General features: G+C 39.5%; 3 protein-coding genes across 4 annotated transcripts; 2 read left to right on the forward strand and 1 right to left on the reverse strand.

The window, feature by feature from the left end:
- The first annotated feature begins 5,467 nt into the window (after positions 1-5,467).
- LOC136053488 (zinc-regulated GTPase metalloprotein activator 1A-like) lies at positions 5,468-22,939 on the forward strand. 2 transcript variants are annotated; one of them, XM_065744208.1, is made up of 15 exons: positions 5,468-5,614; positions 5,760-5,846; positions 6,635-6,731; positions 7,854-7,945; positions 9,026-9,085; positions 10,111-10,148; positions 12,881-12,927; positions 16,953-17,039; positions 18,079-18,123; positions 18,637-18,693; positions 19,979-20,030; positions 20,572-20,640; positions 20,745-20,810; positions 22,176-22,305; positions 22,863-22,939. In XM_065744208.1, the coding sequence occupies exons 1-15, from the start codon at positions 5,503-5,505 to the stop codon at positions 22,925-22,927; spliced, it is 1,104 nt and encodes a 367-aa protein (XP_065600280.1). In that variant the 5' UTR covers positions 5,468-5,502; the 3' UTR covers positions 22,928-22,939. The 2 variants fall into 2 exon arrangements, with proteins under 2 accessions (XP_065600280.1, XP_065600281.1); XM_065744209.1 differs by lacking the exon at positions 16,953-17,039.
- A 3,459-nt stretch (positions 22,940-26,398) lies between these two features.
- On the forward strand, positions 26,399-93,736 carry PGM5 (phosphoglucomutase 5). Its single transcript, XM_065744204.1, has 11 exons — positions 26,399-26,829; positions 33,743-33,905; positions 35,523-35,669; positions 37,301-37,426; positions 39,536-39,726; positions 40,624-40,778; positions 67,550-67,665; positions 76,354-76,489; positions 77,752-77,935; positions 83,568-83,702; positions 92,209-93,736. The coding sequence occupies exons 1-11, from the start codon at positions 26,569-26,571 to the stop codon at positions 92,296-92,298; spliced, it is 1,704 nt and encodes a 567-aa protein (XP_065600276.1). The 5' UTR covers positions 26,399-26,568; the 3' UTR covers positions 92,299-93,736.
- A 3,321-nt stretch (positions 93,737-97,057) lies between these two features.
- On the reverse strand, positions 97,058-99,392 carry TMEM252 (transmembrane protein 252). The gene is made up of 2 exons (XM_065744153.1): positions 99,043-99,392; positions 97,058-98,066 (listed from the first exon to the last, which is right to left on the reverse strand). The coding sequence occupies exons 1-2, from the start codon at positions 99,390-99,392 to the stop codon at positions 97,838-97,840; spliced, it is 579 nt and encodes a 192-aa protein (XP_065600225.1). The 3' UTR covers positions 97,058-97,837.
- Between the last annotated feature and the right edge of the window lie 14,631 nt (positions 99,393-114,023).

Below are 114,023 nucleotides of genomic sequence, written 5' to 3' on the forward strand. Positions count from 1 at the left end.
ATCTGTCTTTCTGTTCACTGTAGGCCAAAATGGAAGAGCTTGGACTATCCTTTTCTTACTGAGGCCTGTGGTTAATTGGGCCTGGGATGCTGGGTTTGTTTGTTTGAAAATGGGAAGATGTTTCTATTTCTAGCTGTATCTCCAAAACTCCTAACTACTCAGGAAGAAATCACTACCTCAGCTTTGATGCTTCGTCTTAACAGCTCATGTGGCACTTGCTAAATTTGGCAACACAAATTGAGGTAGACTCATATCATAAACATATCAATCTCACAAATACACCTAATTGAGAATAATACAACTATTTATTTTGCAGTTTCCTACATTCTTGATAAGGAAAGACAAAGAGATAATTCAAAAATGTTTTGTCTCATGCAGAAAAAAGAACACCTGAGGTGATCCATAGAACTAGTGTTTCCAAGACTGCTATCAGCAGCTGCAGACCAAACACTTAGGTCATCAAAAGTTTCCATACTTTTGGATGAACTGAAACTAGCAGACTACTTCAGCATATGAGCAGCAAAAGTCATCAGGTATTCTTTTTCATCTATTATTTCAGTGCTCTTTTGCTTTTATTGGGGGAGAAAAAAAAAAGACTTCTATCAGGAAACTTTACATGTTTTTAACTCACTGGGTTACTATCACATGAAATAGACTTAAAAAAAAAAAGAAAAAAGAAACAAACAAAAAAAACCCCATGAGATCCAGTCTTGTCAATACTACTGCTTCAGCTTATTAAGCACTACTGTTGTTTGAATTCATGCAACTAAGGGGTCCTCCAGAGGTTTACGCTGGACCAGTGCTCCTCAACATACTCATAAATGACTTGGGCTGAGTGGCACAGCTGATACGTTGGGAGAAAGGGATGCTATCCAGAGAGGCCTGGACAAGTTTGAAAAATGGGCCCGTATGTACTGAACTGAGATTCAATATGGCTAACAGCATGTGGGGCAGTCCCGGGAACATACGCAGACTGGGAGAAGAACTCACTGAGAGCAGCCCTGCAGAGAAGAATTTGGGGGTTCTGGTGTAATGAAAAGCTGAGTATGAGCCAGCAGTATGCACCTGTAGCCCGGAAGGCCAACGGTATCCTGAGTTCCATCAGAAGAGGAGTGGCCAGCAGAGAGAGGGAGATCATCATCCACCTGCACCCCTGTCTGCAGTACTGTGTCCAGGGTGGGGGCTGCCAGCACAGGAAAGATGTGGAACTTCTCAAATGGGTCCAGAGGAGGATCACTAAGATGATCAGAGGGCTGGAGCACCTCTCCTATGAAGAAAGGGTGAGAGAGTTATGCTTGTTCAGTCTAGAGAAAAGAAGGCAGCAGGGAGATCTTATTGTGGCCTTCCAGTACTTGAAGAGAGCTTATAAAACAAGAGAGAGACCAGCATTTTACATGGGCAGATAACAACAGGACAAGGAGAAATGGTTTTAAACGAAGAGGGGAAATTTAGCTTAGTTATTAGGATGGTCAGTGGGTGATAAGGTACCAGAACAGATTGTTTAGAGAAACTGTGAATGCCCATTTTCCAGAGGTGCTTAGGGCCAAGTTGGATGGGCCCCTGGGCAGCCTCATCTGGAACTGCAATTAGATGATCTTTGAGGTCCTTTCCAACACAAGCCATTCCACGATTCTGGGAGCTAACAGAATTATTGCATATAATCACACCTGTAGAACAAGATATAGAAACAAAATCTTTCCAATCAAGAGATGAATAAAAGAGTCATCAAACCAAGTGCCCATGAAAGCAGCAGAAACTCTGATCCTAATGATTGCTTTCTCCCACATGGGCATTTCAACTCTCCAAAAAGACACAAAGGCATTCACCCCTCCAATCTCACTGCATTTTCAAATGTACTCACTGTGCTTTTTTTTTTGTTGTTTTGTTTTTTCTTTTTTCTTTTTTTAATTGCTGTAGCCTGACCTTAAGGCTGTGGGGCAGTGCCGCTGGTTGGTTGGTGTGGCTGGGCAGGCTGAGGAGCTGCAGACTCAGCCTCATAGAGCAGAAGGGTGACCTGAGTTATGTGCTGCCAGGCAGGACTGCTACTGCTGCGTATCATTTTGAGAGTTGCCACACTAGGGCTTGGGAAATGCTAGAAGAGACAACAATCAACGTGTCTATACACCATCTTCTGGGGGCTTTTATCTGTAATTACACACATTTACAGACCTCTTTTTTTCTTAAAAAAGTGAACTAGCGGTCACTTGTTTATTGGCTGTCATGTCCCTGCAAAGCATGCTATTGCATGGCAATTACAGTGCCACGCCTACCATTAAGCACAACTCTGTGGCCCAGGATACAGAAATGATGAAGCCCTGCTGAATCTCTAAGCATCCCCTGCAGAGGATGAACCTTTGATACCCTATGAGAAACTGACTCTACAGGAATTTTCTCAGTATGTTTTGTAAGTCTGTATCCTCAACAAAATACACCAGCAGTAATGAGCAGTAATATGGCAGTAGAGCAACTGTTACCTGATTAACTTATGGAAGCGTGCACAACAGGAATACTGTTCCTATCTCAGTATGTGCCAGCAGCACACAGTGCCTGATAATGCTAATAGGACACCTGGTACAACTCCACTGGCTAATGAAGCCAGCACAACTAGATGCTCTTTTACTAAGAGAAGCTATAATACGGTCATGTGCAGTGTTCACAATGATATAAATCTCAGCTGCATCCAATAATGTCAAATTGATTTATTCAGTTTTAAATAAAACTGAAACTGTACATGAAAATTAGAGAAAATACATGAACTTTCCTTCTACTGATGTCTGAAATAGATTGGCAAAAAAATTCTGAACTTGTTTAGCTTAATTGAAATTTAATTTTTGCACTGGTGAATCGGGAGAAATGGAGCTTTCTATCACAGTATTTGCAAGATCTGGGCCAGTATTCTATCTTCTACTTGCAGTATTTTACTGGTTGTTATCAGGCTTAGTTTCTCAGAATTTCGCTCAAGCATAAGTGTTTTCCCACTTTTAAAGTGGGAAGGCTTTTAAATCCTATTTATTTGTTCATTTTCTGTGCCCACACTGGATATGATAGAAACATCCATCAGTACATACATACCAGTGGTCATGAAAAGATGCCAATCTAAACAATCTAAATACAGATAAGAAAACAGAGGTAGTTTAAAGCAAATACTTAAAACACTGATCAGAAATAAGTGTATGCAGGGGAATATGCAAATCACTAGACCTATGCCCCTGCTTTGTTTTGAGATATGCATGAGACAATTCAGCAGCTAATGAAACTGATCACAAAATTGATTTTAATTTCTATTTCTTTGTGGTTTTGCAGATTAATGTACACCCAAAAGTCTGTCATGAGATTTCATCTGGGACTTACTTTTCTGGAACGCTGAACTACACTGTACTATACGGACTATCAATCCAGAAACTGTTAAATTCTATGCAACACTGAAATGATCTTTCCCTGTTGTTTCATGATGTGATCATCGTGCTCATGTTGCTATTGTGTCATGTATCAATAACTTTCAATCTTTTGCAATACCCCTCAGTGTGTACTCTTCCTTATTTCATGACTCTCACAGTCCTGTTCCCCAATTCTCCCTGAAGAGTTACAGCCTGAACAAACACTTGTTACCATTGTCTAAACCAGCCTGAAACAAACTGCTCAGCTTTTGGTGAGAACTTCAGTACTTGTGAAGACACTACCTTATTTCAGCCACAGCCAAAACCACTTATACTCACAGTTAAATATGACTTCCTGGAATCTATCAACACTTTACCACTTTCTGATAGCGTTTATTTGGTCTACAAACATCTCAGAGTAAAACGCTCCATGCCAGCCAGTTTTAAGTTTACTACCTTCATTTTAGCTGCCACAACAAAATATAAAGGATTTGCATTTAGCTTCATAAAGAAGGCGTTATTACACAGTTCAACAGAAACTCAAGGACAGCTAATACAGCAGGATTCTAGTGTTTTAATATAAACTTTGAAGAAACTGAAAGGAAACCCTAAATCCACATTATTTAGTTTGAGCAATTTTGTTCAAAAGAAACATGATGAGCTGTGTCATGTGAACTAATGAAAAGCAGAACTGCATGAGGAGCCAGGACACATGTCTCATCACCTCTTTTTTCCCCAGAATCAGATGTCTCACTGACATGTAAATGAAATGTCAGTATTACAACTAGCCTGACTTTTGCAAGGCAATTTATAGCCTAGATATGCTCTGTCACACTACCATGCCTGTTCCCAGCCTCTTTGACTATTCTTCCTTTCATCCACAGCTTTCTCACAGTGAAAACCTTTGAGATTTTTTTTCTTAATCACTCCCTCAATAGCAGAATTGAGAGCAGATTCAGGAGAGAAGAAGCATACCTTGGAATTCAAGAGTTCCAACTACAGTTTTGAAAAACACATCGAGTTTTTTCATTAAAACAGAGTATGCCACACAAGAATAAAATGTAGAAAGGTGCATCACAGCACATAGGGGTCCCCAGACTCTGCAAACTGCGTATTTACACCCTATAATGAATGGATGTGATTTACTGCTTTTCACAGATAAGCCAGCAGAAACTCCACAACGGATTCCTGTCAGCTATGCTTCATTAAAAGCATCATCCTGACAAGTGTTTTAACCTACACAAATACAGGAGGATTCAAGGATAAGTACTAAGTGCATATACCCTTGTACAAACAGGCAAAGACACAGAGGAAGTTAAGAGAAACATGCTTCTTCAGTCTGTGCTCAGACCTGTGTTACTTTACATACAGGCTGGAGCAGCACACCTGTGTTTTTATGCTGTAGGCATACATCAAGCGAATAACTTCTGTGGCTCAGCTTCCCCCAGCATGATTATATTTGAATCTTTTGACATCAAGTGACGGAAAAGGCTATTCCACCTATTTACTAAACCTACTGCCTACAAAAAGCTATGGAGTTTCCAATAGTTTAAGCATCCATACATGTCACATACACATACACTGCCTCAAAATACCTAATGGAAGACAGACAGAAGACGCTTACACCCAGACTGTCACTTAATTTTATCTGGTGATGACGCACGGCCACTCTGAATTACGTTTTCCATGGGAAAGTCAAGGGACGAAATAAAACCCCCTCACAGAACTCTACAGCATTCCCTTGTGCCTTCCGTCTCCCAGGGCAGCTCCGTGGGCGGCAGCAGTGAGTGCCATCACCCTCTCAGGAGACGAGGGGAAGAAAGTCCAGCTCATGTGCTGGCTCCGCCAGGACAGCAGCCTTTTTCTTGATGCAGCCGAAGAGCTAGCAGCACCATAAGGACGCTGCCACCCGACCCCCACGAGAGAGTCGGAACGCGCTATTACGGAGCAACCTGCCGCCACCCTGCCCGCGCAAACTTTCCTTTTGCGCATGCGCGGCAGCTCAGAGGCCGCTGCCTTGAGGACAACGCGCATGCGCGGAGTCGGACCGTGTGTGGAGGGGGTGGAAAGATACTACGGCGCATGCCCGCAGCGGGACGCAGGCGCCGTTGGTCCTCGCTCCAATATGGAGGATGAAGACTGCCCCGATCTGGTGCCGATAGACGCTGGCGTTGCTCAGGATAGCGAGCCCGGCTCCGGCAGGAAGGTCCCCGTGACGATTATCACGGGATACCTAGGTGAGGAGCGCGGGGCACTGGTAGTTATCGTTCGTTTGCATTCTGCGTGGTTCCTCTGTGGTGTGCGTCCACAGGAGTATTTACTCTTAAGATGAAAACTGAACCGCTTTTAAACAGTTTAACGGCAGCGCTGTCTGTGTTTTAGGCGCCGGGAAAACAACGCTCCTAAATTACATACTGACTGAACAACATAGTAAAAGGATTGCAGTGATACTGAACGAGTTTGGAGAAGGTACGTAAACCTGCAAGCACGCTTTGCTATTTACGTTTAGCTGCGACGTGTATGTTAAAGCTTCTGGAAACCACGAACGTGGACGTTTTGAATTCGTCGCTGAAATTAATGCCATACCTCAGCCTTGAGAAAGGCTGGAAGACTTCTGGCTGAACTTTGTAGTGTTATGTGTTACACAGTTCCCTGCATAAATTCAAGCCGAGCAAACAAGTATATTATGCTGCTGGAAGTACCATACCTCTGTTTGACCTACACATTCTGAAACACGTGAAAATTAAAATGAAATGCTGGTGGAAAATGTTTTCATTCTACACAGCCAATTAAAGATCACAAATTATCTTGGATCACGAAAATGAGGGAATATGTGCGTGGTCTCTGTGATCCTTTGACCTTTTTAATGCTATGCTTGTATGATTTTTAGCTGCCAGGGCTACCGTTTGCTATCTGCACCATGTCAGTGTTGCTTACATTTTGCACTGTGATGATGATGTGTGTTGTTCGTTTATGGCTTTGGGTTTTTCTTGGTATTCTTTTTTAATATGCTTGTCACTTCTGGTCGTGGAGCCTTAAAGAAAATACAGAAGCAGGGCATGTATGTGGCACAGGGATAGAAACTGACTTTCTTCTGACAAAATTGTTCCATCCTGTTTGTCGGTTGCCTTTTCATCTTTGTAGAACTAGGATATAATCCTGGAATAAAACATGTACCAATGAGGGTCTTCCATGTCCCCTTTGCAGGCATTCTTTCACACATTTGTATTTTCAAATTATGTTTCTTCTCTTTCCAGGAAGTGCACTGGAGAAATCCCTGGCAATCAGTCAAAGAGGAGAACTATATGAAGAGTGGCTGGAGCTAAGAAATGGCTGTTTGTGCTGTTCAGTAAAGTAAGGAAGGATTACTATGCAACCTCTTCATAATGGGTTTCTGGGGAGATGAAAGGAGAGGAGCTAAAGGACAAATTTGTAAGGCTCATGGCGATGTCGATTGTGACTTACTGTTTAGATGAAACAAGAATTGTAATTTACAAGATAGAAATTTCTTTCTTTTTGGTGCCTTACTGGATTTGGATTTAGCATCTTTCTGAAAAATGCTATTCCTTGCGCAAGCTGGGTGCTGTAGGGTAAGGGCTCTGTCTTCTGTTACTATTATATGCTTTTGCACAGGGTGCTAAATATTCAAGAAGGCTGGAACTAGGACTGAAGTGAAATACTTAGGCTATATTTTGTGCTCTGTTGGTTAACATTTGAGTATTTTGTGGCTCAGAAGGGGGAGAGGGAGAGCCTCTGTAAGGAAACAGTATTCCAAATCACAAACAGGCAGTTATGTTAAAACATAGCATTGTATTAATGTTTGTTGTTTTTTTGAATGTTGTGTTAAATTTGTAAGAAAAGTGATGATCTGTTAGCCCTGGAAATTTGAAAGAACTAGTTGTATGCCTTACAAAATGGTGTAGTAAGGGGAAAATGGAAGATCTGATTGCACTGTGTTGTATACCGGTACGTGAAAAATGCTGCTGTTACTGTTCTTTTATAGACGTGTTTCTTGTGTAAATTGGTATACATCTTTACTTGAGCAGCTGAGATTTAAGTAAATAGCACATCTTGATATGGTACACAGAAGATTGTTCAGTCTCCATCCCTCACTTTCTTTTTGAAATCTGTTTCATAACCAAAAAGTTGCACATCAGCACAACCCTGCTTTACAGTGATTTCAGAGTTTGAAAATGAATGTTTATTTAAATTGCTATTGTTATAGTCTTGGGGAGTGCACAGATACTTTTCAGACCAAAATAAAACTGAAGGCTCCTGTTTGGCTAATACTGGAACAGCAGCTTAATGACTGAATTTTAGGTGTCAAGTGTGTAGGTCCTGACTCAGTCCTTTTGCTTTGATTATACTCTTAATGGGTTCTGCATCAGAAGATGGATTAGTTTGTGTATTAAAAACATGTACAAGCATGTTTTACGTTTTTTCTCTGTTCTGAGGGTTAATTGTTTCTTTTTACAGGGACAGTGGTCTGAAGGCTATTGAGAACCTCATGCAGAAGAGAGGAAAATTTGATTATATACTGTTAGAAACAACTGGTTTGGCAGATCCAGGTAGTTCACATTGTGTATGTTTTTCATAACCATTATAATTCACCTGTTCCTATGAAGTGTTTATTTGCTCAGCAGTCACTTCATCTTTCAAAATGTATTTTGAAGTGGTAAGTTGTGAACCACGTGTGGATTGCTGTATAGAGTAAAACTGGTCATGGAAATGGGCGAATAGGCAGAGTTGTTGTGGTTGTTGGTAAACTAGTAGCTTTTAGATTGACTCTTAAGGCTTAACAGAAATCTGGTTAAAATACGTGTGTCAAAAAAGTATCTGATAAGTCTTGGAGAAAAGTGCTCTAAAACTAGCAGATTTCAGTAAGTTTTTTTTTTTTCTCTGTATAATATACTGTCCGTTGTTGTTATGTTGTGTGGGTATTATTCGTTCAGGATATTCACCCCTACGCAGGTTACAAAGGATGTTGGGAGGTCTAGTCTAATTTATCAAAGCAGATAAGCTAAATGATAAGACCAGGTTTCTTAGGATATTCAGTCAGGTATCCCTGTCCTCTGAGAATGGGGAAGTCTGCATTTCTAGTCAGCCTGCTGTGTGCCTGTCTTTTCCTGTTGAGAAAGCATTTTTGTGATATGTGTGATCTGAACACCTCAATTCAGCCTAATGCTGTTATCTCTGATTTTTCTGCCGTGTAATTGTGAAAAGCTTGGCTTAGTCTCCTGAGTGACTTATCTTTGATTATCAAGGAGGCTGCTGTTACCTACTGCGAGGTAAGAGCAACCTTGCAGGACCTGTGATCCCTACCATCTTGACGATTCTGAGCTTCTTCAGCTATGTGCCTGTTCTCAATCCCATTTTTCTTTAAATGTTTTGTATAAAGGAGTCCTGCAGTGAGTTACTCTGTAGATAGTACTGAGTAAAATTAATTCAGAAGATTTATATGCATCTGGAATTGTGAGAATTTTAAAGCTTTTCCTAGTCTCACATGAGTGTAATGCTTTGGCAGCAGTTAGATAAAATGTCTGGTCAGGTCCTTGACACTGATGATGCTTTCTGAATTTGGAAGAGAAGAGTTTTAAATTCGGAACTATGAGTATCAGTTTTGCAGCTAAATTTATTGTACTTTCTAGGAGCTGTGGCCTCCGTGTTCTGGGTTGATTCTGAGCTCGGAAGTGATGTCTATCTTGATGGTAAGCAGTGCAAGCTTGTATTGCAACATACTGATATTGTGTACCTGTGTGTAGTGGAATATATTACAATTTAATGCAAGCTTTCAGAAATTGTTTGAAAGACATCTTAGTTTCAATATCCTCAGATTTCGTGACAGAGATCCAGTTACTTGTTCTGATGCTTCTGTTCTGGGAGAGCTTTTTAAATTCACTAAAACCAGCAAAAACTTATATGTTTTGTGAACAGTTTAGTTAAGGAGGTATCTTGACTGTCATATAATAAAAAAAAATCCCATTAGTTCTCATTAATTGGATATTATCAAATGTTATTTTGGTTCTTTTATTGAACGTTTCATTGACCATCTTTAATTTTTCTAAACTCTTAACATATCAGTATTCAGACTCCCCTGCCTTCTTTTTTCTTGTCTTTTCCACTTGCTTTTTCTAGCACTTGCTCTGTTTTATTAAAATGATAATTTTACTGTGTTTTCATTAGTTAAAGAGGATGCTGAATGTTGATGTACTTTTTTTTCCTATAGTGTAGAAAGATTGTGTTTTTCTCTTTTTTTTTTTTTATTTTTTTGCTTAAAAGGACCCTACTGTGCCTTTGGTTAGGCTGTGAAATGCTCTTCTAGCCAGGGAAGTCTTCAGTTATATTTTCAAATGGCTTCATCAGTTTCTGCTAGACAGTTGCAGAATCCTGGTCACTTAAAGATAGAATGATGATCAGTTGGTCCCCTTAGTATGCTTTGGTTACCTGTATAAATGTATCTCTGCCAATCTTGAAAAGAGGCAGAGAGGCATCTGTGTGGTAAGAATTTCTCTAGCTTGGTTTGATGAACTTTTTTTTAACTTATAGGTATTAGTTAATAAAGCAAACTAATCAGGTGACAAGCCTAATGTTGAGATACACTGGAAATTTTGAAAGTATTATAAACAATTTCAAATGTGATGATGCTGCCATTTTATTAGTCTTATGGGTTACAGGTTGTTGAAGTGTGCTTAAAGCAGTAATGGTTTTACTTCATTTTAATGTTCTCCTTTAGGCATTGTGTCTGTTGTTGATGCAAAGCATGGATTGCAGGTATGGTACTGGATTTCTTACATGTTTTAGATGAACTGCTACACAAGAACAGCTATTGCAATGTTACGCATTTTGGTTTTTTTTTTTTACAATTGCTTTAATTCTCAGAATGAATAAAGATGTATTTCAGTTACTGTGGCTGCATTTTGAATGGGAACAAAGAACTGATACACAAGGAATGTTCAGGCTCTTACCAGTGCAGCAGCCTGTCTTCAGAGAATAGTCGGTTTGCTAGATCTTTGATTCACAAAATTTTAGAACTGTAGGAGTTGGAAAGGGCACCTGGGGATCAAGTCCAACCCTTCTGCTAAAGTAGGTTCACTACAATAGGTAGTTATCTTCTAGGTTCTATCATTTCACACAAGAATCTTTGTTGTATTCCAAATAGACTTTTGCATTATTATAAAAACAGTGGGAGGTATTTGTCTTAAAGACTGGCTAGCAGTGGGAGGAGCAAAAACAAACCTCTGACACCAGTGTGGTATTCAGTGATTTAAGGTTGCAGATTATGTAAGGATGCTAGTATAAGGGCAGCTATGGAGAGGAGAGATAGTTGTACTACTCACCATATCATATTAACAGATGATTTAATTGCATGGAAGTGAGTTGAAATAGCAGATAATAAGAGTAATGTATATAAAGTGTACTGGAAGAACAGACGTACAGAACAGTGACTATAGGTAAGTGCAGCAATTGTCATTAAATTCAAGTAATTTAACTTTTTCATTTATGGTTGTCCATCAGAACAATTGTTTACAATGTAGTAAATTAAGCAGTGGCTACTTTGATTAGGTACTGATTTTGTAGGATTCAGAATAACAGTGATTGTAAAAGATGCCCCTGTGATTAACATCACAACACAATATCCTAAGTCACCCCACTTTTCAGTTGAGTACCCTCGTACTAATTTAGATGTTTTATTACTTCCAAAAGTACTGTTCTGTTCTTTTGCCTTGTGCAATGCACACTGTCTTGAATCAAATATATGTGTCACATAGGGCAGTACTTAAATACTAATAGCAATTAAACTTAAGTAGCAATTTTTTTTCACGTTTAAACTGCAAATAATATACCAGAAAACACAGAAGTGTTTTTAAACATTCAGCTTTCTGTTCCCTATTATCTTTACAAGCTCGATGAAAGCTGTTAGTTATTTAATCAGTGAATCTGCAGAACTGACTTAAAATATCAGAAGTTCAGGCTTTCTGAATTACATGCCAGGCAAATAACATTCGCTCTGTGTAAGGGACTTGTTAACATGCAGTTCTTGTTATAAAGCTTGAAGCTGCTTGTGATTCAAAGAATTAAGTAAATGATACAAGTTTATATAATATTCTTTATTTTTTTAAGTAAAATACAAACACCATAACTTTAACTTGTCCTACTTTGACATCTGTACTACTGACTTTATCCTTTCCAGGGCAAGAAGTCCGACTGCACTTAGTTTGGTAGGGGCTTAGAAATAAAAAGCCAGAGGAATGGTTTCTCTTCCAGTGGTCCTTTTGTTACCTTCTCTTTAAGATGTGCGCAGTCAAGAAACAGTCTTTTATTTTTTTTAATACTACTTTTTTTTTTAAAGGAAACATTGATGGCATACAGTATAGTGTTTTTGAGTTCTGACAGTTCCACTTCAACTTCCAACAGTTTTCTACTTTTTTTAATTGATGCATTTCCCATGTAAATTAACTCTACTTTCATTTTGTTTTCCTTTGTCTTAATAAAACTAATTTTAAAATAATACTCCTTATACATTTAGAGCTGGTGTGTGGAAAGTTCACATGGTTCTCCACATTCCTCCAAGGTGCATTCCTAATATTAGGATGCCAATTTAAAGTTTTACAGTTTCCAGATATCTGTGATCCTTCTGCCTTAAGGATTGCTGTTTCAGTGTCAGGATTGAGCAGAAAATGCCCTGAAGCAGTGCCTGCTGTTTTAGTACTGAAGTCTGTTGCTCTAAATTCTTAGTAGAACAGAGCTTTTTAACTTGCTATGACTAGTGCTGCTGACTGAGAAGTGGGTGGTTTTTTGTTTGTTTTTAGTTTTTTTTTTCCTTTTTCACTAATTCTATGTGGGACATTAGCTTGGACACACAAATGTAGGACAAGGCTGCAGGTGGTAAGTATTGAACTCCTGTAGCATAATTATGTGCTGCTTTTTTGTCAGTGCTGTCTCTCTTGCTCAGTTTCTGCATTAATTAATAGCAAATGCTGAGGGTAGGCAGACTCACCAGCGAGTAGTGGTTTATTTGTAGAAACTCAGAACAAGATTATGAATTTTTACTGTAGATACATAGTTTAAGTCTTCCAGAGAATCATATTTTAAGATTATGCAATCTTGTACTGCAAGCCTAATATTTCTTTAACAATTGACAGAATATTTATTAGAATACATTTTTATTTGAATATGTTTTTCCATGGTTACTGTATATTGTGGTGACTTTAGTTTTGATATATATGGTGAAGTTAATTAAATATTTTAATAGTTTTCCAAGTCTTTGGTATTCTATGCAGATAATTTTCAAAAAGAAAATTGTTTCCATTAAGGAAATATTAAGCTTCTGTAATGGTGAATGTATAAACATTTTCACTGTAATGCAAAAAAAAAAAACAATTTTCCTTTAATACTTCCTTGAAAATTGTACCTTGTGTAAAATTATTTTGGTATACTTTACTGCGAATTAATTTGAACATTGTTTAGACATACTTAAGCCAATTGTTTTGATTATTGTCTAGCACTTGATGGAGGAGAAGCCAGAAGGCCTTGTCAATGAAGCATCACGGTATGGATATAAGAACCTCATTATTTTATAGTCAGTGACTGCACTGTGCTGAAGATGATTAAAAATTGATTGCTTTTTATAAAGTTTTTTCTTCCTTTGCTTTTAAACAAAGGTAGAAAACATAAATAAACTCCATGCTCCATTTGATCTTTCTGCTCAGATTCAACTTTTCTAGTAAGTAGGCTGCTCTGAAAATAAGGCCTCCTCTTTATTTATAATTGAAATTACAACATTTAGAGTACAAATAACACTATTTGACAGAACAAATTCTCAACTACAAAGTCAATTTTCAGCATCATTGACACTATTAGGTATGCATTTTTGCTAGCAGTGAAAAAGGCCCTGCATGCTGCACTTCTAAACATTCCATGGCCGTCTGGAACATGGCTTGTCTTTCATGACAGTGGCTGTTGCCACTGTTGTCTACTGAAATGCACAGCCCACCCCTGACTGTGCTCACATGCACTGTTTGGTCTTTGTAAATGTTCAAGTGCTGATGAATGTGAGTGCCATTTTTTTCCACACAGGGGAGTTTAGTTCACTCCTTTGTTGCATGTGCACTTCCATGTCAAACCTCATCTCCTTCTATGACTGGGTGACCAGACTGGTAGATGAGGGAAAGGCTGTTGATATTTTTTGTCATACTTTTGTCATACATAATGCCACTCTGCTGCCATCTGTTGCAGAGTAACAAAATTCAGCTGAGTGCTGGTGGCAAGGTTTAACCTCTACTGTCATACCAACAGCATCTGTCTCTGACGTCATACAGATTCAAAGATACATTAGGTTGGAAAGGACCTACAAGATCATCTAGTCCAACCGTCCTCCTATCGCCATCCCTACCCACTGAACTACTAAATCAAATCCCTTAGCACCTCATCTAAATGCTTCTCAAGAAGCGTTAGGGATGGTGTCTCAGCCACCTCCCTAGGCAGGCCATTCCAGTGCCTGACCACTCTTTCAGAGAAAAAATGTTTCCTCAGGTCTAATCTAAATCTTCCCCGGTGCAACTTGTGGCCATTCCCTCTTGTCCTGTCATTTATCAGGGAGAAGAGGCCTACCCCCTCCTCACCACAGCCCCCCTTCAGGAAGTGGTAGAGTGCAATAAGGTCTCCTCTGAGCCTCCTCTTCTCCAGACTAAACAATCCCAGCTCCCTCAGCCGCTCCTCATAAGACTTGTGCTCCAGACCCCTCACCAGTTTTGTTGCCCTTCTCTGAACACGCTCCAGGGCCTCAATGTCCTTCTTGTAGTGAGGGGCCCAAAACTGAACACAGTACTCGAGGTGCGGCCGCACCAGAGCTGAGTACAGGGGGATGATCACCTCCCTGCTCCTGCTGGCTACACTATTTCTAATACAGGCCAGGATGCTATTGGCCTTCTTGGTCACCTGGGCACACTGCTGGCTCATGTTAAGCCGAGCATCAACCAACACCCCCAGGTCCTTTTCCTCTCTACATTCTTCAAGCCATTCTGCTCCAAGCCTATAGCATTGTATGAGGTTATTGTGGCCAAAGTGCAGGACCCGGCACTTGGTCTTATTGAACCTCATCCCATTGAGCTCAGCCCAGCTATTCAGCCTTTCCAAATCCCTCTGAAGGGCCTCCCTACCCTCAGGCAGCTTGACACATCCTCCCAGCTTTGTGTCATCTGCAAACTTACTGAGGGTACACTCAATTCCCTCATCTAGGTCACCAATAAAGATGTTAAAGAAGATGGGCCCCAATAGTGACCCTTGGGGGACACCACTCATAACAGGACGCCAGCTGGACTTAACTCCATTAACCACTACCCTCTGGGCACTGCCCTCCAGCCAGTTCTCCACCCAGAGAAGAGTGAACCTGTCCACACCATGGGCTGCCAGTTTCCTGTGGGAGACCGTGTCAAAGGCCTTGCTGAAGTCCAGGTAGACTACATCAACAGCCTTTCCCTCATCTACCAGTCTGGTCACCCAGTCATAGAAAGAGATGAGGTTGGACAAGCACGACCTGCCCTTTGTGAACCTGTGCTGGCTGGGTCTGATCCCCTGGTTGCCATGCACGTGCCGTGTGATCTCCCTCAAGATCATCTGCTCCATAACTTTCCCTGATACTGAGGTCAGGCTGGCAGGCCTGTAGTTCCCCGGGTCTTCCTTACGGCCTTTCTTGTAGATGGGAGTCACATCGGCAAGCCTCCAATCTTGTGGGACCTCTCCAGATAACCAGAAATGCTGATAGGTGGCAGAAAGTGGCTCGGCAATCACCTCTGCCAGCTCCCTCAGCACCCTTGGGTGGATCCCATCTGGCCCCATGGACTTGTGGCAGTTCAGATGGAGGAGTAGATCTCTGACCGTCTCTGCTTGGATCACAGGGGGTGCATTATGCGCCCCGTCCCGGACTTCCAGATCAGGGCAAGTACCCTGTGGACAACTGTTCTGTCTATTAAAGACAAATGTGAAGAAGGCATTGAGAACCTCAGCCTTTTCCTTATCCTCTGTGGTTACATTCCCTTCCTCATCAAGTAAAGGAGAGAAATTCTCCTTAGTTTTTCTCTTGCTGTTAATATATTTGTAAAAGGATTTCCTGTTCTCCTTTACTGCAGTAGCCAGTCAAGCTGGGCTTTAGCATTTCTAACTTTCTGCCTGCAAATCATGGCCAGTTCTCTGTAGTCTCCCAAAGTAGCGTGTCCCATCTTCCAGAGGACATAGACTCTTCTTTTCTCTCGGAGTCTGAATAAAAGTTCTCGGTTCATCCACACTGGTCTTTTTCTCCTCCGGCTCGACTTACGGGACTCCGGGACACCCTGCTCCTGTGCCTTTAAGATTTCCATCTTGAGGAGCATCCAGGCTTCCTGGACCCCTTTACCCCTCAGTAGCAAGTCCCAAGGGACCCTTGCAACAAGCATCCTGAACAGGTCAAAGTCTGCCCTCCGGAAGTCCAAGGTAGCAGTTTTGCTAGTCACCCTCTTGACGGCACCCAGAATAGCAAACTCCACCATTTCATGGTCACTCTGGCCAAGAAAATCTCCAACCTTCACATCTTATACTAGTCCTTCCCTGTTAGTGAAGAGTAGGTCTAGCAGGGCACCTCCCCTGGTAGGCTCTTGCACCAGCTGTGTCAGGAAGCAATCATCCACACATTCTAGAAATCTCATGGACTGCTTCCTCTGCGCAGTATTATATTTCCAGCATATGTCAGGGAAGTTGAAGTCCCCCATGAGAACAAGTGCTGGCCATCATGCAACATCTACTAGTTGCTTGTAGAACACCTCATCTATCTCTTCATCCTGACTAAGTGGTCTATAACAGACCCCCACCATGATGTCACCCCTACAGACCATCCTCCTGATCCTTGTCCATAGACACTCTACTCTGTCATTTCCAACCTCAAGTTCTTCATCATCAAAACACTCTTTGATATAGAGAGCCATCCCACCATCCTTTTATCCCTGTCTATCCCTTCTGTCATAGGCCAGTGTAATGAAATAAGAGGCATTACTTTCAGAGCAACCGTTATACATATTTTAAGATGAATGGGATTTTACATTAAAATAAATATTGGTGGGGGAGGGGGTGGCTGACAAGAAAGGTTTTGTCAGATAATGTAAGTTATATATGTGTTAATGTGGAGCCACAGTGATTAAAGATAATTGTAGTGATGTAAGTCCTTGTGAAGAATGTGTGCAAAAGAATTAGGGGTTTCTGGAGTTAATAAATCGTGAACGTTTCTGGTGTAGAAGATTCTTCTTTTTATTTTTATTTTTATTTATTTTTATTTTTATTTTTATTTTTAATTTTATTTTTTATTTTTTAAGTGAAGTGGGAGGGAATGGAGTAGGAGAAGCAAGCAGACAACCAAAACAAGCAGCAAGGAATATTCTCAAGAAGATAATAATATCGTAGTCATTCCATGATGTTTTGGTTTGGTTAACGTTTGCCATTCTGTACTGACAATATAGTAAATTTACAGTGCTGAGAGAGGCATACCATTTCTCCCTTACAAGAAATTGTTTATTCAAGTTGTCTTTTGTTTTTTTTCCAAATGTATAGGCAGGTTGCATTAGCTGATCTTATAATCATCAATAAAACAGATTTGGTTTCAGGGGAAGAACTGAATAAAGTCAGAACGTCTGTCAGGTATGAAACTCTTGGTGTAACTAACATAGTACTGGCTCTAATGTTATTAATTAGAACTTGTGATTGCTCCAACATGTCATTTTGTCAGTGGTTAATAATATTCTGCCCCTTTCTGAAGACATTTCCAGTGCATTTATGTACTTCTACAGTCTTAACAGCTTACCTAAGATTTGATATTAGCTGCTAAGAAGCATAGAATTCTAGAATAGAATCACAGAATATTCTAAGTTGGAAGGAACCCTAAAGGACCATTAAGTCCAAACCCTGGCTCTCCTCAGGACAACCCGAAATCAGAACTTTATGTCTGAGAGCGTTATCCAAATGCTCCTTAAACTCTGGCATCTTGGGGCCATGACCACAGGCCTGGGCAGTCTGTTCTTTGCCCACCACCTTCTGGTAAAGAACCTTTTCCCAGCACCCAACACGACCCCTTCTGATGTAACCCCATGCCATTCCTTTGACTGAATGAGGCCTAAAAAAGGCCTTATAATAGAACTTTGTCTTAGGTGTCCACATTCTTACACTATTGGGTAGCTGTTGCCATTTTTTGGAATTAACCACAGGGAAAAGGCTGCTAGTATGTACATGCTTTATTAGCAAATATAAAGGGGTGTGGAAGGTATTCTAAATTAACATCTTGGATGTAGGAGAACAAATGTTCTGAACCAAATCAGTGATCACAGATATGTCCCGTGTTTCTCAGTACCCTGACAGACAAAACGAAATATTGAGGAATACTTGGCAACTTTATTAGTGGTAGAGGCTCTTAGGAATTCTTAACACTGTGGTTTGTGAGGATTCTTGTGAATGAAAGTGCTATATTCAGTACTAATATTTTGTTGTTAGAAGTGGATTTTGACCTCTGTTCAGATATAAAAAGTCACAAAAGCAAACTCCTTTTGGGTGGCTCTTGGACTGTTGTACATCTAATAACAGTCTGAGAGTTGCTGTTTCTTGTGTTGCTTTACATAGTTAAATTGTTCAGTCAATATTACATTGCATTTGCACCTCACTTCTGCTTTTCTTTATTTTGTTTTAGATCAATAAATGGACTTGTCAGAATTCTGGAGACACAGAGATCAAGGTATTAGATTGGCCAGTATTACTAGGTACCAAATCCTATTACACAGACAGGTGGCTTTTTACAAAGCCTGCATTGTGATCTGTTGGATGTGCACATGTATAGCTACCTGTATTGGGTTTTAGTGCACATGTGTGTTGAAAGAGGTGCAGAATACTCTCTTCCATCAGAGAATTAAATATCACTCAGGCACCCAGTACAAAGAATTTTATCTTTCTGGAAATAGATTATTATGGTGTTCTTTTAATTTTTTAAGTTATATTCACTAAAATACTTGTTTTATGCTTCCATATTACTGTTCAGCTTAGAGCTGCTTTACTCCACAGTAGATAACACTGACTGCTAACATCTGAAAATAAGGCTAGTTACTGGTACTTGATGGCATTAGAATAGGAGGCAAGAAAAAACAGAATTATTTTCATATATAAGAATAACTTATTGACGCTTCAGTATGCAAAATCTTTACATGCAGTAAAAATATGAAGCTTTCTTCCCCCCCCCTCCCTCACTGTGCAGAGTTGATCTTTCCAGTGTGCTGGATCTGCATGCTTTTGACGGTCTATCTGGAGTAAGGTATAGCAATAATTTCACTTCTATAAACAGTAATGTTCGTTGTGTAGATACATGCATGAAGTAGTACCTACTTAACACGCAGACAGAGTTGGTATCTGAGTTTCTGATACAAATTCTAGTTCAGATACTTGTTTAAAATGCTCACTTTGTAAGAGTAAGAAGTAGTCAGAAACGGATGTTTTTCTACTTGGTTTGTAAAGTGACATGAGAGCTGTTTGTGTTAGAGAGCACTATCGGGTTTTTTTAATCATTTTTTTATGAACTTAATTTCTACTTTTGCTCTTTAGAAAATAAACAAGGAACAAAGGATTACATTCAGTACTGTCATGAACTTTTTGACTTTTTAATCTCTCTTACCAGTTAAAAACTGCATGCATTTCCTGTTTCTGCTTTCATATTTCTGAAATCGCTGTCCTCTTGCTGTGGCTGAGGTCCTTGTGCCAGTACTGTAGTTCTTGATTCATGTGAAATAGATTCTGACTTTCTGAGGTTGTATTTTCTTCCTCTGTTTGGACCTCAGCACTCCTGTACAGCTGTTTCATGCTGGCTTTGTGATACGGAATCCATATGCAGTACTCACTTTGAACATTAGACTGAATGTATTTCTGTAAGCGAATACTGTCTAGTGTTCCAAGTATTCTGATAAAAAAGTGTTTAAACATCTTAAATGTTTAATATTAAATTTTGTTTCACAGCAGTATTTTTAGTTCACCTTCTTCATTGTCCTGTCTATAACAGTTGCACAGTGACTTACTTTGATTGTTAAAAGTTATTGGAGGGTCGTACTATTAGCATCTTTATGAAAACAAATCTTTACGTCCTTTTTTTTCTTGTTTTAAGTCAATCTGACAGCTGAGTTAGTCTGTCATGACGCTTCATTTCTTTAGCCTGTGGACAGCTTTAATACTACCAGAAATTATGATCTGATAGGTCACTCCTAGTTCTATCACGGACATAAGTTATAATTTTTTTTCTAATCTAGAAAGGGAATCTGTAATTGTTTTGTGTCTTATAAAAGTCAAATTAGATGATACTAATATGAATAGGGAGTTTCAGCAGTTAAGGTATGGCAAACTATCTAACACAGATCATTTGAAAGCTCAAACAAATCTAATTGAACATAAATATTCAGAAAATAAAACTGAAATAGCATTTGAGGCTTATTTTGATATTGACAGTTCAAGTTTTACTCTGCAGTACTGAGGAGTTTGTGTAAATTCTGTTTGAAGTAATGACATTGCATCCATTCAATGCAAATGCAACATTTAATCTTATTTATTTTCAGTTTGCAGAAAAAGCTCGAGAATTTGAAGACAACGCATGCACATCTAGATAAGGTAATTACAAAAAATACTTCTTCAGTCTCTTCTTGAGAAGATAGTTTGGGATAACTGCAACCATGGCATACCCATCATCTTACTTTTTCAGAAGGCTTCAGTTAGGGAATAGTGTGTTTAAGGTCTATGGATTATTACAATGAATGCCCAATGCCATGTACTTTTATGTAGCTAGATTCTAAATGTATATACTAAGTTTTACTTTCAAGTATAGCTGTTTCATTGTTCATGTACATGGAGAACGTGTTTTGGTTTTGATGCTGGTGTTCCACATCAGAACATCATGCTGGGAGTGAAGAGTTAATGCTGTGGTGGGGAGCGGCAGAGGGCAGAGGGGTGGAGCTGCAGACAAACACCAGCTGCTCTCTCTGATTATTTTTTTTTTGTCTGATAAACTTGTGATGAAGAGCAGAAGCGATCAGAGATCAGTAGATAAGAAAATAACATTTTAAAATTTATGTAGAAGATTAAGCTTGCGAGCCTGTAAAAATTAAGTGCTTATTTAAGTTCAGTAATTATAAGCAACTCTTTCCATTCACAGGGTATAATGACAGTAACATTTGAAGTCCTAGGAACTATTACAGAGGAAAACCTAAATCTCTTTATGCAGGTAAATTATGATAAATCACAGTCAACAGCAAAACTGTTATGCCTTTTTTTAAAAAAAATCATCCCATGCCATTCTGTCTGTGAAAATGGTTTTCATCTTCACAGAATCTTCTGTGGGAGAAGACTGTGAAGGACAAGACCGGACGTACCATGGACGTCATAAGGCTGAAGGTTTGCCTGCAATTACTGCTTCTTCATTTTGTGCTTTCCCTCTTTTAAACTGAAAGAAGTGGCACTGTATTGTCAGTTACATACGTATCAAAGACATTACTATGGGAACAGGACAGATAAGAAAGAGAGCATCTGTTTGTCATTGATCCATGTAAAGACACTTAAGTAAGTCTGCTGGCTGATAACTCCAATGGACATAGCTGAAGCAAAGATGACAGTACGTGCTGTGCAGTGAAAGGGGAGGCTTGCAGTCCCAAACACAAGTGGGACAGGATTAATGATATGAGCATAATGAAATCATTGTTTTCCTTAAACCCAAAAGTGAAATAAGTGATTAAAAAAAAAAAAGTCGACTCTACAGTTTGATAAGGTCTAAGAGAGAGAATAAAATGTGCTCTGCTTTGTTTCCTGAGAACATCTGTGTGTCATAGGTAGCAACATCATTACTTTTCCTTCACAGAAGGAGGTCATATCTCTTGATCTTTTGGCAGCAAAAATCAAGGTTCTCATCCTCTTCCTCTTAACAAGAACAACGTGAAAAACCCAACGCTGGTGCTCTTTAAGCTGTCAGATGTACTGATCACCAGTATGGCTAACTCAAAGTATACTTTTGTTGTACTGATCTTTTGAATTGAAGTAACTATTTGGAATTTCTAAGACATGTCATACAGTGTGTGCTGAGCACCACTTGCAGACAAAAAATGCAAATGAATCCTGTGGAATTACTGAATGGATTCCAAAGCTATTGCTTTTATATTCGTATTTCACCTGCAACTACATTATTCCTCGTCTGCAGAATTCCTACCTATCTCAAGTACAGATGTTTTGTTGTGAAATACTTGTCACTGTATGTGTTTGACAGAGTGTGTGCCACTAGAATATTTTTGCTTTTAATGCAACTTTTGGAACTTGAGTTGATAGGCTTAGTATTCCAGTGTAGTTCCACTGCTAGTCATTTCACCTTAGAAGTATTTGTTCTTTCTCCAGGATTCTGAGATTCTGTTTCAGGATAGCATATATGTTAAGCAAGAGAACTCCGTGGGAATAACATCAACGTCTTTGATAGGCGATAGGTCTTTCACAGAAACATACATAATATGTTATGAATTAAAGCGGCATGGTAGGAGACAACATTTTAATTTGCACAAGCATGCTGGGTAACCGTCCAGACGAGAAACTGAAGGCAGGGCATGGCAAAGTATGACTATGATATGTGAGAATGGATGTTAGAAGAGACGATTCTGTTGCACTGTTATTTTGCTTAAGTGCTACATAGTTGTCAGAGCTTTTTTTTTTTTTTTCTCCTTAAGTATTTCATTTTTAAGATTTTGTGTATAAACTCTAATAGCATTTTTTTCTGATTAGGGGCTTGTATCTGTTGAAGGCAAATCTCACCAAGTGATAGTCCAAGGTGTCCATGAGCTGTATGATCTGGAGGAGACGGCAGTAGCGTGGGAGGAAGATGAAAAGAGAACAAATAGACTTGTTTTAATTGGTATGAGTAACTTACGTACCTTTTTGTGTAACCATAAGGAACTGTTTATTTCAGCAGCAGTCTAGTTACCTGTGCCGTGACAGGTACGATATTCTGTGTACCCTTCAGTCCATGCTCTATCCAAGAAAACCCCTTGAGCTTCTTACAACAGCTGAGAGCAGCTCTGCTGTCCTTTGTAATTGAAAAAAAAAAAAGCCAGGTATTCAGAGGTAGTGTGAGCACATGGAGCATTATTTTCAAAATAAGTAATTAACTATGTCTATGGGAACGCTTGAGATCAATAACCATTAAGAATATAAAGTCATTAAAGTGTAAAAAAGTCAGGTTTCTTCCTGAAAGTCTTACAGCACTGAGGTAGCACATGTCTAAAACTGTTTTTTGCCCGTAGAATGTAAAACTAGTAGTGTTACAGCTTAGTTTCAATAAGGTACTATTTTCGGTCTCTTGACAAAGTAAGTATTTTCTGTAGTGAGAAGTCTTACAGGTTTCGGCTTGAAGGAATGGATTTCTGTAATGCACTCTAAAATTTGGCTAGCTAATCTTTTTCCTCTTTGCAGGTAGGAACTTGAATAAGGACATCATCCAAGAAGTATTCATAGGAACTGTGACGGAGAAGCATTAGAACAGTTGATGTATGCCTGGATGTAAATAATACATGGAGTACTGTGTCCAGTTCTGGGCTCCCCGGTACAGAAAAGATAGGGATTTCCTGGAAAGAGTCCAGCACTTCCAGTGTTTTCTGTGCAGCATGCATCCTGATATTTTTGTGGGTTTCAACGTTCCACACGGATACAGGGTTATAGTCTGGCACCGACTCTGTGGATGCCCTGCTGGGCACATTGGTGGAGTCATAGCTATCTTTTCCTGTAATGGAACTAGATGGGAGCTGGCCAGGATCTTCCTGCCTTGCTGGCAGCTTGGGAGGTGGGGGTTCCTCATGCTGCTGCTGTGTATCCTGCTCCACATGGCAGGCACTGCTGTACAGCCTGGCTGAAGGCAGTGACAAGCTCTGGAAACTGCTGCTGCTTCTGCTGCCACCGCAGCCGTTCTGTGGACTTCTGCACTGCTGCAGGGAAGCAATGAAGCTTTACCTCCAGGCATTTTCTAGCAATGTGCATGGAGAGCTTTGTGAAAACCTCCCAGCTGAGCTGCAGCTTTGAGGCAACTGCAGGCACTGCACTGCAGGGCCCTCTCCTGGCTCTGACGTCAGCGTCAGCCACGTGAAGGTCTGAGGTGTCTGACAGTCTATGTCCTTCTGCAGTGGTGTGTTGGCTGGGCAAGGAAGTGCTGCGGTAGCTGTGGGACACTCTTGTTTCTTGTCTGCTGCAGGGCTCACAGGCAAAGGAATATCTGCTGACACCTCAGGGTGGCACTGCTGCCTCTCCCTGGGAAGCACCTGTGGCTCAGCCTGGTCCTGGAGAACGGGTAGGCAATCACTGGCCTTCCCAGCATGATTCTCGTTCCAGGAACACTTAAGTGGTGGGGGGCATGGTATCAGCAGGCACTGGGAGTTCTCAGAAGGGTTGGGATCCGCCCACTCTTTCAGCTCTTACCCTCTTGAGAATGTTGTCAGCAGTGCGATCACCGTTGGCCTGCCGCAAGGGGCTCTGCCGCAGAGGCTGGATTTGCCCTGGCTTGATGAGCTTAAGCAGGGTGGGGTAGTGCTGCCTTCCTGCCTGCTGCTGGGAGAGCAAGACCCACACGGGCAGGGTCCCCAGACGAACTTCCAGTGCTTTCCAAGCAATATGCATCCTGATATTTTTGCGGGTTTCAGCATTCCCACATGAATGTGGGGGTGTAGTGTGGCATTGACTCTGTGGGTGCTTAGCTGGGCACGTTGGTGGAGTCGTCGCTGCCTTTTCCTGTAATGGAACTAGATGGGAGCTGGCCAGGATCTTCCTGCCTTGCTGGCAGCTTGGGAGGTGGGGGCTCCTCATGCTGCTGCTGTGTGTCCTCCTGTGCCTGGCCGCCCTTCTCTCAGCACCTGCAAGACACGGAGGGACCCTAAGCCACGGCGGAACCGAGGTTCTGGAGATGCCTGAAGCCAGGCATGTCCAGCCTGCAGCCTGGAACAGCTGGCAACTCACATCACTGACCCAGCGCAGCCCAGGGAGGCCAGTAGGTTGTACACCCATGCCTTGGGCCCATCCGGCCAGGCTGCTCTGGGCCAGGTTCTGGGCCAGGGCTCAGCTGCTCCCAGCTGAGCTCAGAAGCTCAGCCCTGCCTGCAGATGGATGTTTCTGCACAAGCCCAGGGCTTGGGCTGACTGTCAACCTACCCACCTGGCTCTGGTGCCGCTGCTTTCTGCCACCATCTCTTCAATATCAGGCGTCGCTTGCCAGCCTGTGGGCACATGGACATGGCTCAGTCACACTCCTGGGGGTCCCGCAGAACTGCTCCCCACTCCCCCAGCCCCAATTCCCCCAGGCAGGAGCCACCCCCATCCTCCAATCTCCACTACCTGTAGTTGGCAGATGATTCTAAACAGGAATATTTCTGCCACCAGGAATATGAGGCTATATAGTAGGTCAAGGGTATAAAGGACAAAGAGAGAGCTGTCGTCAGCCATCGCTAAACACTGCTCAAGACCGCCTTGGCTCAGCTGGGGCCACCGCTCTGATCTCACAGCACCACAGTGATGACATCACTGTGCTGCCCAACCTGGCCCTGGAACTGCTTTGTGAGGCAGAGCGTGGGCGGGGCACTCTGCAAGCTAAGCTTCGTGCTAAACTCTACAAGCTTTTTATGATAAAAAAGAGTGAGCGACACACAGCATGGTAGTTCCTTTTTCCTTGTCCAGAGTACTCAACAGTTAAACTCCTGAGTCTCAACAGTTAAACTCCTGAGGCTCTTACGGTCTACGATCAACCACAACAAAATCCTTCCATTCTGACTTAGGCTTAGCTGATGTTAGTGACATCGTTTAGCTTTGCAGAAATACTGATAGGGAAAAGACTTGTTTCTGCCATCTGTGAAAAGAGGCCATAAATTACAGCAGGTTTATGCGGAGAAGATGTTGAAAGACTGGCACTTTCTTTGCCCTGATGCTCTCTAAATAATAAGTCAGCACTGATTTTTGCCAGTCTTGTAATCACAGCAAGGATTTAGCATTTGCTATTAAACTTTCTTGCATAGCTTTCCACTTTTCCTTTGATTGTCAAATCCATCAATCCATCCCTCCCTCCCAGGTAACCAATCTGTTGCATAACTGAACTCGGACTGGGGGACATCTCTCTCAGTCTGGAGACTGTCTTTTTGTGACTGAAGGCTGTTGAGTTTGAATGGGAGGGCACCTTGCTTGGTCTGGAGAGCGTCTAATTTGGACTGGAGAGTCTGTTTGTCAGCCAGAAGTCTCTCTCTCTGGATCCGGAGACTGTCCCTTTCAGCTCAGAGACTCTCAATTTCAGAGACTCTGTGCTTCTCTGGGATAGTACTGAATAAGTCCCGGTAAGCGTAAGGCAGACTCCAAATAATTTGGGCCTCCTCAGTTCTGTCTGAGCCGCAACATCCCTGTCTCAAATATCTGCTTAAGTTCTCAGGATCTTGCAGGTGTTAAGGAGAAAAGTCCCATGACACCGGTGATGCCCATTTCTCTGATGTCTCTTCTAAGTCCTTCTAAACTCCCCGCCAGTCAGTATTCTCTGGCTCTGGAGAAGGCTTTCTCAAAATATTATCAATACAGGTGCTGATGGGGAGTATATTCAGGGAGTTAGACAACACAAGCAATATGAGCATTGGATGAGCATTCAAAAAGTGCAGGAAGGATTCAAAGGAAGACGGGGCGGCCGGGGCCGGCTCCGGCGCTGACAAGAGCGTGATCCCACTGAGCAAGTGCGCAGCGCTGGCTCTCCCTCTCCCCCAGCCTCCGGTTACATCCCTGGCAGGAGACCGCGATTCTCGGCATTGCTTTCCAGGGTTATTTTTGGCCGCGGCCGCCGCACGCTGACGGCACGGCTCTGGCAAGGTCCCGCGCGGCTCCCCGCGCAGCGCGGCGCCGGCGGAGCTCCGCCGGGCCGGGGAAGGGGCGGCGCGACCTCGCTTTGCCCCCGGCTCCACCGCAGCGCCGGGCTCCCACCGCCCCCGGGCCGCCGTGGGGCGAGCCGGCCCGCCTCCAAACCGCGGGGGCCGGCCGTCAGGGAGCCCGACCCGCGCAGCTTGGGCGGGCGAAGCCGCCTCTCTTCGCCTCGCCGCCGGCCGAGAGCCCGCGCGAGACAGCCGCTTCTCCGCGGAGCCGCGGCCGAGCGGGCGGCACCGGGCGTCGCCATGGAGAGGAACCCCATCCCGGTGCTGACGGTGCAGACGACGCCCTACGAGGACCAGCGGCCGACGGGCGGCGGGGGGCTGCGGCGGCCCACGGGGCTCTTCGAGAGCCAGCGCAACTACCTGCCCAACTTCGTGCAGAGTCTTCTCTCCTCCGTCGACCTCCGCGACCGCCAGGGCTGTACCATGGTGGTGGGCAGCGACGGCCGCTACTTCAGCAAGACGGCCATCGAGATCGTCGTCCAGATGGCCGCGGCCAACGGGGTAAGAGCCCCGGGCGGTGCCTCCCGGCTCTGCCGGTGCTCTGCGCGCGTCTTTCAGGCTGCTCCGCTGGGTTTGGGCGAGCCCGGTGCAGTACCTGCGTGTAACCCAGGTGCTCGTGGCAGCCCCGGGTACTGCGGGCCGACCGCAGTGCTGCACGTCTTGAGTGGGACTGAATCAGGAGTGGAAGCTGAAAAACGCGCCTGGCTCTGCGGGGAAGGTTTAGCAGAGTCAGAAAGGAGTGCGTGGGAAGCGAGGGCGTCAGATGTGTGCTCGGTACTCACACGGTCGAGGAAATTGGTTTTATTAAAGGAAGAGGAATTCAGCATTTTGGCCGCATCTTAATAAAACGGTTGTTCTCTGTTCACTTAATGGATGAGATAATAGTGAAGACGGTGGTGACAGCCCATCTGATCAGATGGGTTACAGTGCATTTTGCTTAAAGTTGAGAAAACTCAAGAGGGGAATTGATGTTTTCTCTTAGAGATGTGCAAGCTCCTTTGCCGGTTTGTGCATACAGAAAGCTGAAAGTACCAGCCAGTGCGGGCTTGAAGTCTGCTCCCCAAAACAGAGTTGAAGCAGCTGTCTCTTCTAACGGCTAACATGATGCTCCAGCGAGAACAGGCAGTGAGGAGCAGTCGCTGGGAGTGAAGAGTTGATGCTGGAGGGTGGAGCTGCAGACGAACACCAGCTGCTCTCTCTGAGGGGCTTTCTCTCTGTCTGCCGGGGAGATAAAGCACGTGTGCTTCCCCTGTAGTTATTGTTGACGTCTTTATACCTTGGTTGCCTCTCTGTCTATTTGATTTTGTTAGATTTAGTAAAATTAATGTTCCTCTTCAAGTTGCTGCTGTTGTTTTTTATGCTAACATGATGCTCCAGCGAGCACAGGCAGTGAGGAGCAGTCGGAGGCCCAGAGGAGTGCTTCACCTCAGCTCCTCTAAACACTGGCTCTGTTGCCAGGATCATCTGTAGGGTGGGCAGGAGAAAGTGCAGCTGGGGCTACTCTGCCAAGCCTGTGGTTGACCACTGCTTTTGTATGCACAGAGCAAGCTGCAGCTGCAAGGCGACACCACTGGGACTGAGATTTGGGAAGACCAGAAACATAGTGCTTAGAAGGCTATGGGGTTCTCAGCCAGGCTCAGCTGCACTCAGGACTCCCTCCTGGTTAATGTTGCTGTCAGCTTGTCTCCTTCCAGCTTCTCATGTTGCGTTTCCCATTTTTTTTCTGCCCCATCCCCCTGCATATTAGATTTTTGTCGGTTTTCAGTTTGGCAGATTTCTGTCACTTTGCTCTAACAGGGCTTCCGCTTCCTTAAGTTATTGCAACTTTCTTGGAAGCATAGTTTCTCCTTACTGTTTTCTTAAGCCAAGAAACAAGAGTGTCTGTTGGCAGTTCCCACAGATTCCTGAGTTCAAGCACCATACTCTGGCTGGGGACACAGTCCTGACAAATTCAGGAGGGTGTTGTTTGGGGGGTGACATTGATCCTGCTCCTATGTGCTAGTGCTCCATTCCCCTCCGCCCTGCTTGTCACTTCTCTGTTTCTCTGCAGCACACTATAAATGCATATGCCTCACTTTTGTTCCCCCAAAGAATACTCATTACATGTTTTACTCTTTGACTGTTAATATATGACAGCTGAGAACTGAGAATTTATCTAAGCCTCCCCAAAGGCATTGTTTAGTGCTGTCCTGTATGATTCAGGTGGAAAACATGAATAGTGCTGAGGGCAAATACCTATCCCTTTGGTGAAGGTGAATGTCACTACAGGGAGCCTGGCCAGCATCATAAGGGAAAGAAAAAAAAAAAAAGCAAGCTGGCAAAGGCAGAGTAAGATTAAACATATGGAAGCTTGAAGCTGCCCTGAAAACCTTTAACCTCAGTGGAGTTCAAAGAGAGTGATGGCCAAGTAGTGCTGAAAAACTGAGCCAGAGTCTCCTTCCTGGAAGACACATACGAAGTTCTTCGGTTAATTGTGCCTGCCGGGTACAAAAATAAAGGGGATTTTCAATTATCAGCTGTAAGCATATTGCCCTTTAGAGTCGTTAGGTTCTCCTTGTTCTAATTTGGTGACTCACCCCGCATTCTCCCTGCCTTAGCAGCCTAGCACAGTTGGCACAAACCCCAGGACAAAGGAATGAGCTGAGGCCCCCTGCCCAGTCAGCTGCTGCTGCTTGCCCTGCCTTCCTGTCATCGCTGAGTCCTCTGCTCACCCTACGAGCTGGGGCTGCAGGTACACCGTGGCTGCAGCTTCTGGGCTTCCACTGCTGGCAGTGGCAGGGTGGTGTGTGCTACACTGTGGCTATCAGCACATGATTCATCATGTCCTTCTGTTTGGAAAGGTAGTATAGGTCAGCTGTAAGCAGCCAACTTGTGGTCATCCTTTGACAGAGTGCACGGGTGGGTTTACAGCAAACACATTTTGGTAAGAGGATGTGTGTCGTGGGAGTGTGAGGTCCTGTTGCAGTCCAGGTTGCCGGAGGCATTTCTGAGAAGTGAGATGGTAGAAGAATATTTGAGGCTGCATCCCCCTTTTCATCTGCCACCTGTCAGTAGTTTTTGTTTCTGAATATCAGAAAGAACTTAGGTAAAAGGCTCCATCATGTCTAACATCACTATGGATTAAATGCACGTATTGCATTAGAGCCATCAGCTGGGTGTGGTGCTTTATTTTTGAAGCAAAGTTTAGAGTAAGACTGAATTAGAAACTGATACCTGGATCTGATCAGAAACAGATGAATTGATGATCATACTTGGCCTATGGAAATTCATAGCAACATTGTAGAGATCATGAAGTATTAGTAATAATGCTGTAAAAGCTTGAGATGGCAAAGAATTTCCCGGTTGCTTTTGCAATGCCATGTTGATTTTTGTTTCCCATGATAATCTTGTCTTTCCTACATGCACCTGTATGGCTGACTTACTTGCTTCTATGAAGTGTGACACTAAGTCACCATTAGGGTGCTATTGAGAAGAAGACAGTGTATCCCCATAGTGCTCAGTATATAATGCATTTGCTTTATATTATATGAAGTTCAATTGGCTTAGGTGTGTGAGAGAAAAATTACTGGGAAAATGAATTAAAAAAACATTAAACGACTCCATTTTGGTCTGCACAATCATCTGAAAATATACAGCTGCATGTGGTAATGTTGCATAGAAGTGTTGCAAAATACTTGTCAGAGCGATTATACTCTCAGCCCTGAGAGTTTGCTGAGGCCATGATCTCTGTTGCTGCTGTTGCTACTAAAAGTAGAGTAACAAAATAGGATGTGGTGTGAGTGACAAAATAGTACATGGCATGGGGCACAGTATTAGAAGAGACATTACAAGCTGTGAGCTCGTAGCCATGCGAGTTTTTGAATTCCAAAGATTATCCTTCCATGCTATGAAACTTCAAGATTTTCAGAAGGATATTACTGGAACTTTAATTGTGAGTGAGTGCGTGGACACTATTTGCTTGCTGGTTTAGCCCAGAGATGACTGTACATCTGAGAGTTCATTTATTAAAATTAACTAGGTATCAGCTTAATACTTGCTTCAAAGACATAATGAACAGTAACTGGGCTGAGAGTGGATGAGATTGCATTCCTGTCATCAAAATGAAGAGAGGAATATGTTTATGTTTCTAAGGAATGTCTGAATTCAGAGCTTCGTAAAAGCACTGAAGACATATATGTAAAGTGAAGCTCTTTGCAGTAGTCACAGCAAACAAAATAGGATATCATAAGACATTATTTCACTTTCCTATTTAATTTAGAATACTAAGTATTACAGTACTTGTACAGTACAGGAATTAAACAATTCCTATTATATTTCTGCAGTAATTCTAAGTAGTGTAGAAATAGTAACCTGAACAAATAACCTGTCACAAATATTGCAAACAAAGCAAAATAGTCCTATTTGTATTAATGCTGAGCATCCGGAAAAATGGGAAAATTGCTTTGTGTTAAACAGGAGAAAAGTGGAGATGCAGTGAAGAGACAGTGCCAGATAATTTGTTCATGCTGAAAAATCTGCATGTTTTTGCTTACATCAGAACAGTATTTCAGTGTGCTTACAAAACATCTAAACCTCATGTAGAAGTATGGAAGACTTCATGACATACCCTGCGTGCAAATATAAATTACCTCATAATATTTATTACCTCATAATTCAGCAAAACATGATTTCTGTCATCATCCTTTTGCCTAACAATCCACAGTAATGTTGTAAAAGTCACCAACCTTTTCTGACAGCTGTATTTGGAAAACTGAGTCTTCACTTGCCTTAGTGTTCTACATGCATAATGGTTTAAAAAAGGGAGAGAAAGTGTTCAAAGCAAATGTTTTCATTATTAATTTTCATTTTATTTCCCATAATAAGGGTATATAGTATAGGCTGGAAGAAAGTTTGCTAAAGCCTGTTTCCCAGTGACCTGTGTTTCTTCTAATGCTTTGGTACAATGAGCAGTGATGATTAAATGATGGCACTTGTACAGCAGTCTTGGAAGAAATCTTATGTTGTCCAAAAGCTGCTCAGCCTGAAAAGAAGCCATAAAAGGACACACTCAAATTCAAAACACTTTGAAAAAAATACTATTGTTATTTTAAATTACTACTTATATGTCACTGGTATAAATAAAAGTAATTCAGCTAGAGGAAGTCCTTTTTTCTTGAACTTGGTCCTGAAAGTGCCTCAAGACATACACTTGAACTGCTAGCAATATCACTGCCTCTCCTTGAGGACTCTGGACAGAGTTCTGTTCTGGGTGTTTTCTGAGGCAAAGGTGCATCCGTGGAAATACAGCCCACAGCAAATGGAAATACTTATGTTAAAAAAAAAAAAAAAAGTCTTCCTTGTTCCATGACATGGGAATTGCATTTCTGCAGTCATAAGTGAGGTTACATCTGAAGTGTTTTTGAAGTAGTTTCTATTCAAACAGTTGAATAATGTAATTGTAAATTTTGGAGATTTTTAAACCTCCACTTGGAGAGTTTTGGAGCATTTGGAGAGTTTTAGAAGATGCTGAGAACACTATATAAATGCAGAGCACTCTAATCAGCAAGAGATACCAGTTTGGTTCTGTAATCACTGAAATATCAGCCACTTCACTAAGATTTGGAGACAAAGTGGAAGAAATGTATCTTTGTTGTTGCTCCTGAGATTTGTAAGTTATTATAAGTTGAGAGATATACAAATACTGGTACTGTAAATTACTGCTTAGTTTTTACCTTCAGAAGGAACCTGAAGTGGAGGAAGGCAAGTGAGACAGAGCCAGAAAGCAATACAGAGTCTGACAGGAGCAAATCTGTCACAGTGTGCTTGAAAAATGTTTAATTTGTTCTTCAGGGAAATCTGTATTCACTGGCTTGGTTTGTTCACAAATAATCAAGGTTCTTTTGTAAATAAGATGGTGTCCTGATCATTTGATCTCAAGTTAAGGAATCTGTATTATTAGACATGACTAGTAAATAAAAATGCTCAGTACCTCTGAACTGAGAAGAAATGAGGTTCAGCTGTGTGGTACAGAAGGTAAACAGATGTACACTCCACTCTCACCAATTGACCATGGCGATAGAATGACATCTTAAAAAAGATAGATTCTGGTGATTTGCTTATCCTTCTCCCCCTGTCCCCCTGAATACTTGTTTTTCCTTGAAAGCATTATAATTGCAGTGGAAAAACAAGAAACTACAATTTTGAGTTTGTTTTTTTATCTTATTATTTCCAGCAGAATTTTCTGTACCAGGCAGAAAAAGACAGCACAACAAATCATGTTCATATTAATTACCAGAAGCAAATTGAATGAACATTGAATGTTTTATGTGAACCTTACTTATGATTTAGGTAGCTTTTCCTGTTTTCCAGCAGAAAGATCCTTAGGTATCAAAATTATTATGTCTGGTTAGCTCATAGGTAATTCATGTTTATCTGAAACTGTTCTGTTGAACTGTATCTGTGTAGGTAACAAAGGCAAGGTTTTGAAATTGGAACCGTGTAGTGAACCACACATAATACCAAACACATTGAGTCAGTGCTTCATAGCACCACTTGAAAGCTTTTTTGACTTTAAGAATGGTGGGAACTTCCCTTGCTCAGCTATGTCCTGGAAACACTCCCTGTTTGTCTGAAATAGCCAAAGTGTAAATGATGACTGAAGGAGGAGTGGTATTTTCTGCAGGGGAGTATCCAAGGGTATCTTATGTTAGAAAGATATGACTCAGAGATTACACGTTTTAGAAATGTACTGTGGTTATATTTGCAATTGCACTGAAAAGCCCCTCCACGAAAGGCAAATTGCTGTTCTCTTCTTTGCTGATTGAAGCTCCAACATTGCTTGCTTCCACCCAGTCAGTCATCCCTGAAACATACTGTTATTAGAGAGGCTTTGATGACTGATAAGGATACCTGGAAAGGTTTGATACCGGGATCATAACCCAGTATAGTGATGGGAGCTTTGCAGATTGCTGCTTTCTGTGCTCCTGCTTGCTGCCCTGGGGTTACAGCATGCAAAATTTGTTATCAGCACTCCAGTGTAGCATGTAATGGGACAGAAAAAAGGGAAAAGACCATAAACTTGAGCATAGGATATTCTGCACTAACATGCAAAGGAACTTCTTCACAGTGAGGGTGTTGGGGCACTGGAACAAGCTACTCAGAGAGGTTGTGGATTCTCCTCTAGAGACATTCAAGACCTGTCTGGACCCCTACATGAACAGTCTGCTATAGGAAGCTACTTTGCAGGAGGGCTGGACTCGATGATCTCTAGAGATCCCTTCCAAACCCTACAGTTCTGTGATTCTCTAAGCAGCTCATGTTAGTGTACTTCTCTGCAACAAATAGGTTCCATGTTAGGAGCTTTGTTAGTCACTGTATACAAATGTATTGATGTGTATGTTTGTTCATCAACATTAAAAAATCTTTTTTCACCTAGATCGGCAGGTTGGTTATTGGACAGAATGGTATCTTATCCACACCTGCTGTTTCATGTATTATTCGAAAGATAAAAGCAGCTGGGGGGATTATTCTAACAGCCAGCCACAGTCCTGGGGGACCTGGAGGAGAGTTTGGAGTCAAGTTTGAGGTTGCAAATGGAGGTAGGTCTTTTTTTATTAACCCATTTATGGCATTGCATCTCAATATAATGAAAATTCGGGGATTTACTTCATATTACTTGGTCTCCAAGATTATTGTAACAGTTTTCAGCCTTTTATAAAGTTGCCTGTGAGGAAGTTCTGTTTCTCTCATGTTTCTGTGTTGGTTGTCTGGTGCTTAATTTAAAGCATGTGATTTCAGAAGTGCTGTAAGCAGTATACCTCACGTTTCACGTATGGAAGAAAAGCATTGTTTGTGTGGAAGAAAAGTGCAGGAAAATAACCTGCACTTATCCGAGGAGAACTGTACTACCTTAACTGTTGCAGTTCTGCTCTTGAATAATGAAATTTGTCTGTGCAGCTAATGATGTCTTGTTTCATGAAATTTTCACATTGACACATATAATTATGTAACATATCCCATTGATTTTTACAAATGCTGAAACCTTGTGCACTTCATAAATGTGTGATATGCTCCTTTTGAAAATCTCCAAGTGCCTTTAAAATCTTCCTTTCAAGGCTGATGTAGAGCTAATGAAACCTGCCCTTAACCTGACAGGGGTTTTGGAATAGAACAGTAAGAAATCATTTGCTAAGCCAAAAAAAGCTGTTACACTTTGCTGTGCCTGAGATGTTAGACACTGATGCATGTGGCCGGGCTGCACGGAATACAGCAGCGTTGCTGCTGGAGGTAAGCATCTAGAAGTGAAAAGGAGGAGGCATTCTATTAGGAGAGAGTGAAAATAATATAGGACGTCATTGTTAGAATTTGGAAATGTGGCTTTAGTATAAGCAAAAAAGAATTAGGTGAGACAGAATGGTCTTCTCTTGTAGCTTTGACTGAATGCTTGCATGACATACAACATAGCTCATCTGCTATATTTGCATCAAGCCTGCAACTCTTACTAGAATGACAGTGATTTTTTAAAAATATAGGGCGTCTTCAGGATTTGCTAATAATAATGCCCGTTCAAGATGTAATTTCTCTTTCTCAGTGACTTAAGCTGTTGCAGTTCACAACTGCTTGTTAAGTGATTAAATTACTTTTATTCTTATGAATATATTATTAAGGCATTGGTGACTTGATGACTGTCAAACTGTTGAGGAGCTTTTAGTGATAATCTGTGCTCAAGGAAATTATTTGAGACCCCAGACAATCTCAGCTTCACAGTTGTGCATTTGCAGAAAGACCCATGAGACAGCTGCTTCTGAAAGGCAGTTTTTCCATTAATACATATGTTGAGGTTCTCTGTAGAAGAAAAAATGTAAATGTTGTGTCATAAACACAAAGAAATATGACTTTTTTTCTCTAGGCTACTGATTGACTAAAATTCTTTCTATGAAACAAAACGGGATGAGAATGCACTGTATTCCTGTGTTTATATATATGGGGTCTCAAATAATATATATATATATATATATGTATGTATGCATGTATTTTTTTCCAATAAATGTGTTACAATATAAAAAATACTTGGCACTAGTGCGATTTTTTGGGTCTTATCCTTCAGTAGAGCTGATAAATTCTTAAGTTTGCTGGCTTTAAAAAAAGAAAAAAAATTAAAAAAGTACGGAATCTTCATTTAAAAAAATGACCCAGCAAGTTCTCTTCTCTTATAGGACCTGCTCCGGATGCAGTTTCAGATAAAATTTATCAAATCAGCAAAACCTTGGAGGAATATGCCATTTGCCCTGATCTCAGAGTTGATTTATCTCGCTTAGGAAGACAAGAATTCGATCTAGAGAACAAATTCAAACCTTTCCGAGGTATAAATTAAGGCTTTTACAGATGCTACATGCATGTGTTGATTCTAGGTGGTAGAATTGCTACAGAACGATAAACAGTAGTTATTTAAACGTAACATTATTTTTTTCAGAATTCCTTACTGCTACTAGATCTCAAAATACTAGGTGATACAGGTAGGCGTTATATTTCTTTTGCACACAGGAAAACACAACAAATAATCATCTGGTAGCAGAAAAATAGGTCAAAAATAATTCCTTTTTTTCTGATCAGAGTAAAAATTATTTCCCAAGCATCTTGGGAAAAAATGTTTTGTTCTAGGACATTATAGCTGCCAGAGGATTCTAAGGAGGCATTGCAATTGGTCTACAGGTGCATGAGTATAGACAGTGTATGCAGGTCTGAATGCAGAATCAAACTGTAGAAAGAATGAAAATAATTTTGCATTTTTTAAATATACTGTGTGATGTATTTAAAACTTGCTCAGCTGTATGAACTAAATCCTTCAAAGCAAGGCTACAGAGGTGCTAGAGAAACTGAAAATAAGTTAATTTCATTTGGCAGGAGTTAAGATAATTTTTAGACTTCAATCTTACATGCACTCTATCTTAACACATATGAGCAGTTCCATGGATGTTGTGGCATTTGTTCATTTGTGTAAAAATTAGAGCCTACATAAACTTTATTGTGAGCAGGACTGACAAGGTGTGCTGAAATATCATTTTAGTGAATTTTTGAGAATTTTATCATGTGCCAGAAAATTGCCTCATTTTCAAATAGGTTTTACTGATCACATTTCAGCCATGGGAACTATTTTTGTTGTTTTTGTTCCTAATTTAAGTGTATCTTATACACTGTGTTGTTTCATTTTACTCTGGAGTCTTTGTGTGAAGTCAGCATTTCTGAGGAAAATAGTTTAACTTGTAGTTAAAATATGTCAACATATTTATGAAACCAGATAAAAAGGTGTTTGTATAACATTCTTTTAAATTTAATCAGAAAAATTACTTGTTCCAAGATGACTTAAAAGCATGGCCTTTCCATAGTAGCTGCCTTGATTCCAACAGACTCACTTTCAGTTATTAATGTTTGATCTGTTTGATATCTGACAGATCTAGAGAACCTGTAACTCTCTGCCTTTGTGGCATCACTATTCAGATTAGCAATATCTTAGCAAAAAAAACCAACACATTTTATTTGAGCTGAACTTTCTGAAGTTGGTAATGTAAAAAAATGTGAAAATATGGTGGTAGAATTACAGTAAACTAGAGACCAATTTTTTAAGTGCCAAAAATGAGAAGGATAGGCTGTGTGTCTCTCCTGATGAAATTATGCAAATAGATACTGCTTTTAGATAATAGAAATTGTGAATGTTTATCAAAATTGACATCTTCCATTCTCTTCAGTGCTACAGCAGGCAAAGCTGCTGATGCATGTAGGGCTTAAACTTGATGAAAGATGCACTGAAATCAGTGGGAGTCTTTTGCTTTGTCTCTTTGGATTCAGTGCCAATCCATGTTACACGGAGGTTGTGCGCTTTTATTTTAGTTCAGGTACATGTGTTGTGAAAGTGTGCTGGGAGACATGTTTCCATATGCAGGCTGTATTTCTACTTCGTTTTGTTGTTGATAGTTTTTTTATTTTTTTTTTCTAGTGGAAATTGTTGATTCTGTAGATATCTACCTCAATCTTCTTCGAAATATCTTTGACTTCAATGCAATCAGAAAGTTGCTGACTGGACCCAACCAGATTAAAATAAGAATTGATGCCATGAATGGAGGTATGAAAATAAGATAATAACAGGACCAAAGTAGAAGTTCACTGCAGTAGTTTTACAATAAAGGTACACTATATAAATGTCAGGCTTTTTAGAAATGCAAAGAGTAATAAGATAAGGTCTGCACATTAGGTTATTAACAAGGGCAGTCCTAGTAGTGGGCCTAACCCACTGTTAGTTCTTTCTTGATAAGAAATAGAGGACATATATATGCAATGACAGTTTTCTTTCTGCTTTTGGAAGCAATCAGGAGGAGCTGATCTTGCCATGAATATTGTAATCAAAGAGGTTACAGGACAGCCTCAACAGCCCCTACTAAGGAAAAGTGGTTTCCACTTGCACCAAAAGAGGGATGGTCAGCAGAGCAGGGGGGTGATTGTCTCGCTCAGATGTTCTTGTGAGGCCCACCTGGAGTGCTGCTTCCAGTACCGGAGCCCTTGGCACAAGGAAGCTGTAGAGCTTTTGGAACAGATCCAGAAGAGGACCACAGAAATACTTGGAGGTCTGGAGCACCTCTCTTATGAAGAAAGGCTTACAGAGCTTATTTGATCTGGAGAAGAAAAGGCCCCAGGGAGAGCTTATTGCGGACTTCTAATACTTAAAGGGAACTTATGTGCAGGATGGGGATTGTCTTTTTATGCAGGCAGATAGTAATGAATCAAAGGGGATTGGTTTTAAAGGGAAAGAGGGGAGATTTAGGTTAGATATTAGGAAGGCATGGTTTACACAGAGAGTGGGGAGACACTGGAACTGGCTGCCCAGAGAAGCTGTGGATGCCCCATCCCTGGAGGTGTTCAAGGCCAGGTTGGATGGAGCCCTGGCAGCCTGATCTGATGGGTGTCAGTCCTGCCTGTGGCTGGGGGATTGGAACTTGATCATCTTTAAGGTCCCTTTCAACCCAGGCCATTCTCTGATGGTGATCCAGTGAAAATTAAGCCTGAATAAATTGCACCCAAGAGTCCTCTGTGAGTTGGCTGAGCAATGAGAAATGAAATGACTTTCATCAAATAGACTTCTGAAGAGAAGGTTATTGAAATAGTGTTTAGATCTCTGATGTCCTCATCTATTGCAAAGTACTGAAAAATGCTATTTAGCCACCAAATGCACAAGCATAAATTTCAGATACAACTAACATGACAGTTTCTCCATAAGATCAAAATGTTAATTGTGAAACAGAAAGTCTTTTGTACAGTTTGATAATGGCTGTGTATTTAGGATCCTTTAATTTCTGAAGGAAATAAAGAATATAACTATATATATAGTTAAATGTATATATAGTTATAACTGTATATTCCTTATATAACTATAAGGAATATGCCTTATATGAAAATGTAGATTAAATGGTTAAAGAATGGATGTGCGTCTACATTTGTTCAGCAGTTAAGATTAGGATGGGTAAATCTTACTGGGGAATTAAGAGAATGCCCGGCATAGTAATCTGGGCTGTAGCTGAAACATAAAGCTGCTACAAAATGATCTTGTGTGATGTTTTCAGATACCCTACAACATATATTAGTTATGACAAGGTAGCATAAACCATAGTCTTATTTGGACATATGATTAAAAAAAAAAGTTATTTTGTAATTAGTTGTAGGAAAGCTTTTACTTATTACCTACTTGTCAATAGGAAGAATATGGCAAAATTTTCAGTAGAAAAATCTCTTGTAATTTCAGTATGAGAAATCTGAAAGAAGTGTATTCCCTATTTGCATTCTATTACTCTTTTCTTTCTTTGATAGTGCTGAACTGTTACTTGCAGTCCAAGGCATATAAAATAGCACCTTGTTTTTATTCTAGCAAGGAATACCCCTGTGTTTGTACATTAACTACTTTCCCCTAAAAGTGTCTAAAGAAAATTTGCATCTTTTCAATATTCAGTGGTTACTTTCTCACTTCTGCTAGTGGAGAAGCAAGTTTTTAATGCTGACTTAACAATTGATCTGTGTGGAGTGATCATATTCTCTTCTGAGAAATAATGATTTCTTTTTTGTTAATAAGAAAGACGTAGAATTGCTGAAAGTATATTTTGTATCATGTCTCCACAGTACTGTTAAAAATCTGAATATCAAGTGTGTGTTTTTGCGATTCCATGGCAGATCTCTGTTTTTGCAGTTATGGGACCTTATGTGAGAAGAATCCTCTGTGATGAATTAGGAGCTCCTGCAAATTCTGCTATAAACTGTATTCCTCTGGAGGATTTTGGTGGACAGCGTCCTGATCCCAATTTAACATATGCAACTGCCTTGCTGGAGGCTATGAAAGGTGGAGAATATGGGTTTGGAGCTGCTTTTGATGCTGATGGAGTAAGTATTCTGATCACTGTGGAAGTTTCACCTTAGTTATTTTGTCTGCTGTCAGGTATGGGACATGTAAGTATAATGTATTGGCTTTTCAATAAGTCTTTGAGGATTCAAAGTAACTTTGTTACTTTCAAGCATAGTTGATAGCAGTTATACCTGTAAATCAGACGTGTGGTATGATTTGTCCCTGCAGATGTTTGCAAGGGATTTGAATCCAGAATGAGAGTTCTCTTTTTTTTCCCCTCTTTTTTTGTCCGTTTTTGTTTTGTTCTGGTATAACACTTCTCTGGATGGGAAAGGACAGCATATACAGATTGTGTTGCCTTGTCACAGTAATTAGTAACTAAGGAAAAATCAGTTTTGGTTAACATAATAAATTGAGAGATTTGTAGCTAAATAAAGCACTGAATTATAATCTCCACTTGTTTTAGTTTTTGTGACGTTATCAATATATTAATAAAGTATTACAAAAACAGCTTTCTGCCTTGACAAAATTTGAGAATGATGGAAAGGTTCTGAAGAGCAGAAGCTGTTTTCTGTGGTCTCTTAAACACAAAATACCCTCCTACTCACTACACAGTGCATGTCATTGGCAGAAGGATTCTCCTATGCAAGCATGCCCTGGCAGGAACAGACCTACTGAAGTGTTGTGTAGGATGCTCAAGGATGGGACTAATCTGGAGTTTTTGTTTGCTAGGAGGAATCTGAGTGTGACAGCCCTCCCCCCTTCCCCTCTCCCTCCCTCTCCCCCCTTCCCCTCCCCCTCCTCCTCCCCCTTCCCCTCCCCTCCCCCTCTTTTCTTCCTCCCCTCCCTTCGTCTGTCTTCTGTTCATCTAAGAGATTACTTCTCACCAAAACACATGATTTGAGACACTTCTTTGTATTTCTTGTCTTTTCCAGGACCGCTATATGATCCTTGGCCAAAATGGTTTCTTTGTCAACGCATCTGATTCATTGGCAATTATTGCTGCCAATCTGTCTTGCATTCCGTACTTCTGTCAGATGGGTGTCCGAGGATTTGGGAGGAGCATGCCCACCAGTACAGCCCTGGACAAGTAAGATGGAATGTCTTTATCACCCTAGTCATTATATTAATTATCTCCCTGCTTCGTATTATAAAGCAATTTCAAAATCATTAGGTCTTTTGATTATGTGCTTATGTGCTTCGTTTTAATTTGTTTTAAGGATGCTTTGATCTTAGCCAGATGAGTATTACTAATCTTTACTTGGGTTAAAATTGTTTAATTCCATCTGAAGAAGAAATGAATGGGTAAAATTTTTCTGAAATTATGAAAACAAGAGGTAAATCCTTTTCCAAATAATTTCACCCTTTTCCTGAGTAAATAATGGCCTAATCTAGAAGCCTTCTTTCTGCAAATCATGGAATTTTAAAACAGGTATAGTGCAAATTATGTATTAAACAAGCATTTAAGAGAACAAAACAAAACAAAACACAAAATCAGTTGTTTTTATAGGGGTAATTATATCTCTTATTGTGATACAGAATGCCCTGGAAGAGATATTAGGTAGTCATGAAATCCATTTCCAAGACAGGTTGAAAGTATACTTCAGCTATCTCTGAGAAAGCCAATTTGTTTCAAATAAATTTACTGAAAATGCATCCTATGTTAGCAGCTGGATTTTGAAGAAGTCTCACCCAGGCCTAAATTTTCTGTAAATCTCCTCATAAGAGGATTAACCTAGATGTTTTTGCCTTAGATTCTCTATGCAGAAATAGTGATCACAGAGATAATTGTGTCTGAGTGTTAATCTGTCTGCATGACTTCACTAGTATAAGAGTGATTGGCAGTGCCTGCTAAATGTGTTTAATCAAGAAATATAAGCAGTAATTTTAAAATGAAATGTAGATTTTATGAAAAGGTTGATTACACTCTTTGAGAAGCAAGGATATCAGGGTGTGTTCCAATTAGGGAGGTTTCAGAATTACTAAGTAATTTACTAACCTATCAGTTTCATTTAAAGATTGACAGAATCTTCAGAAAAATATTCCTTAGGTCGATGGTCTGTTTTAAGAAAATACTGTTAGATTGCATTTTATTTTAATTTTATCCAGTCTGTTTAGTGATCTGAATATTTCACTGGTAAAGTGAAAGCTACGGTTATATTGAGATACTACTTAAAATAAATAGCAGTTCATGTTGAAAATAAAACCTGGGATATATGCATTCCTGTAAGACTTGAAGACGCAGTGGGCTTTAAATGTTTATTTTTCTGCTTTTCTTAAACCTGGGTAAATATGTCAAAGAGTATGGATGTACTAAAATTCCCTTTATGACCAAGTGACTACTTGACTGATGTACTTGACAGAGTTCATTTGACCTACTGGAACACAAGTTGTCACATGGTGATTACTGCCTTACTCAGTTCTGTGGAGCTAAGTCTGACTATTGATTAAAACTGAGTAATTGATAATGATGGAAGAATTTAAATATTTTCCTTGCCATCTATCAAATATTTATTGTTAAGAAGTTTGCTGCTTTGCTCCAGGACTCCTCTTTTTTATCTTTTTTTTTCTTTCATTTCAAGATGGTTGTTGTTCTCCTGAATTTTTAAAAGTTACAGCTTTTCGAAGGTGATTGCTTTTCTTTTGGCTCTTATTTAGACTCATTGCAGTTCCCAGTACCTGAATTCTAAAGTTTTTGTAGTAATGCAGCAATGTCGTCCAGAAATTCCGATGCTTTGCTGGCCAAAATTCTATGACTTGCTTCACTTACGTGTGCCAGTGTTGAACTCCATCCTTGAAGAGCCCAACTTAGGCTTGAAGTCACACACGGTAGTTCATTTTCATGGACTGGACATGTGCCTTGGCACACAGTAAACAGTATCACAAACACCTTCCTCCAAGGTTGACTGAAGGAATTATAGAGCCATTGTGTCTTCCAAGATTACAAAAAAAAACAAACAAAACAAACCACTTCATGGGAACGATTAACTTCCAGGAAAGATTGTGTGTAAGAGGTATATATATAAAAAAAAAAGTAGAATATTGTTGTCTGAAATTTTGTATATTGCCTAAGGGAGTTTTATGTTGAACTAGATTATAATTTCTTGTATCTAAATACATTAGGGTCAGTTGTGCTAGTGTCAGTGTAGGGTCAATTGTGCTAGTGTCAATATTACTGTGGGACAGTGGGGATAAAAGAATATGCCTAAAGCATTCATGCTTTCATTCCCATGGACTAACTAACTTACAAGGAAAAAAAAAATCCATCTTTTATTCTTGTTCTTTGAAATGCTAATTCATATTTGCAATGTGATCTTGGCAAAAATAAAAAATATTGAGCAGTTCTGTGTAGAAGCAGTACACAAATTTCATGTTCGGTATTAAAATTCTGAGACTTGAATTGTCTCCAATGGGAAGGGAAATCCACTCCCTTCAAGAATGTGGTGTCTAATGACAGCCGGCATGTTTAGTGTGAGTGAAAACACCATCTCTGTTTGCTGCTGTATATGTCATCTCCAGTCTAATCAACTCAGTGAGGAAAATGTCCTCGAGTAGAAAATTCAGAGGAGAAAAGATAATGCTGCTTCATGAAATTCTGTAACAGGTTTCGGATTAGTACTTACTAGTGTATGTTTTTAATCTAGTCTTTTTTGTTTCTTGATCCCTTTTTTTCGTTTCTGATGGACTGTCTTCTGTACTCTAGACACTAGAAGTCCATTGTATATCTACACATAAAATCATTCTTCAAGCTCATACACGGGAAATAAAATATTAAAAATTAAAATTAAAACCATACTGTGAATATTAACTTGGACATTAAAAAAAAAGAAGTAATCATGTAGTACTTGAAATTGGAAAGGATGTCTGCACATCATTTAGTTTAATAAATTTGTTCAAATCAGGATCAGACAAAGAACACTACTAAGGACTATGTCCATTTGGGTTTAGGGTATCCTAAAGAATGGAGACTGCAAACATTTTGATTAAACCTGTTCTGCTCTTTGGCCACTCTCACATTGAACAAGTTTTTTAAATTTTTTTTACTTATCCTGAAGCAGAATTTTCTGTTCTTCAGTTGGTGCCCACTGGTTCTTGTTGTGTCATTAAGACAATCTGGCTCCATTTTTATGTATTCCTCTTTCCAATCAGGTTTTTATTGCACTGCTAATATTCTCAACCTTCTTTCCTTGAGGTTTAACAACCCCTTTTCTCTCATCATCTCACAGTATGACATAGGCTTCAATCTCATAGTCATTTTAGTAGTTCTTTACTAGAACTGCTCCAGTAAGTGCTTGTCTATCTTATCCCAAAGAGCCCAGCACTGGACATAGGGTCGCAGATCTCACCTCACTGGCACTGAACAATGAGGAAGGCTTACCTCCCTTGATCTGCTGGCAGTGCTTTTCTTAATGCTGACGATAATGTTGTTGGCCTTCCTTACCTCAAAGCGTATTGCTGGTTTGTGGTCAAGTCATTGTCTATCAGGACCCCAGGTCCTTTTCTGCAGAGCTACTTTCCAACTCTTTTATTCCAATGCATATAGTAGGGTGCCTGAGATTATTCTTGCCATATGCAGGGTTTGGCATTACTCTCTGTTGACTTCGATGAGGTTCCTGTTCACCGGTTTCTCCAGCCTGTAAGGTCTCTAAATGGCTGCAAAACTACCTAGTCTATCAGTTACTCCTCAAGGTGTATTTTCTACAAACTTGCTGAGAATACACTCTTTCCAATCCTTCAGGTCATTCAGCAGTGCTGGCTGTGCTATGCACCCCTGTGAGACACTCAATAGTAGACTGTTTTCCAGCTGAAATTTGTGCTGATTATGGCAACATCTGAGCTTTGAAATTCACCTAGCTTTCAGTTCTCTTAAGTGTAAGGTTATCTGCTGTGCATTTCATCATTATATCTATGAGATCATTATGGGAGAGAGTTGGTAGCCTTGCCAAACTGAAAATAGGCAATATCACTGTTGTCTCCTCGTCCACCTAGGTAGTCGCCTCATTGTAGAATGCTTGCTATTCAGGATTTTCTCTTTATAAATCCATGTTAATTATTTGCAGTTCTTGTCCTTCGTAGATTTGGAACTGATTTCCAGAGTAGTCACTGTACCGCCTCGCCTTAGGGAATAAGGTGAGGCTGACAGGTCTGTACTCCTCTAGAACGTGCCCCTCTCAAGGGCAGTATTGGTATTTGCTTGCTTTCTGTCTTCAGAAGGCTCTTTTTATTTGCCTTTTGAATATAATGAATATAATGGAATGGCCTGGAGATGACTTTGGCCAAATCCTTTAGGACCTGAGGTCTTATGGACTAATGTATGTCTTGTTTGTGTGTTTTCTGTTCTGTTCATCCTTTGTTGAAGTTTTCCTTGCTAAAGAATTTCTGACTCATCCTTCATCTCACGCTTGTGCTTAGGAAAAGGCTCTTGTGTTACATAGTGTGAACTACAGCAGAAAGCATGAATTGTTCCTGTGAGTGAAATGTTTAAGGGTTAAGGCTTATATATATTCATTAAAAATTATTTCTACTGCACTGCTGAATGGTGGTATTCCTTAATTTTAGCGCTTTGATGTTCTAACAGTGGAAAATGAGAAACTATATTAAAGATGACTGTAAAGGAAATGGCAACACGTGTACTATAATTTAACGTATATAACATATAACATTTGTGCAATATAACATAACATATATAACATATAAGATTTGGACAGATTACAAGTAGTACCTACATAAGAAACAAAACTTCTCTCTAATTGTTAGGTCTCTGTCTTTCAGAAGAGGTAAGGAAATGCTAACTTTTAAGCATATCCAGCTGGGATTTAAAAATTGTCATTACTCCATAGGGCACTAAAATGCATGGAAGTGTTTTCCTAGTTAAACAAAATTTAAAAATGGCCCACTTCTGGATCTCAGTAATCAGAGCAGATTTCATGGGAGAGAATTGGCTGAATAGAACTACTGTCTTCTGAGGTTGGAGGGCCTTTCTTCGCTGGAAAACAAAGAAAATTTACCTTTTTATGATATGGTCCATATTGTGTGGCCACAGTTTAGCCTAAATCGTATTACAGCCTTTCCTTCAGTTAATTAAAAAAAAGATAAAATCATGATACTTGAAGGAAAAGATATAAAAAGTCTAGTGCTTTTTTCATTTATGTGCAGGATGATGTGTTGTTTAGTAGTTTTTCCTTATGCATTGTTAAACAGCAGGAAACAATAATCTAGAGGACTTAAAATACTGATTGGAAATACACTAACAAAGCAGTGGTTTACAAAAGAACTCACTTAAGATGTTCAGCATTTGTTTGCCTGAACATATGTTTGCCTGAAGTGACTGCTGGAGTACACTTCTCTGTACTGTAGGCAGAGTATAACATTTGACAGGAAGCATCTGCTTTAATTTGCTCCAACATCAACAGGATTGTGGTGTTAAGTCTCCAGATTTCAATTCTCTGGTGGTATTCAACTTTAGATTTGTGTTCTTTTTCTTGTAGGGAATGTGTAGCTGCATACACTGCTCAACAAACTGTTCTTTTCATATCCTTGTATTCTGGTTTATCTGATTTCTGCTTAACAGGAAAGGAAATGGAATCTGAGTTGTTAGCTTGTGGTCTACAAAATGAGAATGAGAAGGGTGAGCAAAAGTTATTTCTGTAGGAGTTATGAAGTTGAGTTGGTGTGGAAAATAGTAGTCAGCTTGGTACAGGAAAAGAGGGTTGTTTAGAGAATTCTTGTCCTGCTAGCATTATCTAATACCTTGTTTCTGCAGCCAGGTCATTTCAACAGCATTTGTACGTGCCAACTAGACTTATTTCGAGCAAAGCTGATCACCTCAGCACCCTGTGATTTTACACCTGGTAGCCCACATTTTAATACAGCTTTGAGACATCACAGTCTGCTGCCTATCCTTTTTCTGTCTTGTTTGCTAGAGTCCGGTTTTGGCATGCCATGATGCCAAATCTGTTCTGACTTGCTTAACGAATATCTTCATGCTGTGAAAGGTAAAGATGTGATGGCTTTAAATGTGCTGTGTTGAGTGCAGAAAGAATGTTATCCCTTCAATCAGCAAAAAACTTCAATTCACAGGATGAAAATTTGGAGTAGGTTTGTTTCTTTTCTGAAGCACAGTAGGAAACTTTGCTTAAGTGACGTTGCCTATTCCTGCAGGACAGAATAAGCAGCTATTGTGTGTCACAAAGAAAGATAATGAAAGATAATAGGTCAGTGATGAACTAATGAAATGTGATGGACTAATGAAAGAAATGAAAGATAATAGGTCAGTGAAGTGTCTTAGAATTGTATTGGCTAGTTGCATGGCAAAGGGTGTATTTTTGCATAATCATTATTACCAGCTGAATTCCTCTTGATTTCTGCCCAGAGAGGAGCAACACAACTCCAGAAGGATTAGTTTTTGTATTCGTTTTTGTTGTGAGACTTCGGTATCAAAGAAAGCATTGTCCTGTAGAATTGCCTAAGAACAGAACCTCACTATTCTTGGCTTAGGTTGGTTTGCATTTGTCTCTGATTTCTACCTGAAAACACCAGGGAAGAAAACAGTACTTCCATAAACAAATAATGAACATCTGTCTTTGTCATTGAAAACACAGTCATAATAGGGAGAAACCACAAGGATGTAATGAAGCTTTCATGATGAATTAGTGCTTATTGTGTTATGTGAAAGTCAAACTGTGCTTAAAAATTGTCACAGATTGATAGGGAGGATGTTCCACTGGAAGCGGTTCTAAGGCTTGTTATCAGTGAGGATAGAGCTGCTGGGAGTTAATGCTTTAAACATAACACGCAGCTGAGAGATAAACTCCCAAGCAGACCTGCTTCCTCCCATGAAGCGCTGGACCCTCTTAGTACGACTTCTGCTGGAGAATGTATTGCCATAAGTGCTTCTGCTGCTTCTTCCTGTCATCTTGTCAACGGTTTACGGGCAGGTTCGGCCCGGTTCCATGACGATTGGTGTGGGGGACCCACGGACCCACGCCCCAGGAAAGGGGAAGGGGGAAAGGGAAAAGGGAAAAGGGAAAAGGGAGATGGGCCTAGGAACAAAACAGCGGCAGTGATCTGAGGAGGAAAGCTAATTTACTAAATAGATATCGGAAAGCAAAATAACACAATATAATACAATATAATTGGAATTAAAGCTAATAAATCAAGTAAAATGAGCAAGAGAGAGAGTGTCCGATAAACCGAAGGCCTTACGCTAATGCTGAAAGGCGGACGGCAGCAAGCACCCACTGCTGAGTCCATCCCAAAGGAAAGAGAGTATCCCGTGACCACAGACAGTTTTTGTCTTTCCTTCTGAGCGTAAACACGTAAAAATGCAAAGCATCGCCAAGTCCTCTGGGGAATGGAGTTCTTCTTCTCTTCTATAGACAGGTATACCTGGAACTATCGATGATCCATGGAGCTATAGCATTAACTCTTTAACTCTAAATGCACTACATGATGTTATGATGTGGAATACCAGTACCAAAAATCATAAAACCATGACACATCTGCTTCCCATAACCTTGTCCCCTGGCACAGCAGGAGACAGTGAGGGTATTCAATAAGAGAAAAAAAAAATAGTGTCTTATGGAAATCTATGCTGCATATGTGTTGTTTACATATTTAAATAGTTCTGCTTAGGATTTAGTTCAGGATTTAATGATCCTCGGGCCAGTTAGTGTAAGTGTGTCACAGAGTGCATGCACTGTTAAATCCTGAATCCTCAGAGGTAGGTAAGAGAACAGGAGGTCACACAGACTACTGAAAAGGAATGTTATACCATCTAAAGACAACTCAAGATAATTACATAAATTGTGGGCAAATTTAAGGTGGTGATAGCAGCACGCTGCTTGTAACAGCTCTGCTGCTAGATTCAGGACTGACTGCACAGTATCTAGTGGTGCAGAATTATGTGCCTTCATAAAACAGTGTAAAAAAGACTGAGCAGATGAAAAGTATTGTATTCTGTAAGAATTATTCTGAAGGAGTAAGGGGCCCAGGAAATCAACTTATGCATAATGCACAGGCCTTAACTAGGCTGTGGTGAGGAATGCCTTCAGTGCTATAGCTTGTCCTAAATAAAACTTGATTCAGTTGAAAGGGTAGATATCTACAGTCAATCAGACTAAGAAAGGTTCAAACTGTGTTACTGCAGCTACTCATAAAACCTGCTAACAGTGTATTTTCCTGACTCTGTTGCAACATAGTTAAAATCTGAAGTTTAACTTGAAGCTTTTGATTTCCTCTTGAAGATTTTCTGCAGTACCTAATATAGAGAGTCTATTCCAATATGTTTGTTATTCTAAAATCTCTTTGTTGATAACCAGCTAGGTTTGACTCAATTGGGTCTGGTATTACAAGTCACATCTTTTGTATGAAGATATTGAGTACTTTATAGGCACAAAGGCATTACACATATTCAGCACTTCTTGAATAATAATATAGGAACAAATGCTGTCTTGAAATAAAGCAAGTAGGTATAGGAATTGTATCAACATATGTAAGCAGGAAGTATGGCTCCCAAAGAGTTAATTCTAAGTAAGGTATTTGTAGACCAGGAAATTAATTGTTGCTTTCAAAAGTGACCTCTAATTTGGAGACTATCAATCAACTCTCCCTAGTCTGATCTTACTTTCAAAGGATTTTGAGCACCAACAGTTCAGTTGGCATCTTTTGTATCAATGAAATCTGTGTGCTTATGAAAAGTTTCACCTTGATCATTGTCTGTTATGTTTTTTTTTAATTTTACACTGTATTTGAAAAATGAAGTCTAAGTGATGGATGTAAAGTGAGAGAATTCTACTTCTGTGAAGCAGAAACATAAAGTTTCAGAGGTACAGCTTAAAGCTAAGTCTTTGAACTGCAAACACTGACAAAAGGAGGAGTTTTTTGGATGAATTAATGAATGGGACCTTTTATTGCTGTTTAAGAAACAGTAGCAATTAAAGAAAACAAAGAAATGTGCAACTCTGAAGAGCCATTCAGAAATGTATATCACATTCGTTTGTGTCTTTGTGATTAATTCCTTGAATTCTTCATTTACAAATACTTGATGGATTTCTTTGTCCTTCTTGTAACTCAGTGGCTTGCAACTGTCTGCTTTTCTTCAGGATTTCCAATCACCTATTTTCATCACAAAGTTTATACAAAGAAGCTGTATATGCTCAGTGTCTTCCTTGCTTGGCAAAGATGCCCTTTATTGTTTTAAGGGATATTGCAAAGTAAAGACTTGTTTGATTTGTAAATACAGCCTACAACCAACTGGGTAGAAGCGTTCACTGCTGTGACGGTGATTTGTTCAAGCTCTGACAGTTCTGACATTGCTCTTGTTATCTTCCTTAGTCAGATAAGTCAGTCTTACTTTCTCTTATCTGTAAGAGGCTTGTTGTGGATTTTTAAGACACCTCTGTCAAACCAACTCCATGTCACATACAGGCTGTTTTAAAATTAGAGGAATAAAACAAGTGGAAGGTCTGTTCTAGAACACTGCAGAAGACAACTGCATTAAACTTTCATGAATATAATTTTATGTGTTTGGAGAGTAATAAGCTGTTCAGCACTGTGTGATGCCAAATTTGTTCAGGAAGTGTAACTTTTAAAATGGCACTGCAATACTAATAAATGTTAAAAGATAGATGTTCTATTTACTCGTATATGAAGTTTCAAAAGCTTTGTGAAGGAAAAGATGTAAATACAGGACACTGACATCCTTTCATTACTGTCAGTGTATTGTGTATTTCCGAACTTGTTCTAAGAACGAAATGTTTATTTTTTTCAGTGGTTCTATTTCATTCCTTGGGTAGAAGAAAGGACACATCCTTATGAAACATCAGTAGGAAATTGTGTTGTCCTCTATAGCAGGATGGTCCCGTGGGTAGCACCTTTACTTGGCACACAGCTTAGTTTTTAGGCCTGAAAGGAATTCACTGATCAGTTGTGATTCTGAGGGCATGATGCCTTGTAGAGAAGGCAGGCTGCAGGGTGACCTTACTCTCATTTGCAGTTGTTGCATTCCAGCAAGTGGAGTGGGCAAGCGTAGGTGCTGTAGCCTGGAGTGAGCAGGTTCATTGGTTGTGCAGAGAGCTGTTTCAGGATTGAGTACAGAAAAATGTACTGAAAGCACTCATCTTTTTAAAAGGTGAATACAAAGCTGTACAGTGCTTTGTTTCCAGCTTGACTGTGGGTTTTACTTACACAGTTTGTCCACCAAACTTAGAACACGATTCTGTGTTTGGTGTGATGTAAACAGATACTACAGACATTACTGATTTATTAAGAAGTAAGTTTACTTGCAGTTCTAACAAACAAACTTATGTCTGGGTTTAATGAGCAGCATGTGAAAGCCATCTAACAAAAATAAACTTTTTGACAATCTTTCTAAGATCTTCACAGGTCTTGCACTGTGCAATATACAGATGTTTGGCAACAGAAGTTTCATAGTTCTCTTAGTGCTGCATCTGTATTCTATCTCAAAATGTATACAACTATGAATAAGCAATAATGATTTCTACAAATATCCTGATTAAAAAAAGAAAGAACTCCAAAAACATTTTAATTAAAACATTTGGAGGAATTTTTCAGCAAGTCAGTTGAAGAAGGCTGTGACTACTAAAGGAGTGTTTAAAATAGATGCCCCTTTTTTTTCACGGGCTTATTTTGGGCCATAGACTCCAAAGGCTCCCACATGGATTAGCGTGTCTGAACATGTTTTGTCTGTGCCAGACAGCACAGCTGGTATCAGCCCAAAACTGACCCCTCTCCCATCAAAGGATTTCTGTAAATGAGTGATCTTCAAGGAGAAAATTTCTTGCTGATGTCAAAGAAAACCTTTCTGGCACAGAATTTCAAGACAGTGTATTTAGAATTCTTATGTATGTTTCTTAAAGTATGTTCTTCTGCTAAGAGACTGTTTACAAATAAGAAGGAAGGAAATTATTTATTATGTTCTGGAGGTTTTGAACAGGGTCTCTACAGGACTGTAACAGGGCCATGGTACTTAACACACAGTAAAGAAATTTGGGAGTCTTGTTAGAACAGATCTTTCAGACTTAGTCACTTGGAATGTCAGTTTAAATTTGTAGGAACAGAACCATTTTCTTCTGTTTCCTTTTGATCGTAAATGAAAGACAGTGAAGATACTGCCGAAGTCAGAATAGAGGTCTAAAAGGGGTCATGAATGTGTGTGTGTTTGAGAGTGCTCTTTGGAGAACCTAATATTAAAGGAGAATGGAGTTTTCCTTTCTTAGTATTTATAGTCTTGCAATTTACCATTGAAATACCACTCTGTATTTATTGTGAGTCTGGAAAATTGCTTTTGCTTTCAAATAGTACATTGCAGTCAAAACAGAATGAAATTATTTAAATTATTTCTACAGGTAGAATATATGAAAAGTACTGAGATACGTATTTAACGTTCTGCTAATCTCCAGTATAAGAATGTTCTAGGTGTAATGAATATCCAGTATCCAAAATCTAGTATTCTGAGTTAAACCAGGTTGTTTGCAGTGGTGCCATTAACAGGGCAGAGACCACAGACTGAAACACAGAAGGATCTGTCCAAACATCAAGAACCACTTCTTTTTTGTGCGGCACAGACTGGAACAGCAGAAGTTGTGGAGTCTCTAATTTGGAGACTGTCAATCAACTCTCCCTAGTCTGATCTGCTTTGTGTGTCCCTTCTTGGGATCTTATGGCTGTTGCCATATCCAGTCATGCTGTGGTGTATCTGTGGCATACTGTAATTTATTCTTTTTTTTTTTTTTTACTCTGTAGCTGTGAACGCTATCTTGAAGATGTAAAACTGCTTTCTTCTTTGTGAAAACCACAAAGAATGATCAATAATTCTCAGTCTCTAAGATACAAAGAACAGTTTGCATAATAGAAAAAACAGTGTAAGGAAGTCCAAATCCTGATGGAATCATTAGGAAGCAACTAAAATTAGATCTAGTCTGACCAGTGTGATTGTCTAGGTGATAAAATGATTAAATCTGTTGATGAAAGTAGGGCTGCAGATCCCATTTACTTCAATTTCAAGAAGATTTTCAACACCTCATTTTCAATATTGTTTTACTCAAAGTCCCAAGAGGAGTGATGGGAGTGCTGAATTTGTTCAGCGTGGAGAAGGAATGTCTTTGTCAGGAGCTAATATAAGACACCTACAACAGCTACACAGAGGTTGTTGAGAAGATGGAACCAGGCTCTTTACAGATATGTATGGTGGGAGGACAAGAGACTGTGTGCATAGTTTGGAACAAGGGAGTTTTAGAATACTTGTCTGGAAAATACCATAAGCTACATGGCTACATGGTCATATCTCATAGCTGATCTTGCTTTACTCACAAGTTTTGCTTAAGAGGTCTTCCACAGTACCTTCCAATCTGATTTTTTTTTTTTTTTTAGTGCTGCTATGCCCATATGAAGAGACCACTGCTGGAAAGTCCTAGTCCTGCAAGACCAGGACTTTTCATAGTACATAGTTCTGTAGTAAGTGTGATTAACAAAAAAGCAATGTGTTGAAAACTTTGATCTTACTTTGATCTTACAAGCTAAAATAAGCTTGTAACCTTTAAAGGATTTGGATTTGTTATATGTATGTTCACTGAAAATGCTAGGAGTCATTCCTGATTGCCTTCCATTCCCTTCCTTCTTTATTGACAAGGAGGAATTAACTGTGCATATGCATATGAATGGTGAAACAGTAATGAAAAGATTTTTTTGTGTGTGCGTCTCAGCCAGGAAGGGCATGAATGATATTAAGGATTACTGCAGTGCATCTGGAGACCATGGCTGTGTGCTTAGCAGGTGGTTAGACTTTTCTTTATCAGTGTTCTGTATTATCTGCCACCAAACCCCAGATTTTCTGTGGATCTACAGTACATGTGTGAGGAGTTTCACCTCACAGGGCCTAAGAGCACTGTGCCAACTGGTTTTGTTGTGTGAAGGACGTTAATTCTTTTAGCTTATGCTGCTGCCAAAGCACATCTCTCATCATATACTCATACCAATGCTTGCATTTGCTAGTTGACTTTACCAAAGCAACTTTTACCTTTTGCTTTATGCTCACTTTTATCACAGCTGTGTTAAATAGTGTACCTGTCAACAGCTGTTTTTAGTGATTCTTTTAGGTCCGGTATAAAGGAAAAAATGAAGTTTTCACACAGCAAAGAGTCACAGGCTCTACATCCTGAAGATTATACTTCTTTTGGAAGTTGACTCTTAAAACATTTATGAAAGAGGGTGCGAAGTTTCGCGTTTTGAATTTGAATCTCAAACAGATGACTTAAGCAATATGAGAATAGCATTTGGAATGGAACATTGTGATGAATACACCTGTTAGCGTCCCACACACAAAGGAAAACAAACCCTTAATAAGAGTTTACAGACTGCATGGAGTACAGAGCTTTCCAATACTTTTGTAACCAAGAGAAACAAGAAGTTCTCATGCTCAGAAATTTGGATTTCTGGAAATAACACACACTTCATAGGCAGAGTGATGATGTTTTCATGTACTTTCATGTAATACACATATATGTGTATATAAATAGAGGAGTATTTTTCCCCATATATATGGCTTACTGCTGTCATACCTGAACAGTTTTTACCCTAACATATTTACCTGTCAGATTAGTAAGAGTTTTCTTGTTTTCATCACTACATTAACTCATATCACTCATTTGTGTTTCTGAGAAGTATGTTTCAGCTTTGCTGTTGGTGAATCTGCGCTAATATTAGGGGTTTTATTAGGGTTTTGATGTCCAAATAGTGTTTACTACTGTTAAAGCAACATTGTGAACTAAGTCACGACCTGTATGTTTCCTTTAAGGATTGCTCCTTTCTGTTTCTTTTGCTTGGTACTGTGGATCTCAAAGTTGGCATACGTAGGACTTCAGAACCATAGTACCCTGCTGATCTGCCTGTGCTCTTGAAGGCGTTTATTGCAAATTGGCACTTATTTCCATCTCCAACTAACAAAGTTCATCATTATCTTCCTGCTACTCCGGTATGTCCTTTACTGAAATGTCTTAAACATTACTAATCATTATAGCTTATATGGGTTAAAGGACATCCATAACCACTGTAATTCACATTCTTTATGGGATTTTCAGGGATTATAGTTTGCTCTTTATTTACAATTTCTTCAACTTTTTTTTTTGTATTTTCTTCCAATTTTTACAACGTGCTTTCCATCTAGGAAGAGTGAGAGTGCAGCCCTGTGCTTCAGCTATTTTTTGCTTTCAACACCACTACAAGTATTGTGACTGTCGGTAGTAAAATTTGCCTGTTGACCCTGTCCTGAAACTGAGAGAACACAGTCTGTGAATAGATCCCAAGTTGGCGTGGTTAAGATACCACTCCATGTCATTTTTTCTCCCATAACTCATCTCCTGTAGCATGTGTGATAACTTCCTTGCTTAATGTACAAGTGGTTTAAGTGGCCTGCAGAATCTGGACAGTAACCATAAAAATACATATAACAATTTTCTCCAGATAGGAAATGACCTTGGTCATAGATTATCTTTAGAACCTTTTAAACGTTGCCCTCTGACTTGGGGGACTGCTGGCATTTTGCAGTAAGTGAGGCAAATCTGTTTGGATGGAGACTGAGGAGACAAACAGAACCTCTTAACATTCATTAGATGTTCATTCTGAAAGGTGTTCTTTCACCGTGTGTACCTGAAAAAGTGCCCTTTCTTCCTCGAGCTTTGGAATCTGTCTCAGCTGTGATTTTTTGTTTGTAGTAATTACTGATAGCTGGTGAAGCTATTCTACCTGATTGACGTTGAGTGTAGGGTTAAATTAGGTCACATCTAATTGATACTTCCGGTTAAAGAAAACAAAAGGGTCTGCAAGCTCTAGGTAGGAGGAACACATGCAGTATCTACTTTCAGCACAGACAAACATTGCCATTATTTTAATTAAACTAAAGTATTGTTGAGGTTCCTTATAGGGTGGGTTCGCAGCATCCTGTTTTTCTTAACAAATGTACACAATGAGGAACAAGAGGATGAACGCAGACATTTTTGTGCATTGGAAATACCTGAAATAATAAACTTTTGAACTTATCTTTATTTACACAGACCTACCCACCTTGGCATAAGTGTTTAGTTTTCTTTTTCTCTTCATAAGGAGCAGTATTTCTGTCTGCAATGTGCTTAATTTCTTAGCAGATTAGGAAACAAGTCTTACAGAACAAGTAGCAACTCTTGCTTTTTAAAGGATATTTAAAACTCAGTAAAGGAAAATAGTTGACTTTTGCCTTTTGGCATCAGTCCACTTTCAAGTTTCCATGAAACCCTAGAGATTTAAATGGAAACATGAGAGCCTATTATGTACATATATTTAAATAATATATAATACAGAAAGAAGAAAAATTTCACAATGAACTGGTTTTTCCATTACTTCAGTGTTTTATCTTTTCCCCCCTTTTATTATGTGTTATCCTCATTGCTTTTGGCTCTGAGCCCTTGTATAAAACACTTGTTGTCCTGTAAGGGAGAAATTTTAAGTTGCAGAATGACCATGTCAGCATTCTCTTAGCACAAGCCTCCCAGGTTTCTTCTCTTCATAAATCTCAGCATGGGTGGTATGCTTGAAAAGGGCTGAGAAGATTTGGAAGTGGGAAGAGGAGAAACACAACTCAGAGAACTGGGTTGTTTTTCCACAGTTAGTACTGTAGTTTGAAATGATGTTGGGCCTGTAAAGATTCTGGACAGTGCTCCATTTTAGAGAAGGATCAAAAAAGCCTGTACTGTGCTGACATCACACAGCATATTCTGTGGAAGCTTAAGTAAGCTCGTATCTCTACATGGTATAATAAAAAGCAGTGCAGATATTGTATCTAGAGTCCCGCTGCATGTGTGTTTGTGCTGAGCACAGCACCAAACCTGTGCTGTGAAGGATGCCAAAGAAAAGAAAAGCAGAGCCACACTGGTGGGACCAGACTGCTTCCTGCATAACAGAAAAGCTTGTACACTTCAGGGCTGGAGATCCCTGAACAGTGCTGTGTGCGCAATATGCTTTACTATCTCTTGAGCCTTCAGTGCTGCCTGTGGTTGGTGGGGGTCCAGCAGGCCTTAAATCATTTTAGTACTCTCCACTCAGTAAAACATGGACTATGAATTTTGTGGCACTGTACCTGAGATATACTAGAGACTCGTCTCTGGTGTTCTGTCTTGTTTCTCGTTCTGTCAGGACTGTTTTCCCTCATACATAACAGAACAGGACACTAGTATAAATTCTAAGAATAAAATCTTGTTATTGGCAAACTCTGTCCAGATACAGACATTCAGAATGATAGTCTGGATTTAATTTTAAACACAGTGCATTCATTGTGACATTGAACTTTCAGTAGGGAGGAGGGAAAGGAAGGTGTTGGCCGTGTAAGGAGTTCAGGACAGGTGAAATTACAAATAGCTTGAAAACAGATTTTTTCAGTTAACTAATTCTTAGTAAGTAGTGACTGAGGATTGCTTCTAGCAGTTAGATGTGAATTCGCATTCAGCCTGATTCCAATGCTTGTAGAAACAGTATAAATACTTGCTTTATAGTGAAATGTTTCTCACTGCGATTAAATTAACTTTTCTTTTGAAAAATGCAGGCATGATTTTTTTTCTCTTGACCTGCATTTATTACTGCAGAAATCTGCCTTTGAAAGTAATTTCAAGTGACTATGCTCATAGCAATCACCACCAAGTCAGTATTTATTTATTCTTATTTTATTCTGATTATACAACGGTCTGGCATCGAGCAACTGTGTCCATTTCAGCTTCTTTTCGGAACATTTTCTCAGTGCTAAAATCTGTCAAAGGCTGAGGTTTTTTAAAAAGCTGACAGGGGATTTTGCGAGTGTGTCCAGAGACTGCAGCGAATGGTGTGTTTTGTACTCTGAGCTACAGTAATTTTCTGCTGACAGCACTGTCCATACCGTGATAGCTGGGCTGAGCAGGAACAGATGTTATATAGGTCCACTGTCCAGTTTCCTGTCTGAAGGAGGAATTTCTCATAGAGTACAGTGTTTCTTGGTAGAATTTCTTTAGTGTTGTATGCCCTTGAAAAGAAGGAAACATAGGCAATTTATGTATGTACAAACTTGTATTAAATGGAATTAAACACATTGCTGCTCATAGAGCCTTTGTCTCCTGTGAAATCTCATTGCTCGTTCTCTTTGCTCTCATCCATACTTTGCGAGTGAACCTAGAACCAAGGCTAAACTCAAGATCTTAAAACCTAAGTCTATCAGGCCTCCTTCAGTGCAACTTATTAAAATTAATTTAACTTCTCAGAAAAAGATAATTCAGTTCCTTCTAGTCCCCTAAACCACAAACTGGGAGTGATAACAATTGCACTGTGACAGTATGTATGTAAACTGCCACTATTTGTATTTTTAACGTTGGCAGTAGTCTTGGTTGCTGCAACAATAACTACTTGCAGCACTTGTGAACGTGAGATAAAAAGATTGAGCTTTGCATTCTGTCTCCTTATTTTATACATTAAATGTGCACGTACTGTGCCTTGCCATCAATTAATACTTAATCAGTCATATTTCACTCCAGAGCAAATTATGATTGAAGTACAGTGTCCATAAAAGTTGTCCTTATACATACGACCCAGAGTGGACAGGATTGTTAGATAATTTCTGAAGGTTAAGCAATGAGCTGTGCTGGCTGTTTGCTTTGACATATTACTCCCTGAATAGCAGGAAAGAGGCAGGGGCTTTCTGCAGTGCTTTCGCAGAACCTTGAAGTAGAGCTGCATGAAAATGTATTTCACTTCGGCAATGCATAGTTAAACGACAGAGAACTTTTACCACCTGAGACTGAATCTCAAAATCGCCTGTTGGGTTTGGGACATAAATTAGTTTACCATTGTTTTGTAAAGTGTCTCATGCTTCTAAAAGGGCTGTATTTCTGTCTTAGCTTTGTTTAGTTTGTTTCTGCAAGAATCTTGTAACATTTGTCTAAGGTGTTTCAAAATGTCCGTGCAAGAAAATTGTGATCTCACTGAAATTGTGTTGATACTGTGGCCTATAGATGGAATAGTACATCAAGGAATGTAAATATAACTTCAGGGCTCGACTGTGCATTTCTGAGTCTGAGCTCCCTGATGAGTGTTTCCTTAACTCTTAGGTTACGATCTTTCTCAAGTCTGCTTATACAGGAGTCAGTAAAATCCAGTGAACTTGAATGACCCAAAGGGAGATATAAATTTATAATTTGTTTGGTTTTTTAGGAATTTAAAACCGAGGGGCTGACTTTCCATGCAGTAGTTTATGTCTATGGAATATAGCAGTGGTTGTGCTGAAAATGAATGTGCTCCATGTCGCTCAAGTAAGTTTCTGGTGTGTGGTTGCTGTGTTAAAAGGCATGAAAAAGGCAGGTAGTGTTTATATTACTTTGTCTTTCTGCTGGGACAATTTTTAGTTTGTGCTGTTGAAAGCATTTAAGCAGGGAAAGGCCAGTGTGAGTCTAAGGGGCAAGAGAGAGTATTGGAACAGTGAGCTGGCACTATGTTTAATGGTGAATGAGTTCCATGAGACTCCATTGATAGAAAGGGAATTCAAATTGTCTGAAATTAAATTTGATAAGGATATGACTTCTGCACTAATTAGCAATCTACAGCCATCCTCAGAACTATTGTCAGGCAAGAAAATACACCTGAAATTGCCGACTTGAACTGAAGCTATTCCAGACATGAGGCCTTGATTCAGTGTACTTTAAACCACCTGCAGAAGCATCTTACAGATAAACTTTGCAGAGGCGGGGAGGCCCTTTGTGGCTAAGGTATCTACACATGTTTTTTTTTGTCATTTTCTGTTATTGTAATCTTCTATAAGAAAGAAAATTAGCTTGCTCTCTTCTAGGTATCTTTGTTTTTTCTGTCTTGTTCACCTGATAGTCCCTCTGCCAACCATAGCGGAGCAAATCATGTCTTAGTGAGATGTTCTGGTTATCTGTGTTATGTGCGAGCATTTAGCATTCCTTTAGTTTTTGCTTAATAAATTAAAGACTGTGAGAGAATAACGCTGTATTCTTGACCATAAAAGGGGGATGACTGTTTTAGTTCTGCTCCTTACACAATATGCAGTTGAAGCCTTTTATGGGAAGGTGCTGCAGACAAAATGAAAACATCCAGAAGCAGTACATCTATTTCACATTATAGCTGGTGCCAGTGCTTGTGCTGTCATTGCTACTGCCATGAAATTTCTCACAGACTGCAAAGAGTTTAACCTTTAGAAAGAAAAATGGGTGATTTACTGATCAGACTGAATAGGGTTAGAAGTGTTTAGTTCACAGCTCCTGCACCTTAAGAAATGATAAGAAGTCACCAAAGCTGAGCAATTAGTAAACTTCTAGAGATGAGAAATGAAGTATTAAGGAGACTTTTAGCATCACTGAGTTGAGAACACAGAAGAAGTGGAAACATCCTGGGGTACATTAAAAAGTGTGGCCAGCAGGTCGACAGAGGTGATCCCCTCCTCTACTCTGCCCTGGTGAGGCCTCATCTGGAGTACTGTGTCCAGTTCTGGGCTCCCCAGTAAAGAAAAGACAGGGATCTCCTGGAAAGAGAGATGGGCCACAAAGATGATAAAGGGTGTGGAACAACTCTATTATGAGGAAAGGCTGAGAGACCTGGGTCTGTTCAGCCTTGAGAAAAGAAGACTCAGAGAGGATCTGATCCATGTCTATAAATATCTAAGTATTGGGAGGCAAAGGGACAAGGCTGGACTCTTCTCAGCAGTGTGTAGTAATAGGATGAGGGGGAATGGTCACAAACTGAAGCATAGGAAGTTCCTCACAAATATGTGTAAGAACTTCTTCCCAGTGCAGTGACGGAGCAGTGGCACAGCTGCACAGAGAGGTGGTGGAGTCTCCTTCTCTGGAGATGTTCCAGATCCGCCTGGATGCCTACCTGTGCAACCTGGGCTAGGGAGCTGCTTGGGCAGGGGGCTGGATTCAGTGATCTCTAGGGGTCCCTTCCAAGCCCTACGATTTGGTGATTCTGTGATCATGCAATGAGAGTGGAACTTTTGTGGCTGATAAAGCAATGAATATTTTGTCTATATTTTCAAGGATGATAAAAAAACCCAAATACTCAACAAAGAAATTATGAGTGCTGGAGAGAGAATGAAGTGATTAATGCAAATATTGGATGGAAAAGAAAGTGTGGTAATGTGTTAGGTGTTCAGTCCTTTATGTCATCTCAGTACTCCAAAAGAATGAAATTTCAGGTCTGATTGCAAGCACACTTAAGTTCATTACAACAAAGGCTGTACAATACAGTTAGAGAACAGAAGAAGCAGAATCTCTAATTGAAGGAAAGACAAATTGATGTAGGAAAGCTTAAGCCAGTTATTTTGATCTCAGAATTGTGAAATGTTACAGATATTTTGAATCATTTCACTTCATAAAATATCAAATAAACATTGCATTTTTCTGCCAAGGCTAGACTGTACCAAGAAGACTGTTATTTTCAGCTAGATAAATTATTTTGTTGCTAAACCAGGTATGGATCCTTACTTCAAATGTTATTAATCTTTTTATGAAGTAAGACTACAGAATTCGGAATCAAAAAATGGTTTTCTTAGTTTCAGTCAAACTATAGACTTTAAAATAAGATATGCTTTAGGCCTAAAATTAGATCAGGTTTTTAGTTAGCTGGAGATTACACAACACAGTCTACTTTGGTGGCTAAAGGTAAGATTTGGAAGACTTTAGAAGTAATTGCGCTTCCTCATACTTTCCTACAATGACCCATACTTCTGTCTCTCAGATTCCTTTGATTTCTGTTGTAGTGCTGAGAATGCTTTTCTTCCTGCAGAACAGGACTCTTTGCTGCCTAAGGTTAAGCACCCTGTCTGCCTCAGCTCTGGCTATGCAGAGAGGAGTCGGGTTGAAAAAAATGCCCATGAAATACTAGTCTGTATTTTGAGGTCTGCTCAACCAAGTGTCTGTGTGTATGTTTCACATGTGCAGTTGACACCTGCAAGTAGTGAAGATGATAGGAAGGTATGCAGTAGCCCCTTCTTACTTGTTTCTTTCATTACGATCTCCCAGTCTTTTTTTACTACAGATACTTAAAGTGAGTGCAGTGCTACAGTTTACCCTAGCCAACATTTCACCTCCAGTGAAAAACTCTAGCCAGCCATTTACTCCAACCTGTGAAGGAAAGCCTTTCCCCTCATTGTTGTGACCTTTATCTTTGCAGTGAATGGGTCTCATGACATCTAGCATGACAATTTTGTTTGATTGACTGATATATTCTCAGAAATTATATAAGTTTCAGTAAAAACAAGAAAGTCTGCTTGCCCCAGGCCATTTTTTGTATCTGAGTGACAGATACTCATCAGGTCCTTTTGTGGCATTGTAGTTAACAGATTGGAGCAAACCCTCCTCTGAATTTTGTGCAATCAGCAGTCTCTTGTTATTGCAAACTATGGTGACTTTCTATCAGTCTCTGTACATCAGTTACTGTTGAGGACCATTTTACTTTGTTAGTGCATTTGTGAAAAATAATCTGTTGTCTACTATGGATGAAAAACTGAAAGGACAGTTTCACAAATATATTCCTTTAACCCTTTTAAATATATGCATTTTTCAGTGATAAATTACTTTTTTACACAGTTTAAGCAGGATATTATTTTCCTTGATGAAACAGAATCAAGAGGTTCTCTACTCTCTGTTTACATAATTAGGTGATCTGTGTATGGCAGTCAACTGTGTAGCTGTAAGATGAGCTGTGCAGTTGTCTGGTTAAGAACATGTAGATTTTCCACATCAGTCTCTTAAGGCTTTCAGAAGCAGTTTCAGAATTAACTATTAGTTCTTTTTTTATTTTTTTCCTGACAGGAAAATTTCAAAAGTTCTGATCTTCACTGTGAATTTTGTTACTATTTTCATTTTTAACTTTACTACGAGCTTGCCACGTCATGCTTTGGTGAGCCTCACTGCAGAGCCCAAGAATCAACTTAACAATTCTAATTAACAAGGCTATTTTTTAGTGTTGAAACAGCTTGAGCTGCTTTTTATAGTTGCCTTGTGCATGTTCTAATGCTTTAATAAAAAGTGGACAAGTATCAGTAGTGTGCAACTAGCTCTTCAAAATAAAAATGAGAATAGAAGGGTTAATTCACAAAACAGTTTTAAATAATATATGTAACTGTGAAAAGTACAGTCCACTATTCTTTCAAGTTTTTTTCTTCATGTTTATATATACTGGGAACATGAATGCCCCTAGTTCTGCTGTGGGCAGAATAACTGAAGTGAATACCCTACAGTTTAGGTCCAAGTGTAAATATCCTGTGTCCTGTCTAGCAAGAGCTACTCAGTGTTGCACAAGGCATGGGAAACTTTACCATGTATTCTCATTGTTGTAGTGAGCACTTAACGCTGAGAGAAGGTAAGCAGGAACACTGTTGAAGTTAGTCCCATTAAATGTCTAAGGTGATAAGAACCAGAATGCCCATGGATTGCTGTATTCCTTTTGCATAGTTCATACTCACAGAACATACAAACACAGGAATATCAACTGTGTGGTTAGACATAATTAGAATGCCTCTGCCCAGACAGACCAGGAAAATTAACCTACTTATCTAGCATATTTTATTCCAGTCTTCTTGAGTTGCTCTAGAAGTACATTCTGAGCAGGCCTTTTGACAGCTGTCATCTACATTCAGAGAACTCAGAGGCTTAAATGTTGCCCCTAAAGGAGCACTGCTGCATTGGTATCTTGACGATAAGACATTCTACATATAAGGACATTAAAAATTCCCTTAAGATGAGGTAGAAAATGTATCCTCAAATTCTTCAAGTTATAATCTCTTCATTGCATCAATTCCAAAGCTTGCTTTCTGAGAGAAATTATATCCTGCTTGACCAAGAGATCTCTTATAGACAAGAAAAACTTCATGGTAACCCCTTGAATTTCAAAGTCCCCACAATTTAGAGGTTATAGAACTCAGTCTCCCACTTGTTACATGGAGAAAGAGAAAATTAAATAGCTGTGAATATGCAGGCTTGTTTGAATTATCCTGTGAAATTTCATTGCTAAAAAAAGTATAGATTATAATTTATGGATCTGTGATCCAAAACAAGAACATTTACCATGACTTATGAGCAATTTTTCTTGCAGAATTAAATATTCCGTAAGTTCTCACCATAATCTTTTCTTTGCCCAGTAGCATATAAAATTCACTCTCCTTCTTGTCCCCCTTCACCCCCCTTTAATCTACGCTTTCCATCCATGTCTTTGAAGATGTACTTATTTCATAGCTCCTTCCTGTCAGAGTGTTTTCCTGTAGCTTGCATTGTTATTTGTTTGATCTGATGCAGCACATTTTTGCTCTTAGTTTGCAGCTTTGAGAATTTTGGGAACCCCCTGCAGGCCATTTGCCTTAATGTCTGTAGGTTGAATAAAGGTACATGTGATGTTTTCTAGGACTTCCACTGATGATTCTTTATTTCAGCAAAATGACAATAAGAAAGAGAATGCTTATTTTTCACTGTGATACAGGAAAGAAGCTCTGTCTTCAGTGTCCAGTAATGTAGCAAATTTAATACAGGAAGTTGAAGCATTATGTGCAGATAGGAAGCCAGTACATTGTCTCTGAAAGCATCTGTTGAATGCTAGGATGGGTTTACGTGTTTCTGAGGTGCAGCTATGCCTTTGTTTACCAGCCTTTGTTTTCTGCTGCCCATAATTGTTACTAGAAGGTACTGATTCTTTAAAGCTGTCATATGTAAGGTGTACGTTCTCCTCAGATTCATGAATCTGTCGGCACAGACATGGACAGTGCAGGGCTAAACCTGTTGGCAAAGGTGGGGGGAGAGGGGCCATGTATTCTCTTATTAGTATGCTGTTTAGATGAGATGATAAGCCAGTCCTGTTAGATATAATAATATTTGAATGTCAGTTTGGAAATACAGTTTATTGCCTTTCTGTAGCTTTGTGGTGAAGAAAAAAAGTTGTGAAGGTTACTGTGGTTTGCATTACGTAGCTGGGATAGAACCCTTTTATTTTTCTGAGTCTTGAAGAAAGAACTATTACTTGCTCAAATTACCGGCAGTCCGAAGGGGGAAAGCAGACACAGAGAAGAAAGTGAATCTTCTCTGGGCACAGCTCTGAGCAGAAATTGCTTTTGCTTAGAATATGGTGTGCTATCAAGTCCCTTATTTACCCAGACTTGTGCCTTCCAGCATAACATAATGTAACTGTCTTTTCTGGAAAACTGCTGTTAAGTAGTTGCTAAAGTTGACCCAAATTTGCTGCTTCTACTCATTTAGTCTGTTAAGAATCAAGAACAAAAACAAAAAAAATTGCAAGAAATCATCTCATATTTCACAATAAATGTTATGTGTTTTTATTATGTTTGTTTTCTTGAAAGCCTTAGTCTAAAATAAACCCAATACCAGCAGGATCATCGTGTGTATTTTCAGAGCTGGCCTAGTAGGCAGAAAATTTTGAACAAGCTTAACAGATCCTGGAAGCCTTTTGTGCTTGTCAGAGCAGATCCACCTGAGTCTTTTTGTTCTCAAACTAGAGAAATTCAGAAAAGGAAAGAGAAAGGATTTCCTTCTCCAAAAATAGTACAAGGATATTGGAACATTTCTATGAACAGAGATATTCATGGTGTATTGTTAGTCCACCTCAAGAGAACTGGGTATGCTCTTCCAGCATATTAGTTGCTGTTTTCTTTTGTATCATTTTCTAGTTTTTCGCAGTATGGTCCCATTCCCAGCCTACAGTTACTGCCACATAGAGATTAATTCCTTCTATGTTTTCTATTTTTTGCAGAGCCATGTATAAACCCATTAAGCTCTGCACTGTATGACGTTTCTTATGTAGTGGTATATCTAAGGCTCAGAAATGTAGCTAGTGCTGTTTGAACAGACAAAGGTATACACTTGCCTCTCTCTCACATTAGAGACCTGAAACACAAGTTCAAAATTAAACACGTTGATAATATCTTTCTAGTCTACATACTTCTTTCTAGCTCTTTTCAAATAAGTATCAGCAATTCTCATTTCGTTTAATACATAAAATAGCCTTTTTAGATATAACATTTAAAGCAAAAATGAACACCTAAGTTGAATAGGAGACTTAGATTGCAATGGATCCTTGTTACATGGAAAAAAAATTTGATGACAGCACTGCTTAACAAATTAAAGGTTTTGCAGATAATTCTGAAAGGCTGAACTGTCATTCAGGTTTCAAAAGGGTCAGTATTTGCACATTTGCAAGGGCCATCCTGTCTGCCTCAGTATACATCTGCTTTAAGAAATAGGGGCGGTCTGTCTGAAAACAGGTCTCCCTCTGCTGATCAAAGAGGTGCCTGCTTTAGTCTTGACTCAAAAGTTCTAGGTGAATTGTGTTAAGCAGGTTGAATCCCACCTGACCTGCTTTGTCTGGGTTTGACTGTAGTTAAAACTTCGTATGAGGGCTGCTCTGAAAGTTATGTCTCTGGTATTATTATGTTGGTCCATGATGTCAGAGGTGGATATTCGTGGTATGACAGTAGAGGTTGAACCTTCTCACCAATATTCTGTTATATATATGCCGCGTGACAGACGGCAGCAGGGGGCAGTCTGATGAAATGGTGTCTGACATGGAAGTGCATATGAGGCAAAGGTGTGGAATTGGATTCCTTCATGTGGAAAAAATTGCACCCACTGATATTCATCAACACCTGCTGAATATTTCTGGAGGTCAGGCAAGTGGGTGTGAGTGCAGTGAGGTGGTGGGTGGTGCATTTCAGCAGTGGTGAAAGAGGGGCAGATTTTTACAAGTTTGCAGGCTGTTGTACAACACTGGTGAAAATGCATAGTTAATGGTGGTGACCGTGTTGAAAAACAGTGTACTGTGGCTAGAATTTATCAAGTAGTGTTATTGTGTTCTTTGTTTCAAAGAGAATAAATAGGAGGCATTACTTTCAGAGCAACCGACACAAATCATTCCAATTATTCTTCTGTGAAACTGAAATTGAAGAAACATTTGTTAGATATGATTGTTGAAGCTATTTATTTACTGTAAACCCTATAATAGCTCGTCAGTCAGATTGTTTGCCCATTCATCAAGTCTTATTTTTCATATTAAAAAACAGTTGACTGAAAATGCAGTCAGAACAAGAATCGGGTAAAATGGTTATGCTCAGTCTGAATAAATCCTTGGCTTTGTAGGGGATAGATGAAAGATGCGTCAATTCCTCAATTGGGTTAAATTGCAGAAAGATAGTAGAATTGCATACCCAGCTTTTATATGGTGGTTTATTTTGATTCTTGAAAATAATGGCAAAGCAATCAGCTAGTCAGTGGGAGTAATTTATGTAGATATGCCATAGATGACACAGAACGTAAGTTCAGGTTCAGTCTGAAACCAAGAGAGCTTTTTTAGAGTAGATGTTGTACCTTGGAAACTCTCCTGTATTGACTTGGTTTTGAAAACATGAACAAAATTGTCTTTCTAGTATATAGTTGTTGGCCACTTGTGTTTTGAAAAGGGAAGTAGTTCAATGTAGTGATCAAACTTTAAAGAAAACATTAATATAACAGAACTACATTTAATTCAGTCTGGCTCAGTAATGAGAGAAGTATAGTGGTAAAGCCTATTTAGCTGAGGTTTTTACCTTTTTCAAAATATGACAGTGTATAAACTTCTCTAGGTTCATGTTGACATCAAGTTCCAAGAGAAGGAGTTGGTTCTGAATGCTGCTGCTCATCTGTTTTATTTTGTTTTACTGTATAGTGCAACTGCTAGGAGATACAGAAAAGCCTAGAATATTCCTCACCTCAAGCTGCATGTACAAAAGTAAACAAACAAATAAATAAATAAATTGCACTGTCTGAAATGTGTGGTGTTTTACTGTGTCTTCTGCAGAGTGGCAAAAGTAATGAAAGTTCCTGTGTATGAAACACCAACAGGATGGAGATATTTTTCCAACCTAATGGATTCTGGACGTTGTTCACTCTGTGGGGAGGAAAGCTTTGGCACTGGTAAGTAGTACCCAATCAGACATTTCTGAAGACTTTTTATTACAGTAATTTTCCTAGGTATATCAAGTCAAAGCCAAAAAAAAAAAAAAACAGCAAATTATCTTGTACTTGAACAAGGGAGTGTCAGTTTTTCATATTTTGGGTGACTAGTCACTGGTGTCCATATAACTTAAAGTATTAAAAATGTGAAAGACATATATTTCAAGGCCAAAGGTAATATTATTTCTGCTCTGACAACTTTCAAAGGCATCTGCCACTGTAATCTGACTTGAATGTTATATGGAAGGATTTCACTGGTTTCACTGTAACAGTATTTTTTCAGTGGCATTTTGAGGGATTTTGCCTGTGTTTGCATGATTCTTACTGACTTCAGTGTTTTCTAACATGAATTGGTATACAAAGTGAGGATTGTTACACCTAATCAAAACTGATATACATGTCCCTTTTTTAGAGCATTACAAATACTGGAAAACCAGATAGTGATAAAGTCGTCACTAGAATAAATTCAACTGCATATCAGCACCTGTTCTCCCCAAGAGCCAGTCAAACAACAGAATGCAGAAAGACAAATCTGAGCAGCAAACCAGTAGCTTATACTCTGTAAAACTGAACAAACATGGTTTTGTAGTATGAGAAAAACTGAACACATTTTACAGTGTTTCTTTTTTTCCTTTACTGGATTCTGGCATATAATTTATTTATTCTTTATATTTTTTATTAATAAGGTTGTAATATGACTGTTTCTGAATAACTGCATATCAGAATAACTAAGCATGTTGCCTGGCTAGAAATACATTGTATATTTCAATGTAAATTCCATGAAGTTTAATTTTTCTTGTGTGTAATTCCTTGACTACAGCTTTTTGTAGAAAATTATTTATCATGCAGTGAAATTTGATTGGAAATTTCATGTTGCTTTGATTTAGTTAACTCTGGAACTAAGTTATTATTCATTGAGGTCAATTAGGCCAGAATGCTACTAGTTTAAAAATGAGGATATCTTTAAGCCATACGCATGCCAGTTTATGCAACAGCCTCTCATTAACTTTCTTAGAAGTATCTGGACTATGATGGAAAAACCAAGAATACATTAGTTTTCTTTGTCTATAAGAATGAGTAAAAAAAATGTGTGTTTTGCATTTTGTTTTGATTGTGAGGCACTGTCTTATTGCTAGCATCATGGTTGCCTTTCCTTGACTTGTGTCTGGCAGTTTCCTACTGCATTGGATAGGTTTTTTCTAAGGGTTTTCTGCAAGGCCACTGAAAGAGGGGCATTTTCCAAAGATCTTATACCTTTCAGAACATATCACTTATATGCTGATAGATTACATCTCTTTTTGCCTGTGAGAGGCCTGAAACAAACAGCTGTTTTTTGATGTTTTTTGATGTTTTTTCGCTAGGTTGGTTCTTTACTCCTCTTTGGATATTAAAGTTTCTCTTACATATATATCCAAAGATAGTTATTTCCATAAACATTAGGTGGCTCTCGACACATCAACAGGATGTCATTAGCACCCAAATTATTTGAAAATGAACAGCCCTACTTTCACTATCATGCTGTAGGAAGAGAAAAATGTGATTTGTGATTAGAATTAGCCTGTGGGAGTTCGATACTGAGCTCCCACTGACTGTAGTGTATCTGGACCCCGAACCAAGTGTAGCATGTCCTACTGCATGAAAGAGACCAAATATAAAATTTCCCTGGCACCTTGAAAAGACATGACCTATATCCATGAGCATGCTCTGGTCTTCTTAAATATCAGTTACAGTAATCTTCCATCAGATCAGCCATATAGAGATCAAGAGAAGTTGTTTTAGAGCTTGATCTACTGAAACACTGAGGACATTATGATTTGTGCTGACCTTATTTCTTTATTAACTAAAGTAGCAGATGCTTATTGGAGTGTGGAAAGAAGGAGAGGTGCCTATCAGAGATAAAGGAAGGGTGAATGGAGTTTGCCCATGCCTAGAAGTAGGTAAATGTAACTCCTCTCTCTCCCTGCCCTTGACTTTTTCACTTCACTTGCATCTTCCTGTAATGTCTTAAACCACTGTATTATGTACTATAGTCTCTATTCTGATTTTGCATCTCCTGGCCTCACAGTCATCTCTGCATTCCTAGCACTCTCTGTGTTTCTGTTTCATTCTGATTCACAGAATGACAGAATGGCCTGGGTTGGAAGGGACCTCGTGGATCATGAATCTCCAACTCCCCTGCCTCAGGCAGGGACAACAACCTCCCCATTTAGTACTAGACAGGGTTGCCCAGGGCCCCATCCAATCTGGCCTTGAACACCTCCAGGGTCAGGGCATTCACAACCTCTCCAGGCAGTCCATTCCAGCAACTCACCACTCTCATAGTAAAGAACTTCCCCCGATGTCCAACTAAATCTTCCCTCCCTCAACTTAAAACCATTTTCCCTTGTCCTTCTGTTATCTACCCTTTCAAAGAGTTGACTCTCCTCCTGTTTTATAGGCTCCCTTTAGTGACTGAAAAGCTGCAATTAGATCACCCAGCAGCCTTCTTTTCTCCACACTGAACAAACCCAGCTCCCTCAACCCATTGCTAATTCTTTGTATTTCTAATAAATTCTGTTTCTTGTGAGTTGTAATGGTGCTTGAACAACATGCTGGTGTCCAATATAGAGAGCTGTTATACAGAAACACAGGACCTGTGCATCTTGATCCACTCTAATCAACTTCCTAGTACCTAGAGAACTTCACTGACAGTTCAGAAAGCCTCCTCACCTCCCATTTTCACAATGCCTTCTAAACAGTAGTATAAACTACTATCCAGACAACTTGGAGCATCGGGCCAGTGTGTAAATTGCTCGTGGCAGAGCCTACATAGATATTACAATGATATCTCTGTGCCTCAATTTTGTTATCGTCTTTCAATTCAGTGCAGCTGTCTGGAAAAACCTCGTATGCCAGGAGGTTTGTTAGTAAAGCACAAGCTGGTCTGCAGATGACCAATACTAAACCAATGTGAGCTGTTTTTAGCAATAAGTATTCACCTAATTGTGAACCTTTTGTAACGTCCTAGGAGCTGCATGACCTTAACAAGTTTCTGCCAGTATTGGGCATTTGGTTAAATTCTACAGCTTTCCTGTCCATCACAGCTATTTAGGGAACTGAAACATGACACATTTTAGTTCTCAGTGCAGAATTTTCCAAGAAATATACCATATAGGAGATCAGAGTGGGAAGACTATTGTTCTGTGCAAGAGAATGGAGATTTATGTATCCACATTCTACAGTCAAACTAACCATGCAGCACTGGAGACTGATCGGTTATATACCCAGGTAATCCAGCCCAGCTGGAATTTCCAAACAGTACAGAGGCTTAGTTTTATAATATAAGGGATTTTGCACTGGCAAATAAATAAAAGCAAATTTTCTGCTATAAAAGGTCAAAAGATTTTGAAAACATCCCTAGTGCTGCATTTCCCAGACTTGTTTTCTGGCAGCTGATCTTGGAGCCCAACCAGTGCTTTAAAATCTTCTTCCATTTTTGTAGTCGTGTGGGGAGCTTGTCAGATGAGGTTAGTAGCTTTCTGGTTCTATGACTAATGCTCAGGACACAGTTCAGAGAAGGGCATCTGCAGCAGCAATTAGCTTTTAAATTTCATCAGCGAAATATTACTCAGGATTCAGAGAGCTATTTGGTTGATTTATCTTTCTGCAGTTTAACCCACTTTAGTAATTGATGCATCTTTCATAAACTTGAATGCTCCATCTCCAAATTTCCAGAAGCCGTTAACACCAACTCCTTTCTCCTGCAAGATTATGTGGAAGAAGAGCTAGTGAATATAAAGATGGTCTGGTGCTGAAAATAATGAAAGTCTTAAAAGATCTGTATGGTCTTATCTGTTACAGTAACACAAGACTCCATTTGCCTAAAATATTACCAAGATTCAAATCACTGGAAGATAAATTTGTAAGGCTCAAACTGTGTGCAGACAAAATGTTCTACTGGGAGTTCATATATATACTTCAGTCTCATATTTGTTTTAAAACACGTTTACAGAATGCAATATGCTAGACAGAATTGTCTAATTTAGGGAAAAGCAGTTACATTTTCTTCTTATATATGATCCTCAAGGCTCACTGTCTACCAGAATTCAACTCTTCTCAGATGAAGAATAAATGAGACATATTAAAGAAAGCCTGCATGCCAAACAACTTGACAGTATGAGAAAAATGGTCATGTGAACATTTTTTCATGATTTTATTTTGTTTCTCAGGCTACTGACTCTCAAGACTACTTCAGTTTTAGCCTGTCTAACCTGTGTACTTTTTTTCTGAATGGGAATGTTCTCTGACAGTTTTCTCAGATTGTTTACTCGGAGTCTGCCCATAGCAATTAACTGTTACAGTAGTAAAAGATAGCTTTCACTATTATTATGTTGAGAAATACATGGCAAATTAACTGAAAAATAAGCTGTCAAAGTACTTTACGTTATTGTAATTTTCCTTACCAATGGCAAATTAAATAAAATGGCACATTTAGAGAAAATGTTTGTTTACTTCAGTGTTCTTTCTGCTTCATCTCCTTACAGAGGCTAGAATTCATTAGTGCTCTGTATTTTTAAATCAAAAGTATCAGTGAGATTTATCTCAAGATTGTGGAGTGCCCTCAGCAAGACAAAATGACTGATAGTATTACAATTTCAATAATATGTACTTGTGAGGCACCTTTTATTTAATCCCTTTGCACAAACTGACTCTGCCTCTGTAGATTCACAATAACAGATGTATGAAGCAAAGGAAGATGCTGTTAGCTGAACAGAGGTGGCAGAACTAGCTTCCTCCCTTGTGTTGCTAGCATATGAGCTGGACAGTAGGAGTAAATGAGAGGAATTGATGACACCTGCAAAGATAAAAAAGGTGAAAACCAGAGTTGACTAACAGAGCTGCAGTAGTAGACTTTAATTTACTAAAAGAAATGAAGGCAAGACATTTGCATATATATGCAAATAGTAGCCTAACTAATGGATCAGCTGGATAAATAAGAAGTGGAATAAACAAGTTCTGAACAATAGCAGTTATCAGTTTTCCTTCTGATAAGAATAATGAAACAAGACATTCATTGAAAACATGGGATTACTGTTACTGTTAGGCTAGTGTTTTAGTCACTGATTTTTGATGCTGAAACAGTTGGATTGTTCACAGGTTTTTCTGTCCAGACCTTTGCCTCTGGATTGCTTTCTTCCTATGCTTTCTCTTTCCAGAGGAGCAACAATCTGTATACCATCATGAAGGACACACAAGGACACTACAGCCAAAGCTGCTAAATGGATCAGAAGAATGATACGTGTGTACACTCATCCCTCTTCACAGAGATTTATAAGCTTAGCTAGGCCAAAACAAGGCTCAGAGACCTTTCCAAAAATTCTTATGTCCATGTTTCTCTGGACCATTTTGATTCAATGAAATGTACTCAAATCTCAAAAATGAATCAAAATGCGTATTTTCTTTGGTGATAAGTTTAGACCTTTGAGCAGATGTCAGAATGTATTGAGCATTTTGTAAACTAAACTGTCTGATTTGATGGCTTGGAGTCTGCAGGGTGTTGCGCAGTGGAAGAGTATATGATCACTTACTTTGGAAAAAAATACTTCAGTGTTTAGCTCTACTACATCTCCATTTGCTGCTAGTATCTGCCGAGCAGATAAATCCATTTAGGTTATGGGTAATATCATCAATAGAGATGACTTTTTAGGCAGAATTGACTTTATCTGTGCTAAGAATGAATGGCTAAAAGAACTAGGAGGGTTAACAAAAAAGGAACAGCAGTGGTAAAGCAAGTTAACAGTTCCATACATAGCATTCCATGGTTCCTGCAGCCTACCCAGGGCCAAGGACCCTACCTCAGCTCCTGCTTCCAAAACATCCTAGCAGGGACAGGCTGCAGCTCCCCACCCTTTTGTCATGCCCAGACAGGAGAAGTAGCTAAGCTGCTTCTGACACCCAGAAAGCCCCCAGTACCTCTGCTGGCCTAACAACTTTTCCTGCTGTCATTCCTGAGTAACGACATGTGCTGGTGGGAGGTGACAGGTCTCTTCTAGATATTTCTCTTAGTGGCAGTGGCAGAAAGCTGCACTGGCAGCATTATCTAGGAACAAACTTATGTCTGTAATAAAAATTAGGACCATGCCATCTGCTTTGCATATGAGCAAAGACAGATTGTTGGTATTTCTGTGGAAGGCATCCTTCAGATGATCTAGTATGCTATTACAAGGAGGGAGTAGAAAAGGTGAGGATCTGATTATCTGAAGGGCTGACTTCCTGTTCAGGGACATTATTTTCTTTTTTTATCTGAAACTATTTGCAAAGCTCCAAGAGCTCATAAATAACCCTGCCCTTCTGATTAGGCAGCACTCTGTGCTTTGGTAACATCTGGAGGCTTTGAACCAGGGAACAAAGTAGGCTCTTGCTGTTTTTACAGCAGCTGCTAGGGAATGAACCTGTAGCGGTGCACACAGCTCATAGACTACAGGTCAAGGCAGATCAAAAGTGGCAGAAAGAAAGTGTTCTCAGTATCATGACAGCTACTTTGCAAATGTGAAGGAACATGGCTGTCTGTCTCTGTTCTTGAATCTATTTGAGCTATTCAGCATCCCAGTTTTCTACAGGATGCAACTCACAGATGTAAGCATAATAGTGTTGTGTCTTTTTTTCTTGTGCTTTCTAGATACATTTTTCCCCTTCACATCTTTTTAGTAACCAGTTTTATGCAGCTCTGGTATTATACTGGAATAGTAATCTACACGTAGTTAACTCTGTAGTTGTTTATTTATTTATTTATTCAAGTGTCAGATTCAAGGAGATGGGGGTCTGCAGTTCTAGAGCTGAATAAAAGCCAAGAAGCCTAAGTTACAGGCAGACGCATGTTGATGGGCACTTAACAAATGTATGTGAGTAGCAGCTACTACCTTGACTTGCTGCTCTCTCTCAAGAAGATGGACTGAAAGTCAAAGACAGTGGCAGTAACTGAAGGATGGATGTCAGGAGTTAACCCCAGAAATCGCAGTTGCTCCAGGCCAATCTTACTGTTTTCCTTATGTCTTTAATTTTCTCTTGACAGTTTTTTCGCAGGACTAACAGCTTCAGTGCATTGATTTATATAATGAGAACCAGATCCTGTGCCAGTAGGGAAACACAGCCATTTTGACATATGTGCGTACAGAACTTGCAGGCTATTATTTAAAACTACAGAATTGCAAAGCAGACTTGATGCAGCAGAATTTTTAGTTTTGATGAAGGAGAATATATCATATGACAGATTTTGAAATGAAGGCCTTTCAGATTTCTCTCTGTAGAATTTTTGCTAGGTAATTTCTGGGGGCACAGTCAAACTATTGATCAGTAATTCATGAAGGAAGAAAAACATATGACTTAATGCATTTGCCTTGTACCCAGGGTTTCTATATTGTGTGAATAGAAAATGATAACTAAGTGCAACTAAAAAAACTTCTACAAGATCTGGTGTTAATGTGCCAGAGCAATGGCTGAAAATTTGACATGTCAGGTTTCTTGAGTCAATTCGTTAAAGTAGTCATCTTCCAGTACCTACTAAGTGTCCAGTGTCCTGGATCTTACTGTCTATTTTCTGAAATGCTCACCTGGATTAGGTACAGATTGCCACAGAAACATCCTCAATGTTGTTTAAAAGGGAAGGGTGCTTGCTGAGATGACCAAGACCTTTCTTATGGAATACTCTTTGGTTGCAAACTGATAATTTTATTGAAACTTTTTTGCTGTTGGATACCATACTGTTTTGTTTAGCTTCACAGAAATGTTACTGATGAAGGTAAGTTACCCATCTGTTGCAGAGCAGCCCCTTACTCCAAGTTGTCCTTTTGGTTTCGTACATGGAAACTGCAAGTTCAAGTCTACGTTCATCCGATTTCAAATGGCAGACTTGAATTTGTGCCTCCTGTATCTAAGGGTATGTGCTACAACTGGTGGGATATTAAAAAAATTATTCTTAGTTTCCTTTCTATCAGTTTGTGTCTCCATAAATGTGAAAGTAGGAGGGAATTTAGGTCTGAGCATTCACATATTTTTATCTCTGAAAGGTAAGGAGAAAAGCAGAAAAGAATAAAAGTTCTGTTTTCTGCTTTTTTTTTTTTCTCCAGAAGCCTTTTATCATGTTTTTGTTTCTTTGTTTGTTTTGAAGTATACATTTTTTCTTTGTCCTGGTGGGAAATTATAAATATTCTGGAAATCTACATTTTTAATGGAATGGGAAAACTCTTTCTCCAGTGCTTGACAGGTAAACATCTGTGCAGATAAGGAGATACTCTTGAACTTTATTCGCATTATGCAGAGCACTCATGGCTGGGAGTCTGCCTGTCTTACCCAGTTCTGGGGAACAGTACTAGAGGTGTGGAAGTACCCTGTATTCAGTGAGCTGAATAATGATTACAAAGGTTTTACTATTGCTACTGCTTCTCTACAAGTACTCATGAATCTTTTTATTTAATGTTGGAAGTACAGACTTTGTCATATGTAAAAATTAATTCCAGTTGTCACTCTGGGAACTACCATAGTTGTGAAAGTCAGTACCTTACTGGTTACTGTTATGTGATGTACAAGTTAAATGAGACATTTGCCCAGCCTCCTTAGCTTGTTTTCTGCTATGCAAATACCAAATAATGTGGTTTACATATTTCTCTCTAGGGTCTGATCACCTTCGGGAGAAAGATGGACTATGGGCTGTGCTTGTTTGGCTTTCAATCCTAGCAGCTCGAAAGCAGAGTGTGGAAGAAATTGTCAGAGATCACTGGGCAAAGTTTGGTCGACACTACTACTGCAGGTGAGATAGTGAAGAATAGGCACAGGAACTTACACAGACAGTGGGTGAATTCTGCTACTAACAAGGATTGACTAGCTCAGCTTCATTTAGATGTGTGTTTGATATGTCCAGATAATTAAAATCTGCTACAGGTTGCCACCGTTCTGTGGGCAGTTCTTTTCAGTTGAGTAAGCAGGCTTTATTCACTGAAGGAGCTATACATATACATCACTTCCAGTATATTACCTGTTGAATCCTTGGGAGTAGCTGGGTACATAGTGTTGAAAACAGTAAAAATCTCAGCAAGTTTACTCATACATTTCTTTCTGTGTGCTTCTTAATGAAAATGCTTTTGTGAAAACTGAGTTTATGCTTCCTTTGAACTCAAGAGAACTCCTCCAAAGATACATACATTTACTCATTTTTATTAATATGTCAAAATGGTGAATTCTGAATGGTGTTTACATAACACAGATTTTAGCTTCTGTCTCTCTTTGTTTCAGGATAGATTTAATTCAGATGAGTAATATAATCATGGAGGAAAACAGCTGTTCCTCAAAACTTGTGGCAAAGTGTTTTCTGTTTCAGTTTCTTCAGAGCACTGCACTGATTGTGTCCTTGATTTCAGAGTGCAGTCTGAGCTGGGTTTAGTCTGGAGAAGAGGAGGCTCAGGGGGGACCTTATTGCCCTCTACGACTGTGTGAAAGGAGGTTGTGGTGAGCTGTGAGACAGACTCTTCTGCTGGGTAACTGGTGATAGAACTAGAGATAATGACCTCAAGTTGCACCAGAGGAGGTTCAGGTTGCTCATTAGGAAAAACTTTGTGAAGAGTGGTCAGGCACTGGAATGGGCTGCCAGTGGAGATAGTGGAGTCACCGACCCTGGAGGTGTTAAGAAACATTTAGATGTTGTACTGAGGGACATGGTTTAGTGGGGAAATATTGATGGTAGGTGGATGGTTGCACTGGGTAATCTCAGAGGTCTTTTGATTTTATGATGTTTTCTATGCTACTTAAGATACAATGTGCTTTCAAAATGGTTTCTGTTGCCTCAAGAATAAGGGTGCCCAATTAGAATTGTGCTGCATACACAACATGGGCAGATTGCGCTGGACTGCATGCATTCACTGGTTTAATTTGCAATCAGTACTTTAATAGTCTACCCTCAATTTTTGAAGTAAGCAACAAATTGCTAATTGTATATTGAAATCTATCAAAAATAAATTGTCTTCTAAGCTGTGGTGGACTTAACTTTTTACTTCTACTTTATTATATACATGCAAGGTTTGATTACGAAGCATTGGAACCCAGAACAGCATATTTCATAATGAGAGACCTGGAAGCTTTGATCACTGACAAGTCATTCAGCCATCAGCAGTTTGCTGTGGGCAGCAGTATCTACAGTGTGGAAAGAACAGACAGCTTTGAGTACATAGATCCTGTGGATGGCACTGTGACCAAAAGACAGGTAAGGTTGTAGTGATGGAGTAGCAAAGTTTTGCGACTTTCAACATGTTTCTTAAAACATTTCTGACATTAAGCTGAAAAGCCTTACCATTTATTTTATAGGATTTTTTTTTAATTTGCTCTGATGGATACCGCATTTCCTACTTAAGATTAGCTCAGACTGGATAAGATAATTCACCTCTGGTTTAGCTTGCACTTGGAGTGCCTAAATGGAGACTGTAGCGCCATGGAGAATGTAGGGCAAGATGAAGTCCCTGCTGCCAGCATTGCAAATATAGAGAGGGTCCCCTTTCCTGAATAATGGAAGGTATCATGTAGGAAGGCAGTCTTTGCTTTTTCTATTTTCCATTTCAAATCTACAATTGCTATACATTGCAGAGAAGGTCACATTTTTCTTGTGGTTGGTGATCTACTGTATTTTCATAATTAAGGCATGTTATTCCATGCCAACTGCATGCAGAAGACTTTAGACTGTTCCGTATGTGTTTGACTTCTCTAGCCGAAATAACTGCTCTGTGTTCCTTCTTTTATGACTGTAGACCATGTCAATATGAGGATCCCTTAGCTATCAAGTTCTTCAACTCAAACTGAGTCTTTGATGTTGCATGACATGCACAAAAGCAGACACGTACTTTTGCCTGGCGTAAATGTATATCACAACATCTTGAATATGAGCTACAACTCATATTTAAATGTATTCTGATTTTATGCTGTTTACTTTTATTGTCCTACTTTCTGTAGTTTGTAAATTACCTGACCTGATCAGACTCTATCAAATGATGTTACATGCAATTAAAACTGTTGTCATTCCATTCTGCTCTGTATTTGTTGTTTCCATTCATCACTACATCCAGATGATATAAGCAGCCCACCTGCCACTGAACTACTGTCTTTGTACATAGGCTATTGTCATATCTGAGTCCACTGGATCATTACAGGATGGAAGGCTTGTGGCTCTTGTCCTTTGAAAAAAAGAAAAAAAAGAGTTTGTAAATTTTTAGTGTACTTTGTAAATTTTTAGTGTACTTTCCCTTTCTTGTCATCCAAAGCTGTTTCCTAAACCAGAGTACAACTACTATTCACGTCACAGTATAATACAGAGAAGCATGACTTGTCCTGTTTTTAATGGACTTTGAAATGGAGAGCTTGTCTTTTCATAAGCAAAAGCACTCATTTGATGAGAGTACAATTCAATCCATTTGTCTTCTGACAAGGTTACATTCCTGGCTCTGTATGTTTGCAGCCTTGGTGGAATTTTCCAAGCATAGTGAAATAAGAAATGGCATTAATCCATGGAAATGAAGCAGCAGTTCACTGCTGCCATTTTCCTCATGTAGCAGTGCTGTTCATGCAAATGCAGATGCGTCTGTGACTATGAGGAGTTTCATGCAGATTTTCCAGCTAGGCCTTCAGGAACCAATTCAAAGTTTTATTCCTTGCTAAATCAATATTAATAAACTGCAGAAAACAAATAGCTGCAACAAAATAGATACATAGCAGTACAAGCAGACCATATTATCTGATTTATTCCGAAACAAATAGATGAGTATTGTTTATCATCACAGTTCAGTACTAAGGTGTTAAGTTAAATGAAACATTCTGCTGGTCCTGAAAATTGTGCTGCTTTTGCACTAATATTAGCACATAACAGTACTGTACAAGGTACCACTTGAAATGATGGCCTCTTTCACGAAGATTTATTGTATTCTGAGATTAACAGAATAAAACTCATGACATGTGTCATTTAAAGCTTCTTAATGTTGTCTTGCCCCTTCGTTAGATTTAGAATGTAAAATGCTCTGCATGTAGTCTCATGTTTTTCCTTTTAATTTTTTCTTGCTCCTTTGTTAGACTTAAAGAGTAAAATCTAGTGTCATGTCTTTTGGGGGCTTTTCTTTTACTTTGAAACAGGTGCTGGAAAAGCTGGAAGAAAGTTATTTCATATGACTCTCCAGAGATAAGGGAAAAATTCTATGTTCAGGGTGATATTTTAGTCCCTTGTCAGCATTAACATATTCCTTGTCAGAATAACCAGATGGCCTCCTGTGCCCTCGTTCAAGAATTCACAGTTGAGAAAATAAAAATTATGATAACCACAGTATTTTGAAGAAAGATATAGCTATTCTGCATGCTCCTAATTTATGTGTGTGTCTGTTTGATGTACAGCTACTAAGATATGTTTTCTGCTGGTGCTATACTCCATCATTTAATAATTGTTTTCAAAATCACCCAAACTTACTATTTTAAGTATATTCTAACTTGTTTAATCATGAAAGTGATAACTGAAAAAAACTGTGAAACAATTGGAAGTGAAATTACACAGTACAATATTTAAAGTTAATTTTCTGGACACTTCAAAGATCTTAGTATAACTGTTTAATGGGATGATAGTGGATAGGGAGAGAAATCTTTGTGAAGCTCCATCTTTGTCACATTGGCTTCAAGGCCAGCAGGTTAACCAGTGGCAAGGTAATTTTGTTTCAGAATTTCCACATAGCTAATTAATATCCATTATCTGGCCTAATTTACCTAATAGAAATATCTGCAGATATCCATTTTGGGAGCTGTACTGAAGGTTTTCATTTGCTTCCTTTTGGAAAAAGAAATTACTGTTTCCCATAAGAAGACAAGTCTGCGACAAATAGTGTGCTGATCTTACTAGAACTGGAACTTTTTTTGTACTCTGGACTATCCAGTTCGTTGTTCTTTGTTTTTTTCCTTAAGTCAGTTTATTAATTCTGCATAAAAAAATCTGTTCTGTGCTTCTTCATGTAGCTGACATTTTCTGTTTAATAAATCGCAAGTATATGGCTATAATTCATTCTGCTTATATCAGGTGAGAAAATGCCACCATGCCAAACAGTAAGTAGGCTGCTTTCAGTTTCACCAACTTGGTTTGAAAGCAGTGATCACAAAAGCGAAAAAAGGAATATTTTATATGTTAAACTGTGTACTCCATAGTAATGAGCAGAGATAAACTCTTTGACTTATTTTTACATGCATGCAGAACTGTAGTTTATTCAACTGGTAATGCTTCTTCATAGTTACTTGGTAACAGTGTTTTTGGCTGTTTTTCCTTTGGTTTTGTTTAACAAGTGTAGCCTACCTAGCCACCTAGCTTTGTGGTGTGAGTTTCAGAAAATGTTGAGAAATGCAAATATGTAATGGTTCTTATTAAATTCTGTTGCCTTCCTGAGTGAAAATTTTTGCTAGTTTTGAAATCGTAGTTGTCAGTGGAGAGCCAAAAAACAGGTTTTTGCTGTTGAGATCTGTGTCAATTACACTATATTTCCAGGTGCAAGTGTAACATGGAAGTTGATTTTGACAGTCCAACTCTGAAGGCCACTGTTTCCCTAGCACATAATTTCTCCCTGGCAATTCATAAGTTACTGTTTTTAAGAGTACAGTCACTGTGTCTCTGTAATCCCTTTTGCAAAGTCTTTAGCTGTATGACAGAAATCCTAGTGTTATAGACAAGTATCAGCTGTCATCCCTCTCCTGTCAAAACCAATATTGCCAGTCATTTATTCCTGAGAAATGTGAAAATTATCTCAGAAATAGTGAACTGTCTGAATGAAGGTTATGTGTGTGCATGTTACATAAAAATCTCAAGTATTATAAATTGTACCATCAAAGTGGCTAAATGCTTTAGCGTGGTGGAAAGATTTAACATCATAAAGGGTAGAGTTATGGGGATTATCTGTAAATATTTTTTGTTCCAAAATCATAATTTAATGAGTGGTGAGACAACAGTGAGGTTTGGAGAGAAGTTAAACAAAACGTGTAGAAGAGTATTCTTGTGGTTTTGCTAGTTTTATCATTATGAAAGGTGGCTTGACCTAGTGTGGACATGTAGAATGTCCATGTAGCCACTGAGTAGGAAGACATTCACATGCTCTCTTATGTTCATGGTTTCATTTTGTGCAAGTAGGTTAGGCTTCCCTCCTTCCTACACCAAGCTGCTTGATGTAAACACTACTTATACTTCCCTCCTTCCTACACCAAGCTGCTTGATGTAAACATTACTTATTTTGAGCTGCTGGTCATACGTTTGACAATGATTCAGAACAAACTATACCTAGAATTATCTTTTCTCATTTTGCTGTCATAAAGTTAGAAGTAATTAGCAGTCAGCAAGAGACAATTCCTTGCTCACAGTATGAGATCATAACAAACTGACTATATTCTTTTAGCCATCCATGCAGAAATTCCATTGAGACCAATGGCAGAACTCCTGCTAACATCATACAAACCAATGAGTTGGCTTAATAGCAAATGTTAGGAAAAAAGTCACTGAAGCTCATTCTGCTGAGTATAAACTATTTCTGATTATTACATGTGCTTTTCATATTGAAAATACTAGATTAATTTATGTTACCATTGTGTGTTAAAATTATTACGCAGGTCACTCTAGAAATAACGCCTCCTATTTATTTCCATGGAAACTACAACAGATACAGAGCACATAGTAACAGTTTAATAGAGCAAATTCTGAGTTATGAAACACCATTTTTAAACATAGTCACCACCACCATTAGCTGTGTATTTCCACCAATGATGAATAAGAAGCTGCTTGCTGTGCTCGTAAAAATCTGCATAGACATCTGAAATGTTGCCTGTCATTCATGTCACAGTCACCATTGCTGAGATGCGCTACCCATTGCCTCACTGTGCTCATATCCACTGCTTGGTGTCCTAAGTGTTCAGCATGCATTGATGAATATCAATAGATGCCATTATTTCCTTATGGAGGAATTCAGTGACACACATTTGCTTCACGCAGTCTTCTGTGTCTAATCAAAGCAATAGATGGATAATATCTTTTACGTCATCTGACTCAGCCTTTTACTCATGCGCTGTATTTTCCTGTTAAATATTTCTTAGTGTTAATGGGCAATATCATCCAGATACTGCAGAAGATGCTTTGACATATACCTGAGCAAACAAAGTCTTCTTGCACTTATATTTTTCAGTGAATGTGCACTGTGTTCCTCACATCAGTGTCTTCTCAGGCTGCTGATAAAGATGAAATAAAATACTTCTCTCTTTAGTTGTCATCTCTTATTTTTAGATAGTTTCCTGCAACAAAATTAGAAAGGATCTTAGTTTATGCACGCATTTGCTAATAGCAGGACTAAAATGAAAAATAAAGTTAACTAGCAAAACAGAGGTAGCATTTAGCTTTGGGGTAACATTTACAGAAATGGAACAAGTAGGTATGTTAGTGCAAAAACTGGTGGAAAATTAAAACACCACAATTATTTAACTCTTCAGTTTAGTCCTTTGTTTTAATGGGAACAGATTTATCTGTCTGACCTTCTTGCTTACTTTGTGAGGAGTTCTCTGTACAGAAAGACTGTTGACTATGGATCCAAATATATGATACGAATACAAGAGCAAATCAGCGAAAGAAACTAAAAACTGCAGTAAAAAAGCCCTTCATTAAAGGAGTGGGAGTGAAGACACAAGATTACTTCTGGTCTTGAGGGGGAAGAAAGTAATAAATGAGTTGTCCAAAGTAAAAGTGAAATTGCATCCTTATGGTTCTTCCTTTCTTATTTTAGAGCAGTGAAAACTGTGATGTATATGAGGTATTGCCACCTAAATGTATAACACTCCTTTTTCTCCTCTAGGGGCTGCGGATTGTTTTTTCAGATGCTTCCAGGCTCATCTTTAGAATGAGTGCTTCTAGCCATGTGAGAGCTACTCTCCGGATCTATGTAGAGAGTTATGAGAAGGATCCTAGCCAACACAATAAGGAACCACAGGTAATCAATGACACTGTAATAAGACCTGCAAGAAAAATCTGTTTGTAACTGTATGGAAATCAGACTCCAGCAGATGTATGTAGAAAGTGTGAACATTGCATGGGTTTTTTTTTGTGGGTTTTTTTTTTTTTTATTTACTAAGTGATAAAGATAGAACGCACTGAGAATTATACAGAAACTGCTGGTCAGGGAGCATCAGCAGACCTAGGTTTGGTTTGGAAAAGCTGTTGGCTTTTATTCCTTGGAAAGGAAATATAAGGGATACAGTGAGAAATGGAAGTTTGCAGTATTTGTAATGATGCATATTCAAACCATAAGTGGATATTTTGGAAATCTGCATCATCAGTTCAATGAACATCATCAATTCATTGAGGAATACTGAAGCAGAAGGTCAAAGGGTAAAGAGGAAAGAAGTGTCATGTGTGCATTCATACCTTCATTCATTCAGTCCAGGCAACCGAGGAAGACACCACACCCTGAGAAAACTCATTTTTTGTTTAAATTACATATATTAGAAAGTCAAATGCCATAAAGACAGTATAATATACAGTATCAAGTATTGCCTTAAATTTGAAGAATATGTTGCCTTTATGCATTGGCCTTGATCCTGCCTGATCATTGTGGACCTGCTTGCCACTCCCTGGACCCAAATTGTGCATCGACCCCCATTTGACCTTGGACCTGCCTCACTGCCATGAGCTTGCCTTTTGATCTGGACTGTTGCTTGAATCTGGGTGCAGTTTCTGGATGTTTTATGCTTGCTTCTTTTGAGTATCATAGGGTGGGCCCTGGCTGGCAAGCCCCCTGTCCTGTCAACCATGTTACTGTTCCTGGCACTGGTAGAATAGAACAGGGAGAATAGCTTGGCACTGAGAGGAGAGCCAGCCAGCCCTCATTGCCTCTTGACAGTCTGTTTATTCTCTGATACTATCCTTCTGCTCTCCTCTCTGCCAGCCAGACTCTTCCATGGACTTCTTTCAGCTCTGCAGTATGGGTAACTAATGTAATGCTCAGTTCTGCTCTAGCTGCAGCTGTGTGTATCCCAGACCCTTGGGATAGCAGAATTTCTTTTGCAGCAGAAGTTGAAAGTTAGTTTTATGATTTCCTCCATTCAACACTTTGACCTCTGTTTACTGTGGACGGTTTTTTTTTTTGTGTGTGTGTGTGTGGAACTGTTGACTTTCAGAGGTGGGACTAGCAATTTTAGAACATATTTGTGTAATATGTCACAAAACAGGAAAAGCAGAGTGCTGGGAAAATTGTAGTTTGTCGAGAGATATATTCCTCATTTTTTTCCACTCAGTTTTTTTAATAGAACAGTATTTAAAAACTTAATAAATTTTGGGGCAGATTTAATGGGAATCATTCAGTTACAGCATCTCAGAGTTGCCTTGCAGTGCAAGCACAGTTGGAATTACGGATGTCTGAGTCTAAACAGTGTAGGAATTCCTTGTAAGGGAAAGACTTGCAGCTCTCTGAGAATTATCTCACATCATAGCCAGACTCCTTCCTAGGAAGATAAAAGTTTGAGAGCATGTTTCAGTGAAATCTAGCAGACACCTAAAACAATTTAAAATAAAACTTGTAGTTCCACCTCTCACATTATTTCTATTGAAACACTGTCATGTTGTGAAATAAATAAGAGAGGACTAAGTATATTTCATGGAAGAGTGGATAAGCATTTAGCTTGCAATGATTTAAAACTCTGGTTTTGAAGTGTCATGTATTTATGACTGCTATGCAAATGCAAATTTCTCCGTATAAGTGCTGTGAAATCCTTTTGAACCATGCATTGTTTTTTCATTAGATTTCAAACATAAATTTAATGAGTTTCTTTTTATGCTATTAAGCAACTGTTTATCAGACATTTAAAAGGGCATCAGCTTTTCCAGAAATGCTGCATACTAATTTCCTGCAGATACGGTCTGTTCATTTTCTTTGCTCTTCCTTAAAGTATCATAGAATCATATAATAATAGAATTTCTAAGATCAGAAAGACCTCTAAGATAATCCAGTCCAACTATCCAGCTATCATCAGTATTTCCTCACTAGACCATGTCCCTCAGTACCACATCTAAACATTTCTTGATCTCCACCTCCAGCGGGCAGCCCACTCCAGCACCGGACCACTCTTTTAGAGAAGAAATATTTTCCTAACAGTCCACCTGAACCTCCCATGGCATGACTTGAGGCCATGCCTTCTAGTCCTATTGCTAGTTATGCAAGAGAAAAGGCCAACCTCCTTTCAGATAGCAGTGGAGAGCAGTAAGATCTCCCCTGTGCCTCCTCTTCTCCAGACTCAGGAGTCCCTCAGCCACTCCTCCTAAGACTTGTGCTCCAGACCCCTCACCAGCATTCAGGTGGAAACAATTAGAGACCTGCTGTCATAAATCCTCAGGGCCAGATATGATCCACCTGAGGGTGTATATCCTATATTTATGATATACAAAGTCTATCACAAACCAGATGATAGTAATTTGATGATAAGATGCTCAACACTTAGTTCCTTCTGCTTACTGGACTACCTTCTTAAGTACCTTCTTTAGATTATTTACATTGACAGTTGGGAGTTGAATGCTTTTGCATTGCCCTGTTTCTGCCTGATGACAATACCGTTTAATTCTGCTTCTGTGGATAACTGTAACGATACGGTTTTCATTTTACTACAAGAAACAAGCAAATTAATCAAAACCTTCAAAAAAATGGATGAAGAAATTCTCAAAATGACAGAACAGGGATAGAAATCAAGCTTTGTGTTCCATCAGTCATTTTCAGGTTTGTGCTGATGTTCTGGGCTCTACCCACAGTCACTGCATTTAGAACCAGCTGTATCAACTGGATGACAATGGAGTAACAAGCCTTTTCAAACTGAAACCTCTGTGGAGTTTTTGTGTTTTGGCCCTGTGTGATTCTTTTTTGAGTCTTAATTTGTCTTGGTTCTCTTATCATCAGTCAATAATCTGTCAAGTTAAAGCACAAGTCTTTTCTTGTTATTTTTGTAAATTGATCTTCACTGATGCCCTTCAGATGCAAAGCGGCTTTCCACAGAATGTGGCTGAAACCATTCCCATATGAAGTAAAGTTGTTACTCTGAGTAGGGATGAAAACATCTATGTTCAGTAGAGCTGCACCATCCTGACTTTGTTTTTCTTTATAACTTTAAAAATAAGATGTTGGGAGTTTGGGAAGACTTCCCAAAAGAAAGAAGCCTCTTTTGTTAACCTTTTGTTAGTTCTTATTATGAAAGTGGGACTTGAATTCTGCCATAAAATCAACAAAGTGTTTGCATAACTTTTCAGACAACTCAAATCTTTACTTATTCAGCTAAGTGTAACAACAGTGTGTGTGAAATGTCAGAAGACTGTACTTAAAAAACTTATATACTTTTCTCTGTGTTTGTTCTCTTGAGTAAAGGCAAGGACCATACCTAACTTCCTTACATTTTATGTGAATTCTTGGATAGATGGATTTAGGAATTGGAACAGACTATAGTATTCCACTTCAAGTATAGAGTCTTGTCATGTTACAGCATTTCATTGTAGTTACATATATATTATTATAACGAGTCAGTTGTAGCATTGCTTCCTTGCCTTTGTTCTTCCTCCCCTGTGGCTCTTCCTCATTTGCTGTATCAGTCATTCACTAGTAGAGCAGTGATTGTTGCTTAAGAAGCTGGAGTGGATTACGAGCAATACTTGTCCAGGATACAATTTGAACAAAGACACATAACTTCTCAGTGTAATCAAGGATCAGCTACCTGGAGAGTGCTAGTTGTAGGACTTCCTTTCTTTTGATAGTCAACAGAAAACCTAACATACTTCCTTGTACTATGGGGGTTCCTCAGACTTATGCCCTTCAGTTTGTCACCATGGGCCACTGAAGTTAGTGGTGCTTCAGTGAGACTCTCTTCATACATCACTGTACTTCAGTTCTATGTATATATGCATGTATGTTACAGAAAAAGCTGATTTTCAGGTCTGTAATTGTTTCTTTTCCATCCTTAAACTTTCTGTAAATGTAGTCTTATAAGTGGAGAGAAGAAAGACTCATGAGGAACTTTTCTTCCGATTTGTATGTGGGCCAAACAGTAGCTATTAATGAATAGAAGGGTCTCTCAAATCTTACCATCTTTTTTTAGTAGCATCTTCATATAATTAATTGGTTAATACTTTCCACCTAGAACAAATAATGTATAGCCAACTGCTTGGCCAACAACATTAAAATCCAAGGGAAAGTAGTTAAACGTGCTAATAACTACAAGTCCAAAGCCGCAGGTCAGTGTGAATAGCAGTGGCTACTAACTGCTCTCTAGAGAGTTGAGAGAAATGGGCAGTAGCGCTTCATGATAACCTGGGACTTTAATGATATTTCCTCTTTTTCCATAAATAGTCCAGTTCTTCCTAATCAGGACTGCTTAATGATAAATGAATGTCATGTCCTATGCCAAGAACGTTATTGCTGTAAGCATTTTAAAATCACGGCATATAGTAGTTTTGCTGGTTCTCTGCAGGCTTAAACAAAGTATTAAAAACAATGCTCAGCTTTTTTCTAGAACTGGAACATTCCTTTTAAAAAGGGAGTGGCAAACTGTTGCCGCTTCTTATTGTTGGTGATGCACCTCATCACTTTATTATTGAGAAAGTTGTTTTTCTCGCTAGCTTGGAAGACATTCTTAAAAAATGATGTATTTGGCTGTGGCCATTCAAACAGGCATCCAACTAGCAATTTCAGGAAGTTTATTGCTTGTAACAAACAGTAAACTTCCATGTAAAGTCTCAGACCTTTATGCTTAGGAATAGATCTTTGTATAAATTTAATATAAATAATAGCTGTGCAAAATAAAAACACATGTTGAAAATCTAGAGATGATAAGTTGAATGAAGGGATTGTTTCTTTCTTATAAGCATGGCTTTGTGCAAAAGCAGGGAACTGGAATCAGTAACACGAAAGTCCTTTTCTTCAGTATCATCTAGTAGTGATAAAACTAAAAGTCTGTGGGATTTTGTGAAAGTACTGTTAACAACCTCTAACCACAAGTGCAGTTTATTTGTGTTATGGCTTCTCTGCTCTTTTTTGAAACACTGCATCTTGTAGCATGGGTCTTGCTGGATATCAATATATGGTTTGAACAGTTCATATTAAGTCTTGCCTTCACTACTTTAATTCATGAGTATTTCTTTGAAGGGATATGGAATAAGGAGATTTATATCTATTTAGCTGCACTATGGTATAATACAATATATGCATGGTACTCAAATAATTTGACTTCCAGGTCTGCCAAAAGCCTTACAATGGACAGCTTTCAAATCAGTTGGAATTAGAAGGAGTAGTTTGTTTTTTGTGTTATGTTGGAAAAATATATAATGTGGCAATCATTATGAAATATTTTATGAGTCAAAAAGATTAGTTAATTAAACATAAGTTTCATACTAGACTCTTTGTTATACTAGAAAAGAAAGGTATTTCCTAACACCACTCAGTTGTCATTTTCCCCTTTATTTTCCGCCCCTTGTACAGGTCATCTTCCACTGCTAGGGCAGAACAGCTAGCCTCCTGACTCTCACTGTCATTTTACTTGAGTTTGCAAGCAGTAGTTAGTAGCTAGAAGTAAATAGGTGGTAGAGATATTAATTCCCTTTTTTCCCTCAATAGATGTGTTGCATCATTTTGATTAAGTCAAGACCACCAGTGATGTAAACGTTACAGAGTCAGACAGATTGTTCCACAATTAAACAGGTTATCAGTATTGCTTAAGATCTTCTAGGACTGATGACTGTAGCATAAACTTTTTCAAAGACTTCTGCTTTTATGAAATGTGGGACCTGACAGTCATGTGTCCACTGGGCAGGCACACTGAGCTGAGCTGTATGTTTAGCCCTTGGTATATCAGCCCTATAGATGATCTAATATGGTGTTGTCTGCTTGTTTATTCAGGCAAGGTCACTCCTGTATCTTTAAAGCTTATCATAATTTATAAAGCAGTAATAACACCATCTAGCAAGTATAGCTTTTGCTGACTTCAGTCTACAAGGATGTTTTTCTCAAAGCTGCCTTGATGAAGGGGTAGAATTTTGGATTTGACTGCAGCTTTTAGAAAGGGAAAATGCAAAGATGGAAAACAATTGGCATATCTTCTGTCATGGCAGAGTTCCAAATATGAAACTGCAGTCTTTGACAACTTCATGCTGTCCTGAGTTGTTTTTCTCTCTTTAAATTGAAGGCATTAACAATTGGTCTAGGAAAGTAAATTGTGTTGAAATATGTACTATCCCAGGTCTGCTTAGAAATCTGTAGTGTTAAAATTTTAGAATAATAGTCGTCCAAAGGGTGATACTTGTTATTAGTAGATCGGGTGCCTACATGCCCAGATACTGTATGTAAGTCACACAAAGGCTTAGCTGACAGGTACTGCCCCTGCAGTACATTCTTTTAATGACTAATTCACATGGCTTTCTGTTACCTCTCCCTGTGGTCCCAAAATACGAGGATCAATTGAGTTAGTGCTTAGTGTTTTACAAATAATTATATGTACATAAATAACTGACCCTGAGTTTTGAGTGTTACACCTTCTTCATTCTCTTGGGTACATTTAAACCTAAGAGAGACCAAAATCATGCTGGTGAACTTCTTGCTGCTTGCAAGATGCAGATCAATACGTTAAGAGAAGGGAGAGCAAACGCAGGGACTAGTGTCCTGTTGATGTTAGCACCGTTTTCTGAGCTTTTTCTGATTTGTTGTTCCTGGATAAGTTCTGCAGATTTCTTTCCACTGATAAAACTGCTGGGACAACTTGTTTTTGAGACTTAGAATGGACTGAGAAATGTGGAAAATGAGTGTGTTTAAATTATGTAAAATTCACCTACATTTGGTTTGGCAAATCACAGCTGTTTTTCCTTGTTGCTCTGCTTTGCTCTTACCATTTTGAAAACAAAGCACTTTTTTAACATCTGCAAGATGAAGAATGTGTAGTTGAGGCAAACGAGAGGACAGAACTAAAATAAGCTTTTATATGTTGACAAGTATGATTGTAAGAAGCAGAATATTTTAATGGTAATTGGAACCATTTGGCTGAAGAACAGCAGCTAAAATATGTCTGCAAATGGGTATCACATGATTCTGTTTTCTTGTTTTTTTTTTTTTTTTTTGTCTTGTTTGAAGCACTGAGTAGTGCTTTGCTTGTTTTGATGATTTTTTTCCTGAGAGTACATTTGTTTAAGAAATGAGGGTCAAGTAAAGCTAGTTCAGTAGTTTTTTTGTTTGTTTGTTTTTTAATTTTCCTGTACTTTTTAGTATAAATTGGTCAGAGTGTTCTCATGGGAGTGACAGAGGAAGTTCGGGTATTTTGCTCATTTAGTTCTCCTTTATCCATGAAGTGGGATGGAAGGAATTATATGGCTCATATAAATTGGCACATTCTACTATTTACTTCAGCAAGTGAATCCATACTCCATATATTAATTTCCTCTAAGCAAATTTAACTTCAGTGGGTTTATTGTCTATATCAGTTATTTTCACTTGATCAGTATCTACAAATACTGAGTTTTTTGAACAGTGATGTGTGAGACAGCTTATGCTTGTACGTAATTTACTTTGCACATCAATCCATTCATTGCCGATGACATGCAAGATGACATGACTGTTCATGACTCTGCTTGCAGAGTTGGTTTGTCTCCTCACACTTTTTTTTTGACAATCTGACCATTCATACAGATAAAGCAAACACCACACAGTGTCAGAAATTGATATGTGACAAATGGATTTAAATAAAGAACTGGTTGCATTGTGCTTTTGAAAAGAAATCTGTAAAGTTAAGCTATTTAGACTCACTGTTTGATTTGATTTTTAAATGTGACAGATTTAAAGCTAGAATATAGTTTGAGACAAAAGGGTAACTTTTGACTCAGAAAATTTGAATATTAGTTTGTCAGTAAAATATGTTTATATATATAAGAAAATAAAGTTTTTTCCACAAAACTCATCTTCTGTCAGTTCTTTTTTCCATGTAATATAATTAACTGGGAGAAGATTCAGTTATTTCTTGAAAAATCATCTTTTACTTGGTTTTCATATAGTGCTATCTTAAATGTTACCTGCACCCACCAGTCTGAGCACTTTCATAAGTAGAGCTACTTAGTACAGTCAGTAGGCCAAAACTAGAGTTATTGTTGCTTTTCTTACTTCTATCCTACTTAGTAAATCACTCATCAGAATAGAAACAATTATACATGATGATTTCTAGATGTTTCATATGGCAGATTTGACAAGAACTGCTCTATTCCTGGTACACTGAGGCATTATTACTGTGGTATATTTACTGGTGTAGGTGTAGGTATAATCAGTGTGAGACTTCACAAAACTTGCTCGGCACACAACATCACATAAATGCATCAAGTTCTTAATGATTATTTAATTATTTACTACTATTATTTAAATGATGCTATTGAGGAATTTAGACGATTCTTTATATTTCTGCTTTATGTAATTCATTTCATTTCTTCCTTTTTAGGCTGTACTGAGTCCTCTTATAGCAATCGCACTGAAAATATCTCAGATCCATGAGCGGACAGGGAGAAAGGGACCCACTGTCATCACCTGAAGCTGCGGATTGTTAAACCAGGGCCAAAAGAGGAACAGCAAGGAAGAGACAGGACTTAGCTGAAATGTGTTAGCTGTTTGTGCCTTGTATGGTTTAAAAGCTTCTCTTGGGGATAGAGGGAGGTGGAATGAAAAATTCAATATCATATCAAGCATATTTGGTTACATTGATCTCTAAAGATAGTAGTGTACTGACTTACTTGTTTTGCCTGTAAGATCTTTATTTCAGATAACAATATAACCATAGAAAAAGGCCTTAATCCCTAAATGTTGCCAGCAATGTGACAGAAAAGACAAACTGCTTATTTTTTAATACTATGATAACAGTTGGGGAGATTTCACTTATGGAGAGAGGGGGAGGGGCTGCAAAACAAAGACATGTTTGGGCTCTGTGTCTCCTTATTGCTGGTTTACAGAGATGTGTACAGAACATGTCTGGGGCCTAAGGGCTCTGTGCTAAGCTTTGCAAAGTGTGCATTTTCTCATCTAACATCACCTCTCTCCCATGTCTCCTATTGCTCACAGACACATGCTGGCAGCAGTGCTGTATACACACTTGCACAGGCTCCCAAAGAATGTGTCATCCTATATTTTTTACTCCTGCTTTTAAGGTATATCAGTCCTACTTGTGCCTTTGCATTTTCTTCATTTTTGACTCTTTTGAGGCAGTTGTGCTATAGAAGCTGATTGTGTCCTTGCAGCGATATGTTTGGTATAGAATCTTGGATGTCTTTCACAATATTCCTCATGCCAGAAGATGATACTGGTGCTTGCTATGTCTGAAAGGCAGTCGCTTCAAGTTCAGCAATTTTGCATAAAGAAGTTATGACGGAAGTTTTTAAAGTCTTTGCAGTAGTCATGTTCCACGTACCACAAAGTGCATAGTGAAGAGGAAATGTAAACAAACACTAATGATTTACTTAGAAATGTATCATTCAGCAGCTGGACTCAGCTTTTGTTAGTTCTTTTCTTGGAGTGGATCATAAAATAAAGAGTTAGGGAGTGCCAGGAGTAAAGAGGTGACCTGGTATAAATTTGAGAAGAACATCTGGGGATATAGACATCAGCATTTTTCTGCTTGTGAAATGATACTGCAGTTCTAGCTACAGTACTGTGTTCTGCATAAGAATTCAAAGACTTTATGCATGTGACTTGTTTGAAAGCTTTGCTTCCTTGGGAACAGTGTGGTCACTTGTATGATTTGTTGAGGTGGCTTTGTGCCACCTGCCTCTTCGCAGTGTGTTTCATTTCATTGTGATTGTCACATTTAATGCAATTTATATAACATTGCAGCAGAAGAAATTGTTTTGATTTCTTTCAACACTTCTTTCAAAAAAATTCTGTAACACAGAGTACACAATAAAGAGAAATGCTGTATTTCTGTCTTTTTGGCAAGACACACTGCACTTTCAAGCATCCTAATAAAACTGCTTTTAATACAGTTACACTGTCTACTTCATTGACTGTAAACAGATGAGGCACTCACAGATGAGACCCCTCTGCTGCTGTTGCTGGATTCACAGTTTTATCAAGTCTGGAAATTATAAGGTTCCTGTATTGTTCAGCTGTGATTGTGCTAGCATTTACTTGGACAGTAATTTTCTTTCCTAAACATGGTATTTTTCTGTATCCATCAATGCAATGGATAAGAAATGAGAAAGAGGAGTGGAAAGAGAGAGATGAAGGAAATAATGGTACAAGAGAGCATAGTCTAAGACTGATGTAATTATATGCAGTATTAAAGGAAACTGTCTATAATCTCATCTGTTTATTGACAGTATGTTGAAGTAACTGTGCTGATGATCTAAAGTAAATAATAGTCTTTATTAGGGACAGTAACGCCTAATTTGGAGCAGTATGAAATGGTGACTGACGTAACTCAATTTAGAAGTTTACAAAAGCAGTTGAGACTGAATTATTGAAAACAATGAAGAGCATAATTCCCATGTGACTAGAAGCAGCAAATTTTCTCAAGGAGGGAGCATGATTTTTACTATACAGACTACTAACATCTGCTCTCCAGCATCACATGGTTTGAGCTAAATCATTAAATACAAGAGAATTACCTCCTAGCACAGTCAAACGATCGCTACATTTTCCCTTGGGAGCAGTGTCCTTCTAACAGAGTCAGTGGCAGCATGAGAAGCTCACTGTGTTCACAGACAGCTTGTATGGCAGCAGCACTCACAAGATTACAGGATCACATATCTTTGGGGCTGAAAAGGACAGTCCAGTCCATCAGGACAACAGTCAATCATAAAATCACAGAATTGTTTCAACTCGAAGGGGCCATTAAGAGTTATCTAGACTAATTCCCCTGCAATGAACAGGGACATCCACAGCTAGATCAGGAGCTCAAGAGTCCCATCCAGTTTGACCTTGAAAGTCTCCAGGGATGGGGCACCAACCACCTCTCTGGGCAGCTTGTTCCACTGCCTCAACACTTTTATTGGAAAAAACATTTTCCTAACATCCAATCTAAATCTCTTCTAGTTTGAAACCATTTTCCGATGTCCTATCACCACAGACCCTGCTAACGAGTCTGTTCCCTTCTCTCCTTTCATCCCTGTTCAGATACTAAAAGGCTGCTTTCAGGCCTCCCCAGAGCCTTCTCCAGGCTGAGCAGTCCCAGCTCTCAGCCTATCCTTGCAGGAGAGGTGTTCCATCCCTTGAACCATTTAAGTGGCCCTCCTCTAGATGTGCTCCAGCAGTTCTATGTCTCTCTTGTACTGAGGACTCCTCATCTGGACGCAGTACTCCATGTGAGGCCTCACCAGCGCAGAGTAGAGGGGCAAGCTCACCTCACTTGACCTGCTGGCCATGCTTCTTTTGGTACAGCCCACTATGTACTTGTCTACTGGCTGCAAGGGCACATTGCTGGCTGTCCAGTTGTGGGCTCCCTAGTTCAAGAAAGATTGAGAGCTACTGGAGAGAGTCCAGTTGAGGTCTACAGACATGATTAGGGACATGGAAAACCTCCCTTACGAGAAGCTGAGAGATCTTGGAATGTTCAGCCTAGGGAAGGGAAGACTTAGAGGAGATCTTATCAATGCTTACATATATCTAGAGGGTGGATGTCAAGTGGATGGGGCCAGGTTCTTTGGAGTAGTGCCCAGTGAACACAGGAAGTTCTATCTGAAATCAAGAAAGAACTTTACTTTGATTGTGATGGAGCGCTGGATCATGCTGCCCAGAGAGGTTGTAGAGTCTCTCCGGAGATATTCAAAACCCTCTTGAATTTCTTCCTGTCCAACCTAATATAGGGGACCTGCTTTAGCAGGGGTTGGACTAGGTGATCTTCAGAGGTCCCTTCAAGTCCCTACCCCTCCAATCACAGACTATGTGACATATTTCTTGTTATCTGAAATTATTCACTACGGCAGCCTGGAAGCAAATTTACTTATGTGATTTTGTGGAAGGAAGGAAGCAAGCATATAACATAGGAAGGATGAGTCCAAGCTTGTCCTCTGTCTAGTACTTTAAATATGGGTCCTATTTTGATTTCTCACAGCTCTTGAATGAAAGCAACTCTAAAAGCAACTGCTTTAGAGAGCTTGGAGAGGGACCTGAGAAGGTTCTTTTGCTAGTTCCTCTGAGGAGCTGCGTGCTTAACCAAGATTGTGTTTAGCAGTAAGGAAGTGTATTAATTACCAAGGTTTTATACTGTGTACTTTCCTTTAACCATGGGTATCTTGTATCGTATAAGCAAATACATGGCAATGGTTTTAAATACAAAATTTATTCACAAATTCATTAGTAAATTACCAAGTACTAGTGGTTCAAAATGAAACAATTAGCTTCGACAGTGTATATACTCAATTTCTACAAATATTACAAATTCCAGACAAAAGCTGGTGAATTAGTAGGTTTCCCAGGTCAGCTACGGTTATAAAACCACAAATGAAGACTTTCAGCCAAAACTCCATGTGAAACACAAGACATTTAAGACGGGTAATAGCACGAAGCTCCTTAAAATCATAGAATGCTTTGAACTGGAAGAAATATTACAGATCGTCAGGTTCCAAGCCTCCTGTCACAGGAAGGGTTGCCAGCTACGACATCAAGTACCAGCTCAGGATGCCCAGAGCCCCATCTAACCTGGCCTTGAACACCTCCAGAGACAAGACATCCTCAACTCTCTGGACAGCCTGTGGCAGGACTTAACCACCCTCTCAAAGAAAAGCTTCCCCAACATCTAATTTAAATCTTCCCCCCTTTAATTTAAAACCATCCCCCCTCGTCCTATCATTGTAAAACCTTAAGAAAAATTATAAAATTGATTTCCCTCCTGTTTACAATCTCCCTTTTAATACTGAAAAGCCATAACAAGGTGTACTCACCATTTTCTTTTATCCAGGGGCCTCACAAGGGCAGAGCAGAGTGGGGAAATCACCTCACTGTCCTTGCTAGCTGCCCCTCTCTGATATAACCCAGGATACCACTGGCCTTCTGGGCTGCAAATGCACACTGCTGGCTCATGTTTAGTTTTTCATCTACCAGAACCCCAAAGTCCTTCTCAAAAGGGCTGCTCTCAAGGACTTCTTCTCCCATCATTAGCATCCTTCTTACAGCATAATAGACTCTGATTGTCAGTGACATCAACTTTTCTAAGATACGTGATTTGTTTGAATATCAGGAGTATTTCTGTGGTATGGGAGGCAGAAAAGAAAATAGTATTTCTTTTGAAAATGAAAACATCTAATTAGGTTGTTCATTTACGGTCATTTCAAAGCCCACGACATTAAGCAGTGGGATTTTTTTTTTTCTATTTTTAGTACAAATCTTGATGGAGCAACACATTTGATTTTATAAGGCAAGTTTCTTGCTTGCATATTTCCTTACCTGACTGAAAATCTCAGACCACAGAGATTAAGTAGCAAAGCCCCTGCTGAACTTTTTGGTAGAATTAACATCAAGTGTTAAAGCTGTAGTAGTAGTGAAACTAGCAGGTGATTTCCCATTGATCTCTTTTTCCTCAGAGCTGTTTTACTATTACATTTCTTTCAGAAGGATCTGCAGTTACACTCAACGTTGTAGGGGACAGGCTGTCAGAGCAGCAATGCTTACACCCAGTGGGAGGGGTAGGGTCATCTCTTACCCACCCAGTAAGCATCAGCCTCCAGTGCATGCCTCCTTCAGGCTGCACAGTAACAGCAGGGTATATTTTTCAATGCATCCTACCTGAGGTCTCCTGAACATAGTGGACAGCTTGTTTGCTCTCTTCTAAGTCCCTTGGTAGTGGTACACAGAGGTGACTTATTCCCATGTGAATAAGCACTCTAATCACATTGGGTGGTATCTCCTTGAGCAAACGCTGCAGAACAGAGACCCTCCTTCTCTGATGTGCTGAGCACCTTTCTGCACACCCCCTCCAGCTCCACTCAGACATGAAAACAGACAGCGCTTTTCCTGGGTGGCTCTGCCCTGGGTGGTGCAGTACCAGGCAGAACTGACACGCATCCTTGCTGGCTGTCCTGTGCTCTGTCTGAGGTCCCTTATCTGCCCATCTGCTATCAGCAAACATTATCCTGGGTAGGTGTTCAAGCATCTGTCTCTGGCACTGGGTTTGAGACCTGGCCAAAAAGTTCATATGGGGGGGGCTGCTCTGGCTCGTTAGTCTCACTGACGGACTCTGTGCTGTTCTCACTGTACAGCAGTGGTGGAATGTTGATAACTTCTTGCTCTTTTGGTGCAGAAGCCACAGGTAGTGGGAAGGTCTGCTTCTCAGGGTCAGTGCTGTCTTCATAGGATGGGGGGTAGAAATCAGGCCTGAAAGAAAAACAGCAAAAGAAAATGAAGTGCATCATGGTGAAATGTAAATTCTCTCTGAGAGCTTGGTGAGGACCTATCTGCTCTGTTTCTGAAGTTTAGTTGAGGCTTATGCTGTACATGGAAACTCAGGCAAGGTTAGAGCTGTGCAATACGTAAGTGCAAGAGAACCGGCATAGCTGGGGTCATTACCTGTGTCTTTCTCCACAAGCTTTTTTTGATTAAAACATGAAATACAGAGACACAAGAGAGTTCCCATGTACAGCATGCAAACACACATGGATGTATTTCAGCGCTTGCAAGAGAGAAATCTGATTTGGAGAAAGGGAGGGATCACTGCCTGAAATAACTTATTTATTTAGTATTACAATAATCACTATTTTCCACAGTTTTAAATTAAGCATTTTGTGCTCCTGCTTATCTAACAAAAATTTTCTGAATGCAGAGTGTTTTCAGAGGACCCATTGCCAGTGTTTCTGGTGTGGTTTCCACAACAATCTGTGAAAAGTAATCCGTATCCAGTGACCTTGTAAAAAACTGTCAGGCCCAGCACCAATCAGTGTAGGAAACTCTCAGGGCACCAGACTTTGCTCCAAAATAGTGGGGACAATTATGCAAGAATATGTTAGCTAGGACCACGTAGGGAGCTGAAGCTCGCTGCATACCTCCTTGAGCAGAGTAGCTAGAATAGCGACGTGGGAGCACAGCCTGCAGGGCATAACCTGTGTGGTCCACTGCAGTAAAACCAGTGATGCTCTGTCAGGATCTCCATTGCTGCCAGTGCGCCTGTACCTGCTCCCTCTATGATCGGATTTGAAGCTTTCTGCACAATCTACCATGTTTTCAGGAATATACCTTACATGCTGTTTTGAATTGCTTTTGGCTCTTGTATCACAATTCTATTCTCACAGTATGTTTAAAACCAAGCATCTCTCTCTCCCCACCCCATTCACTGGCACAGTACTGTAGCACGTACCTGTCTATGGTGCTGACACGGAGCTCTGTGAGGCTGGGGTTTCTCATGAAGATGCTGCTGAGGCCCCCGTATTTCATGGCTTCATGGACTGTGCTCCAGATAATGCCGGTCACGAGGAGCAGGAGCCCCAGAGCTAACAGGCAATAAGCAACCGACCTGTTATTCCCGCATCTGCATGCAGAGGAACCTGTGTAGATGCAAAGGACTCCCAGACAAATAATGGAAAAACTGAGTAAGAGGACAGAAAGACGAATGAGGGAAAAAAATACTTTTTTCATTTTTCCCAGCAGACACAACACTAAGCTCCCATCTGTTGTTTGTTTGCTGCCTGTCTCAGCTGTGCATCTCATCTTTCTGCAACAGTGTTTTATACACTTCAGGATTGACTGGCCTTTGGACAATTAAGAGAAAGAGACAATTTTAAGATACTCATTAACTCTGCGAGATACTCACAATCTCTTTTGAGATTAATCTGTAATCTGAAACCTACTGATGGGAAGCAAACAAACTTCCTGCACCAGTTCATTGCCATTGTTACCTCTGGAGTTCTTACTGAACTGCTGTGAGCACCTCAGTGAACAGTGGCTTATACACTCTGTTGGTTTGTGAATGACATCTTCTGCATCGACCTGTCTAAACAAACAAACAAACAAACAAACAAAAACCAGCAAGAACAACAAAGGAACACAAAACACTGCTCAGATGCAGATAATGGCAGAGAGAGTGCCAGCTAACCTATGGCTGATATGATAAACCAAGTGAAGTAAGTCAATTGCTTCCTGCTCATCAGTGCCTCCTCAAAATTCCTTCAGGTTGTATTTCCTATCACCCACTTGTTTTTCCTGATAAGGGTATTCAGAACTCATTTCACACACAATTTCCTGAAACTCATGCTCACATGTGGTTACATTACTCTGTGTTCTCTGTTCAGTTATTCTGATGAGGAAATAACCATCTGCTGATTGATTACCCCATTGTCAGTCTCTGGAATGAGGATGTCACAGGTTATTATCTCAGGATCATTGTACACAGCAGCAATTCACAGAAGTGCTTGAATAAACTGAATCTCCAGGATGCCTTGGTTGAGAAAATCCAACATAAATGCTCCACTGAGGTGTCCTGAGCCTCTGATTATCTGTCCATATGTTTTCATATGATGCAACTGGGGAAGCAGGTGTTAACTACCTGCTTATCTCTATGGTGCTCCTCCATGTGGTTCTGGACTGTACCACAATGTGGGCAAAGGCCCTCAGCACCCACCCCAGGCAGGAGATGCTCCCAGGTTTGCCACCTGCAGACACCAGAAGGACATACGTTCACAGCTCACATCAGGCTTCTCATTGTACTGGGGCAGCATTTCAGTGTGTGTGGATACAAGGACACATTACACAAGTGTTTAACGAAAGGGTTCAGCACTGTGTGCTAGTTGCTAACCTATTTCCTACAAACAATAATAATAACAGCAAAGTTTACCCTAAAATTAGAAATAAGAATGCACCTTAGCCTAATTTCAGGTTAATTTTCCGGTCCTTATAGTATGAGAAACTCTTCCACGTGTGCCACTGAATTGCATGTTTCATAATGATCAGTAATATTTTATCTTAGTGGTACTGTAGCTTACAGTCAAGTTTGCCCAGTGTGAGCTCTCTTGTAACCAGTTTCCACCTTAGATAAATGAGCGGAGTGCTGTGTACTGGTGCTTTCATCATAGAATCATAGGATCATTTGAGTTGGAAGGGACCCTTAAAGGCCATCTAGTCCAGCTCCCTTGCAATGAATGGAGGCACCTACAGCTAGATCAGGTGCTCAGAGCCTCACTCAGCCTGACATTGGATGCCTCCAGGGACAGGGTATCCACCACCTCACTGGGCAACCTGTGCCAGAACCTCACTACCCTTGTAAAAAATGTCTTCCTTGTATTCAGTCTTCAGCACTGATCCCAGTACTGACTCGTGACAGCACCACTTATCACTGATTTCCATCCACATGCTGAGCCACTGACCACAACACTGTGGATACAATCTCACAACCAGTTTAATGGGTTTTAGCTCCCACAAGGGGCAGGCACACTGTACTACTGTCAGACACAGTAGAGGCATGGCTTTGGGTGTTACATAAGCAAATACAAATGGTAGCTGGAAGGGCAGTAAATCCATGTAAGGAATACTGTGTCCAGATCTGGGCTCCCCAGATCAAAAAGACAGGTATCTCCTAGGAAGAGTCCAGTGGAGGGAGACAATGATGATTAATGGCCTGGAAAGGCTGAGAGATCTGGAATTGTTGAGTCTGGAGAAGGCTGAAAGGGGATCTCATAACTGCTTATAAATATCTAAATGTTGGAGTCAAGCTGATGGAGGCAGATCATTTTTGGTGGCTAGCAGTAATAGAACAAGGGGCAATAGGCAGGAACTGGAACATGGAAAGTTTCATACAAACAAAAGGAGGTACTTGTCAGAGTGATGCAGCATTGGAACAGGCTGCCCAGAGAGCCAGTGGAATCTCCTTCTTTTGATGTATTCAAGACCTGTCCAGATGCTTGCCTGCACAACCTGTTGCAGGGAACCTGTTTTATCAGGGAGCTGGACTCAATGGTTTCCAGAGGTTCCATCAGACCCTACAATTCTCTGATTCTGTGAAGTCTCAGTTTGCCTGTACATCCATGGTGATGCCCATGAGCTCTCAGCTCCTGTGCTGTGAGCTTGCACAGCATCTGGAAGCAGTGTTCCAGCAACCCTGGAGGATGAACTCACAAACCTGATCCTAAAACTATCTCAGAGACAGGATGGGCATGGAGTCATAGAGTCATAGAATCATAGAACAGTTTGGGTTGGAAGAGACCTCAAAGATCACCCAGTTCCAGACCTCTTCCATGGGCAGGGCTACCACCCTCCAGCTCAGCTCCAGCCTGGTTATGAGTGCCTCCAGGGATGGGGCATCTACAGCTTCTCCAGGCAGCCTGTGCCAGCACCTCATCACTGTCCCAGTGAAAAATTTCCCCTAATGTCTAGCCTAAATCTCCCCTGTTTTAGCTTAAAACCATTCCCCCTTGTCCTGTCAGCACACTTGGACAGTGTGGATGCCAAATTCGTATCTAGATATGTATTACATGCTGTATCTATACAGGCATTGACAGAAGAGGGAAATGCTCCCTCAGAGGTAACATGCTGCACTGCATGCTAAGCTGCACTCCAAAAGAGGCTGTCAGCAAACTTGTTTTCTCAGTCCTGTCAAGACAGATCCATGCTGAACAGTGGCAGAGAGTAGCTGTTTGTCAAACCTGACACTCCACAGGGATGGAGAAGCCAACAGAGCATCCAAACATTCTGTGCCTTCACTGTGGCTCAGAGCCTCTACCTGAGATGGTACACAGTCACAGCTACCACACAGGAGCTCCCCTGCAGCAGTGCAAGATGGGTGAGAAGACCCCAGTGCAAGAAGGTAGAAATATCACCGAACTCTGTCATCTTTGAGATGCAGCACCTTAAACCCAGCAATTGAAATGTTATGTAATTACTGTCTTGGCTGAAGTTATTTTCACTCTTCAAGGCCTGATGCACAATGACATTAGAACTTAGGATCCTAGACACCTGTCAGCTACAAAAATGAGACTAAGCTATTTGTCACTGCATGGTTAGTTAAATTATCTATTTTTTTAATTAAACACTTCTATTTAATTAATTAAACATCTTTGGCAAGCAATTGAACACCCTAAAAATGACCTATGAGTCATGATGCTCTGCTATGCTCCACTGGTGAAACTACTGAGCTAATGCTTTTTCCTAATGGAGACAGAAATAGGGCTTAGCATTACTGCAGCTCCTCATTTGTATTCTTCTTGCAGAGAATGCTGTAAGACAGCAGATAACCACCTTGCCAGATACCAACCGCTGTGTCACTTCATAAATGGCAGGAGCTGGCCCAAAAGGCTTTGCAGTCCCTGTGAGAAGGAGCGCAGGCAGACAGGGTGGAGCAAGTCCATTTGGTATGCTGTTACTTTTGTCATACAGTTTGGGAGGTTTCATCTCACTGCCTACTCCTTAACTTTATGAAGATTTAAACCCTTGTGGAGATTTTAACAAGACCAGACTCCAAGCAGATCTTCCTCTGAATTTCCTTTTCTTGATTTTTTTTTTTCTTCTTTTCTATTGTAGAGAAGAAGGGGAATCGTATCTGCTGCCTTTGGAGAAGATGTGGCAGGTGGTGTCTGAAGGCTGGCCATGTCTGTGAGGGTGGCAGGACCCGACGGTGCGCAGTAGAACTTGCAGTGCGCTGCAGACACACATGGCAATGTGAGGATGGGTGGGATCAGCCCTGCCTGCTGTGCAAACTCCTGCCCATCATCTAGCTAGAAGATCCAGATAAACTAAACTGTTTTTTTTCCCATATATTTTTCACTTTATCCTTCCCTGTTAAACATGCCTAACTATACAAAATCATTCTCCTTGCTTCTGTGAGCGTTTGATGCTTCAAATCTTTTAGACTATGCAAATGGGAACACTGAGTTATTCAGGACTGCTAATGAAGCTCATGTCATCACTATAATTCATATCTTCTGTGATACCTCAGCTTAAGCTTCCACGTAACACTCACTGAAATAACTGTTGATGGAAATAACTCTTACCTGCTGTTTTATTGTTACTGATCTGCATGTTTTAATTTTTTATCTTGAACATGACAGTTTCATATCTGTGCAGACTTAGGCTAAGTTAATTGCTACAGGAAAAACTAGTCAGGGAGAGATCATTTTTCTGTATATGAAAATCACTGAAGATTTCAGATACATGCCCTTTCTGTATTATAAACTTAAAAAAAGATATTCTGAAAAATCTCTAATGAATAAGCTACAAAGATTAAACCAGTTTCTGTAACTGTCTAAAGAACAAACAGGCAGGGACTGATCTGTTCACAAAAGATGGAGGGGGGGGGAAGAACTGCTTTTCTTGATAAAATTCAGCCCTGGAAAAAGAAACTACTTTTCTCTCCTGTCAGCACACTTTGCAACTCTGAAGGACACAGAACAAGCCGTGAAACCTGTCACTGGCAGCACGGCAAGGGTTGCAGAAGCAGCAGATTTGCAGGACAACGTTTCTCACTGTGCAGGGCATGCTGTGTGGGAGCTGTGGGCCAGGCAGTGAATGGGGAACATGGGGTTTGTCCTTCATGGTGCAGTGAGGAGGGAGGAAAAGAGCACTTGGCTTGGGGAATCTGCAGGCCTGGCAGCTGTTCTGCGTTTGTGGGTCTTTCCATTTTTGCAAGCTGTAGGAGTTAGCTGGTTTCTGCAAAGTTAATGTCCACAAGCTGTCGGCATGTAAAGATGAAGGATGAGAGGCTGGAACAGCCTCATAATATAGTTTTCATGGTTCTGTTATTTTTCTTATTTTCTGCAGCCTTATTTTCTTCAGTGTTTGTTCCTGGCCTTTTTCAACTCCCCTGCTGCATGTCAGCTGGACTGTTTTATTGGCAGCGAGTACCTCAGACTGCATCAGACTGGATGAGCAGATTTCCTTTTTCTCTTACAAAACAGGAAGAAACTTGCTGCTAATGAGGGTCAGGTGAGAAAAGGGAGTAGCTAGCATAGCATAAAGGTTGTGGAGCAGAACTGGATGAAGACCAAGGTTAAAAGGTGTCAGTCCAGACGCACAAAAAGCAATTCTTAGGAAGTCCAGCTGGAGATGAACTTAATGGATGTTCCACTGTACGATTTGACCACTGTGACTATTTTGCAATCAGCATTTTGCTTGAAAAGGTCACTGCTTACCCTGTATCCTGCTGAAACCTGTAATGTAGTTTTCACACAATCTGCTTTCTAGAATTATGCTACCCAGAAAGCAAGCTGTGAAATCATGTATATTAATGACAGTTGTGTGACATACAAACACAGCCTCTGTTGGTATCATTTGAATGCAAAACTTCTAAATAAATAAATAAAAATAAAAATAAATAATTTTAAAAAAAGGAAATTTAAAGAGGAAACTTTAATGGAAGTATGTGGAATGTAACAGACGCAGTTGGATATCACATGGTGGTATATAAAATACTACCACATTATCAAAATGGACAAGTCACAGGTACTGATGCTACTAAGAATTGAACTTTTTCAGGCAATTTGAAGACCATATGTTTTATTTTAGTTTGAAATGAATTACCTTAAAGGAAGTGAAAACTCAAGAATACAAACAAGGTTTGTTGTTGTTCTGTCCCCTTTTGTCACCCTTCACCAACGTGATTCATTGGTAAGAAATAGCAAAATGTATATTGCACAACATTATCAGTAATTCAGTACAGCAATGAGCCTCTCTTTGCAGCTGTAGTTTCCAATAAAAAATTGCATTTCAGAGCATGGGAAACGATATTAACTTCTGCAGACGTAGTTTTTTCTCCATACCATAGCTGTATTCTTTACAATGGTTCTGAGAGATTATGAGAGTTTAAGAGTCACATGCAATTTGAAATTAAATATGAAATATGAAAATCAAAATTGTATTTCACAGGCCAGTTACCAGCTTGAGAAATACAAACTTGGGAAGGTGATCGGTACCGTCTATTGTCTTTGAAGACATTGTGATGTTATGAGGTCCAACTGTGAATCAATGTATGATCAAACTTTGTAAAAGCAATTGAATTTAAAGTATTCTAGGAATGCTCAAAAGGGACAAGAAATGATTGGACTGAGAATACTAAGTTGTAGGATTTTGAGAATTTTCCCCAAACTATTAAGGCTAGCATACAACAAAATGTGCCAGAACAAATGAGCAATAAATGCTAATATAGTAAGGAGAAGATAGACACAAAGTTTTAAAATCAGTGAGAAAATCTTGAGTTTTAACACGTGTTTTAATTTGCATTTTGGTTTCTTGTATCTTGAGCATATGTATTTTCCAGTATTCTTCCTGAATTTTAACATTAGAAACTGTGTTTTGTTTGTTTATTAAATGAATGGAAGTTGGCATTGCTCACCTACTTACCTATTTACCCGCTTACCACTACTCTCATGTGGTGTAAAAAAATTTAAGAAATATAGCAGCTATGATAAAATTTTAATAGGTTAGAGTGATGTTACACAGTGCTTGGTTGGAAAACTCAGATATGAAAAGGAACAATTTTTATGTAATGTGAAATTATCTCTGCCTTATAAGACTGTCAATAGATCTAATAGAATTTACTAAGAAAAAAAAAAAAGAGAAGAAGAAGAAAAACAAAATGAGGCTTACACAGCAGATGTTATTCTTTCCTTTTCCAAATATTTCAGTTGAAAAACTGTTGTATAGACAGAGATATGGAATAGTCTTGGTTGAAAAGGACCATAAAGATCATCTAGTTCCAATCCCCCTGCTGTGGGCAGGGTTGCCAACCACTAAACCAGGCTGCCCAGAGCCATAGATAGATAGATAGATAGATAGATAGATAGATAGATAGATAGATAGATAGATAGATAGATAGATAGATAGATAAGGAGCAACTTTGAAAATACGAATCTACCAGAGAAAATTCAGGTATTCTGTATTTGTCTTATACTCAAAGCTTCCACATCTTACACAACAAACAGCCTGGGAAAAGTTGTGAGCAGCATATGCACTACTAACAAGTGATAAAGTACTTTTTAAATAAAATCTCAGGAGAAACTGTGCTGAAGGAGAAAAACTACAGACATTATTTTTCATTTCCAAGTTTATATGCCAACTTCTAAAAAATCTTTCCATTTCTTTCTCTCTCTCCTTGTACTTAACTTCATTCACACAGAAGACAGTTATCCTAAGGTTAATCTTCTTCACTTCTTAAATTGAGATTTAGGAGTAAAATATATTTTTGTACAAGGAAATAAAGCAAAACATGTATATTATTAGTCTATTAACCATTGGCTGCAGGAGCAAAATTAGATTTTCAGACTTGGCTGTTGGGCTTCATCAGTTTTGTCAAAAGGAAATTAAAAGTGAACTCTGTGGAAACAGCTGACAGCTCTTGTTTTAACAAAGCAGAAAAAGATAACAACCAGCCATTCAGCTATGCTGGGTGGTTTAATATTAAAGGAAGAGTTCTCAATTGCTTTCAAATAAGGTTAAATATTACACTGTGATTAGTGTTAACCTTCTGAAACCCTTCTCTTTTGGCGTTATTCAAACAGATTGGCTAAGCTCTACAATCAAATGTCAAATAATAATAGATAGAGTTTAATTGCTATTGCTTTAACTTTCCAGAGTGTCAAGTAATCAAAATTTACCCTGGGAAGGATGAAAAATTCCTGATTTAGGTATACAGAAGTTATAGAAAAGCAACAGATTTTCCAGTGTAACAAAGTCTTCAGATCTCTTTTTACTAGTAATTTTCAAGAGTGAATTGGGTGCTATAGAAATGATAAATATCTATATTTGTTTCTTTAACTACAATATATGCTTTGATGTGTAATTCATTGGAAATGGTTTACCCATCTCTGTGTTGAACCAAACTAGCATTTGAGGAAGCCCCAGGAGTTCATCATTCATGCAATCAGGTTTACAAAGATGTAGATTTTCAGCACTTAGAGTATCCCTTGTTTGCCAAAGGAAATGAGGGATATGAAAAATCACAAGGAAATACAACATAGTTACAGATCTTGAACTTGGAGATGAGGAAGGCCTGATGAGTTGAAGAGGCTATGGAGAATATAAGCCATAACAGAAAGACAAGGGACATCTACAAAAGAAGTGCTGCAGCAAAAAGCTGTTTATCTCCATCCTTGGGTTATGGGTAAGCTACTGAAAAATACCAAACCAAATAGAGCCAACTGAGGCAAAATATGCATTCTTCTGTCACATGGGGAATGCTCAGCTCGTTGTCAATGGGAAGGAGGTACAGCTGAAAGTAAAACTAACTCCTCAACATCAGGTTAGTGGAAAATTCACAGGAGAATCTATGAACTCACATATAATTCACAACAGATAGACTGTCTTGACGTGCAATTAGTCATACAATTACTGTCAAAAGTCAGAGCAAGAGTTTGCTTTATGTTGTTCTCAGAAAGCATAAAAAGAGGGAGAAAAAGGAGGAAAGAAATACTGGTTATGACAGTCACAGATGGCAGGGTAGTGCAGCCACAATATAGACAATTAAGACTGTAGGAGGCATCAGAAATACCTCTTCTGCATTAATACTGATACTCAAAGGCAATAATGTCCTCATCTCTAATAATGTGTGAATCTTATGTCATTCCAGTCAAGGATCCTTTGAGCCTGGAGCACAGCCACAGACACATTTTTTAATAAATAGGTGAGTTAAGAACCCATTCTACAAGAAGTGAATGAAAATGCTGGACACATTGAACTTGGCAAAATGAAGTCTGAGAGGCAACACTGTCATTGTCTAAAAGTCATCAAGTGAACATCAGGGGCAAGGGGAAATAATAATTAAGGTTTTAGTACAAAGAGCACAAGAAAATATAATAGTGTACAAGATAGGTAGGAAGAAACTCAACCTGGAAATAAGTAGACTTGGAAAAAGGAAATTCTAGACTCATTTCAAAATCAAAAGGGAAAAATTGTAATAGCTATTAAGATAGCTAAGTAGAAAGAGATTAAATATCAATGAATGCTGATGCACAGTGAACAGTTCCCTGTTTTGTATTTCCAGAGCAATTTGTGTAAACAGACTTCCACAAGTAGATATAAACCCTGTAATAATTCTGACGTTCACTCATTCGTTCTTTTCCTTGTAAATTCATTTAATGCACTCTGACTAAAACAAGAGTGTTGCCTTTTGGAGGAAAAAGTCTATTTTCCTCTTTCCTTCTCAGCAAGTTGCCTCCGAAGTGGGAAGACACAAAAAATCATATCAGAGGACTTCTATCTGGAAAGTTTAAGGTGAATCTGATCTCAATTCATCATTTCAGCAATTTCATGCACTTGTATTGTGAAAAATACTACCATTAACCTGCAGAACTCCTCACACGAGCTTCCCATCTAGTGCTTCATTTTCCCAGCTAACTCAGGAGCTCCTTTCCCAGATCCGTTTTCCCTGATAGCAAGCCAATCTAGCACACATTTCCATCATGGATCATTGTTTTTATCCATTTGGCCTCTGACCTGTTCTACATCTCACAAGTAGGACTTTGGTGCCCCCATTATCTGTTCCATTTACTACCACATACCAGACACTGAGTCCATTAAATCCCTAGGATGTGCTGGAGGCCACCCAGCTGGAAAGCTGTTCTGCAGGAAAGGACCTAGTAGTCCTGGTGGACAGCAACTTGAATCAGCAATTCACTCTTGCTGTTAAGAACACTAACACAATTCATTAAGCAATGCATCTTCAATGAATAAAGAGAGGTAATTCTTCCCCCTCCTTTGTATTGGTGGGATCAGACCTCATGTCCAGTTCAGGGCTCCCCAGTGTAAGAGAAAGCTGGACATACAAGAGAGACTCCAGCAGACGGCCGCCAAGATTAGGAATGGTCTGGAGCTTCACTTCCGTTAGGAGAGACTGAAAGAGTTGGGACCATTTTCATTACAGAAGAGGAGGCTCAGGGGAGATCTCATCAATATCCATAAATACCTGAGGGGAGGGTACAAAGGGGGCAGAGCCTGGCTCTTTTCAGTGGTGCCCAGTGCCAGGACAAGAGGCAATGGACACAAACTGGAACACAGGAGGCTCCCCCCGAACACTAGGTAGCACTTCTATGCTGTGTGGTTTACTGAGCTCTGGCACAGGCTGCCCAGAGGGTGTGGAATCTCCTCTTGGAAATGTTCAGAAGCCACCTGGACATGGGCCTGGGCACCCTGCTAAGGGTGTCCCTTCTTGGTCAGGGATTGGCCCTGAGGAACAGAGAAGCCCCTACCAGCCTCATCCATTCAGTGTGATTCTGTGGCTTAGCCCCTGGATTTTGCAAAGTTGTGTATCCTTCAGAGTCATCAGTGGTATGACCTTGAATGAGAATCAAGAGTTGAAATCCTGCACGTTTACTCATCAGCTTTTATTTCATATTGTGCAGAAAGAATTTAGCTTCCAGAACAATTGCTCTTCAGTCAGCACAAGCTGCTACAGAAGGGATTATGTCCATAACTCCCAGCTCCCATTCACTGCCACGGATCCTTCTCAGCTCCTTCCTCCTTCCATTTGATGCAGCACTCATGTTCAAAGGACCGAAGTGTGAAGTAAACTTTTTTTTCTCTTTTTCTCTCTGTTTTGGTTCACATTTCTGCTGCTCAGCTTCTGGATTCAAGCGAAGGAGCAGCTAAAAATGGGCAGATGAGGCAGAAAATAGGGCTGAACTTGACCTTTTGACTGTTGGGTATTTGTTGATTATAAACCCATAGAAGAAACAGTGCATACTTACATCCTAGCTAAGGTATTGTTGTTGTTATTATTATTATTATTATTTTGTACATGGTATTTCTCAGACAGAAGTGCTATTCTTATACCTCTCATTCTTGCTCACTTAGCTTTTTTCCACTGTTCTTTGTCACACTTTTAGGTGAGAAAGAAGGGGACAAGGCATTGCCCTCTACATCAAGTAAGGAATAGAGTATGAAGAGCTGTCCCTAAAGTAGCTGTGAGTGAGTCAAAAGCTTACTGGTGAGACTTAGAGACTGAGGCCACAAAGGGAGCCTTGTGATTTGTGTCTACTACAGACCACATGATCAAGCAGAGCCTGCTGATGAAGCCTTCTTTCTTCAGCTACAGGAGACATTGTATTTACAGGCTCTCATTTTGCTGGAGAACTTCAATCACCTGGACATTTGCTGGAAAAGTACCTCTGCAAAATGTCTGTAATCCAGGAATCTCCTGAAATATATCAAGGATAACTTCCTGAACCAGGTAATAGACAGCTCCACCAGAAGGATGCAATGCAAGGATCTGTTACCAATATGACTAACCTGGCTGGTGACATCAGGGGTGGAGATTGCCTGGGCTATAGTGACCAGGCAAAAGTGGAGTTCACACTCTTGAGGAATATTGGACAGGCAAAGAGTAAAATCAGGAAACTTAATTTTAGGAAAGTCAGTTTCCAGATTTTCAGGGAACAAGTCAACCAAAAAACCCTGGCAATCTGTCCTCAAGTGCAAGGGAGCAGAGCAGAGCTGGCACATAAGTGAGGAAGGTTTCTTTAGGGAACAAGATCTCTCCATCCCAGGTGGACAAAGTCAGGAAAGAAAGGCAAGAGATTGTCATGGCTAAACAAGGGCATGCTGGTCAAACTGGAGAGCAAGAAGAAAATGTATAGACAGTGGAAGCAGGGACAGTTAACCTGGGAGAATAGAGATGCTGCTAGGCTGTGTAGGGATGGGGTCAGGAAGACCAGCGCCTAGATGGTACTGTATTTGGCAGGAGGCACAAAGAAGAATAAGAAAGCTTCAATAGGAACATCAGCCAGAAAAGGAAAGTCTAGGAGGGTGTACCTTCCCTAGTGAGAAACACAGAACAACTAACCAACAGACAAGGAGAAGGCATTTTGCCTTAGTCTTCACAAGTGACTGCTCTACATACAGCTTTCAGTGTGATGGTTATGAAGGTGGCAGCTGGGTGAATGATGCCCCTCTCACTAAGTGAAGATCAGGTTCACAACTGCTTGAGAAATGTGAACATCCCTAAGTCTGTGGATCCCAATGAGTTGCACCTCAGAGTCCTGAGAAAATTGGCTGATGTAGTCACCACACCACTCTCAATGATATCTGAAAAGTTGTGTCTGTCAGGTGAAGTCCCTGGTGACTGGAAAAAAGGCAACACAGCACCCATTTTTAAGAAGGTTAGAAAGTAGTTCGATGTCTGGTTGGAGATTGGTGACAATTGATTTCCCTCATGGGTTAGTACTGGACTGCTGCTCTGGTGCTCTTTAACATCTTTATCAATGACATGGACAGTGAGATTGAGTGCACCTTCAGCATGTTTGCAGATGACACCAAGCTGTGGAGTGTAGTGTTGATGTACCCAATGGATGGGATGCCATACAAGGAGACTTAGGCAGGATTGAGCCATGGGCCCAGGAGAACCTCATGAGGTTCAACAAAGTTAAACACAAGATCTTGCATCTTGACTGTGGCTACTTCCACTATTAGTACAAGATGGGATAGGTAAGGATGGAGCACAGCCCTGCTGAAAAAGACTTGGGGGCACTGGTGGATGGGAAGCTGGAATCAGCTGGAAATCATCAAGAGCTACTTGCAAGTAGCTTTGTTATTTCTAACCTGAACAGCCAGTATTTTTGCATAAAACAAAAAATCATATACAAATATGAAATTTTCTTAATGAAGATAGCTACATTTTAGAAGAAAGTATCCAGATTGCAATTTTTCCAGGATTATTTAACTGTTTTTCTTGTCCTTCAATTGACTTAATTTTGTCCGCTGGGGGCTCAGTTTCCTAAATTTTACAGATAATGTGCATGTTTATTGAAAAAGAGTATGCTTCTTCCCTTTATTCTCACACCCTCACTGCACATATCCTGTGTGAGCAACCTGCCCCAGGTGTCCCTGCTTGAGCAGAGTTGTCTGACCTTATGACCTCCAGAGGTTCATAAGGTCATTTGGTGCTTCTGTGATTCTGCATACTGCAAGAATCTGGTACAGTCTCTTGTCCTCAATTCATTCTCCAGTACCACTTCCTTTCCAATTTTCTTTGCCTCCAGCTATAATTCAATTTCATGTTATGAATTTACTTTCAACCATTTCCTCTGAAAATGCTGAGGCTAGCAAAAACAATCAACATATCACCAATAAAATAAAAAACATGACAGAAAGCCTAAGTACTCACAAGGAAGTACACCTAAGAAATCTGTTATTTTGGTTATTGGAAACTGCTCTTTGAATTTCCATGTACAGAACATCTAAACATATATAGAGTTCTGTATTAATGAGGGACATTTTAAATGTTATTATTCTTTAAACTTCTGATTTCGGCAAATTCTAGTGCTTTGTTGAAAACAAACACTGCTTTTTAAGAGGGAAGTGAGAGTTGCTTTGCAATTACTTGTGATTCTTCAATGTATAATGTGTGTACATAAGGTGAAAGTCTCTTATGAAGATCTTATTTGTTATGAGGGATAAAAAATTGAATTAAAAATAAGCTTTTCAATAGTAATTCACTTTTCCAAATATTTCTATGGGTCAATATATTAGTTTATTGCAGAAGACCAGATCAGTATCTATCCTAATTAACTAAAACATACCTACAGAGGATTGCTATAATTCAGTAATTGCTTAAGTTACCATAAGATGATATTCTCTCAAATTCTTTTTTGATATCAGGCCAAACTTAAGAGCAAAAACATGAACACAATTCTAAGACAATGAAAGGAAATCAGACAATGCCAATATACGACATCTTGAATCATAGAGTCATTGAATGGCTTGTGTTGGAAGAAACCCTGGAGGTCATCAAGGTTCAGCCCCCCTGCCACAGGAAGGGCCACCAACCTCCAGAGATGGTACTAGACCATGTTGCCCAGGGTTCCATGCAACCTGGTCTTGAACACCTCCGCGAATATCCATTGCTATCATATAAAAGTAAATTACTAGAAGCATTAAATAAAGAACTTGAAAGAATATAATGTAGCAAATTATTTTTTTAAAGCTGATCCCAGCAGATACGCCTTTCACCATTGCAGTATGTATTGTATGAAACAACTGCTCAATTTATCATGTGAATTACAAAATAAAAGTGAAGAAAGCCCACCAAGACACAAGGAATACTTTCCAGACTCTTCACAGCTGGCCAGCTGTTAGTCTTTGATGCAGTAGTTAAGTCCCACAGATGTGACTGTTCAGTATGTTCTAAGAAAGAAAGGAAGGAAGGAAGGAATTCGGAAGGAAGGAATAGGAAGGAAGGAAGGAAGGAATTCGGAAGGAAGGAATTCGGAAGGAAGGAAGGAATTCAGAAGGAATTCGGAAGGAAGGAATTCGGAAGAAATTCGGAAGGAAGGAAGGAATTCGGAAGGAATTTGGAAGGAAGGAATTTGGAAGGAAGGAAGGAAGGAAGGAAGGAAGGAAGGAAGGAAGGAAGGAAGGAAGGAGGGA

The sequence above is a fragment of the Cyrtonyx montezumae genome, unplaced genomic scaffold, assembly GCF_038088225.1.
Source record: "Cyrtonyx montezumae isolate F1298 unplaced genomic scaffold, pur_monq_1.0 scaffold_30, whole genome shotgun sequence".
NCBI classification, from domain to species: domain Eukaryota; kingdom Metazoa; phylum Chordata; class Aves; order Galliformes; family Odontophoridae; genus Cyrtonyx; species Cyrtonyx montezumae.

Excerpts from the sequence above, each read along its gene's own strand:
- LOC136053488 (XM_065744208.1), top strand. The coding sequence starts at position 5,503 with ATGGAGGATGAAGACTGCCCCGATCTGGTGCCGATAGACGCTGGCGTT. Across the intron at positions 5,615-5,759 it reads GATTATCACGGGATACCTAG|GCGCCGGGAAAACAACGCTC; the intron begins GTGAGGAGCGCG and ends TCTGTGTTTTAG. Across the intron at positions 6,732-7,853 it reads TGTTTGTGCTGTTCAGTAAA|GGACAGTGGTCTGAAGGCTA; the intron begins GTAAGGAAGGAT and ends TTCTTTTTACAG.
- PGM5 (XM_065744204.1), top strand. The coding sequence starts at position 26,569 with ATGGAGAGGAACCCCATCCCGGTGCTGACGGTGCAGACGACGCCCTAC. Across the intron at positions 35,670-37,300 it reads CAAATTCAAACCTTTCCGAG|TGGAAATTGTTGATTCTGTA; the intron begins GTATAAATTAAG and ends TTTTTTTTCTAG. Across the intron at positions 76,490-77,751 it reads GGTCGACACTACTACTGCAG|GTTTGATTACGAAGCATTGG; the intron begins GTGAGATAGTGA and ends TATACATGCAAG.
- TMEM252 (XM_065744153.1), bottom strand. The coding sequence starts at position 99,392 with ATGAGATGCACAGCTGAGACAGGCAGCAAACAAACAACAGATGGGAGC. Across the intron at positions 98,067-99,042 it reads CGTGTCAGCACCATAGACAG|GCCTGATTTCTACCCCCCAT; the intron begins GTACGTGCTACA and ends TTTTTCTTTCAG.